Here is a 121,709-nt window from a genome sequence, read left to right as displayed (position 1 = left end):
TCCAGCCATGGTGCGGTGGTATTTGTTCCTTGTATGTGATATTATTCGGTCACTGTGTGGTGGTAATATGTGGTCTGGTCATGGTGTGGTGGTATTTGTTACTCTTATGTAGTTGGTCACCATGTGGTGGTAATATGTTGTCCAGCCATGGTGTGGTGGCATTTGTCCCTTGTATGTGATATTGTTCTGTCACTGTGGTGGTAATATGTGGTCTGCACATGGTGTGGTGGTATTTGTTCCTTGTAGATAGTATTATAGGTCACTATGTGGTGATAATATGGTCTCTGGTCATGGTGTGGTATTTGTCCTTTGTATGTGGTATTATTGGTCATTTGAAAAATAAATAAAAATATACCTAAATTTTATTGCATATTTTAACAAATGTTTCATAAGTTAGAGTAGAGTAGGGCCCGACCAAAAGAGTCTACCTTGTCGTCGTGGTACCTTGTCGTTGTGGCAGATTAAAAAAAAAACCTTTTGGCCAAAACAAAATCTGCTGTCTGTGTGTGATCTGGTGATGGGAAGTGTTAATGTGTGATAGGCGAGAAGTGGAGTTTTTCCAAGAGAACGGAGGGACTGTGGACAGTTCGAGGGGTGGAGCCTGGGCGGAGTCTTAAGGGGGCCCCGAAAATTTTGCCAGTATGGGGCCCTGAAATTCCTAGTGGCAGCCCTGGAATCTGAATTGGACAAGGTGATGATGCTGGAACTTTTGTTTGATGATATGGGGCTGCATGTCAGGTAAAGGCACTGGGGAGATGGCGGCCATTACATCTTCAATAAATGCACAAGTTTACGTTGATATTTTGGACACTTTTCTTATCCCATCAATTGAAAGGATGTTTGGGGATGATGAAATCATTTGTCAAGATGATAATGCATCCTGCCATAGAGCAAAAACTGTGCAAACATTCCTCGAAAAAAGACACATAAGGTCAATGTCATGGCTGCAAATCTCAATAGAAAATCTTTGGTGGAAGTTGAAGAAAATGGTCCAAGACCAGGCTCCAACCTGCAAAGCTGATCTGGCAACAGCAATCAGGGGAAGTTGGAGGCAGATTGATGAAGAGTCCTGTGTGACCCTCATTAGGTCCAGGCCTCAGAGACGGCAAGCTGTTATAATAGCCAGAGGTGGTGCAACAAAATAGTGATGTGTTGGAGTTTTTTGGTTTTTTTCAAGATTCCATAATTTTTTCCTCAGAATTTAGTGATTCCATAATTTTTCCCCTATGATTGGTTAAAAAAGTAACCATTACTAACTGCCACATTGTTTGTTCTTGATTTCTTTTAGGCTATGTGCACACGTTGCGGATTGGGGTGCAGAATTTTCCGCACAAACTCCGCATCTCCTGGCAGAAACCGCAAGTGCAGATTTGTCGCGGATTTTGCGCGGTTTTTACCACTGCGGATTTCTATAATGGAATGGTGCAGAAACGTTGCAGTTCCACACAAAAGTGACATGCTCCTTCTTTCAATCCGCAGCGGATTTTGCACAGCTTTTTGTTTTCCCTATTGATTTACATTGTACTGTAAATGACTGCGGATCTGCAGCGTTTCTGAGCAGCAGAATTCCAAAATCCGCAGTGAAAACCCGTCGCGGTTTTTACTGCGGATTTATCGCGGTTTTTACTGCGGTTTCTTCTGCGGATTTTCATCTGCAGTTTCCTATTGGAGCAGGTGAAAATCCACAGAAAAGAAGTGACATGCTGCGGAATGTAATCCGCTGGGTTTCCGCGCGTTTTTTTCCGCAGCATGTGCACAGCGTTTTTTGTTTCCCATAGGTTTACATTGTACTGTAAACTCATGGGAAACTGCTGCAGATCCGCAGCGGTCAAATCCGCTGCAGATCCGCAGCGGTCAAATCCGCTGCGGATCCGCAGCAAAATCCGCAAAGTGTGAACATAGCCTAAAAAGTGACCAAGGAGAACTGCTGTCATTTAGGTCTCCACTAGATGGCAACAAAAAGTCATTTCTCCCATGTTATTATTATTTATTGTTATAGTGCCATTTATTCCATGGCGCTTTACATGTGAGGAGGGGTATACATAATAAAACAAGTACAATAATTTTAAACAATACAAGTCATAACTGGTACAGGAGGAGAGAGGACCCTGCCCGCGAAGGCTCACAATCTACAAGGGATGGGTGAGGACACAGGAGGAGAGAGGACCCTGCCCGCGAAGGCTCACAATCTACAAGGGATGGGTGAGAATACAGGAGGAGAGAGGACCCTGCCCGCAAAGGCTCACAATCTACAAGGGATGGGTGAGGACACAGGAGGAGAGAGGACCCTGCCCGCGAAGGCTCACAATCTACAAGGGATGGGTGAGAATACAGGAGGAGAGAGGACCCTGCCCGCGAAGGCTCACAATCTACAAGGGATGGGTGAGAATACAGGAGGAGAGAGGACCCTGCCCGCGAAGGCTCACAATCTACAAGGGATGGGTGAGGATACAGGAGGAGAGAGGACCCTGCCCGCGAGGGCTCACAATCTACAAGGGATGGGTGAGGATACAGGAGGAGAGAGGACCCTGCCCGCGAAGGCTGACAATCTACAAGGGATGGGTGAGGATACAGGAGGAGAGAGGACCCTGCCCGCGAAGGCTCACAATCTACAAGGGATGGGTGAGAATACAGGAGGAGAGAGGACCCTGCCCGCGAAGGCTCACAATCTACAAGGGATGGGTGAGAATACAGGAGGAGAGAGGACCCTGCCCGCGAGGGCTCACAATCTACAAGGGATGGGTGAGGATACAGGAGGAGAGAGGACCCTGCCCGCGAAGGCTCACAATCTACAAGGGATGGGTGAGGATACAGTAGGAGAGAGGACCCTGCCCGCGAGGGCTCACAATCTACAAGGGATGGGTGAGAATACAGGAGGAGAGAGGACCCTGCCCGCGAAGGCTCACAATCTACAAGGGATGGGTGAGGATACAGTAGGTGAGGGTAGAGCTGGTCATGCAGCGGTTTGGTCGATCGGTGGTTACTGCAGGTTGTAGGCTTGTCGGAAGAGGTGGGTCTTCAGGTTCTTTTTGAAGGTTTCGATGGTAAGCGAGAGTCTGATATGTTGGGGTAGAGGGTTCCAGAGTAGGGGTGATACGCGAGAGAAATCTTGTATACGATTGTGGGAAGAGGAGATTAGAGGGGAGTAGAGAAGGAGATCTTGTGAGGATCGGAGGTTGCGTGCAGGAAAGTACCGGGAGACGAGGTCACAGATGTATGGAGGAGACAGGTTGTGGATGGCTTTGTACGTCATGGTTAGGGTTTTGTACTGGAGTCTCTGGGCAATGGGGAGCCAGTGAAGGGATTGACAGAGGGAGAGGCCGGGGAATAGCGGGGGGATAGGTGGATTAGTCGGGCAGCAGAGTTTAGAATAGACTGGAGGGGTGCGAGAGTGTTAGAGGGGAGGCCACAGAGCAGGAGGTTACAGTAGTCAAGGCGAGAGATGATGAGGGCATGGACTAGGGACTTTGCAGATTCTTGGTTGAGGAATGAACGGATCCGTGAAATATTTTTGAGTTGAAGTCGGCAGGAAGTGGAAAGGGCTTGGATATGTGGTTTGAAGGAAAGATCAGTGTCAAGGATTACCCCGAGGCAGCGGGCTTGTGGGACTGGGGAGAGTGGGCAGCCGTTTACTGTAATGGATAGGTTCGTTGGGGGGGTCGCGTGAGATGGGGGAAAGACGATGAATTCTGTTTTGTCCATGTTAAGTTTTAGAAATCTAGCGGAGAAGAAGGATGAAATAGTGGACAGACATTGAGGGATTCTGGTTAGTAGGGAGGTGATATCTGGTCCAGAGATGTAGATCTGTCATCAGCATAGAGATGATACTGAAAACCGTGAGATTCTATGAGCTGTCCCAGGCCAAAGGTGTAAATGGAGAAGAGCAGGGGTCCTAGGACTGAACCTTGTGGGACTTCGACAGATAGGGGGCGAGGTGAGGAGGTGGTGTGTGAGTGGGAGACGCTGAATGTCCGGTCTGTTAGGTATGATGAGATCCAGGATAGGGCCAAGTCTGTGATGCCAAGGGATGGGAGGGTCTGTAATAATAGGGAATGGTCCACTGTGTCAAAGGCAGCCGACAGGTCCAGGAGGAGGAGGACAGAGTAGTGTCGCTTGCTCTTGGCGGTTAATAGGTCATTGGTGACTTTAGTTAGGGAAGTTTCGGTGGAATGGTGTGACCGGAAGCCTGATTGTAAGCGGTCGAAGAGGGAGCAAGAAGAGAGATGGGAGGAAAGTTCAAGATGGATGTGTTGTTCCAGTAGTTTGGAGGCATAAGGGAGAAGTGATATTGGGCGATAGCTAGATACAGAGGATGGGTCAAGAGAAGGCTTTTTGAGGATATAAACCACGTATAAGGTGTATCCAGATATGATACCCTTAGAGGTCCTCAAAAGACAGTAGGCAAATCAGCTAGGAGAACAACTCGTATAAATACAATAACCTAAAACGTAACTTTTAATGGACGTTTAAAATGTAAAATATCAAATGGATAATAGCGCCACATGTGATAAAGTGCAAAAAAAAGTGCTCGTATAACCAGTGCTCTATTAAAAAATGGTTTTGTCTCACCAAAAAGTCCTTTTTCTTTGCGGGAGCATCCAACAGTATTCTTAGTGGGAGGGGGAGAGAGAAGTTCTATACTACCCCAGTCGTGCCCCTGTGTAGCTCCCGCCCTGACAAGGGCAGTCCCCAAGTCAGTCTAGTATATTGTACCCACCAAAACAATGTAACCTTCCCTACGCGATTCCTATCCCATAGGGGAGAATCATCAGGGGAACTGACTGAAATATATAAATGTGGGGTATTCCTTTCAAGAGAGGGAGCCCCTGCATCGGCAGGTAACCCCCGTGTCTAGTGCTCCCAGTTATGGGCACAGACTTATGGTAAGGTGAGATGCGGGACCAAAATGGGAGAGGAAACGCGTAGGGAAGGTTACATTGTTTTGGTGGGTACAATATACTAGACTGACTTGGGGACTGCCCTTGTCAGGGCGGGAGCTACACAGGGGCACGACTGGGGTAGTATAGAACTTCTCTCTCCACCTCCCCCTAAGAATACTGTTGGATGCTCCCGCAAAGAAAAAGGACTTTTTGGTGAGACAAAACCATTTTTTAATAGAGCACTGGTTATACGAGCACTTTTTTTGCACTTTATCACATGTGGCGCTATTATCCATTTGATATTTTACATTTTAAACGTTGTCCATTAAAAGTTACGTTTTAGGTTATTGTATTTATATGAGTTGTTCTCCTAGCTGATTTGCCTTTTTGAGGATAGGTGTGATGGAGGCACGTTTAAAACTTGAGGGAAAAACACCAGTTGTTAGTGATAGGTTGAAGAGATGGGTTAGGGTTGGGATGAAGACTGGTGAGGTTCGGGATGGGAGCGAGTCAAGTGCACAGGTGGTGAGATGCGATCTTGAGAGTAGAGTGGAGAGTTGATCGTCTGTAATGGTGGAGAAGTTGGTTTTGGAGGTGGAGGGCTGGGAAGTCGGGAGGAAGGGCTCTGGAGGTTGTTGACCAAAACTGTCTCTGCCTCATTTTTCAAGCAGAAGATTGAGAACATCAAAGGCTATATTCACACTTTGCGGATTTTGCTGCGGATCCGCAGCGGATTTTACCGCTGCGGATCCGCAGCAGTTTCCCATGAGTTTACATTTCAATGTAGACCTATGGGAAACAAAAAACGCTGTGCACATGCTGCAGAAAAATCCGCGCGGAAACGCTGCGGATTACATTCCGCAGCATGTCACTTCTTTTCTGCGGATTTTCAGCTGCTCCAATAGAAAACTGCAGTTGAAAATCCGCAGAAGAAAACGCAGTAAAAACCGCGATAAATCCGCAGTAAAAACCGCGATGGGTTTTCACTGCGGATTTTGCAATTCCGCTGCGGAAAAATCCGCAGTGGAATCTGCAAAGTGTGCACATAGCCTAAGTCTTCAGCTGAGATGAGTGGGGAGGGAGGAGGTGCTGGGGGATGGAGAAGAGAATTGAAGGTGTTGAACAACTGTTTAGGGTTGTGAGACAGGGAGGATATGAGAGATGAGAAGTAGGTTTGTTTAGCTGTGGTGAGTGTGGTCTTGGAAGTAGTGAGGGACTGTTTGAATGCGATGAAGTGCTTGTTGGAGTGGGATCTTTTCCATCTCCGCTCAGCAGCCCTAGAAGCTTGCCTCAGTTCTTTGGTCAGACTGGTGTGCCAGGGTTGTCTGTTGATTTTGCGAGATTCCAAAGCTACAGCTATTGTGGTATTATATAGAGCGGCAGCGTCATCCGCATTGTGTAAGGAACTTATGTCTGTGAGAGGGAGGAGGGATTCAGAGAATGAATGTAGATCAAGGTGTTTAAGATTTCTGCGAGGGTGTGAAAGTTTGTGGGGTGGGGATTGTAGACATGGAGTGGAGAGGGAAGAGAATGTGAGAAGGTTGTGGTCAGAGTGGAAGAGGTGAGTTAGAGAGGTTAGATAGGGAGCAGAGGCGGGTGAAGATGAGGTCCAGTGTGTGACCATCTTTGTGAGTGGCTGCAGAAGACCATTGAGTGAGACCGAAGGAGGAAGTGAGAGAGAGAAACTTCAAGACAGCTGAGTAGGAAGTGTCGATGGGGATGTTGAAGTCGCCCATGATGATAGTGGGGATGTCAGCGGCGAGGAAATGGAGTAGCCAGGTGGTGAAGTGGTCAAAGAAGGTGGTGGCTGGCCCTGGGGGACGGTAAATGACAGCCGGTTGGAGGGGGAGTAGATGCGCACAGAGTGCACCTCAAAGGAAGGGAGGGTAACAGGGTGGCAGTGGGATTGGGGTGAAGGAGCAGTTATCTGACAGGAGAAAACCAACTCCTCCACCATGCTTGCTGCTGGGGCGGGGTGTGTGAGAAAGGTGGAAGCCACCGTAAGAGAGTGCAGCAGGGGAGGCTGTATCAGAAGGGGTGAGCCAGGTTTCGGTGATCACGAGGAAGGAAAGTTTGGTAGTAACAAAAAGATCATGGATGTAGGAAAGCTTGTTGCAGACAGAGCGAGCGTTCCACAGAGCTCCTGATAGTGGGACTGGGGAAGCGGGGGCTGGGCGAATGGGTATAAGGTTAGAGAGGTTATGGAAGTTTGTGATAGAGCGTGGATGGGAGGTAGAAATGACTGTGGGAATATGGTGAGGAGGACCAGGATATGGAGAGATATCACCAGCAGTGAGAAGGAGCAGAGAAAGTGTTAGCAGGTGGGAGCAGGAGAGGGCATGAGGGGCTGTCTGTGCTTTGAGGCAGAGGATTGAATGTTGAGGAACAGTTCTGAGGAGGCGGTGAGATGGATGAGGAGGATTGAAGAGGCGATGAACAGTTCCTTACTTGGTGTGGGGATTGGGGGAGGTAGCAGAAAGTGAAGGATTATAGGGGTGAAAGTGAAAACAAACAGAAACATTGTTTACAGTGACTGGCCAGTGTGACGCTGTAAGAATCTGGCTGCACTCGGATGACACCCGAGTGCAGTCCTATAGAGCATGTAGATTCAAACAGTGAAAAACGGAGAGTGGACCCACTGGACCGTGATGACGAACCCCTCTCGGATGAGCTGACCAGGTGGACCGCCCCCTATACAGGGAGAGTTAGGGGCAGGCCCGTGAGGGACTATCGCCACGGAAGCTGGAGGGTCGACTGAGATCAGATGGGTACACAGCAGGCAAAAAGGGAAAGAGGGAACAGAAAGGAACTACTGAGACAAGGGAGAAGATGGGAACGCTACGGAGGCACGGAGGCTGGCAGGACAATATGGAGACACCGAGGCTGACGGGAGCAAGGAAAAGATATAGGAGCCGGGCAGGTACCGCAGAGGAAAAGGAACTGAAGGAACAAGGCAGGAACACAGGAAACAGGCAGGCACTGCAGAGGGCGGAGGAGACCCAACGTCAGAGAGCTAGGAACGCACAGAGACCACAGGTGGCCAGAAGCACTTGTAAACATCAGGCACAGAGAAGCAGCAGGAAGCAGTTTACATAGCAGCATGGGAGCTACTTCCGGGTTACAGTCCTCCAGGATGACGGAGAGGACAGGAAAGAGCGCCAACAGAGGAATCAGATGTGCGCACGCGCAGAGCTGAATGCGACGCGTGCGCGCACCCGGCTAGCTGCAGTGGGGAGAGGCGGCGGCAGCAACGGCATGACAGTACCCCCATCTTTACGCCCCTCCTTTTTAAGACTAGAAAGAAACCGGGACAAAATACGAGGAGCCCGAATGTTCTCTCGAGGCTCCCAGGACCTCTCCTCAGGACCAAAACCCTTCCAGTCAACCAAAAACAAAGTTCTCCCTCTTAAGTTTTTTCATGGCTAAAATGTCCCTAACTTCAAAGACATCATCCTCGGAAACAGGCGAAGGAGAACAAAGGTTAGAAGAATGAAACTGATTAAAAACTACAGGTTTAAGGAGAGACACATGAAAAGAATTAGAAATACGCAGAGAGGCAGGCAACTTAAGTTTGTAAGAAACGTCATTAATACGAGACAAAACTTCGAATGGACCGATATAGCGAGGACCCAGCTTATGTGAAGGGATTTTGAGACGGATAAATTTAGAAGAAACCCAAACCTTGTCCCCAGGATGGAATATAGGAGAATCAAGACGTCTTTTGTCCGCATGTCTCTTCATCCTAACTTGAGCCAACTAAAGGGCAGACTTGGTCTCCTGCCAGACCCTGGAGAACTCTCTAGACCGAAGATCAGCCGCTGGTACAGTAGAGACAGGAGGAACCGGAAGAGGAAGACCAGGATGTTGACCGTAGACGATAAAAAATGGAGATTTGTTAGTGGCTTCGCTGGGATGGTTATTGTAAGAAAACTCAGCCCATGGCAGTAAGTCAGACCAATCATTCTGATGAGAATTGGAAAAATGACGGAGATAAGTTACCAAGGTCTGATTAGTACGTTCCACCTGGCCATTGGACTGTGGATGGTAGGCCGAAGAAAAATCAAGCGAAATGTTCATAGATTTGCAGAGGGATCTCCAGAAGCGGGCGGTGAATTGAACACCTCGGTCAGAAACAATATGTAAAGGAAGACCATGAAGACGAAAAATATGGTGAACAAAAATCTTTGCCAATTCGGGAGCAGAAGGTAAACCTGGGAGAGCGATGAAATGAGCCATCTTGGAGAAACGGTCCATGACCACGAAGATGACGGTGGAACCAGAAGAATGAGGCAGATCAGTGATGAAATCCATAGATAAATGTTGCCACGGAGTGGAAGGTACTGGCAAAGGATGTAAAAGCCCAGAAGGTAGTTGCCTGGGAATCTTATTCTTGGCACAGGAAGGACAAGAGGCGACAAAACTTTGGACATCCTTAGACAACGTTGGCCACCAGTAAAAACGAGAGATCAAACGAAAGGTTTTTTTGAAACCAACATGTCCAGCCAGTTTGGAGGCGTGACCCCAAAGTAAGACACGTCTCCTGTTCCCTTCAGCGACAAAGGTCTTACCCGGAGGCAACGAACTGAGAGAGACTGGAGCAACTGTGATGACTCTGGCAGGATCAATGATGTGTGCAGGCTCGTCCTCCAAATCCACCACCTGGAATGACATAGACAGAGCGTCGGCTTTGGAGTTTTTATTTCCTGGCAAGAAACGAAGTTCGAAGTCAAACCTGGTGAAAAACAAGGCCCACCTGGCCTGCCGAGGATTAAGTCTTTGCGCAGAACGAATATACGCCAGATTCTTGTGATCGCTGTAGATTATAAAACGATGTAAAGCCCCTTCTAAGAGGTACCGCCACTCCTCTAATGCCAACCTGATTGCCAAAAGTTCTTTATCACCGATGGAATAATTTTTTTCTGAGGAGGAGAAGATCTTTGAGAAAAAACCACAGGGCACAAGACGACCAGAAGAGGATTTCTGCGAGAGCACAGCTCCAGCTCCAATTGCAGAAGCATCTACTTCAAGGATGAAGGGTTTATTGGCCACTGGACGATGAAGAATAGGAGCTGAGGCAAAGGCTTGCTTGATGGACCGGAAAGCCTCTTCGGCCTCAGACGACCACAGATGAGGATTGGCACCCTTCCGAATCATGGAGGAGATTGGAGCTGAAAGAGAGGAAAAGTGAGGTATAAACTGCCGATAGTAGTTAGCAAATCCAAGAAATCGCTGAATTGCTTTCACTCCAAGAGGACGCGGCCAGTTGAGCACGGCAGAAACTTTTCCCGGATCCATACACAAACCAGCGTCGGAAATGATGAAACCCAAGAAGGGTAGAGATGACTGTTCGAAGACACATTTTTCCAGTTTTGCGTACAGCCGATTCTCTCTCAAACGCTGAAGTACTTGCCGTACATCTCTTCTGTGAGTAGACAGATCTGGAGAGAACACAAGGATATCGTCCAAGTACACTACAACACAGGTGTAAAGTAGATCTCGAAAAACATCATTTACGAACTCCTGGAAGACTGCGGGTGCATTGCATAAACCGAATGGCATAACCAAATATTCATAATGACCATCTCTGGTATTAAACGCAGTCTTCCACTCGTCACCAGAACGGATACAGATCAAATTATAAGCTCCTCTGAGATCCAATTTGGTAAAGATTCGTGCTCCACGTAGACGATCAAAGAGTTCTGGTATGAGAGGAAGTGGGTACTTGTTTTTGATCGTGATGGTGTTGAGACCCCGGTAGTCTATACATGGGCGAAGAGAACCGTCCTTCTTTTTAACGAAGAAGAACCCAGCTCCTGCAGGTGAGGAAGACTTTCGAATGAAGCCTCTGGCCAGATTCTCTTGAATATATTCGGACATGGCTTGAGTCTCGGTAGGAGACAATGGGTAAATACGACCCCTAGGTGGAGTAGAACCAGGAACAAGGTCTATCGGGCAGTCATAAGAGCGGTGCGGCGGCAAAATCTCCGCTTCCTTCTTGTTAAAGATGTCCGAGAAAGCGCAATAGGCTGGAGGAATTCCCACGGATTCCGAAGCAGACCGAGAGGAGGACGCAGGCTTGACGGGAAGCAGGCACCTGTTCAGACAAGACTGTCCCCACCGTAGAACATCTCCAGTACGCCAGTCCAGCGTGGGTTCGTGATCTCTCAACCAAGGAAGACCCAAAAGGAAAGAATGAGACAAAGAAGGTAAAACATAAAAGGCCAGTTTCTCACGATGAAGAGCTCCAATCTGAAGTTCGACTTCCTCCGTAACCAAGTTGACGGTCTCCCGCAAAGGCTGACCATCGACGGAAGCTATTTGTCTAGGAGTCTCCAAGGGTCTAACAGGTATCCCAAGCCTGTTAACAACCTCGAGCTGAACAAAGTTCCCAGCCGCTCCTGAATCAACATAAGCCTCCAGAGAAAAGTTACGGGAACCTAAATGTAGAATAACAGACAAAACCATAGGCGGAGAGGAATCATAACCACCTAGGAAGGCCTCTCTTACCTGTCCTAGGCGGATGCGTTTCCCGGCTTCTGAGGACAAGCGCGTAAGAGATGAGAGGCACTGCCGCAGTAAAAACAAAGACCTTGTGCGAGTCTCTCCTTGCGGCGTTGCTCAGAAGACTTAAGGCGATCGACCTGCATGGGTTCAGGAGAAGATGAAGAAGCCACCGGGGCTGCTTGAGAAAAAGAAGTCCCTCGAGCAACAGTGGTCTGGCGAAGAGGTCTCCTCTCTCTGGCAAGCTCACGAGTGCGCTCCTGAAAGCGCAGATCAATGCGTATGGCCAAGGAGATAAGATCATCCAAAGAGGTGGGAGTGTCATGTCCCGCCACTCATCCTTAATCCGTGAAGACAAACCACGCCAAAACGCACCAACCAAAGCCTCATTATTCCACCCAAGGTCTGAGGACAGAGTCCGGAAACGGATGGCGTACTGGGCTACTGAGAGAGTACCCTGTTAAAGTTTAAAGAGGGACTCAGTGGTAGAGACCAGACGACCAGGTTCATCAAAAACCTTACGGAAGGTATCCAGGAACGGATTGAGTTGGGAGACCAAAAGATCATCACGCTCCCAGAGGGGATTAACCCACGCCAAAGCCTCACCCTCCAAATGGGATACTATAAAAGCAACCTTAGCTCGGTCGGTAGGATAAAGTAGCGGAGACAATTCAAAATGCAACTGGCATTGATTAAGAAAGCCGCGGCACGCTTTAGGATCCCCACCATACCGAGGAGGTCTAGCAAGTTGGGGCAAGGGTTGTGGCGCAGAGACAGGAGTGGAAACAGAGGCCACATTCTGGAGGGAGAGAAGCCGATCATTAATGGAGGCCATAAAATTCAAAATATGGGACTGAGTGTCCCGTTGACCTAGCTCCTGCTGAAGGACAACCAACTGCGGAGCAATACCAGGATCAGAAGGCTGTAAAGCCGCTAGGCGAGACTCCATATTCTTTAAAAATGACATGATCCTAGTCTGGTTTTCACGCAAAAAGAGTAACTCCTTTTGAGTGGCGGAGACTCCAGCGGGGTCCATGGCATGATGTTACTGTGACGCTGTAAGAATCTGGCTGCACTCGGATGACACCCGAGTGCAGTCCTATAGAGCATGTAGATTCAAACAGTGAAAAACGGAGAGTAGACCCACTGGACCGTGATGACGAACCCCTCTCGGACGAGCTGACCAGGTGGACCGCCCCCTATACAGGGAGAGTTAGGGGCAGGCCCGTGAGGGACTATCGCCACGGAAGCTGGAGGGTCGACTGAGATCAGATGGGAACACAGCAGGCACAAAGGGAAAGAGGGAACAGAAAGGAACTACTGAGACAAGGGAGAAGATGGGAACGCTACGGAGGCACGGAGGCTGGCAGGACAATATGGAGACACCGAGGCTGACGGGAGCAAGGAAAGGATATAGGAGCCGGGCAGGTACCGCAGAGGAAAAGGAACTAAAGGAACAAGGCAGGAACACAGGAAACAGGCAGGCACTGCAGAGGGCGGAGGAGACCCAAAGTCAGAGAGCTAGGAACGCACAGAGACCACAGGTGACCAGAAGCACTTGTAAACACTTGTTTACAGAAGCACTTGTAAAGGTACCGTTACACATAGCGACGCTGCAGCGATACCGACAACGATCCGGATCGCTGCAGCGTCGCTGTTTGGTCGCTGGAGAGCTGTCACACAGACCGCTCTCCAGCGACCAACGATGCCGGTAACCAGGGTAAACATCGGGTAACTAAGCGCAGGGCCGCGCTTAGTAACCCGATGTTTACCCTGGTTACCATCCTAAAAAGTAAAAAAACAAACACTACATACTTACCTTCTGCTGTCTGTCCTCGGCGCTCTGCTTCTCTGGTCTGGCTGTGAGCGCCGGGCAGCCAGAAAGTAGAGCGGTGACGTCACCGCTCTGCTTTCCGGCTGACCGACGCTCACAGCCAGAGCAGAGAAGCAGAGCACAGCGCTGGAGGACAGACAGCGGTAGGTAAGTATATAGTGTTTGTTTTTTTACTTTTAGGATGGTAACCAGGGTAAACATCGGGTTACTAAGCGCGGCCCTGCGCTTAGTTACCCGATGTTTACCCTGGTTACCAGTGAAGACATCGCTGGATCGGTGTCACACACGCCGATTCAGCGATGTCTACGGGGAGATCCAGCGACGAAATAAAGTTCTGGACTTTCTTCCCCGACCAGCGATCTCCCAGCAGGGGCCTGATCGCTGCTGCCTGTCACACTGGACGATATCGCTAGCGAGGACGCTGCAACGTCACGGATCACTAGCGATATCGTCTAGTGTGACAGTACCTTAAGGCACAGAGAAGCAGCAGGAAGCAGTTTACATAGCAGCATGGGAGCTACTTCCGGGTTACAGTCCTCCAGGATGACTGAGAGGACAGGAAAGAGCGCCAACAGAGGAATCAGATGTGCACACGCGCAGAGCTGAATGCGACGCGCGCGCACCCGGCGAGCTGCAGTGGGGAGAGGCGGCGGCGGCAGCAACGGCATGACAGCCAGTTACCTTCATTTCCAATTGAGGTTTTAATTCTACTGTAATCCACACTTCTAGGAATCACACTGCAGACTGAAGTCATTGCAGACTTGAGCTATGCAATATATGGAAAACTAAGTGCATTCAGGTGTGAAGCAGAGAGGAGTGGTCTCTGCTCATCTTGGTCAGAGAATTGAGTGGACCAGATGCAGACAATCAAACCAGAGTAAACAAGGTCATAAATATCACAGGGTAAGCTGAAAGGCATACCATGTGGAAGCTAAGAGCAGAGGGAAGTCTATGTGCAAAGCTGGGTGATGTACTATGTGCACTTCATAGACAGCAGGAGAGCTGGGTGGATGATCATACCTGTTGGAAGCTCCACAGATGATCACCACCATCCCAAGGAAAACACAAAGCTCTGCATGTACAGCGCTCTAGCACCAGGATCCTGCTGTGTAAGGGACATCGCAACAATGTAACACTACTAAGGAAATCACGTCTTTATACTTTCATTAAACTTGCTACATACAGCCACCACTAGGGGGAGCTCACTACATACAGATTTATACAGACGCCACTAGGGGGAGCTCACTACATACAGATTTATACAGCCACCACTAGGGGGAGCTCACTACATACAGATTTATACAGCCACCACTAGGGGGAGCTCACTACATACAGATTTATACAGTCACCACTAGGGGGAGCTCACTACATACAGATTTATACAGCCACCACTAGGAGGAGCTCACTACATACAGATTTATACAGACGCCACTAGGAGGAGCTCACTACATACAGATTTATACAGACGCCACTAGGGGGAGCTCACTACATACAGATTTATACAGACGCCACTAGGGGGAGCTCACTACATACAGATTTATACAGCCACCACTAGGAGGAGCTCACTACATACAGATTTATACAGACGCCACTAGGGGGAGCTCACTACATACAGATTTATACAGCCACCACTAGGGGGAGCTCACTACATACAGATTTATACAGACGCCACTAGGTGGACCTCACTACATACAGATTTATACATCCACCACTAGGAGCTTGTAGTCTGTGGAGGAAGGTGGTGGTTTGTGTGCTCCAGGAGAGTCACCAGTTTTTTTTCACTCAGGAATCCCCCCCTCTCTGACCCAGGAAAGAGAGGGGTGTAGTGGATGGACTGTGGGGCTGAGTCCCCGTCTCCCACCCCTCGGTCTAGGCCGGCGAGGGGTTGGAGCTCATTGCTACCGGCAAAGAGGGTCACCAGATCCGGCCAGGCCCAGAACATGGAGGAGCCCAGGAAGACCCAGGAGGGCTGCAAAGCCCCTAAGGCTGAGGCGAGGGCCACTGTGGTGTCTCCTCCTGGAGGTGAGCGGAGTACTCGCAGAGGTGCAGCGGCGCCGGTGCCGAAGGATTGGGGCAATAGGGTCGCACGGGAGCTCCCGCGTCCATGCGTACCTCAGCGAGCATGAGGAGACTGGGAAGACCCTCAGGAGACTCCGAGAGGAGATGAAGGAGGTGAGGCAAGCTGCAAACAGAGCCTCCCGCACAGAGAAGTCTTCCCTAACAGCCAGGATATCCAGCCTGGGGATCTGCATTGAGGGCATGGAAGCCCGGAGAGCGGCGATATTGGACAACAGCGGGCCCTTCCGGGAAAAGCTGGAGAATGACGACCGATTCCACAACATGGCTGCTGCAAAGGAGCCAGAGGGGTCTCGGCGTCCGACCCAGGTGGAGGAGGTGGACCATGAGGAGATGGAGGAGGCACCGTACCCACCTGGGGGCTTGGTAAGTGATCTCCAGGCCACACACAGCGGGATAGATCCAGTGCAGGTCCCACTCCCATCAGACAATAGTATTTCAGAGGATGATGGGGGTGATGCGGATGATAGCAGCAGCGATAACAGCAGTAGTGGGGGTTGCCTCGTCTTGCAGCAGATCTGTCAGCTAGAGTCCCCAGTAAATTATGCCCACCTGAAGTTTGGGGATGAGGTCTGCGGGGACGAGACAACCGGGAGGGGGAAAAAGAAAAGAAAAAAAAGGAAGAAAACATCGGAGGAGAGGTTGGTGTTTGTCCCCCTTCCTGGGACCCCCCGATCCCGCTGTGTGGAGCCCGCTACCCACCCCGGCCCGGGACCTGCAGTGGGTCCGGTGCGAGGGAGCGGGGAGAGTACAAGTCATATGGCGCAGGTCGCCGTCTCTGCTGGCGGTAGCCGGACAGTGTGCATGGTCTGGAGTGTGGCCCTGTGGCGGGCGGTAATAAAACCTGTGGAGGTGTCCAGGCCCGATCCTCTGTGAAAACGGGGGACGGCCTGGCGCCTGCTGCACCCGCTGACGCTCGGGGGATAGGGGCTGTGGGTACCTTGCTGGTGGTCACCGCTCCCCGCAGTGTTGGCGGTGCGCTGTCAGCCGGGGCCGCATCATCGGCGACGTGTGCTGTGGTGTCGGGGTCCCCCACATGCAGATCCGATGCTGGGTCAAAGTCCGGGACCCCGGCACCGGTTATCATCTCGGGTGCAGCTGTAATGGCTGCGGTAATGCCGGTCCGGACGGCATCCTCGCCGGAGAAAGTCGCACCGCCGGGGTCCTCTGCATGTGTGTCACCTGTATCTGTGGGGGACCCGGTGGTGAAGTGCACACAGGAGCGTGGAGATGGTCTGCAGGAGAGGCTGGAGCAACAGTCTGCAGCTGCCAGCACATGCTCTGCTGAAAAGCAGGGTGTGGTAATTAAACCCTGCAGTATTGATCTTAAAGGGGCAGCTGCACTGCAAATAGCAACAACCCCAGCAGAAAGTGTAATGACCAGAGGTCCGAATAAGATCCAATGAGTCACAAACCAAGACCAAGGCAGAAATCTCCAACGGTATTTACTCAAAGGCAAATTAATCAAGGTAATATGGAGAATATTAAGGCAGATGCACCCCAAAGATATACTAATTCAGCAGCAGCTGAAATCACTGTGCCACTCAAAGGTCTCCTGAGAACTGTGTACTACAACAGACTAGTAAGAAATTTACCTAACAGGCAACTAAAAACAGGAACAAGTGTAAATTGAATGTAGTGTTATTAAGGGAGCCCCTGGAATGGCACATTGAGTATAACTTACACAACTCTAATATAAGATACACCTCTAAAGTAACAATTTAACACTCTGAGCAGAGATACCCGGGTATCTATAACTATGGTACCGTATCCTGAGATGGATTTCCTCTCAGGCAGGAATCCGCACAGGCTGCAGCCAGTTCATATCTTCAGCGCCAATAAGTTACAGCAAGTTCCTCTTGTCTTGTCGGCCGATGCCGAACCCAAACGCCGGGGACTTAGTTAGTGGTCTCACGATGTAGTCTCTGCTTCTGTAGCTCCTAGGAATGGTTCCACGACAATCCGTCCGTCTCTGTATCAGCAGTCTGTCCAGACTTGTTCCTCCACTCAATGCACAGGGAATCCACAGACTTCCAAATTCGTACTGGGTTCTTAGCAAAGTCTCCGTCTTTTCTTAGATAAAGGGTTAGCTCCTCTCCAGGAAACAGCAACACAAGTCTCTCACAGAGTTAAACAAAAGGTTAGCTCTTCTCCAGGGGAACGTTAGCAACAAAAAGTCTCTCAAAAGCTTCTTTTCCTCCAAAAACACTTGCAGTAAATCCACACAGTCTCTTTTTAAGATCTCACAGCAGCTTCTCCTTTTCTTCCCGCCTTTTCTCTCTCAGCTCTCACTTCCTACTTTCACTTTACACTCGAGACACTAGACCCCACCCCGCAGCACACATTGTCTCTGGGAGGTCTGTCCTCTGCTGCAACAGGCAAAAACCACAGGGTCCTAGTGCCCTCTCAGTGGGACTACAGTTCACCCTCTTACATGCCACCCCACTAGAGGTTGGCGTCCTCGACATACCTTCCCACTCAAATTCATCTTGAGCATATCGCTGAGGCGGTATTCCTGCCGTAGATCGTGTAGTTCTCCTGAGTCCTACATCAACAGGTGCGACCTTAGAGGGAGCTAGAGTCTCTTCCGTGGTCGTGTTAGTGGGCGTAAGTGGAGTTGTCTCCTCCTGCGGCTCGATGTCCTGTGATACAGCGTCAGGACCAAGCAGTTGACCTGATGCACTCTCCTCAACAACATCCTCCATATCCCCAACATTCTCATCACCCGAGGCCAGATCGGTCACAGGGGGCAAATAAGCAGGCGCAGGAGTAAGCACACCATCAAACTCAAGATCATTCAGAGCTTCCGCCCCTTGGAACATGGCCTCTGGCTCTAGGGGAGTAGGCGCCGAATCTTCAAACCAGCACCGTTGTAACATGTTACGATGCAAATTACGGGTTGGCCCCCCTGTCCCCACCGGTTCGACCTCGTACACTGGAATCTCAGGGTTCACCTGTTTTTTTATCAGATACGGTATCGCCTCCCATCGGTCACTCAGCTTTCCTGACCGTCGTTTTGTCCTCACCAACACTCTGTCCCCCGGAGAGAACAGCTCTGTTTGTACAGGTCGCGTGTCCTTATGGACCACCTGTCGAAGGCGGTCGCCCACCACCTGATGCACCACCCTCAACCGCCGCCGATGCTCTCGTACCCACTCGGATGCAGTCCGAAGGGGGGCGGAGGAGGGATCTGGCATGTTCAAATCCTCAATGTCTCGGCCAGGTCTACCAAACATCAACATGTGTGGTGAGTAACCAGTAGTACTGTGCACCCTGTTATTGTAAGCCCACATCAATTCGGGGAGATACTCAGGCCAGCATGTCTGTTGCTGACTCTCTAAGGACCTCAACATTTGCAACAGGGTCCGATTAAAACGCTCACACGCCCCTTTACCCTGAGGGTGGTAAGGCGTTGTTCTCGACTGCTCGATACAATAGAGCTGGGGCAACTCTTTCATCAGCGTCCCCTGAAAGCAGGCCCCTTGATCTGAATGTATTCTCTGCGGACACCCGAACACTTGGAAGAAATGTCGGCACACTGCCTCAGCTGCCGACTTGGCCGTCTGATCTCTTGTCGGCACCGCTACAGCATACTTGGTAAAGTGATCTGTCATCACCAGGCAATAGGAGTACCCTGACGTAGAGTACCCTATCAACACATAGTCAATCATGAGTAGTTCCAGTGGAGCTGAAGTCTTAATAGACTGTGTGGGAGCCCGCTGCTCAGGGCTTTTGTTGAGCCCACAAATTCGGCACTGCCGACACGCGTCGGCCACCATCCCTCCCAACTCAGGGCAGTAGAGGACTCGCTGCAACCACTGAAGTGTCTTTTCACTTCCAAAATGGGCCCCCTTCTCATGCGCCTCACGAGCGACCACTGGCCCCATCCCCACAGGAATTATCAGTTGGTACCGATGCTGCAGCTCCGATGGCAGGTACACCTTACGATACAAAAGACCTTGCTCCACACACAATTTATCCCATTGTCGAAGGAGTTTCATTCCTTCCATGGACAACTGAGCCTTGTCCTCTGCACTGGGCCAGGCCTTGTTTTGTACCCAACGGCGCACAAGTGCAATGTCCGGACACTCATCCTGGACTCTTGTCCAATCTGAGGGTGTTTTACCCAGGACACAGGGCATCCCGGTGGCCACCCCACTTGAGTGTACCACACTTTGGAAGATAGGTATCTGCCCCAAAGCTGGAGTTTCAGTATCCTCAAGTTGTTCGTCAACATCTTCCCCGGATGACCCAAGGGGCACCCTTGACAATGCATCTGCATTGCCGTTCTCTCGACCAGAGCGAAATTTAATGCGGTAATTGAACTTGGCCAGTCTGGCGACCCACCGCTGCTCCAACGCCCCCAGTTTTGCAAGTGAGCTAGCGGGTTGTTATCTGTCATGACTAGCACCTCAGCCCCTGTTAGATACTCGGCGAAGCGTTCTGTCATTGCCCACACCAGGGCCAGCAATTCCAGACGGAATGAGCTGTAGTTAGCCGGATTTCGCTCGGAGTCTCTTAAAGATCTGCTGCCATAAGAAATCACTCGTTCTCGGCCGTCCTGCACCTGTGCTAGTACTGCCCCCAACCCATGAAGACTACCATCGGTATACAACAAAAAAGGGGTGTCAAACCGGGCGTAGGCCAGCAATGGGGCACTCGTTAGGGCGGTTTTCACTCCATCAAATGCCTTTTTCTGTAGGGGCCCCCATGGAATGGGACGATTTCGAGGACCCAGCGCTGTCCCTCTCAAAAGTTCATTCAAGGGACTCACCACTTGTGAGAATTTAGGCACAAACCGCCGATAGTATCCTGCTAGGCCCAGGAAGGCCCGCACTTCTCGCAGGTCACAAGGAGGTGGCCACTCTTGTACCGCCTTAATCTTACTGGCTAAAGGTAGTACCCCGTCCGGGGTCACCAGATGCCCCAAATATTCAATCTGGTTTCGTAACAGTTGACATTTTTTTGGCTTTATTTTCAGGCCGTAGCTCTTGAGCCGCCGGAGAACTTGACGCAGCTTCTCCAGATGATCTTCAAATGAGGTTCCGAACACCACAATGTCGTCTAGATATATCAGGACTGATTCAAAATTTAGATCGCCCAAGCAATGTTCCATCAGGCGTTAGAAGGTTCCTGGGGCGGTAGCGAGGCCAAAGGGCATCCGGTTGAACTCAAAGAGCCCCATTGGCAAGACAAACGCCGTCTTGGCCCGATCTTTTTCAGCCATTGGGACCTGCCAGTACCCGCTTGCCAAATCCAACGTTGAGAAATACTTGGCCCGACCCAGGGCCGACAGGGATTCTTCAATACGGGGTAAAGGATATGCGTCCCGTACGGTGTGGGCATTCAATTTCCGATAGTCCACACAAAATCGGAGTGTCCCTTCCTTCTTGCGGACCAAGACTACAGGGGCCACCCAGGGACTCCGGCTCTCTCGGATCACTTGGTTGTCCAGCATACTGGCCACCATGCTCTTCACCTCTTGATAGAGCGCCGGAGGAATTTGACGATATCTTTCTCTAATGGGTGGAGTATCCCCCGTTGGAATCTCATGCTCAATCGTCTGGGTACACCCGAAGTCCTCTCCATGTCGGGAAAATGTCTCTTGATGTTCCCACAAAACTCTCTCCAACTGCTCCAACTGCACGGGGGTCAGCTTCTCCCGATCCACTCCCATCTGCTCCATGATCACATGAACATTCCATTCCTCCGTAGGAGGTTCAGTCCGGCCTACCTCGACCGCGAATGTCCAGGATGACTGTTGGTCTGGTCGCAATTCGAACCCTGCATTTTCCGGCACCTTCTCTGCCGGCACGAACAGTTCAGCCAGTATGGTCCCAGCGGGAATTGCAACAGCTTCATCTAAAACATTGATGCATCGGACCGGCACTCGTCCATTCTTCACAATCGCCAAAGACCGGGCCACATAGTAACATAGTAACATAGTAACATAGTTAGTAAGGCCGAAAAAAGACATTTGTCCATCCAGTTCAGCCTATATTCCATCATAATAAATACCCAGATCTACGTCCTTCTACAGAACCTAATAATTGTATGATACAATATTGTTCTGCTCCAGGAAGACATCCAGGCCTCTCTTGAACCCCTCGACTGAGTTCGCCATCACCACCTCCTCAGGCAAGCAATTCCAGATTCTCACTGCCCTAACAGTAAAGAATCCTCTTCTATGTTGGTGGAAAAACCTTCTCTCCTCCAGACGCAAAGAATGCCCCCTTGTGCCCGTCACCTTCCTTGGTATAAACAGATCCTCAGCGAGATATTTGTATTGTCCCCTTATATACTTATACATGGTTATTAGATCGCCCCTCAGTCGTCTTTTTTCTAGACTAAATAATCCTAATTTCGCTAATCTATCTGGGTATTGTAGTTCTCCCATCCCCTTTATTAATTTTGTTGCCCTCCTTTGTACTCTCTCTAGTTCCATTATATCCTTCCTGAGCACCGGTGCCCAAAACTGGACACAGTACTCCATGTGCGGTCTAACTAGGGATTTGTACAGAGGCAGTATAATGCTCTCATCATGTGTATCCAGACCTCTTTTAATGCACCCCATGATCCTGTTTGCCTTGGCAGCTGCTGCCTGGCACTGGCTGCTCCAGGTAAGTTTATCATTAACTAGGATCCCCAAGTCCTTCTCCCTGTCAGATTTACCCAGTGGTTTCCCGTTCAGTGTGTAATGGTGATATTGATTCCCTCTTCCCATGTGTATAACCTTACATTTATCATTGTTAAACCTCATCTGCCACCTTTCAGCCCAAGTTTCCAACTTATCCAGATCCATCTGTAGCAGAATACTATCTTCTCTTGTATTAACTGCTTTACATAGTTTTGTATCATCTGCAAATATCGATATTTTACTGTGTAAACCTTCTACCAGATCATTAATGAATATGTTGAAGAGAACAGGTCCCAATACTGACCCCTGCGGTACCCCACTGGTCACAGCGACCCAGTTAGAGACTATACCATTTATAACCACCCTCTGCTTTCTATCACTAAGCCAGTTACTAACCCATTTACACACATTTTCCCCCAGACCAAGCATTCTCATTTTGTGTACCAACCTCTTGTGCGGCACGGTATCAAACGCTTTGGAAAAATCGAGATATACCACGTCCAATGACTCACCGTGGTCCAGTCTATAGCTTACCTCTTCATAAAAACTGATTAGATTGGTTTGACAGGAGCGATTTCTCATAAACCCATGCTGATATGGAGTTAAACAGTTATTCTCATTGAGATAATCCAGAATAACATCCCTCAGAAACCCTTCAAATATTTTACCAACAATAGAGGTTAGACTTACTGGCCTATAATTTCCAGGTTCACTTTTAGAGCCCTTTTTGAATATTGGCACCACATTTGCTATGCGCCAGTCCTGCGGAACAGACCCTGTCGCTATAGAGTCCCTAAAAATAAGAAATAATGGTTTATCTATTACATTACTTAGTTCTCTTAGTACTCGTGGGTGTATGCCATCCGGACCCGGAGATTTATCTATTTTAATCTTATTTAGCCGGTTTCGCACCTCTTCTTGGGTTAGATTGGTGACCCTTAATATAGGGTTTTCATTGTTTCTTGGGATTTCACCTAGCATTTCATTTTCCACCGTGAATACCGTGGAGAAGAAGGTGTTTAATATGTTAGCTTTTTCCTCGTCATCTACAACCATTCTTTCCTCACTATTTTTTAAGGGGCCTACATTTTCAGTTTTTATTCTTTTACTATTGATATAGTTGAAGAACAGTTTGGGATTAGTTTTACTCTCCTTAGCAATGTGCTTCTCTGTTTCCTTTTTGGCAGCTTTAATCAGTTTTTTAGATAAAGTATTTTTCTCCCTATAGTTTTTTAGAGCTTCAATGGTGCCATCCTGCTTTAGTAGTGCAAATGCTTTCTTTTTACTGTTAATTGCCTGTCTTACTTCTTTGTTTAGCCACATTGGGTTTTTCCTATTTCTAGTCCTTTTATTCCCACAAGGTATAAACCGCTTACACTGCCTATTTAGGATGTTCTTAAACATTTCCCATTTATTATCTGTATTCTCATTTCTGAGGATATTGTCCCAGTCTACCAGATTAAGGGCATCTCTAAGCTGTTCAAACTTTGCCTTCCTAAAGTTCAATGTTTTTGTGACTCCCTGACAAGTCCCCCTAGTGAAAGACAGGTGAAACTGCACAATATTGTGGTCGCTATTTCCTAAATGCCCAACCACCTGCAGATTTGTTATTCTGTCAGGTCTATTAGATAGTATTAGGTCTAAAAGTGCTGCTCCTCTGGTTGGATTCTGCACCAATTGTGAAAGATAATTTTTCTTGGTTATTAGCAGAAACCTGTTGCCTTTATGGGTTTCACAGGTTTCTGTTTCCCAGTTAATATCCGGGTAGTTAAAGTCCCCCATAACCAGGACCTCATTATGGGTTGCAGCTTCATCTATCTGCTTTAGAAGTAGACTTTCCATGCTTTCTGTTATATTTGGGGGTTTGTAACAGACCCCAATGAGAATTTTGTTACCATTTTTCCCTCCATGAATTTCAACCCATATGGACTCGACATCCTCATTCCCTTCGCTAATATCCTCCCTTAAAGTGGATTTTAGACAAGACTTTACATAGAGACAAACCCCTCCTCCTCTCCGATTTTTACGATCCTTTCTAAACAGACTGTAACCCTGTAAGTTAACTGCCCAGTCATAGCTTTCATCTAACCATGTCTCGGTTATTCCCACTATGTCAAAGTTACCTGTAGATATTTCTGCTTCTAGTTCTTCCATCTTGTTTGTCAGGCTTCTGGCGTTTGCGAGCATGCAGTTTAGAGGATTTTGTTTTGTTCCAATCTCCTCACTGTGGATTGTTTTAGAAATGTTCTTACCTCCCTTCTGAGTATGTTTTCCTGGGTCGTCTTTGTTCGAGTCTGATGTTTTTCTTCCCGTCCCCTCTTCTTCTAGTTTAACGCCCTCCTGATGAGTGTAGCGAGTCTTCTGGCGAATGTGTGTTTCCCAGGTTTGTTGAGGTGTAGTCCGTCTCTGGCGAGGAGTCCATCATACCAGTAATTCACACCGTGGTCCAGGAATCCAAATCCTTGTTGTCTGCACCATCGTCTTAGCCAGTTGTTTGCATCAAGGATCCTGTTCCATCTCCTGGTGCCATGCCCGTCTACTGGAAGGATAGAAGAAAAAACTACCTGTGCATCCAGTTCCTTTACTTTCTTCCCCAACTCTTCAAAGTCCTTGCAGATTGTCGGTAGGTCCTTCCTTGCCGTGTCATTGGTGCCAACATGTATCAGAAGAAATGGGTGGACGTCCTTGGAGCTGAAGAGCTTTGGTATCCTATCGGTCACATCCTTGATCATCGCACCTGGAAGGCAGCATACTTCTCTTGCAGTTATGTCCGGTCTGCAGATGGCTGCTTCGGTGCCTCTCAGTAGTGAGTCTCCCACCACCACCACTCTTCGTTGCTTCTTGGCTGTACTTTTTGCTGTCACTTGTTGCTGTGTGCCCTTTTCTTTTTTGCTTGCTGGTATTGCTTCATTCTTAGGTGTGCCATCTTCATCCTCTACAAAGATTTGATATCGGTTCTTCAGTTGTGTGGTTGGTGATTTCTCCATGGTCTTCTTGCTTCTTTTGGTCACATGCTTCCACTCATCTGCTTTTGGAGGTTCTCTGACACTTTTTGCACCTTCTGTGACCAGTAGAGATGCTTCTGTTCTGTCTAGAAAGTCTTCATTCTCTTTGATGAGTTTCAAAGTTGCTATTCTTTCTTCCAGACCCCGCACCTTTTCTTCTAAAAGGGCCACTAGTCTACACTTCTGACAGGTGAAATTGGATTCTTCTTCTGGTCGATCTGTGAACATGTAGCACATGCTGCAGCTCACCATGTAGGTTGTCACATCTGCCATGTTGCTCCTAGATCCTGCTGACTTGCTGTGTGTTTTCCTTCTTGTGTAATCTACTCAGCCAAGCTCTCTTGCAATAATGTCCTACAGGCAAAAATTTGCGCGCCGTAAGGCGCGCGGTTTGGTGATGCTTTCGAAGCAGCTGGTCCCGGCTGTACCCAACGATCTTCTAGCTTAGGGAGACTTCGCTTCTCCCAGAAGGCACCTGGAATATGCAAATTAGCCTCCTGAAGCTTGAATCCCTGGTACCTTGGCAACCTGGTACCTTGGCAAATGAGGAACCCTCTCGGGCGGGCTCAAGTAGCACTTCAAGCCCATTCAATCTCTGTGCAGCTCCCACAGGCAGCATTAAGAGTTCCTCTTGTCTGGGTCCCAGCAGGATCGGGGCCCTCGAAGTCACTCGGACCCGGCCCACCCGGCCACCTGGGACCGCACTTTTCAGCAAGTCGCAACTCAGCACTAGACGGTGTAGAATTCTCTGTGTGGGTCGGTGTCTTGTCGCACAGGCCCAGTATCGGGGTCCTTCACTGGCATACATCTGGTGATTCAAATCTCGCAGCACGTTCATTCCGAGCGTCACTTCCATCCCTCTTCTAGGGGGGTGATCCACCAGTACTACCCCTTTCTGCCCCAGCTCTTGACCAAACATTTTTAGTTGCATCCACACGATCCCTTTGACTGACAATTGACCATTATTTGCGGCGGTCAGTCGTATCACTCGGCCATCCTCTGGAATCACTAGTCGACTGAAGTATCTCTCATATACAGTGGGGCAAAAAAGTATTTAGTCAGTCAGCAGTAGTGCAAGTTCCACCACTTAAAAAGATGAGAGGCGTCTGTAATTTACATCATAGGTAGACCTCAACTATGGGAGACAAACTGAGAAAAAAAAATCCAGAAAATCACATTGTCTGTTTTTTTATCATTTTATTTGCATATTATGGTGGAAAATAAGTATTTGGTCAGAAACAAAATTTCATCTCAATACTTTGTAATATATCCTTTGTTGGCAATGACAGAGGTCAAACGTTTTCTGTAAGTCTTCACAAGGTTGCCACACACTGTTGTTGGTATGTTGGCCCATTCCTCCATGCAGATCTCCTCTAGAGCAGTGATGTTTTTGGCTTTTCGCTTGGCAACACGGACTTTCAACTCCCTCCAAAGGTTTTCTATAGAGTTGAGATCTGGAGACTGGCTAGGCCACTCCAGGACCTTGAAATGCTTCTTACGAAGCCACTCCTTCGTTGCCCTGGCGGTGTGCTTTGGATCATTGTCATGTTGAAAGACCCAGCCACGTTTCATCTTCAATGCCCTTGCTGATGGAAGGAGGTATGCACTCAAAATCTCACGATACATGGCCCCATTCATTCTTTCATGTACCCGGATCAGTCGTCCTGGCCCCTTTGCAGAGAAACAGCCCCAAAGCATGATGTTTCCACCACCATGGTTTACAGTAGGTATCGTGTTTGATGGATGCAACTCAGTATTCTTTTTCCTCCAAACACGACAAGTTGTGTTTCTACCAAACAGTTCCAGTTTGGTTTCATCAGACCATAGGACATTCTCCCAAAACTCCTCTGGATCATCCAAATGCTCTCTAGCAAACTTCAGACGGGCCCGGACATGTACTGGCTTAAGCAGTGGGACACGTCTGGCACTGCAGGATCTGAGTCCATGGTGGCGTAGTGTGTTACTTATGGTAGGCCTTGTTACATTGGTCCCAGCTCTCTGCAGTTCATTCACTAGGTCCCCCCGCGTGGTTCTGGGATTTTTGCTCACCGTTCTTGTGATCATTCTGACCCCACAGGGTGGGATTTTGCGTGGAGCCCCAGATCGAGGGAGATTATCAGTGGTCTTGTATGTCTTCCATTTTCTAATTATTGCTCCCACTGTTGATTTCTTCACTCCAAGCTGGTTGGCTATTGCAGATTCAGTCTTCCTAGCCTGGTGCAGGGCTACAATTTTGTTTCTGGTGTCCTTTGACAGCTCTTTGGTCTTCACCATAGTGGAGTTTGGAGTCAGACTGTTTGAGGGTGTGCACAGGTGTCTTTTTATACTGATAACAAGTTTAAACAGGTGCCATTACTACAGGTAATGAGTGGAGGAAAGAGGAGACTCTTAAAGAAGAAGTTACAGGTCTGTGAGAGCCAGAAATCTTGATTGATAAGTTCTTACCAAATACTTATTTTCCACCATAATATGCAAAAAAATGATAAAAAAACAGACAATGTGATTTTCTTGATTTTTTTTTCTCAGTTTTTGTCTCCCATAGTTGAGGTCTACCTATGATGTAAATTACAGATGCCTCTCATATTTTTAAGTGGTGGAACTTGCACTATTGCTGACTGACTAAATACTTTTTTGCTCCACTGTACTTCTAGAGTCATTATAGTACATTCGGATCCCGTGTCAACCAAGCACCTCATCTTCCGCCCTTCAAACTCTGCTTCTATCACTGGACTACATGCAAACAAATCTTGTTCATTCCGTCGAGGGCTTTGTGTGGGTGGGGCCGCTGCTGCTTGCCCTCTCATGGCAGCGGCCGGAAGTTTAAAGCCGGCGACGGGGTTTCTGGGGCTGTAAGCGCCCGGCAGTAACGCGAGATGTGTCCCTGGCAGCCACACTTCCAGCAGGTGATTGTTCCTCGTGGGCGAGGGCTTGACTCATTCTGATAGGACGACCTGGCCATTTGCAGGGTCACCGTTCCAGGGGGTGGGGCAGGAGGTTCCCGTGAGGGGGTAGAGGCGGGATCAACTGTCAGTTGAGACAATTTCAGCTTCAACTCCTTCACCTCAGCACGCAGAGCTTGTACCACGCTTACCAGCCCCTCTCCCCCCCGACCCTTATGACACACCTTCCTCCAGCTGGGCACTGTTCACTGACCCCTCGGGAACATAGGCCGATTTCTCTTCCCTTTCCACTGCAGCTCGGTAAATCTGCCAGAAAGATAACTCTGGTGCAACCCGGGCCATTTCCAACAGCTTGTCCCGGAGAAGTCTATGGGCTAAACCGGTGATGAATTGGTCCCGGAGCAAGCGGTCTACCTCCCGGAACGCCCCCATGGCCCCCGGGTCTAGTTGCTGCATCTCATTCAACGTCTCTTGTAAAATATTAGAGTACTGCATCAGGGACTCACACTCTCTCTGGGGACGATTAAAGAATAGGGACCGAAGCTGGGCCACACGCGCTCGGCCCCCCAAACTCCCCTCTAACAGTTCCAAAATCTTTTCTAATGTATCCCTCTCTGATTCTGGGCGCACCATCACCATACGCCTATTATCACCCTCCAGTGCATTTAATGCCAGCTCAGCGCGTAACGCGGGGGTCAAATTACACATGCGCAGAATACTCCGGATTCTCTCAGCCCAATCTTGCAACGCCATATTGCGCCCATCGTATTTTGGCATGTGCTGAAGTAAAGCCCCTACAGGCACATACCCTCCCGAAGTCGCCGCGGCTGCCAGGGGAACCCCAACCCCCGAGGAGGATGCGGATACAGCGGGGTCATTTTCACCCTCGCCCTCGTCCATGACAAACACTGGATCCTGCCGACTACGCCAAAAATGTAATGACCAGAGGTCCGAATAAGATCCAGTGAGTCACAAACCAAGACCAAGGCAGAAATCTCCAACGGTATTTACTCAAAGGCAAATTAATCAAGGTAATATGGAGAATATTAAGGCAGATGCACCCCAAAGATACACTAGCTCAGCAGCAGCTGAAATCACTGTGCCACTCCAAGGTCTCCTGAGAACTGTATACTACAACAGACTAGTAAGAAATTTACCTAACAGGCAACTAAAAACAGGAACAAGTGTAAATTGAATGTAGTGTTATTAAGGGAGCCCCTGGAATGGCACATTGAGTATAACTTACACAACTCTAATATAAGATACACCTCTAAAGTAACAATCTAACACTCTGAGCAGAGATACCCGGGTATCTATAACTATGGTACCGTATCCTGAGATGGATTTCCTCTCAGGCAGGAATCCGCAGAGGCTGTAGCCAGTTCATATCTTCAGCGCCAATAAGTTACAGCAAGCTTGTCTTGTCGGCCGATGCCGAGCCCAAACGCCGGGGACTTAGTTAGTGGTCTCACGATGTAGTCTCTGCTTCTGTAGCTCCTAGGAATAGTTCCACGACAATCCGTCCATCTCTGTATCAGCAGTCTGTCCAGACTTGTTCCTCCACTCAATGCACAGGGAATCCACAGACTTCCAAATTCGTACTGGGTTCTTAGCAAAGTCTCCGTCTTTTCTTAGATAAAGGGTTAGCTCCTCTCCAGGAAACAGCAACACAAGTCTCTCACAGAGTTAAACAAAAGGTTAGCTCTTCTCCAGGGGAACGTTGGCAACAAAAAGTCTCTCAAAAGCTTCTTTTCCTCCAAAAACACTTGCAGTAAATCCACACAGTCTCTTTTTAAGATCTCACAGCAGCTTCTCCTTTTCTTCCCGCCTTTTCTCTCTCAGCTCTCACTTCCTACTTTCACTTTACACTCGAGACACTAGACCCCACCCCGCAGCACACATTGTCTCTGGCAGGTCTGTCCTCTGCTGCAACAGGCAAAAACCACAGGGTCCTAGTGCCCTCTCAGTGGGACTACAGTTCACCCTCTTACAAAAGCAGAAAAAAAAATGCAAAAAAAATGTAAATAAGAATGGAAGTGGTGCAAGTGGTGTGAATAGTGTGTGTGATAATGGTGAAGGGTCAGGTGTTGGAAGGGCAGTTTCTGCTGGAGGTATGGTTGGTGTGAATGGTGCCAGCGTGGGGACTTCTAATGAAACTGGTGAGGCTGAGGTAAGTGAGGTGGAGATGGTTGACTGTGAGGTTGAGGGTTCAGGGAATATAGGGGCTGGTCCATCGTCCCCCTCACCTGCAGCCGCCATTAGTTATTATTATTATTATTATTATTATTTATTTATATAGCACCATTGATTCCATGGTGCTGTACATGAGAAGGGGTTACATACAAGTTACAAATATCACATACAGTAAACAAACTAACAATGACTGACTGATACAGAGGGGCGAGGACCCTGCCCTTGCGGGCTTACATTCTACAGGATTATGGGGAAGGAGACAGTAGGTTGAGGGTTGCAGGAGCTCCGGTGTTGGTGAGGCGGTAGCTCCGGTGCTAGTTATGCGGCTGCTGCCGCTGGGGTTCCACAGGGGTCTTCCTCATCTCCGGACCCAGGGAATGAAGCTTTTCGCCGCCGTTTCCTGGAGGCCCTCAAAAAAGGGGAGCAGACGATCAATGTAGAGGGAAGAGAGGTGGCGTTGTCCTACTGGCTAGATAAGTTTGGTCTAGCTGCCTTCCAAGAGAAAAGGGGGGAGACCGTGTGGTCCCTCCCGACAGCCGGGCAGGGGGTCTCCAGGAGAAATGTGGTTCATCTTCACTGGAGGGGCGATGAAGCGTGTCCATCCAGGACAAATGTGGTGAAGCTCCTCATGAAGATGGACTTCAGGGCTATTGACATCTTTGCTCTGATCAGGGGTGGATTAAGGGTAGCCAGGGCCCCGGGCTGTTCAGACACTGTGGGCCCCCCTGGTCATGTGATGGGGGTCATGTGACGGGGGTCATGTGATACCCGAACCAGATTATTCCAGAAAAATGGACGGCCCTACTCTACTGTAACCTATTAAATATTTGTTAAAATCTGCAATACAATTTAGCTATATTTTGACCAATAATATCACATACAAGGAACAAATACCACCGCACCATGTCAAGACCACATATTATCACCACTTGGTGACCAAATAGCACATACAAGGGGCAAATACCACAACACCATTTCCAGACCACATATTACCACCACATAGTGACTGAATACTACAATACTGATCAGTAATTAAAAAAAAACAAAAAAAAAAACAATACTATCACCATCCTGTATTCACAGGAGATCTGTACTTAGTATGCAGTGTCTGTGTACAGGTAATCAGGGCTGCTACTAGGAATTTCAGGGCCCCATACTGGCAAAATTTTCAGGGCCCCCTTAAGACTCCGCCCAGGCTCCACCCCTCGAACTGTCCACAGCCCCACCGCTGTCTCTTGGCAAAACTCCACTTCTCACAAATCACACATTAACAGTTCCCATCACCAGATTAAACAAATAGCCGGCAGCTTTTGTTTTGGCTAAAAGTTTTTTTTTAATCTGAGACGACAACAAGGTAGACTCTTTTGGCCGGGCCCTACTCTACTCTAACCTATTAAACATTTGTTAAAATATGCAATACAATTTAGGTGTAGTTTTATTTATTTTTCAATTTTTCAAATGACCAATAATGCCACATACAAGGGACAAATACCACCACACCATGACCAGACACCATATTATCACTACATAGTGACCTATAATACTATCTACAAGGAACAAATACCGCCACACCAGGTGCAGATCACATATTACCACCACAGTGACTGAACAATATCACATACAAGGGACAAATACCACCGCAGCATGTCCAGACCACATATTACCATCACATGGTGACCAACTACATACAAGGAACAAATACCAACACAACATGAACAGACCACATATTACCACCACACAGTGACCGAATAATAGCACATACAAGGAACAAATACCGCTACACCATGGCCGGACAACATATTACCACCACATTGTGACTGAATAGTACAATACTGATCATTAATTTAAAAAAAAAAATACTATCACCATAAGTGCCATTATACACAGGAGATCTGTACTTAGTATGCAGTGTGTGTACAGGTAATACAGTGGTCACCGATACCATTATACACAGGAGCTCTTTATATAGTGTCAGTGTACAGGTAATACAGGGATCACCAGTGACATTATACGCAGGAGCTCTGTATATAGGGTACAGTGTACATGTAATACAGCGATCACTAGTGACATTATACACAGGAGCTCTGTATATAGTATACAGTGTATGGTGTCAGTGTACAGGTAACATACTCACCAGTGACGTCTCTAGCTAAAGTCCTTCATCTTTGCGTTTCTTTTTAATCCAGCGCAGACCACTATCACTTCTTTCTGCCAGGACTCGTCTCTGCATAAAATAACAGTTATCTAGAGCACCGCTTCCAGAGCACATTCTCTTTCTTCTACACTACACATCTGACTACAGACGTTCACCCACCATTAATATATAATTGGTTATTATGCAACCCACCATTCCAAATATAAATTATAATCCGCCACTGTGCCCCCACTATCTGTATATAGCCACTTTCCCCATTTAATATATAAATTAATTTGCACCTGTATTCTTTCTCCCAATTTATTACCAGTCACTTTATCCTCAACGACCCCCACTATTTACCTCCCGCTCTAACCCTTACCCCAATTCATTATAGTTACATGCCCCTTCTGCCTCAATTCATTGCCATGTCTTCTCTCTCTCCCACCCTCTATTCATTATCAATTGCTCTTCCCCACCCTCAAAATTCATTATTTGCTCTCCCCACCTTCAATACACCATTTGCTCTTCCCACCCCCACCTTCAATTCAATTGCTGTCCACGTCCCTCACACTCACTTCATGCGCAGTCCCCATCACCCCCACTTCATCATTTAGTCCCCTATCCCCCGTCACTTCATCTGCAGTCCCCCTTACTTCATCATGTGCAGAACCCCCTCAAATACACTTCATCATCTGCAGTCACTATCACTCCCACATCATTTCTTGTCCCCATCACCCCCACATCATCATTTGCAGTCCCCATCACCCCAACATCATCATTTGCAGTCCCCATCACCCCCACATCATCATTTGAAGTCCCCCCCACATCATTTGCAGTCCCCATCACCCCCACATCATTTGCAGTCCCCATCACCCCCACATCATTCGCAGTTCCCATCACCCCCACATCATCATTTGCAGTCCCCTATCCCCCCTTCACTTCATCTGCAGTCCCCCTTACTTCATCATTTGCAGCCCCAATCATTTCATGTGCAGTACCCCCTCAAATACACTTCATCATTTGCAGCCCCCTATTATTTCATCATGTGCAGTACCCCCTAAAACACCCTCCATCATCTGCAGTCTCACTCCCCCTCACCTCACCTATTTAAAAAAAAAAAAAAATGTTTTTTATACTTACCTCAGTCGTTCCGGGGGTCTAGTGTTTCCAGCAGTGAAGCAGCAGCTAGAATGTATGGGCTGCTAAGAGGACCTGACAGGAGCCCCTACATTCTAGCACATTCACTACTGAGACGGCTAGAATGTATGGGCTGTAGTCAGGACCTGCAGGGAGCCCAAACATTCTAGCTACAGCCGAGCAGAAGCTGTGCAGCCGACTAGGTAAGACGGCCGTGCACAGCTCCAGGAAGGCTCCCGGGCCCCAGCGCCGACGTGTGCGCTGCAGTGCACAGTATTTTACTGCTGTATGGGGCCCGATCAGTAGAAGCACAACAGTGGGGCCTCGGATCTGCGGGCCCCTCTGTGTACTGCTGACCGGGCCCCATACAGCAGTAACGGCTGTAATGCCCTGATGGCTGTTATGAACAGGTAATTCAGAACCACAATGGACCTTGAAGTTCAGAGCACACAAGGTGACCTGACATTTACCAAAAACATAGGACGAGCTCTGAGACGTGGAAACTCTGCTGACCGCAATCCCTAATCCTAACACACCACACTAGAGGTAGCCGGGGATTGCGCCTAACGCTCCCTATGCAACTCGGCACAGCCTGAGAAACTAACTAGCCCTGAAGATAGAAAAATAAGCCTACCTTGCCTCAGAGAAATTCCCCAAAGGAAAAGGCAGCCCCCCACATATAATGACTGTGAGTAAAGATGAAATACAAACACAGAGTTGAAATAGATTTAGCAAAGTGAGGCCCGACTTACTGAATAGACCGAGGATAGGAAAGATAGCTTTGCGGTCAACACAAAAACCTACAAACAACCACGCAGAGGGGCAAAAAGACCCTCCGCACCGACTAACGGTACGGAGGTGCTCCCTCTGCGTCTCAGAGCTTCAGCAAGCAAGAAAAACCAATATAGCAAGCTGGACAGAAAATATAGCAAACAAAAATAACACAAGCAGAACTTAGCTTATGCAGGATAGAGAGGCCACAGGAACGATCCAGGAGGAAGCAAGACCAATACTAGAACATTGACTGGAGGCCAGGATCAAAGCACCAGGTGGAGTTAAATAGAGCAGCACCTAACGACTTAACCTTATCACTTGAGGAAGGAAACTCAGAAGCCGCAGTACCACTCTCATCCACCAAAGGAAGCTTATAGACAGAACCAGCCGCAGTACCACTCACGACCACAGGAGGGAGCTTGGCCACAGAATTCACAACAGTACCCCCCCCTTGAGGAGGGGTCACCGAACCCTCACCAGAGCCCCCAGGCCGACCAGGATGAGCCACATGAAAGGCACGAACCAGATCGGCAGCATGGACATCAGAGGCAAAGACCCAGGAATTATCTTCCTGACCATAACCTTTCCACTTAACCAGATACTGGAGTTTCCGTCTCGAAACACGAGAATCCAAAATCTTCTCCACAATATACTCCAATTCCCCTTCAACCAAAACCAGAGCAGGAGGATCAATAGATGGAACCACAGGTGCCACGTATCTCCGCAACAATGACCTATGGAACACGTTATGGATGGAAAAAGAAGCCGGAAGAGTCAAACGAAAGGACACAGGATTAAGAACCTCAGAAATCCTATATGGACCAATGAAACGAGGCTTAAATTTAGGAGAGGAAACCTTCATAGGAATATGACGAGAAGATAACCAAACCAAATCCCCAACACGAAGTCGGGGACCCACACAGCGCCTGCGGTTAGCGAAACGTTGAGCCTTCTCCTGGGACAAAGTCAAATTGTCCACTACATGAGTCCAAATCTGCTGCAACCTATCCACCACAGTACCCACACCAGGACAGTCCGAAGACTCAACCTGCCCTGAAGAGAAACGAGGTGGAATCCAGAATTGCAGAAAAACGGCGAAACCAAAGTAGCCGAGCTGGCCCGATTATTAAGGGCGAACTCAGCCAAAAGCAAAAAGGACACCCAGTCATCCTGATCAGCAGAAACAAAACATCTCAGATATGTTTCCAAGGTCTGATTGGTTCGTTCGGTTTGGCCATTTGTCTGAGGATGAAAAGCCGAGGAAAAAGACAAATCAATGCCCATCCTAGCACAAAAGGCTCGCCAAAACCTCGAAACAAACTGGGAACCTCTGTCAGAAACGATGTTCTCTGGAATGCCATGTAAACGAACCACATGCTGAAAAAAAAATGGCACCAAATCAGAGGAGGAAGGCAATTTAGACAAGGGCACCAAATGGACCATCTTAGAGAAGCGATCACAAACCACCAAAATGACCGACATTCTTTGAGAGACGGGGAGATCCGAAATAAAATCCATAGAGATATGTGTCCAAGGCCTCTTCGGGACCGGCAAGGGCAAAAGCAACCCACTGGCACGAGAACAGCAGGGCTTAGCCCGAGCACAAATCCCACAGGACTGCACAAAAGAACGCACATCCCGTGACAGAGATGGCCACCAAAAGGATCTAGCCACCAAATCTCTGGTACCAAAGATTCCAGGATGACCAGCCAACACCGAACAATGAACCTCAGAGATAACTCTACTAGTCCATTTATCAGGGACAAACAGTTTCTCCGCTGGGCAACGGTCAGGTCTATTAGCCTGAAATTTTTGCAGTACCCGCCGCAAATCAGGGGAGATGGCAGACAAAATTACCCCCTCTTTGAGAATACCCGCCGGCTCAGACAAACCCGGAGAATCGGGCACAAAACTCCTAGACAGGGCATCCGCCTTCACATTTTTAGAGCCCGGAAGGTACGAAACCACAAAGTCAAAACGGGAGAAAAACAGCGACCAACGAGCCTGTCTAGGATTCAACTGTTTGGCAGACTCGAGATAAGTCAAGTTTTTGTGATCAGTCAAGACCACCACGCGATGCTTAGCTCCTTCAAGCCAATGACGCCACTCCTCGAATGCCCACTTCATGGCTAGCAACTCTCGATTGCCAACATCATAATTTCGCTCAGCAGGCGAAAATTTCCTGGAAAAGAAGGCGCATGGTTTCATCACCGAGCAATCAGAACTTCTCTGCGACAAAACAGCCCCTGCTCCAATCTCAAAAGCATCAACCTCGACCTGGAACGGAAGCGAAACATCTGGTTGGCACAACACAGGGGCAGAAGAAAAACGACGCTTCAACTCCTGAAAAGCTTCCACAGCAGCAGAAGACCAATTGACCACATCAGCACCCTTCTTGGTTAAATCAGTCAACAGTTTAGCAATGCTAGAAAAATTAGCGATGAAGCGACGATAAAAATTAGCAAAGCCCAGGAACTTCTGCAGACTCTTCAGAGATGTTGGCTGAGTCCAATCATAAATGTCCTGAACTTTAACAGGGTCCATCTCGATAGTAGAAGGAGAAAAAATGAACCCCAAAAATGAAATCTTCTGAACACCAAAGAGACACTTTGACCCCTTCACAAACAAAGAATTAGCACGCAGGACCTGGAACACCATTCTGACCTGCTTCACATGAGACTCCCAATCATCCGAGAAGACCAAAATATCATCCAAGTATACAATCAGGAATTTATCCAGGTACTCTCGGAAGATGTCATGCATAAAGGACTGAAACACTGATGGAGCATTAGAAAGTCCGAATGGCATAACCAGGTACTCAAAATGGCCCTCGGGCGTATTAAATGCTGTTTTCCATTCATCGCCCTGTTTAATACGCACAAGATTATACGCACCACGAAGATCTATCTTGGTGAACCAACTAGCCCCCTTAATCCGAGCAAACAAATCAGACAGCAGCGGCAAGGGGTACTGAAATTTGACCGTAATTTTATTTAGATACAATCAAGGTCTCAGCGAACCATCCTTCTTGGCCACAAAAAAGAAACCCGCTCCCAATGGCGACGATGACGGGCGAATATGACCCTTCTCCAAAGACTCCTTCACGTAACTCCGCATAGCGGCGTGCTCAGGTACAGATAAATTAAACAGTCGACCCTTAGGAAACTTACTACCAGGAATCAAATCGATAGCACAATCACAATCCCTATGCGGAGGTAGGGCATTGGACTTGGGCTCATCGAATACATCCCGGTAATCAGACAAGAACTCTGGGACCTCAGAAGGGGTGGATGATGAGATAGACAGAAATGGAACATCACCATGTAGCCCCTGACAACCCCAGCTGGACACAGACATTGATTTACAATCTAATACTGGGTTATGGACTTGTAGCCATGGCAACCCCAACACGACCACATCATGCAGATTATGCAACACCAGAAAGCGAATATCCTCCTGATGTGCAGGAGCCATGCACATGGTCAGCTGGGTCCAGTACTGAGGCTTATTCTTGGCCAAAGGCGTAGCATCAATTCCTCTCAATGGAATAGGACACTGCAAGGGCTCCAAGACAAACCCACAGCGCCTAGCAAACTCCAAGTCCATCAAATTCAGGGCAGCGCCTGAATCCACAAATGCCATGACAGAATAGGAAGACAAAGAGCAGATCAAAGTAACGGACAAAATAAATTTTGACTGTACCGTACCAATGGTGGCAGACCTAGCGAACCGCTTAGTGCGCTTAGGACAATCGGAGATAGCATGAGTGGAATCACCACAGTAGAAACACAGACCATTCAGACGTCTGTGTTCTTGCCTTTCAGCTCTGGTCAAAGTCCTATCGCACTGCATAGGCTCAGGTTTATGCTCAGATAATACCGCCAAATGGTGCACAGATTTACGCTCGCGCAAGCGTCGACCGATCTGAATGGCCAAAGACATAGACTCATTCAGACCAGCAGGCATATGAAATCCCACCATGACATCCTTAAGGGCTTCAGAGAGACCCTTTCTGAAAATAGCTGCCAGCGCACATTCATTCCATTGAGTGAGCACGGACCACTTTCTAAACTTCTGACAATAAATCTCTATCTCATCCTGACCCTGACACAGAGCCAGCAAATTTTTCTCTGCCTGATCCACTGAATTAGGTTCGTCGTACAGCAATCCGAGCGCCAGAAAAAACGCATCAATATTACATAATGCAGGATCTCCTGGCGCAAGGGAAAATGCCCAGTCTTGAGGGTCGCCACGTAATAAAGAAATAATGATTTTAACTTGTGGAACTGGGTCACCAGAGGAGCGGGGTTTCAAAGCCAGAAACAGTTTACAATTATTTTTAAAATTCAAAAACTTAGCTCTATCTCCAGAAAATAACTCAGGAATAGGAATTTTAGGTTCTAACATAGGATTCTGAACCACTAAATCTTGAATGTTCTGTACTCTTATAGTGAGATTATCCATCAAAGAGGACAGACCCTGAATGTCCATGTCCACACCTGTGTTCTGAACCACCCTGATGTAAAGGGGGAAAAGAAAGACAGAACACAGTGCAAAGAAAAAAAAATGGTCTCAGAACTTCTTTTTTCCCTCTATTGAGAAGCATTAGTACTTTGGGCCTCCAGTACTGTTATGAACAGGTAATTCAGAACCACAATGGACCTTGAAGTTCAGAGCACACAAGGTGACCTGACATTTACCAAAAACATAGGACGAGCTCTGAGACGTGGAAACTCTGCTGACCGCAATCCCTAATCCTAACACACCACACTAGAGGTAGCCGGGGATTGCGCCTAACGCTCCCTATGCAACTCGGCACAGCCTGAGAAACTAACTAGCCCTGAAGATAGAAAAATAAGCCTACCTTGCCTCAGAGAAATTCCCCAAAGGAAAAGGCAGCCCCCCACATATAATGACTGTGAGTAAAGATGAAATACAAACACAGAGTTGAAATAGATTTAGCAAAGTGAGGCCCGACTTACTGAATAGACCGAGGATAGGAAAGATAGCTTTGCGGTCAACACAAAAACCTACAAACAACCACGCAGAGGGGCAAAAAGACCCTCCGCACCGACTAACGGTACGGAGGTGCTCCCTCTGCGTCTCAGAGCTTCAGCAAGCAAGAAAAACCAATATAGCAAGCTGGACAGAAAATATAGCAAACAAAAATAACACAAGCAGAACTTAGCTTATGCAGGATAGAGAGGCCACAGGAACGATCCAGGAGGAAGCAAGACCAATACTAGAACATTGACTGGAGGCCAGGATCAAAGCACCAGGTGGAGTTAAATAGAGCAGCACCTAACGACTTAACCTTATCACCTGAGGAAGGAAACTCAGAAGCCGCAGTACCACTCTCATCCACCAAAGGAAGCTTATAGACAGAACCAGCCGCAGTACCACTCACGACCACAGGAGGGAGCTTGGCCACAGAATTCACAACAGATGGCGGCCCTGCAGGTAATACAGAGATCACTGGTGGAATTATACACAGGAGGTCTGTATATAATGTACAGGTAATACAGTGATCACTGGTGACATTATACACAGGACCTCTGTATATAGTATACAATGTATAGTGTCAGTGTATAGGTAACACACTGACTCACCAGTGACGTCTCTTGGTGAAGTCCTTCATCTTTCATCCAGCACAGACCGCCATCATTTCTTCCAGCCAGGACTCATTTCTGCAGGAAATAACACAGTTATCTCGAGCTCCGCTTGCAGAACACATTACTTAATTTTTCACAACTTCTACATTACACCACATGAAGAAAAAAAGGTGATATAGTGTCACTCTGCACAGTAACAGGACCGCCCCCCATTTAAAACAGTATACTCAAAAAATAAAATAAATACATCACTGCAGTAATAATATCCCTTAATTAGCCCCTATGGTAATAATATTCCCCATCCTGGCCCCGTTTATCTCATTCCTGGCTCCAGTCATATGTTCTCCCATCCTGCACTCATGAGTATCCATTCTACCCCATATGATCTCCCCATCCTGCCCCATCTGTCTCCATCGTATCCATCCTGCCCCATGTCTTTCATTTTGCCCCGTGTCTCCAATCATGCCCCGCATCTACATTCTGCCCATGCCTCCAGTCCTGTCCCCAGTGTGTCCAGCAATCTGCCCCAGTGTGTCCTGCAATCTGCCCTAGTGTGTCCTCCAGTATTGCCCCCAGTGCGTCCTCCAGCATTGCCCCCAGTGTGTCCACCGCTAGCTTACCAAAAAAAACGAGTCTCCTCACCTGACCTGGCGCTCCAGGCGGCGAGCTCCCTCCAGCAGCGCACACTCGCCGGCGACGTGTGCGCTGCGGCCGACATCAGCCGCCATCCTCCAATTGGCTGGTGGCTTTTGTTGTTAACTATTGACGTGCGGGCGCGTACGTCAATAGGAAACCGCCGCAGTGCCGGAAGGGGCCCGGTGAGCAATCGAGACGGGGCCCGATGCGGGCCCCCTCTCTCTGCCCACCGGGTCCGGGGACACATAAATGCCAGTGGGCATTCACCACCACACTCGGGCAGATTATCAGAGGGTCAATCTGTGCGGTAGCCCAGGGCCCCCCCACACCACTGGGCCCTGGGCTACCACTCATATTGACCCTCTTATAATCTGCCCCTGGCTCTGATACATCCTTTTGGGACCTCCACCTTTGATATCAGCTTTGTTCGGCCGGAGGGCTTGGAGCTCTTTTGGTCGAATTATGAGCTGGTTAAAGAGGAGCCCGACTGGCGAGGGTTCACCGTGGAAGCAATTTCTCGCCAAAGTGGGCCGAAGAAAGTGACCGTTTTAACATATGAGTCTCTTTCTGACGTTGACATAATGACCTGGTTGAGTCGGTACGGCGAGGTTGTGGAGGTCCCTAAGAAGAACCGGGATGATTTTGGTATCTGGTCAGGAGGCTGGATCTTCATGGTAAAGTTGAAGTGTACAGGTGGCACTGTCACCCACATCCCTTCCTCAGCTTTCCTGGGAAGGGATCGGATTCTGGTCTTCTACCAGGGGCAGCCGAAGGTCTGCCACGGGTGCGGTGATCCTCGCCACTTCAGCGCGGGCTGCAAGGTGCAGAAATGTGCCTTGTGTGGTGAGGTGGGTCACCTCAATGCATCCTGTGGTGTCATTCGATGTCACCTGTGTGGTGATCTAGGTCACCCATTCAGCCGCTGCCCTCGTTCCTTCTCTAATGCCATGGCCAGCCGGGCGGAGGGGAGCCGTGAGGAAGTTCCTGGCAGTGCAACTTCTACAGAGGTTGGAGGTGGCAGTGGGTGAGGAGCTGAGGGGCCGATGAGGAATGGCAGGGCTAGGGGCCCCTCTTACCAGCGGAGGCAGGCAAGGCATCAGGAGGGCAGGGGGAGCCTCGGGAAACTGGGGTAATGGCTGCCCCCTCCTCCGAGGCGACGGCCCATGTCACTGAGGCCCCGGGGGAGGAAGCGGTGAATGAGGAGATCAGACGGATGGAGAACGAGGAAGTGGCTGATCTCTCAGATGCCTCTCAATATGAAAGTTTTGATGAGGATGGAGGGGAACAGCCAAAAGAAATGGGTGACAAGGGTACCAAAAGTGCCAAAAGTAAAAAAAAAAAAAAGAATAAAAAAGGTGGAAAATCTTCTTCCCTGACCAAGGTGCCTAAGGAAGGTCCCACCGACTCCCCTCTGATCCCGATCTCCAACCGGTTCCAAGCCCTTGACGATCCTGCTGAGACAGGAGTCGGGGGTGAGGTTCCGGAGGTAACATTGGGAGGGCCTTTGGGAGGCGGGGGAGTCCCTTCTCCGGGGTGTGTGTCTTCCTCGGGAGGTGGGGACGACCCTGGGTCCGGAGTTGAGAAAAAAGTAGGAGGGATGGATACCTCTGTCTCTCTGAAAAGAAGAGGGGGGCTTCATTGTCCGGAGATGAGCGGGCTAAGAAAAAGGGTGGGGGAAGAAAAAGGTCATCTAACTCGATCACTCATGATGGCGGCACCCACACCGTTGACTCTAGCGACCATTAATGTCGCTAGTATAAAGTCTGATGCGGCTAGATTTGCGGCCTTTGATTTTGTCACCCGATTTGAGGCTGAAATTTTGTTTTTGCAGGAGACCAGGCTTACGGATATGGGGGCCATACGCAAGGCGAAGAGCGAGTGGAGGTGCGGGTCTTCGTACTGGTCTCTTGCGGCCGAGCCGAGTAGCGGGGTGGCAGTCCTTTTTAAGACTGCATCGGTTGAATGCCGGAGAGTTATCGAGGTAGAAATGGGGAGGTGCCTGGTCTTATTCATGAGGGGACTGGAGCTTCGGCTCATTAACATCTATAGTCCGCAGTCAAAGTGGGACCGTAAATGTCTCTTCCTGAAGATTAAGCCCTATCTTTTTACGAGTCGGCAGGTGGTCTTTGGAGGTGACTTTAACACTGTCACAAGTCTTCGTGATAGGGGAGGCTCCATTGACCGGCTGGCTTATGATAGTAATACTCTTAATAGCATAGATAGTGACGCTCGCCTGGTGGATGTCCACATCCGGCACACCCCAGGTCACTGTGGTTTCACCTTTCATAGAGGTAATTGTAGGTCTAGGATGATCTTTATTTTTTATATAGCGCTAACATATTCCGCAGCGCTTTACAATTTGCATACATTATCATTGCTGTCCCCAATGGGGCTCACAATCTACAATCCCTATCAGTATGTCTTTGGAATGTGGGAGGAAACCGGAGTGCCCGGAGGAAACCCACGCAAACACGGAGAGAACATACAAACTCTTTGCAGATGTTGTCCTGGGTGGGATTCGAACCCAGGACCCCAGCGCTGCAAGGCTGTTGTGCTAACCACTGCGCCACCGTGCTGCCCAGGATAGACAGGTTTTTTTTAAAGGAGGAAGCCATCTCTTCAGCAGTGTCCGTTGTTGAGGTGGAGTTCTCCGATCACTGTCTGATTTCTTTTTCTCTGAATGTTTCAGAAACCCCTCGGATGGGAAGGGGACTATGGAAGCTGAATTCGTCCCTCTTGGAAGAAGCAGAGATAAGACAATCCTTTGAGGACTTTCTTCAGAGCCAGGTACCGCTTTTGGATCTCTGTAGCGATAAGTCAGAGTGGTGGGAAATGTTCAAGGATCGGGTTGCGAGTTTCTTCCGCCAGCTCTCGAGCCTCAGGAGCCTGAGCAGGTACCGCCTGTGTCAGGAACTGAGGAGGAAACTCGAACATCTCGTCTCGGCTGGAGGTGACCGTGAGGAGATCTCCAGAGTGAAGTCTTTACTCAAGAGGTGTCAGTACGATAGGCACACATCTTTGGTTTTTGAGAGGGATTTCGGGAGGTACCGCTCACCTGACCCCTACAGAAACTGTAAGATGTCAGTGAGTTGTAAGGTGGTGACAGGTTTGGTCGACGATACGGGTTCCCTGAACAGATCCAAATCAGGGATCCTGGAGGTGATCAGATCTTTCTACTCACACCTCTTGGGGAAGAGGGATCTGGATCGGAACATGATGTCGGCCTTCCTGGCCGAGGCCATCCCTGAGCCAGGGGATGACTCCTCGCTTCACGTTTTGACAGAACCAATCAGGGAAGAGGAAGTGCGACTGGCCATTGATGGGCTTCGGCCTAAGAAATCGCCAGGTCCGGATGGCTTAACATCCGAGTTTTATAAGACTTTTAGGGACTCCTTGGTCCCTCTCTTGACTGAGGTGTTTAACGAGTGTCTCTCCTCGGGGGCTCTTTCCCGGTCAATGAGGCAGTCTGCCGATTATCCTGTCAAAGGATAAGGACCCGTCCCGTATTGAGAATTGGCGTCCCATAGCACTTCTCAATACGGACCGGAAGGTTCTGGCAAAGGTGCTGTGCAAACGGCTGGTGAAGTTTGCACCCCGGTTCCTTTCGGGGGCCCAGCACTGCTCTGTTCCAGGCCGCAGTACGTTAGTGCTGTGCTCGGTGTCCGAGAGGCAGTGGAGCAGGGCAGGGCAGGTCACTGGAAGGGGTACTTGCTGTCCTTAGACCAGGCGAAGGCTTTTGATCGGGTTAACCACGAGTACCTCTGGTCCGTCCTTCTGAAGTACGGTCTGCCTGGGGGGTTTGTAAATTGGCTAAAGATATTGTACGCGGGGGCAGAGACTTTCCCGCTCGTGAATGGTTGGTCTGGCCGCCCTTTTGAGGTTGGGTCTGGGGTCTGCCAGGGCTGTCCATTGAGCCCACTGTTATAGGTGTTCGCGATAGATCCCCTTTTATGGAGGATTGAGCGTGGGCCGTTGGCGGGAGTCAGGATGGACCAGGTGGGCCCGGAAGCCACGCTGAGGGTGGTAGCATATGCCGATGACGTCTCCCTTTTCGTGTCCTCAGATGAGGAGGCGGAGTGGGTCATGTCTGAGGTTGATCGCTACTCTGAGGCTTCTGGGTCCAGAATTAACCAGGAAAAGTGTGAGAGTCTCTAGCTGGGAGGGGGAGACCCTAGTTTTGGTCTCCCGGACACTCTTCCAGAGCCCCAGGCATCGGCAAAAATCCTAGGCATCGAATTTGGCCCTGGGGACTACCCCCAGCAAAATTAGGAGGGCAGACTTAAGATCGCCGCCCAGAAGGTGGACCAATGGAAGGGTTGGTCTTTGACCCTGAGGGAAAGGGTTAGCCTGGTTAAGGGTTTTTTGCTACCCTTGTTAATATACCTGGGCAGTGTCTGCATGTTTCCAGAGCCGCTCTGGACACGGGTCTACAGCCTGTTTTTCCAGATGTTATGGGGAAATAGGCTGCACCTAGTCAAGCGGGAGGTCACATATCGCACAAGGAGACTAGGAGGGTTGGGTATGGTCAACCCAGTGGTGTTTCTAATAAACACTTTTGTCAAGACTAACATCGCCAACCTCTGGTCAGAGAGGGCTCCTCCATGGGTATTCTCCTGCAGGGGATGGCTTCGGCCCTTCTTCCAGGAATGGGAGACAGGAGGGCAAGTGAAGGACCTGCAGTTATTGAATTCTACACGGGTCCCCTTGAAGTTTTGGGACTTGGCTTGGCGCTGCTTCCATGGGAAACTGTACGTAAGGGACAACCTGAAGTGTAGGAACTCCGATGATCGGGGTTGTCCCCGCGAGGGGTGTTGCGACACGCTGGAAAGCATGGAGCACTTCCTCCATCAGTGTCCTTTTAATACAGGGGTCTACAACAGGGTAGGTGCTTCCATAGGCTGGCCTCGGCTGGCACACCTTTCCTATGCGGAGTGGGCGTATGGGGCATTCGGATCCCTGGGTGGCCGAGATCGGGGCACTTTATTTCTAGTCAGTTTAGTCGTCAGGTTTTACACGTGGAACGCACGGTGCTTAGTGTCAACTCAGCAGAAAATCCTCCCCCGGGACGAGGTTGTTAGGAACATTCTGGGTGGCCTGGTGAAGGTGCGCTCTCTGGAGTATGACAGGCTAGGTGCAGCGAGGGCCTCTCTTCTCTGGAGAGGGTTCTCATTTAATGTACCTAGGGCTTAGATAAGCAGGTAAGTGATAGGGACAGGTAGATAGCCTCAGTAGGGACAGGTAGATAGTTAGGGACAGGACAGGGACAGCCCAGAGACAGTTAGGTAGGCACGCGGTGAGTTAGGTAGGGTAGTAGGGTCAGGCAGGGAGAGACAGGGAAAGGTAGGTAGATAAATAGGGGCAGATGTCTAGACAGGTAGGGTCGGCCGGTAGAGTAAGGATTGCTAGGGTAGAAGCCGGTCATCTCCGGTTTCCCGGTGGCGGGCTGGGGCTTTTCACGATCAGATTTTTGTTTTGCAGAAGTGAATTACTGATATAGGGCTTACAGGCACCAATCCTGGCTCTGGGTAAGTGTTGTATATAGAGAGTTATGTAGTATTGTAATGTAAGGTGATGATCCTGTGGCTTTCAGGGTTAATGCACCTGTCCTGTAAGCAAGAGGTTATGAGTTCCTTGGTGAGGTTATTTTTGTATTGTGTGGGTGTTTTTTTGTTTGTTTTTTTTTTTTGTGGTGGGAGGGAGGGGTTTGGTGGTAGGCTGTTTATAGTTGCATTTGCTGTGTAAAATATATATATAAAGATGTGTTTAAGCCAGGTGGCTATAGTGTTTCTTTTTGGGCGATGGACCAGAAGTTTTCTTTGTCAGGTTTGGTATGAAGTGTTTATGTGCGTGTATTAATAAAATGTTTCTTCTCTCCTTGGGTGAGGTAACCTGGGGAGGAGGAGATCTGGAGGAATCAAAAAGTGAAAAGACAAGTAAAGGACAGAAAACAACATAAAGATGGAGGAAGCTTCTCTGAGAAAGAAGAAGGCATTTTGTTTTCTTTTGCAGGGTTGCTTTGACTGGGGGCAGTTATGTTGGACTCGGACAGTTGCTTTTGCTGGGGTTTTGATTTTTGCTGTTTATTGTAAGTTTTGTATTTTTATAATAAAAGAGTTCACTACATACAGATTTATACAGTCACCACTAGGGGGAGCTCACTACATACAGATTTATACAGTCACCACTAGGGGGAGCTCACTACATACAGATTTCTACAGCCACCACTAGAGGGAGCTCACTACATACAGATTTATACAGTCACCACTAGGGGGAGCTCACTACATACAGATTTATACAGTCACCACTAGGGGGAGCTCACTACATACAGATTTCTACAGCCACCACTAGAGGGAGCTCACTACATACAGATTTATACAGTCACCACTAGGGGGAGCGCCCTACATACAGATTTATACAGTCACCACTAGGGGGAGCTCACTACATACAGATTTATACAGTCACCACTAGGGGGAGCTCACTACATAGATTTATACAGTCACCACTAGAGGGAGCTCACTACATACAGATTTATACAGTCACCACTAGGGGGAGCTCACTACATACAGATTTATACAGCCACCACTAGGGGGAGCTCACTACATACAGATTTATAGTCACCACTAGGGGGAGCTCACTACATACAGATTTATACAGTCACCACTAGGAGCTTGTAGTCTGTGGAGGAAGGTGCTGTTTTGTTTGCTCCAGGAGAGTCACCAGTTTTTCACCCAGGAATTCCCCCCCCCCTCTGACCCAGGAAAGAGAGGAGTGTATTGGATGGACTGTGGGGCTGAGTCCCCGTCTCCCACCCCTCGGTCTAAGCCGGCGAGGGGTGGGAGCTCATCGCTACCGGCAAAGAGGGTCACCAGATCCGGCAAGGCCCAGAACATGGTGGAGCCCAGGAAGACCCAGGAGGGCTGCAAAGCCCCTAAGGCTGAGGCGAGGGCCACTGCGGTGTCTCCTCCCGGAGGTGAGCGGAGTACTCGCAGAGGTGCAGCGGCATCGGTGCCGAAGGATTGGGGCACTAGGGCCGCATGGGAGCTGGTTGACAGCTATGGCTCCCGCGTCCATACGTACCTCAGCGAGCATGAGGAGGCTGGGAAGACCCTCAGGAGACTCCGGGAGGAGATGAAGGAGGTGAGGCAAGCTGCAAGCAGAGCCTCCCGCACAGAGAAGTCTGCCCTAACAGCCAGGATATCCAGCCTGGGGATATGCATTGAGGGCATGGAAGCCCGGAGAGCGGCGATATTGAATAACAGCGGGCCCTTCCGGGAAAAGCTGGAGAATGACGACCGATTCCACAACATGGCTGCTGCAAAGGAGCCAGAGGGGTCTCGGCGTCCGACCCAGGTGGAGGAAGTGGACCATGAGGAGATGGAGGAGGCACCGTACCCACCTGGGGGCTTGGTAAGTGATCTCCAGGCCACACACAGCGGGATAGATCCAGTGCAGGTCCCACTCCCATCAGACCATAGTATTTCAGAGGATGATGGGGGTGATGCGGATGATAGCAGCAGCGATAACAGCAGTAGTGGGGGTTGCCTCGTCTTGCAGCAGATCTGTCAGCTAGAGCCCCCAGTAAATTATGCCCACCTGAAAGTTTGGGGATGAGGTCTGCGGGGACGAGGCAACCAGGAAGGGGAAAAAGAAAAGCAAAAAAAGGAAGAAAACATCGGAGGAGAGGTTGGTGTTTGTCCCCCTTCCTGGGACCCCCCGATCCCGCTGTGTGGAGCCCGCAACCCACCCCGGCCCGGGACCTGCAGTGGGTCCGGTGCGAGGGAGCGGGGAGAGTACAAGTCGTATGGCGCAGGTCGCCGTCTCTGCTGGCGGTAGCAGAGGGGGCGAGAGTGGGCATGCGGCTGCAGAGCCGGACAGTGTGCATGGTCTGGAGAGTGGCCCTGTGGCGGGCAGTAATAAAACCTGTGGAGGTGTCCAGGCCCGATCCGCTGTGGAAACGGGGGACGGCCTGGTGCCTGCTGCACCCGCTGACGCTCGGGGGGTAGGGGCTGTGGGTACCTTGCCGGTGGTCACCGCTCCCCGCAGTGTTGGCGGTGCGCTGTCAGCCGGGGCCGCATCATCGGCGGCGTGTGCTGTGGTGTCGGGGTCCCCCACATGCAGATCCGATGCTGGGTCAAAATCCGGGACCCCGGCACCGGTTATCATCTCGGGTGCAGCTGTAATGGCTGCGGTAATGCAGGTCCGGACGGCATCCTCGCCGAAGAAAGTCGCACCGCCGGGGTCCTCTGCATGTGTGTCACCTGTATCTGTGGGGGACCCGGCGGTGAAGTGCACACAGGAGCGTGGAGATGGTCTGCAGGAGAGGCTGGAGCAACAGTCTGCAGCTGCCAGCACATGCTCTGCTGAAAAGCAGGGTGTGGTAATTAAACCCTGCAGTATTGATCTTAAAGGGGCAGCTGCACTGCAAATAGCAACAACCCCAGCAGAAAGCAGGAAAAAAAATGCAAACAAAAATGTAAATAAGAATGGAAGTGGTGCAAGTGGTGTGAATAGTGTGTGTGATAATGGTGAAGAGTCAGGTGTTGGAAGGGCAGTTTCTGCTGGAGGTATGGTTGGTGTGAATGGTGCCAGTGCGGTGATTTCTACTAGTGGAAATGGTGAGGCTGAGGTAAGTGAGGTGGAGATGGTTGACTGTGAGGTTCAGGGTTCAGGGAATATAGGGGCTGGTCCATCGTCCCCATCACCTGCAGCAGCCATTAGTTATGCGGCTGCTGCCGCTGGGGTTCCACAGGGGTCTTCCTCATCTCCGGACCCAGGGAATGAAGCTTTTCGCCGCCGTTTCCTGGAGGCCCTCAAAAAAGGGGAGCAGACGATCAATGTAGAGGGAAGAGAGGTGGCGTTGTCCTACTGGCTAGATAAGTTTGGTCTAGCTGCCTTCCAAGAGAAAAGGGGGGGGGAGACCGTGTGGTCCCTCCCGACAGCCGGGCAGGGGGTCTCCAGGAGAAATGTGGTTCGTCTTCGCTGGAGGGGCGATGAAGCGTGTCCATCCAGGACAAATGTGGTGAAGCTCCTCATGAAGATGGACTTCAGGGCTATTGACATCTTTGCTCTGATACATCCTTTTGGGACCTCCACCTTTGATATCAGCTTTGTTCGGCCGGAGGGCTTGGAGCTCTTTTGGTCGAATTATGAGCTGGTAAAAGAGGAGCCCGGCTGGCGAGGTTTCGCTGTGGAAGCAATTTCTCGCCAAAGTGGGCCGAAGAAAGTGACCGTTTTAACATGTAATGAGTCTCTTTCTGGCGTTGACATAATGACCTGGTTGAGTCGGTACGGCGAGGTTGTGGAGGTCCCGAAGAAGAACCAGGACGATTTTGGTATCTGGTCAGGGGGCTGGACCTTCATGGTAAAGTTGAAGCGTTCAGGGGGCACTGTCACCCACATCCCTTCCTCGGCTTTTCTGGGAAGGGATCGGATTCTGGTCTTCTACCAGGGGCAGCCGAAGGTATGCCACAGGTGCGGTGATCCTCGCCACTTCAGCGCGGGCTGCAAGGTGCAGAAATGTGCCTTGTGTGGCGAGGTAGGTCACCTCGCCGCATCCTGTGGTGTCATTCGATGTCACCTGTGTGGTGATCTAGGTCACCCGTTCAGCCGCTGCCCTCGTTCCTTCTCTAATGCCATGGCCAGCCGGGCGGAGGGGAGCCGTGAGGAAGTTCCTGGCGGTGCAACTTCTGCAGAGGTTGGAGGTGGTAGCGGGGGAGGAGCTGAGGGGCCGATGAGGAATGGCAGGGCTAGGGGCCCCTCTTACCAGCGGAGGCAGGCAAGGCGTCAGGAGGGCAGGGGGCAGGAGGAGCCTCGGGAAACTGGGGTAATGGCTGCCCCCTCCTCCGAGGCGACGGCCCATGTCACTGAGGCCTCGGGGGAGGAAGCGGTGAATGAGGAGATCAGACGGGTGGAGAATGAGGAAGCGGCTGATCTCTCAGATGCCTCTCAATATGAAAGTTTTGATGAGGATGGAGGGGAACAGCCAAAAGAAATGGGTGACAAGGGTACCAAGAGTGCCAAAAGTAAAAAAAAAGAAGAAAAAAGGTGGAAAATCTTCTTCCCTGACCAAGGTGCCTAAGGAAGGTCCCACCAACTCCCCTCTGATCCCTCTCTCCAACCGGTTCCAAGCCCTTGACGATCCTGCTGAGACGGGAGTCGGGGGTGAGGTTCCGGAGGTAACATCGGGAGGGCCTTTGGGAGGCGGGGGAGTCCCTTCTCCGGGGGGTGTGTCTTCCTCGGGAGGTGGGGACGACCCTGGGTCCGGAGATGAGAAAGAGGTGGGAGGGATGGATACCTCTGTCTCTCTGAAAAGAAGAGGGGGGGCTTCATCATCCGGAGATGAGCGGGCTAAGAAAAAGGGTGGGGTGATGAAAAAGGCCATCTAACTCGATCACTCATGATGGCGGCACCCACCCCGTTGACTCTAGCGACCATTAATGTCGCTAGTATAAAGTCTGATGCGGCTAGATTTGCGGCCTTTGATTTTCTCACCCGATTTGAGGCTGAAATTTTGTTTTTGCAGGAGACCAGGCTTACGGATATGGGGGCCATACGCAAGGCGAAGAGCGAGTGGAGGTGCGGGTCTTCGTACTGGTCTCTTGCGGCCGAGCCGTGTAGCGGGGTGGCAGTCCTTTTTAAGACTGCATCGGTTGAATGCCGGAGAGTTATCGAGGTAGAAATGGGGAGGTGCCTGGTCTTAGACGTCTTCATGAGGGGACAGGAGCTTCGGCTCATTAACATCTATGGTCCGCAGTCAAAGTGGGACCGTAAATGTCTCTTCCTGAAGATTAAGCCCTATCTTTTTACGAGTCGGCAGGTGGTCTTTGGAGGTGACTTTAACACTGTCACAAGGCTTCGTGATAGGGGAGGCTCCATTGACCGGCTGGCTTATGATAGTAATACTCTTAATAGCATAGCTAGTGACGCTCGCCTGGTGGATGTCCACATCCGGCACACGCCAGGTCACTGTGGTTTCACCTTTCATAGAGGTAATTGTAGGTCTAGGATAGACAGGTTTTTTTTAAAGGAGGAAGCCATCTCTTCAGCAGTGTCCGTTGTTGAGGTGGAGTTCTCCGATCACTGTCTGATTTCCTTTTCTCTGAATGTTTCAGAAACCCCTCGGATGGGAAGGGGACTATGGAAGCTGAATTCGTCCCTCTTGGAAGAAGCAGAGATAAGACAATCCTTTGAGGACTTTCTTCAGAGCCAGGTACCGCTTTTGGATCTCTGTAGCGATAAGTCAGAGTGGTGGGAGATGTTCAAGGATCGGGTTGCGAGTTTCTTCCGCCAGCTCTCGAGCCTCAGGAGCCTGAGCAGGTACCGCCTGTGTCAGGAACTGAGGAGGAAACTCGAACATCTCGTCTCGGCTGGAGGTGACCGTGAGGAGATCTCCAGAGTGAAGTCTTTACTCAAGAGGTGTCAGTACGATAGGCACACATCTTTGGTTTTTGAGAGGGATTTCGGGAGGTACCGCTCACCTGACCCCTACAGAAACTGTAAGATGTCAGTGAGTTGTAAGGTGGTGACAGGTTTGGTCGACGATACGGGTTCCCTGAAAAGATCCAAATCAGGGATCCTGGAGGTGATCCGATCTTTCTACTCACACCTCTTGGGGAAGAGGGATCTGGATCGGAACGTGATGTTGGCTTTCCTGGCCGAGGCCATCACTGAGCCAGGGGATGACCCCTCGCTTCACGTTTTGACAGAACCAATCAGGGAAGAGGAAGTGCAACTGGCCATTGATGGGCTTCGGCCTAAGAAATCGCCAGGTCCGGATGGCTTAACATCCGAGTTTTATAAGACCTTTAGGGACTCCTTGGTCCCTCTCTTGACTGAGGTGTTTAACGAGTGTCTCTCCTCGGGCGCTCTTTCCCAGTCGATGAGGCAGTCTGCCCTGATTATCCTGTCAAAGGGTAAGGACCCGTCCCGTATTGAGAATTGGCGTCCCATAGCGCTTCTCAATACGGACCGGAAGGTTCTGGCAAAGGTGCTGTTCAAACGGCTGGTGAAGTTTGCACCCCGGCTCCTTTCGGGGGCCCAGCACTGCTCTGTTCCAGGCCGCAGTACGTTTAGTGCTGTGCTCGGTGTCCGAGAGGCAGTGGAGCAGGGCAGGGCAGGTCACTGGAAGGGGTACTTGCTGTCCTTAGACCAGGCAAAGGCTTTTGATCGGGTTAACCATGAGTACCTCTGGTCCGTCCATCTGAGGTACGGTCTGCCTGGGGGGTTTGTAAATTGGCTAAAGATCTTGTACGCGGGGGCAGAGACTTTCCCGCTCGTGAATGGTTGGTCTGGCCGCCCTTTTGAGGTTGGGTCTGGGGTCCGCCAGGGCTGTCCATTGAGCCCGCTGTTATACGTGTTCGCGATAGATCCCCTTTTATGGAGGATTGAGCGTGGGCCGTTGGCGGGAGTCAGGATGGACCAGGTGGCCCCGGAAGCCACGCTGAGGGTGGTAGCATATGCCGATGACGTCTCCCTTTTCGTGTCCTCAGATGAGGAGGCGGAGTGGGTCATGTCTGAGGTTGATCGCTACTCGGAGGCTTCTGGGTCCAGAATTAATCAGGAAAAGTGTGAGAGTCTCTGGCTGGGAGGGGGAGACCCTAGTTTTGGTCTCCCGGACACTCTTCCAGAGCCCCAGGCATCGGCAAAAATCCTAGGCATCGAATTTGGCCTTGGGGACTACCCCCAGCAAAATTGGGAGGGCAGACTTAAGATCGCCGCCCAGAAGGTGGACCAATGGAAGGGTTGGTCTTTGACCCTGAGGGAAAGGGTTAGCCTGGTTAAGGGTTTTTTGCTACCCTTGTTAATATACCTGGGCAGCGTCTGCATGTTGCCAGAGCCGCTCTGGACACGGGTCTACAGCCTGTTTTTCCAGATGTTATGGGGAAATAGGCTGAACCTAGTCAAGCGGGAGGTCACATATTGCACAAGGAGACTAGGAGGGTTGGGTATGGTCAACCCAGTGGTGTTTCTAATAAACACTTTTGTCAAGACTAACATCGCCAACCTCTGGTCAGAGAGGGCTCCTCCGTGGGTATTCTCCTGCAGGGGATGGCTTCGGCCCTTCTTCCAGGAATGGGAGACAGGAGGGCAGGTGAAGGACCTGCGCACACCGCACGGGCATCTCCCGGCTTACGCTACCCCGGTTCTGAAGGTGATCCGCCGGTGGGGTCTGGGAATGTGGGAGATCAGGACCATGTCGAGGAAATTCCTTGACAGGAGGGTTCTGTTGACCCATTTCCAGAAGCCTCTGGTGCTCAAAGATTGCCCAAGTCGGGATCTGGAGGGTGGGCTGAGGTTATTGAATTCTACACGGGTCCCCTTGAAGTTTTGGGACTTGGCTTGGCGCTGCTTCCATGGGAAACTGTACGTAAGGGACAACCTGAAGTGTAGGAACTCCGATGATCGGGGTTGTCCCCGTGAGGGGTGTTGCGACACGCTGGAAAGCATGGAGCACTTCCTCCTTCAGTGTCCTTTTAATACAGGGGTCTACAACAGGGTAGGTGCTTCCATAGGCTGGCCTCGGCTGGCACACCTTTCCTATGCGGAGTGGGCGTATGGGGCATTCGGATCCCTGGGTGGCCGAGATCGGGGCACTTTATTTCTAGTCAGTTTAGTCGTCAGGTTTTACACGTGGAACGCACGGTGCTTGGTGTCAACTCAGCAGAAAATCCTCCCCCGGGACGAGGTTGTTAGGAACATTCTGGGTGGCCTGGTGAAGGTGCGCTCTCTGGAGTATGACAGGCTAGGTGCAGCGAGGGCCTCTCTTCTCTGGAGAGGGTTCTCATTTAATGTACCTAGGGCTTAGATAAGCAGGTAAATGGTAGGGACAGGTAGATAGTTAGGGACAGGACAGGGACAGCCCAGGGACAGTTAGGTAGGCACGCGGTGAGTTAGGTAGGGTAGTAGGGTCAGGCAGGGAGAGACAGGGAAAGGTAGGTAGATAAATAGGGGCAGATGTCTAGACAGGTAGGGTCGGCTGGTAGAGTAAGGATTGCTAGGGTAGAAGCCGGTCATCTCCGGTTTCCCGGTGGCGGGCTGGGGCTTTTCACTATCAGATTTTTGTTTTGCAGAAGTGAATTACTGATATAGGGCTTACAGGCACCAATCCTGGCTCTGGGTAAGTGTTGTATATAGAGAGTTATGTAGTATTGTAATGTAAGGTGATGATCCTGTGGCTTTCAGGGTTAAAGCACCTGTCTTGTAAGCAAGAGGTTATGAGTTCCTTGGTGAGGTTATTTTTGTATTGTGTGGGTGTTTTTTGTGGTGGGAGGGAGGGGTTTGGTGGTAGGTTGTTTATGGTTGTATTTGCTGTGTAAAAAGGAAAAAAAGGGGGGGGGGGGGGGAAAAAAAAAAAAAAGGAAAAAAAAATAATACAAAAAAAAAAAAAAAATTGTGTGTTTTAGATAGATGTGTTTAAGCCAGGTGGCTATAGTGTTTCTTTTTGGGCGATGGACCAGAGTTTTCTTTCTCAGGTTTGGTATGAAGTGTGTATGTGCGCGTGTATTAATAAAATGTTTCTTCTCTCCTTGGGTGAGGTAACCTGGGGAGGAGGAGATCTGGAGAATCAAAAGACAAGTAAAGGACAGAAAACAACAAGAAAGAAAGATGGAGGAAGCTTCTCTGAGAAAGAAGAAGGCAGTTTGTTTTCTTTTGCGGGGTTGCTTTGACTGGGGGCAGTTATGCTGGACTCGGACTTTGCTTTGGACTGGGGGGATAATGTTGGACTCGGACAGTTGCTTTTGCTGGGGTTTTGATTTTTGCTGTTTATTGTAAGTTTTGTATTTTTATAATAAAAGCGTTCACTACATACAGATTTATACAGCCACCACTAGAGGGAGCTCACTACATACAGATTTATACAGTCACCACTAGAGGAAGCTCACTATATACATTTATACAGCCACCACTAGGGGAACCTCACTACATACAGATTTATACAGTCACCACTAGACGGAGCTCACTACATACAGATTTATACAGCCACCACTAGAGGGAGCTCACTACATACAGATTTATACAGCCACCACTAGGGGGAGCTCACTACATACAGATTTATACAGCCACCACTAGAGGGAGCTCACTACATAGATTTATACAGGCGGTGTTCTGTACTGTTTTCCAATATTTTCCTAGTATCTTTTATACTATGAGCAGCGTAAAAAAAAAAAGTCACTAAAATTTGTGTAATCTAAAGTTGCGCAAAACTTTTCCAACATTTCAAGGCATTTCGATGCTGGGTCAATCGGACCCTTTGTGTGACATCTGTGGATATTAATGTGGATCATGATTTAAGGTGTTACTTTGGGGTCTGACTGCGGGGGATGGGGCAGCGTTGTCAGGTATACAGCCACATCCCTTCACATAGGGGAGTTGTGCCTCACGTGTACCATGGAGCTGAGAAATACTAGGCCTCTCCACCAGCACTATGTTGCCCCCCAGCACCTAGAAACCCCCCGCTGCTCATTCTCACCAGTGTGCACCCACTGCCACTGACCCGTGGTTTAACTATTTCCAAACTTTGGAAACCAAGATGCTGTTTTATGTTCTGCTGTTATGGGAATACAGCGCTGAATATAACAATGTCCCCAGCAGCACAGAGTATTTCAGGAGACCACTATCGTGCCCTTGGGGGGCAGTGACACATGGTGACTTGAGAGCGCCTCATTATTATGGAGAACCCCCCGTTCTCACACAGCAGCCCCCCGTTCTTCCCTTTACATGTGTTTGATGATCATCGGTCACATGATATAAAGTATTACAGTTCTGACGCCACGTAATACATCACCACGGACAAGAACACAAATAATAAATGTGACGGGTGGTCCGGGGGTCCATAGAGGGCACTAGTGGTTTGATTCCTGAGAGTTGTCTCCGGGAGAAGAATCAGCAATGGTCCGAGCCGGGATGCTGCTGAACGGAGGCGCCAGGTGCCCCAATCTTTACCACACGTGAGAGGACTGGCTGCGACCACCGCTGACGGCCACCTTTCTAGGGTTATCGGAAACAGAAGCTCAGCACATGGGGAGGACACTGGACGAAGCACCTGGAAGAGTCCTATGTGCACGGTGGGATTATTCCTCACCACGAGCCCCCAAACTCAAAGACAAAATACCCCATCCAGGTGAGGAATATCAACTTCTGAGAGACCCCCGGAGCCAGCACTGCGGAGAACTATGGGGGCAGGAGTTGTGATGGGAGGCTAGTGTACTGGCGATACAAAGACCGCAGACGCCGGGATGAGGGCGCTCCTGTGCTAGTGAAACGAGGGGTGCAGACACCGGGGTGAGGGCGCTCCTGTGCTAGTGAAACGAGGGGTGTAGACGCCGGGGTGAGGGTTCTCCTGTGCTAGTGAAACGAGGGGTGCAGACGCCAGGGTGAGGGTTCTCCTGTGCTAGTGAAACGAGGGGTGCAGACGCCAGGGTGAGGGTGCTCCTGTGCTAAACGAGGGGTGCAGACGCCAGGGTGAGGGTTCTCCTGTGCTAGTGAAACGAGGGGTGCAGACGCCGGGGTGAGGGCGCTCCTGTGCTAAATGAGGGGTGCAGACGCCGGGGTGAGGGCGCTCCTGCTCTAGTGAAATGAGGGGTGCAGACGCCGGGGTGAGGGAGCTCCTGCGCTAATGAAACGAGGGATACAGACGCCGGGGTGAGGGCGCTCCTGTGCTAGTGAAATGAGGGATACAGACACCGGGGTGAGGACGCTCCTGTGCTAGTGAAACGAGGGGTGCAGACGCCGGGGTGAGGGCGCTCCTGCTCTAGTGAAATGAGGGGTGCAGACGCCGGGGTGAGGGCGCTCCTGCGCTAGTGAAATGAGGGATACAGACACCGGGGTGAGGGCGCTCCTGCGCTAGTGAAATGAGGGATACAGACACCGGGGTGAGGGCGCTCCTGTGCTAGTGAAACGAGGGGTGCAGACGCCAGGGTGAGGGCGCTCCTGTGCTAGTGAAACGAGGGGTGCAGACGCCAGGGTGAGGGTTCTCCTGTGCTAGTGAAACGAGGGGTGCAGACGCCGGGGTGAGGGCGCTCCTGCGCTAGTGAAATGAGGGATACAGACACCGGGGTGAGGGCGCTCCTGTGCTAGTGAAACGAGGGGTGCAGACGCCAGGGTGAGGGCGCTCCTGTGCTAGTGAAACGAGGGGTGCAGACGCCGGGGTGAGGGCGCTCCTGCGCTAGTGAAATGAGGGATACAGACACCGGGGTGAGGACGCTCCTGTGCTTGTGAAACGAGGGGTGCAGACGCCAGGGTGAGGGCGCTCCTGTGCTAGTGAAACGAGGGGTGCAGACGCCAGGGTGAGGGTTCTCCTGTGCTAGTGAAACGAGGGGTGCAGACGCCGGGGTGAGGGCGCTCCTGTGCTAAATGAGGGGTGCAGACGCCGGGGTGAGGGCGCTCCTGCTCTAGTGAAATGAGGGGTGCAGACGCCGGGGTGAGGGCGCTCCTGTGCTAGTGAAACGAGGGGTGCAGACGCCGGGGTGAGGACGCTCCTGCGCTAGTGAAACGAGGGATACAGACGCCGGGGTGAGGGTGCTCCTGCGCTAGTGAAACGAGGGATACAGACGCCGGGGTGAGGGCGCTCCTGCGCTAGTGAAACAAGGGGTGCAGACGCCGGGGTGAGGGCGCTCCTGCGCTAGTGAAACAAGGGGTGCAGACGCCCGGGCTAGGACGCTCCTGCGCTAGTGAAACGAGGGGTGCAGACACCGGGGTGAGGGCGCTCCTGCTCTAGTGAAACGAGGGGTGCAGACGCCGGGGTGAGGGCGCTCCTGCGCTAGTGAAACAAGGGGTGCAGACGCCGGGGTGAGGGCGCTCCTGCGCTAGTGAAACGAGGGGTGCAGACGCCCGGGCTAGGACGCTCCTGCGCTAGTGAAACGAGGGGTGCAGACACCGGGGTGAGGGCGCTCCTGCTCTAGTGAAACGAGGGGTGCAGACGCCGGGGTGAGGGCGCTCCTGCGCTAGTGAAATAAGGGGTGCAGACATTGGGGTGAGGGCGCTCCTGTGCTAGTGAAACGAGGGGTGCAGACGCCGGGTGAGGGCGCTCCTGCGCTAGTGAAACAAGGGGTGCAGACGCCGGGGTGAGGGCGCTCCTGCGCTAGTGAAACAAGGGGTGCAGACGCCCGGGCTAGGACGCTCCTGCGCTAGTGAAACGAGGGGTGCAGACACCGGGGTGAGGGCGCTCCTGCTCTAGTGAAACGAGGGGTGCAGACGCCGGGGTGAGGGCGCTCCTGTGCTAGTGAAACAAGGGGTGCAGACGCCGGGGTGAGGGCGCTTCTGGGCTAGTGAAACAAGGGGTGCAGACGCCAGGGTGAGGGCGCTCCTGCGCTAGTGAAACAAGGGGTGCAGACGCCGGGGTGAGGGCGCTCCTGTGCTAGTGAAACAAGGGGTGCAGACGCCGGGGTGAGGGCGCTCCTGCGCTAGTGAAACAAGGGGTGCAGACGCCAGGGTGAGGGCGCTCCTGCGCTAGTGAAACAAGGGGTGCAGACGCCGGGGTGAGGGCGCTCCTGTGCTAGTGAAACGAGGGATACAGACGCCGGGGTGAGGGCGCTCCTGTGCTAGTGAAACGAGGGGTGCAGACGCCGGGGTGAGGGCGCTCCTGTGCTAGTGAAACGAGGGATACAGACGCCAGGGTGAGGGCGCTCCTGCGCTAGTGAAACAAGGGGTGCAGACGCCGGGGTGAGGGCGCTCCTGTGCTAGTGAAACGAGGGATACAGACGCCGGGGTGAGGGCGCTCCTGTGCTAGTGAAACGAGGGGTGCAGACGCCGGGGTGAGGACGCTCCTGCGCTAGTGAAACGAGGGATACAGACGCCGGGGTGAGGGCGCTCCTGTGCTAGTGAAACAAGGGGTGCAGACGCCGGGGTGAGGGCGCTCCTGCGCTAGTGAAACAAGGGGTGCAGACGCCGGGGTGAGGGCGCTCCTGTGCTAGTGAAATGAGGGGTGCAGACGCCGGGTGAGGGCGCTTCTGGGCTAGTGAAACAAGGGGTGCAGACGCCGGGGTGAGGGCGCTCCTGTGCTAGTGAAACGAGGGGTGCAGACGCCGGGTGAGGGCGCTCCTGTGCTAGTGAAACGAGGGGTGCAGACGCCGGGTGAGGGCGCTTCTGGGCTAGTGAAACAAGGGGTGCAGACGCCGGGGTGAGGGCGCTCCTGTGCTAGTGAAACGAGGGGTGCAGACGCCGGGTGAGGGCGCTCCTGTGCTAGTGAAACAAGGGGTGCAGACATTGGGGTGAGGGCGCTCCTGTGCTAGTGAAACGAGGGGTGCAGACGCCGGGTGAGGGCGCTTCTGGGCTAGTGAAACAAGGGGTGCAGACATTGGGGTGAGGGTGCTCCTGTGCTAGTGAAACGAGGGGTGCAGACGCCGGGTGAGGGTGCTCCTGTGCTAGTGAAACGAGGGGTGCAGACGCCCGGGTGAGGGCGCTTCTGGGCTAGTGAAACAAGGGGTGCAGACATTGGGGTGAGGGTGCTCCTGTGCTAGTGAAACGAGGGGTGCAGACGCCGGGGTGAGGGTGCTCCTGTGCTAGTGAAACGAGGGGTGCAGACGCCGGGTGAGGGCGCTCCTGTGCTGGGAGCACTGGAATATCTCAGGTATCTCTGAACAAGTCACATTCAAAATCTATAGAAAATGGACGTCCTCTGCTCTAATAGTTTTTGGTAGTCCGGTCCTGAGGGATATTAGGCTGCATGATGCAGCAGTAACCTGTGATTTGATACTTAGGGGCCCTTCCTGTGGCTCCTGCTCTCCATATCTAAATCACAATACATTAATCTGTGGCCAGATACAGTAAAGAGCTGAATATTTGGCACTTGAGGAGCCTCTCGATTTGTGGTGTGCAGGACAGGGACTACTCTTGTGCATCTTGTTCCTTGGCCATATGACAAACTGGAATACTCTGGTCACGTCAAGAGCTGCGTTCATAATTCTGCTGTGACAAGAGTACCACACCTGACTGAACCGTGACCAAGGGGGCTGCAGTGGAAAATGAGCCCCTAGTGGGTAAAGTGGAGCCTTATGAATGCAGCACTGGATGTGCCTGGAGTGGAAAGCTCAGGAAGAAGTCCTTGGCCGAGGTTTACATGTTTGGTTCTTCACACCAATCAGGTACGAGACCGGGTTCAGATGACGCTCTTCTGCCAGTCGTCAGACACGTGACGTCCGCCATCTTGTGGGATCACAGAGAAACAAGTACAGAAAAGCCCAATGCTGCAGTGAGGAGTCTGGTGTACGGTCTCGGCAGCTGGAGTACGGTCCCGTTGACTGGAGTACGGTCCCGTTGGCTGGAGTTCATGTCCCGGTGGCTGATGTATGGTTCCGGTGGCTGGTGTACGGCCATGGCGGCTGGAGTTCATGTTCCAGCGGCTGGTGTATGGTCCTGGCTCTGCCCACATGCCGGCCCCCGGTGCTGGCGACATGTCAGCTCTGGGGGGTCGTAGGTAGGTGAATGGTTGTGATTTCAGCTTATTCCCTGATGAGGCGGAGACATCACAGCATCGCCACCAAGCGAGAGGTAATGGTTACGGCTGAAGGAGACTCGGCAGGTTTCTCGCCTCCATGATGGCGGCGTGTCCTGAGATTGTCGCTGCCGATTTCCTGTAGTGAAGGTGGAAACGCCGCAGTTTCCGAAAATTCACATCCGATAAACACGAACTGTTCATAACGTCCGTCTGTCGGGGGCCGCGGAGCCCACCAGGGACGTCTACACACAACGGAAGCGACAACGGGTCTCACCTCAGACGTCCATGGCGACAGCGACCAGACAGACGGACGCCATTAAAGTAGCATTAAAGGTAAAGTGTCCACGGCGAGCTCACTCGGGCATTCGGCTGAACAGCTCGTGCATTAGAGGGGTGTAGTCCGGCTGGAGGTCCCAGATGTGCAGCAGCTGCTTACTGTGCTCGTCGTTCATGGATCGCAGCTCCGTCAGACACTCCATCACCTTAGCGAAAATGAGCCTGAGACCAAAGATAGAAATCAGACAGCCGGTGTATATAATGGGGGCGACATCACCCACCCCGAGGGAACATATGACGCATCGGTACAGTCACCGGGTGCAGGTACTGTGTGACGCACCTGTATAGTTACTGGGGGGCAGATAACGAGTGACACACCTGTACAGTCACCGGGGGGGCAGGTAACGAGTGACACACCTGTACAGTCACCGGGGGGGCAGGTAACGAGTGATGCACCTATAGTCACCGGAGGGCAGGTAACGTGGGACACACCTGTACAGTCACCAGAGGGCAGGTAACAGGTGACACACCTGTATAGTTACTGGGGGGATGCGGGTAACATGTGACACACCTGTAAGTCACTGTGGGGGCAGGTAATGTGTGACACACCTGTATAGTAGACACTATTAACATTAAGTTCTCCCCAGATGTCGGTAACAGCCCACCCAATCCATATGGTAAAGAAATCACCAGAGATGTTCATAAATTATGTGTAATAACGAGAAATGTCGCAGGGAACAGTATTGAACACGTTACTGAAATGTAATTAATACTTGGTACAAAGCCCTTGTTGGTGATGAAGCTTCAGGACGCCTCCTGTATGGAGAAACTAGTCGCAGGCATTGCTTGGGTGAGATTTTGGCCCTATCTTCTTCACAAACACTCGTCTTCTGAAGCTTCCGTGTCTTCTATGACCTCTGAGCTTTAGTTCCTTTTATACATTTTCTACAGGATTCAGCTCCGGTGATCGGCTCGGCCATTGTAAACCAATGTAGCTTCCTAGGCTGTGTGTGTGTGTGTGTGTGTGTGTGTGTGTAATCATTGTCCTGCTGAAATGTCAAATGTCCACCCTCATTTCATCTTCATTACCCTGGTAGATGGCAGCAGATTTTTGTCTAGAACGTCTCGGTATGTTTGTCCATCCATCCTTCCTTCAATCATATGAACTTTGCCAGGGCCGTATGCTGAAAATCAGCCCCACACCATGTTTCCACCTCCACACTGCACGGCTGGTGCAGTGTTTTTGGGGTGATGTGCAGAGCATTTTTGCCTCTAAACATGGTGTTTTATGGCCTCCAAAGAGTTCAGTATTGGTTTCATCTCACCAGACTACATTCTCCCAGTATTTCACTGTCTATATGTTGTTGAGTAAACTCTAAATGCACGTAAACATGTTTTTTTTTTTAATCAGCAATGGAGCGTGCTGTCACGATAATGCATAAAATGTAATATGATTATTAGTTTTCCCTGATAGCACACCACTGTGGGCTCTGACCCCCCTTCTCTCTGTGTTTCTGCTGGCAGAGATGTGTGTATGTGGATCCCAAATCCCTCATGGCCCCCCCCACAAGAATTTTTATTGCGCTTGTAGATGTACAAATCTCCCTCCAGCTGAAACTGGTCTGATATCTCTCTTAAGACATGAGGTTCTTTGTTATTATTATTATTATTATTATACATTTTTATAGCGCCATTTATTCCATGGCGCTTTACATGTGAATACGGGGCAAATATAGACAAATACATTAAACAAGAGCAGATAACAAGGCACACGAGTACATAAGGAGGGAGGACCCTGCCCGCGAGGGCTCACAGTTTGTTCTAATATAGTAAGATATTGGGCCACCGATTTAGGCTAGGAAAATAATAAGTACAGTCATGGCCAAAAGTATTGACACCCCTGCAATTCTGTCAGATAAGACTCAGTTTCTTCCTGAAAATGATTGCAATCACAAATTCTTTGGTATTATTCTCTTCATTTAATTTGTCTTAAATGAAAAAAAACAAAAGAGAATGAAGCAAAAAAGCAAAACATTGATCATTTCACACAAAACTCCAAAAATGAGCCAGACAAAAGTATTAGCACCCTCAGCCTAATACTTGGTTGCACAACCTTTAGCCAAAATAACTGCGACCAACCGCTTCCGGTAACCATCAATGAGTTTCTTACAAAGCTCTGCTGGAATTTTAGACCATTCTTCTTTGGCAAACTGCTCCAGGTCCCTGATATTTGAAGGGTGCCTCCTCCAAACTGCCATTTTTAGATCTCTCCACAGGTGATCTATGGGATTCAGGTCTGGACTCATTGCTGCCACCTTAGAAGTCTCCAGTGCTTTCTCTCAAACCATTTTCTAGTGCTTTTTGAAGTGTGTTTTGGTCACTGTCCTGCTGGAAGACCCATGACCTCTGAGGGAGACCCAGCTTTCTCACACTGGGCCCTACATTATGCTGCAAAATTTGTTGGTAGTCTTCAGACTTCATAATGCCATGCACACGGTCAAGCAGTCCAGTGCCAGAGGCAGCAAAGCAACCCCAAAACATCAGGGAACCTCCGCCATGTTTGACTGTAGGGACCGTGTTCTTTTCTTTGAATGGCTCCTTTTTTCTCCTGTAAACTCTATGTTGATGCCTTTGCCCAAAAAGCTCTACTTTTGTCTCATCCGACCAGAGAACATTCTTCCAAAACGTTTCAGGCTTTTTCAGGCAAGTTTTGGCAAACTCCAGCCTGGCTTTTTTATGTCTCAGGGTAAGAAGTGGGGTCTTCCTGGGTCTCCTACCATACAGTCCCTTTTCATTCAGGCACCGACGGATAGTACGGGTTGACACTGCTGTACCCTCGGACTGCAGGGCAGCTTGAACTTGTTTGGATGTTAGTCGAGGTTCTTTATCCAACATCCGCACAATCTTGCGTTGAAATCTCTTGTCAATTTCTCTTTTCTGTCCACATCTAGGGAGGTTAGCCACAGTGCCATGGGCTTTACACTTCTTGATGACACTGCGCACGGTAGACACAGGAACATTCAGGTCTCTGGAGATGGACTTGTAGCCTTGAGATTGCTCATGCTTCCTCACAATTTGATTTCTCAAGTCCTCAGACAGTTCTTTGGTCTTCTTTCTTTCCTCCATGCTCAATGTGGTACACACAAGGACACAGGACAGAGGTTGAGTCAACTTTAATCCATGTCAACTGGCTGCAAGTGTGATTTAGTTATTGCCAACACCTGTTAGGTGCCACAGGTAAGTTACAGGTGCTGTTAATTACACTAATTACAGAAGCATCACATGATTTTTCGAACAGTGCTAATACTTTTGTCCTCCCCCTTTTTTATGTTTGTTGTGGAATTATATCCAATTTGGCTTTAGAACAATTCTTTTCGTGTTTTTTCATTTAAGACAAATTAAATGAAGATAATAATACCAAATAATTTGTGTTTGCGATCATTTTCAGGAAGAAACTGAGTATTATCTGACAGAATTGCAGGGGTGTCAATACTTTTGGCCATGACTGTACATATTGCTAACTTCCATCGGTAGATCTGTTAAACACTGTAAGCGCGAGCCGCTAAACACATCGAGTACAGAGTGCGGATTTCTCCAGAACTGTGTGGAACAACTAGGACAGATTTGGTACCAATAGAAAGCCAATTTTAATACAAGATGGATGAGGTGTGTGTTAGGATTCCAACACGTTCTCCAGCGAAGATAGGAGAATTGTAAGAATTGCTGATAAAAGTTGTAGTCTAAGGAAAGGGGAGGCTCCAGGGAAACCAACATTTTTAGTGATGTCACAGCCGACCAGGTATAAGTCTCTGCACTTCACTCAGCCTTCAGTTTTGCCTGAGGAGCTGTTCCTATCCAGACCTCCTGATGCACTGGGACATTTGGGGCTCCGCCTACTAGCATGGTTTTGCTTGCATTGATCTGAGCACATGTGAGTTTTATCTTTCTTTAATCCATGTTATTTTATAATTGCTTTGCACATACTATACTTTATCTCATATTGTAACATCTTTATATACCTTTTTATAAACACTGCCTGTTCTTTTTACGGAGTAAAATATTTAAATTACTAGTTTCGTTCTGCTCTAAAACGTACCCCAAGTCTTCTGAAGGGAATTACGCTACTGATTTGGGTTAGCTTCGGCCCTGTTAATCGAAGCTGGTGGCAGCATACCGTGTGCTGTGCTTTTGGGAATCGTTGTAGCGACGGCGGCGTTGATAATTATTGTTCCTGCCTGAGTGGGAGTAGTTATATCGCCTCGCTGCAGCATGCCCAATAGCCAGTACATACCGACTAATTACCCTAGGTGCAGTACCTAATCTGACCTGAGGGTAAGGGGGCGCCAGAGAGCTGCAAGTTTTCAAGCAAAATTGTAAAGCGGGATATACATAAATCCCTGCAGTTCGTGTTATATTGTAGAGCAGTGGGTTAATTAAAATAAGCCCCTGCGGTGAATTGAGAGGTCCATAGCCTTGTTTTTGTTTTCATCACATTGGAGCAGTGGAGGGATAACTAAGATAAGCCCCCCTGCACATGTGATAGCCGTGTACATTCTCCCAGTATTTAACTGTCTATATGTTGTTGAGTAAACTCTAAATGCACTTAAAGGGAACCTGTCACCTGAATTTGGCGGGACTGGTTTTCGGTCATATGGGCGGAGTTTTCGGGTGTTTGATTCACCCTTTACTTACCCGCTGGCTGCATGTTGGCCGCAATATTGGATTGAAGTTCATTCTATGCCCTCCGTAGTACACGCCTGCGCAAGGCAATTCTAAGTACAAATCTCCTGTGAATACTGGCACTTATGATGATAGTATTGTGTTTTTTGTGTTTTTATTACTGATCAGTATTGTAGTATTCAGTCACTATGTGGTGGTAATATGTGGTCTGGAAATGGTGTTGTGGTATTTGTCCCTTGTATGTGCTATTTGGTCACCAAGTGGTGGTAATATGTGGTCTTGACATGGTGTTGTGGTATTTGTCCCTTGTATGTGCTATTTGGTCACCAAGTGGTAATATGTGGTCTTGACATGGTGCGGTGGTATTTGTCCCTTGTATGTGATATTATTCGATCACTGTGGTTGTAATTTGTGGTCTGGTCAAGGTGCGGTGGTATTTGTTCCTTGTATGTGATATTATTGGTCACAATATACCTAAATTGTATTGCAGATTTTAACAAATATTTAATAGGTTACAGTAGAGTAGGGCCCGGCCATTTTTCTGGAATAATCTGGTTTGGGTATATCATGACCCCCGTCACATGACCGGGGGGCCCACAGTGTCTGAACAGCCCGGGGCCCTGGCTACACTTAATCCACCCCTGAGTGGCCTTGTAGCTGAATGGACGGTCATCTTCCTAAGCTTGTCGTTACTTCCTCTCTGAGCGTGCAACAGGTGGGGTAGTCGGCCCTGGAAGCTCCTAAGTCACAGCTGCTTTTATCCACGCGAGCCAGCAGAAGAGTGAGACTGCAATTTTGCACCATCTTGGGTATTTTGCTGGGACTGTTCTGTTTGTGATTTGCCTGTTTTGTGGTTCAATAAAGTATTACTGTTTTACCCTCACCCTGTGTTGTCTAGGTAGTATAACGCCCACAGTGAAAGGAAAGCAGGCGTTTGGTGGGATGATCCCTTGCCCATGTGGTTTTGGTTAGTGGACTAGAGCACCTGGCTGACCCCGTGTCTCCACACCAGGTTGTTGCCAGTTTATGGTGAAATCTTGCAGAGACCACCTGGTTGTGGTCGATTTATAGTGAAACCTTGCAGGGAGCACCTGGTTGCAGACGGTTTATGGTGAAATGAAGTTTCCACTTCCGGACTATCAGCCCAGCAGTGTTCACTGGAATCTTCAGTAGTTTAGAAATTCTTCTGTAACCAATGACATCAGGATGTTTTGCAACAATAAGGTTGTGAAGGTCTTGACACAGCTCACTGGGTTTCCCCATCATGAGATGTTTCCTGTGTGGTCTCTTGGTAATAAGACACCTTTTCACAGACCATCAGGTGAACCAGCTGATATTTTAGTGGCAGGATTGCTCCTAATTACTGATAGATCTCAGCCAGTGTCAGGGCTTTCCAGGGCTTCTTGCTCCTCTCTTTCTTCATGTGCTCAATACTTTACCCTGAGTCATTTCTTATTATTACACATACGGTAATTTATGGACATCTCTGGTGATTTGTTTCCTGTGTGGATTGGATGGGTTGTTATCGACATCTGGAGAGAATCTCATGTCAATAGCACCTTCAGAAATAGATTTATTTAGAAATCTGGGGACATGTCCAATACTTATGTCACCAGCTGTATATACACACCCATGTATACACCTCACCTGTTCTCTTGACATGGCGTCCGCTGACCCTCTATGTACGTCATGAGGGTCAGCGCCAGATATTCCTGGATATTATCGATTTTGTTGTGGTCGATGACACCTGGACGGTCTACAACACAAACAATTAACATCTGAGCCTGGGGGCTGAATCATGTGACCCCTGGAATTGTTAATTGTCACGTGACTCGGTGACCTCATTTAAAACTAGTACATTACATGAAGGTCTCCTGACAGATGACTACAGCAAGAGCAGAAAAACAAACTCATAGCGCCACCTCCAGGAGACCACAAGTGATTTGTTTCAGATGTAAATTATTTGTGCAAAAGTTTGTGCTCCAGGGCTGCTCTGCGGTCCGCCGCTCTGAGGGCTGCTCTGCGGGCCGCCGCTCTGAGGGCTGCTCTGCGGGCCGCCGCTCTGAGGGCTGCTCTGCGGGCCGCCGCTCTGATGGCTGCTCTGCGGTCCGCCGCTCTGAGGGCTGCTCTGCGGGCCGCCGCTCTGAGGGCTGCTCTGCGGTCCGCCGCTCTGAGGGCTGCTCTGCGGGCCGCTGCTCTGATGGCTGCTCTGCGGTCCGCCGCTCTGGAAGCTACTTTGAAAGCATCTCCGATGACTGTTCTGGAAGCTGCTCTGGAAGCTGTTCTGAGGGCTGCTCTGGGGGCTGCTCCGATGGTGGCTGCTCTGGAAGCTGATCTGATGGCTGCTCTGCGGTCCGCTGCTCTGGAAGCTGCTCTGAAAGCTGCTCCGTGGGGTGTTCTGGAAGCTGCTCTGGAAGCTGCTCCGGCGGCGGCTCTGGAAGCTGCTCCGATGGTTGCTCTGGAAGCTGCTCCGGGGGCGGCTCTGGAAGCTGCTCCGGGGGCGGCTCTGATGGCTGCTCTGGAAGCTGCTCCGGGGGCCGCTCTGGAAGCTGCTCCGGGGGCTGCTCTGGAAGCTGCTCCGGGGGCGGCTCTGGAAGCTGCTCCGGGGGCGGCTCTGATGGCTGTTCTGGAAGCTGCTCCGGGGGCGGCTCTGGAAGCTGCTCCGGGGGCGGCTCTGATGGCTGTTCTGGAAGCTGCTCCGGGGCGGCTCTGGAAGCTGCTCCGGGGGCGGCTCTGGAAGCTGCTCCGGGGGCGGCTCTGATGGCTGTTCTGGAAGCTGCTCCGGGGCGGCTCTGGAAGCTGCTCCGGGGGCGGCTCTGATGGCTGTTCTGGAAGCTGCTCCGGGGGCTGCTCTGGAAGCTGCTCCGGGGGCGGCTCTGGAAGCTGCTCCGGGGGCGGCTCTGGAAGCTGCTGCGGGGGCGGCTCTGGAAGCTGCTGCGGGGGCTGCTCTGATGGCTGTTCTGGAAGCTGCTCCGGGGGCTGCTCTGGAAGCTGCTCCGGGGGCTGCTCTGATGGCTGCTCCGGGGGCGGCTCTGGAAGCTGCTCCGATGGCTGCTCTGGAAGCTGCTCCGATGGCTGCTCTAGAAGCTGCTCCGATGGCTGCTCTGGCGGCAGCTCTGGAAGCTGCTCCAATGGCTGCTCTGGAAGCTGCTCTGTAAGCGGCCCTGGAAGCTGCTCTGAGGGCTGTTCTGGAAGCTGTTCTTGGAGCTGGTATTGGGGCTGCTCCGCAGTCAGCTCTGGGGGCAGATTTGGGGGTTGCTCTGGGGGCTTGTTATGTTTGCTAATGACAGGTGTTATGAAGGTAATCCAGAAACACAGTGTGCTTAGCGATCAGAGCGCACACAGTGATCTGACAAATACCCAAAAATACAAGAACGAGCTCTAAGACGTGGAAACTCTGTAGACTGCACACCTGATCCTATCCTAAACACAACTAAAAGCGGCTGTGGATTGCGCCTAACAACTACCTAGGCAACTCGGCCTAAGAAACTAGCTAGCCTGTAGATAGAAAAATAGGCCTGACTTGCCCCAGAGAAATTCCCCAAAGGAAAAGGCAGCCCCCCACATATAATGACTGTGAGTAAGATGAAAAGACAAAACATAGGGATGAAATAGATTCAGCAAAGTGGGGCCCGATATTCTAGGACAGAGCGAGGACAGTAAAGCGAACTTTGCAGTCTACAAAAAACCCTAAAGCAAAACCACGCAAAGGGGGCAAAAAAAAAACCCACCGTGCCGAACTAACGGCACGGCGGTACACCCTTTGCGTCTCAGAGCTTCCAGCAAAACAAAACACAAGCTGGACAGAAAAAAAGCAACAAAAAAGCAAAAAGCACTTAGCTATACAGAGCAGCAGGTCACAGGAACGATCAGGAGAAGCTCAGATCCAACACTGAAACATTGACAAGGAGCAAGGATAGCAGCATCAGGCGGAGTTAAGTAATGAAGCAGTTAACGAGCTCACCAGAACACCTGAGGGAGGAAGCTCAGAAGCTGCAGTACCACTTGTGACCACAGGAGTGAATTCAGCCACAGAATTCACAACAGTACCCCCCCCTTGAGGAGGGGTCACCGAACCCTCACCAGAGCCCCCAGGCCGACCAGGATGAGCCGCATGAAAGGCACGAACAAAATCGGAAGCATGAACATCAGAGGCAAAAACCCAGGAATTATCTTCCTGAGCATAACCCTTCCATTTAACCAGATACTGGAGTTTCCGTCTAGAAACACGACAATCCAAAATCTTCTCCACAATATACTCCAATTCCCCCTCCACCAAAACCGGGGCAGGAGGCTCAACAGATGGAACCATAGGTGCCACGTATCTCCGCAACAACGACCTATGGAATACATTATGTATGGAAAAGGAGTCTGGGAGGGTCAAACGAAAAGACACAGGATTGAGAACCTCAGAAATCCTATACGGACCAATAAAACGAGGTTTAAATTTAGGAGAGGAAACCTTCATAGGAATATGACGAGAAGATAACCAAACCAGATCCCCAACACGAAGTCGGGGACAGACACGGCGTCTGCGATTAGCGAAAAGTTGAGCTTTCTCCTGGGACAAGATCAAATTGTCCACTACCTGAGTCCAGATCTGCTGCAACCTGTCCACCACAGAATCCACACCAGGACAGTCCGAAGACTCAACCTGTCCTGAAGAGAAACGAGGATGGAACCCAGAATTGCAGAAAAATGGAGAGACCAAGGTAGCCGAGCTGGCCCGATTATTAAGGGCGAACTCAGCCAACGGCAAAAAGGACACCCAATCATCCTGGTCTGCAGAAACAAAACATCTCAGATATGTTTCCAAGGTCTGATTGGTTCGTTCGGTCTGGCCATTAGTCTGAGGATGGAAAGCCGAGGAAAAGGATAGGTCAATGCCCATCCTACCACAAAAGGCTCGCCAAAACCTTGAAACAAACTGGGAACCTCTGTCAGAAACAATATTCTCAGGAATGCCATGCAACCGAACCACATGCTGAAAGAACAAAGGTACCAAATCAGAGGAGGAAGGCAATTTAGCCAAGGGCACCAGATGGACCATTTTAGAAAAGCGATCACAGACCACCCAAATGACTGACATCTTTTGAGAAACGGGAAGGTCAGAAATGAAATCCATCGAAATATGTGTCCAAGGCCTCTTTGGGACCGGCAAGGGCAAAAGCAACCCACTGGCACGAGAACAGCAGGGCTTAGCCCTAGCACAAATCCCACAGGACTGCACAAAAGTACGTACATCCCGTGACAGAGATGGCCACCAGAAGGATCTAGCCACTAACTCTCTGGTACCAAAGATTCCAGGATGACCAGCCAACACCGAACAATGAAGTTCAGAGATAAGTTTATTAGTCCACCTATCAGGGACGAACAGTTTCTCTGCTGGACAACGATCAGGTTTATTCGCCTGAAATTTTTGCAGCACCCGCCGCAAATCAGGGGAGATGGCAGACACAATGACTCCTTCCTTGAGGATACCCGCTGGCTCAGATAAACCCGGAGAGTCGGGCACAAAACTCCTAGACAGAGCATCCGCCTTCACATTTTTAGAGCCCGGAAGGTACGAAATCACAAAGTCGAAGCGGGCAAAAAATAACGACCAAAAAATAACGACCAACGGGCCTGTCTAGGATTCAAGCGCTTGGCAGACTCGAGATAAGTCAAGTTCTTATGATCAGTCAATACCACCACGCGATGCTTAGCTCCTTCAAGCCAATGACGCCACTCCTCGAATGCCCACTTCATGGCCAGCAACTCTCGATTGCCCACATCATAATTACGCTCAGCGGGCGAAAACTTCCTGGAAAAGAAAGCACATGGTTTCATCACTGAGCAATCAGAACCTCTCTGTGACAAAACCGCCCCTGCTCCAATCTCAGAAGCATCAACCTCGACCTGGGACGGAAGAGAAACATCTGGCTGACAACACAGGGGCAGAACAAAAACGACGCTTCAACTCCTGAAAAGCTTCCACAGCAGCAGAAGACCAATTAACCAAATCAGCACCCTTCTTGGTCAAATCGGTCAATGGTTTGGCAATGCTAGAAAAATTACAGATGAAGCGACGATAAAAATTAGCAAAGCCCAGGAACTTTTGCAGACTTTTCAGAGATGTCGGCTGAATCCAATCCTGGATGGCTTGGACCTTAACTGGATCCATCTCGATAGTAGAAGGGGTAAAGATGAACCCCAAAAATGAAACTTTCTGCACACCGAAGAGACACTTTGATCCCTTCACAAACAAAGAGTTAGCACGCAGGACCTGAAAAACCATTCTGACCTGCTTCACATGAGACTCCCAATCATCTGAGAAGATCAAAATGTCATCCAAGTAAACAATCAGGAATTTATCCAGATACTCACGGAAGATGTCATGCATAAAAGACTGAAACACAGATGGAGCATTGGCAAGTCCGAACGGCATCACTAGATACTCAAAATGACCCTCGGGCGTATTAAATGCCGTTTTCCATTCATCTCCTTGCCTGATTCTCACCAGATTATACGCACCACGAAGATCTATCTTAGTGAACCAACTAGCCCCCTTAATCCGAGCAAACAAGTCAGATAACAATGGCAAGGGATACTGAAATTTAACAGTGATCTTATTAAGAAGGCGGTAATCAATACACGGTCTCAGCGAACCATCCTTCTTGGCTACAAAGAAGAACCCTGCTCCCAGTGGTGATGACGATGGGCGAATATGTCCCTTCTCCAGGGATTCCTTCACATAACTGCGCATAGCGGCGTGTTCGGGCACGGATAAATTAAATAATCGACCTTTAGGGAATTTACTACCAGGAATCAAATTGATAGCACAATCACAATCCCTATGCGGAGGTAGAGCATCGGACTTGGGCTCTTCAAATACATCCTGATAATCAGACAAGAACTCTGGGACCTCAGAAGGGGTGGATGACGAAATCGACAAAAATGGAACATCACCATGTACCCCCTGACAACCCCAGCTGGACACCGACATGGATTTCCAATCCAATACTGGATTATGGGTTTGTAGCCATGGCAACCCCAACACGACCACATCATGCAGATTATGCAACACCAGAAAGCGAATAACTTCCTGATGTGCAGGAGCCATGCACATGGTCAGCTGGGCCCAGTACTGAGGTTTATTCTTGGCCAAAGGTGTAGCATCAATTCCTCTCAATGGAATAGGACACCGCAAAGGCTCCAAGAAAAACCCACAACGTTTAGCATAATCCAAATCCATCAGATTCAGGGCAGCGCCCGAATCCACAAACGCCATGACAGAAAACGACGACAAAGAGCATATCAAGGTAATGGACAGAAGGAATTTGGACTGTACAGTACCAATGACGGCAGACCTAGCGGAGCGCTTAGTGCACTTAGGACAATCAGAAATAGCATGAGTGGAATCACCACAGTAGAAACACAGACCATTCAGACGTCTGTATTCCTGCCGTTCAACTCTAGTCCTAGTCCTATCGCACTGCATAGGCTCAGGTTTAACCTCAGGCAGTACCGCCAAATGGTGCACAGATTTACGCTCGCGCAAGCGTCGACCGATCTGAATGGCCAAAGACAAAGACCCATTCAAACCAGCAGGCATAGGAAATCCCACCATGACATCCTTAAGAGCCTCAGAGAGACCCTTTCTGAACAAAGCTGCCAGCGCAGATTCATTCCACTGAGTGAGTACTGACCATTTCCTAAATTTCTGACAATATACTTCTATATCATCCTGACCCTGGCACAAAGCCAGCAAATTTTTCTCAGCCTGATCCACTGAATTAGGCTCATCGTACAGCAATCCGAGCGCCAGGAAAAACGCATCGACACTACTCAATGCAGGGTCTCCTGGTGCAAGAGAAAATGCCCAGTCTTGAGGCTCGCCGCGCAAAAAAGAAATAATAATCAAAACCTGTTGAACAGGATTACCAGAAGAACGAGGTTTCAAGGCCAGAAATAGCTTACAATTATTTTTGAAACTTAGAAACTTAGTTCTATCTCCAAAAAACAAATCAGGAATAGGAATTCTTGGTTCTAACATAGATTTCTGATCAATAGTATCTTGAATCTTTTGTACATTTATAACGAGATTATCCATTGAAGAGCACAGACCCTGAATATCCATGTCCACACCTGTGTCCAGAATCACCCAAATGTCTAGGGGAAAAAAAAAAAAAAGTGAACACAGAGCAGAAAAAAAAAAAAATGATGTCAGAACTTTTTCTTTCCCTCTATTGAGAATCATTAGTTAGGCTCCTTGTACTGTTATGTTTGCTAATGACAGGTGTTATGAAGGCAATCCAGAAACACAGTGTGCTTAGCGATCAGAGCGCACACAGTGATCTGACAAATACCCAAAAATACAAGAACGAGCTCTGAGACGTGGAAACTCTGTAGACTGCACACCTGATCCTATCCTAAACACAACTAAAAGCGGCTGTGGATTGCGCCTAACAACTACCTAGGCAACTCGGCACAGCCTAAGAAACTAGCTAGCCTGAAGATAGAAAAATAGGCCTGACTTGCCCCAGAGAAATTCCCCAAAGGAAAAGGCAGCCCCCCACATATAATGACTGTGAGTAAGATGAAAAGACAAAACGTAGGGATGAAATAGATTCAGCAAAGTGGGGCCCGATATTCTAGGACAGAGCGAGGACAGTAAAGCGAACTTTGCAGTCTACAAAAAACCCTAAAGCAAAACCACGCAAAGGGGGCAAAAAAAAAAAACCACCGTGCCGAACTAACGGCACGGCGGTACACCCTTTGCGTCTCAGAGCTTCCAGCAAAACAAAACACAAGCTGGACAGAAAAAAAGCAACAAAAAAGCAAAAAGCACTTAGCTATACAGAGCAGCAGGTCACAGGAACGATCAGGAGAAGCTCAGATCCAACACTGAAACATTGACAAGGAGCAAGGATAGCAGCATCAGGCGGAGTTAAGTAACAAAGCAGCTAACGAGCTCACCAGAACACCTGAGGGAGGAAGCTCAGAAGCTGCAGTAGCACTTGTGACCACAGGAGTGAATTCAGCCACAGAATTCACAACAGGGGCTGCTCTGGAAGCGGCTCTGGCGGCGGCTCTGGAAGCTGCTCCGATGGCTGTTCTGGAAGCTGCTCTGGCAGCGGCTCTGGAAGCTGTTCTTGGAGCTGGTATGGGGGCTGCTCTGCAGTCTGCTCTGGGGGCAGATTTGGGGGTTGCTCTAGTGGGCTGCTCTGGGATCTAATTAATCTAAATGGTCTGGTTATTAATGTCAGGGTCTGTTTTCCTTTCTGGTCTGGGGTCCAAAAAATGTAAGGAGTCTGTTTTGGTGTCTCTGAAATATAAAGGATCTGGTCTTGGCATATAAGGATATTATGACTTTTCAGGGTGTGGGTCTGAAATAATTTTGCTGGGTCCATATTAGTTTTTAGTCTTTTTTTTCTGAATTGTTTCCCTGGGTCCCCAAAGCTCAGGTTAGAAGCCCCACTTCATGCCCTCACATTGCAGATGGACACTGCAGGTGGGTGACGTGACCTATGGACCATGTACGATTATAATAGGGAATTGGAGCCCCAGGACTGACCCTGCCCTAGTTCTGCCCCCAATGACACGGACCGCACCCACAGCACCACCCATGAGTAGTGCAGGTATTCCCCTGCAGACCTGGAGCTACAGGTGGAGACCCCTTCAGTGGAAGCCCTACAGATGGAGGGTTACTGTACCTGCGGAGAACAAGGAGATGGCCTGCATCAGCGCGTACTCCTCGATCTGCAGGCCCAGCCTCTTCAGCATGCAGTGAAAGCGGATCAGCGGCTCCAAGAAGAACTGACGGAAGCCGGCTGCGGGCGATATACAATCAGTGATAATCGGCGAGTACACTGCCACGTCTGACCGCAGGCGTCGTGCACTCACCCATCGCCAGGTCCTCGCTGTTATAGCTGAACTGACCACACGACCAGGTCTGCGAGTGGTCGTCAAACACCGTGTTGAATCGGATGGCGCAGATCTCCAGGGCACAGCCTTTCAGCAGAGCGATCTGGTCCTCAATGCCCAAATCCCTGATAAAGCGGACAAGGAGGAGGAGTCACATGAGTGTCTGATGGCCGCGGGGCCATATAGGAGAAGGGATCGGCTGTACCTGAAATCCGGGATATTTTTTGCAAAATTGATAACTCCCTTTATCATGTAGGTAACGAGGTCAGAAATGTGAGGCAACATCAAGAAGATGGTGGATTCCTGCCGCTGGTTCAGGGGGTCGGGCTGCCGACGGATGGGCTACGAAAGACACAAAGTACATGAGGGGGCATCCCAAAATTACCAGACTGGATCACATGATGACTCACCCACCCCCGATAAGCAAGGATATCAGTTGTAATCTCAGTACGCCCCCGGTATACAGCACCCTGCAGGGCACAGCACCCCCAGTATGCACTCCTCCCCCAGTATACAGCACCATGCAGGATACAGCACTCCTCCCCAGTATATGGCAACACCCCTAGTACACTCCTCCAGGGTGCAGTACTCCCCTCAGCATACTCCCCCCCCCCCCCAGGGTACAGTACTCCCCTCAGTATACTCCCCCCAGGGTACAATACTCCCCCCATTATACAGTAATTCCCCAGTGTACAGTACTCGCCTCAGTATAATCTCCCCCAGTGTACAGCACCCACCCCCTCTGTACAGCACCCCCCTTCTCCGGTGTACAGCACCCCCCTCCCCAGTATACAGCACTCCCCTCCCCAGTGTACAGCACTCCCCTCCCCAGTATACAGCACCCCCCTCCCCAGTGTACAGCACCCCCCTCCCCAGTGTACAGCACCCCCCTAGTATATAGCACCCCCCTCCCCAGTATTCAGCACCCCCCTCCCCAGTATACAGCACCCCCCTCCCCAGTGTACAGCACCCCCCTCCCCAGTATACAGCACCCCCCTCCCCAGTATACAGCACCCCCCTCCCCAGTATACAGCACCCCCCTCCCCAGTATACAGCACCCCCCTCCCCAGTATACAGCACCCCTCTCCCCAGTATACAGCACCCCTCTCCCCAGTATACAGCACCCCCCTCCCCAGTATACAGCACCCCCCTCCCCAGTATACAGCACCCCCATCCCCTCGGTGCAGCACTTCTCCAGTATCCAGTGGGTTTATTAGTGACATTTACAACCTTTCTTCTGTTTGTAATAAACCAACAAGACAAGAACAATGTAAGAAATTAAAAAATAGCCGACAGCACATCAGATATGTGAATACAAGTCCTAGTTCCACTGGACCCCATGGGAAAAGTACACACCAAAAAGCAGTGAAGGACCGCACCCGATCCGGGGGAAATATCAACAATTCTTTATTTTGCCAGATGCAACATTTCAGCCATACAACCATGATAAAGTCCTTGTATGGTTGAAACGTTGCATCTGGCAAAATAAAGAATTTTTGATATTTTTTGATCCTTCACTGCTTTCTTGGTAAGAACAATGTAAGAGTCTGTGCACACGTTGCAGTTTTGCTTCTTAGTCCCAGTAAAGCGAGTGAGATTCCTGACACCTCGTGCACACGCTGCTGATTATTTCCTTGCAGATTTGCAGCAGATATAAATCTACATCTCATCAGTTCTTTCAGAGTTTTTGCTGCAGATTTCACCTGTAATAATGAGCAACAGAAATGCAAGTAAAAAAACGCAGCAAAAATGCTACAAAAATGCACCTACTTTACGCAGCGTTTTTCTCGCTATTAATGACCAACATAAGAACACAACACATCAATGTCACGAGGACAGAGCGGAAACGCCTCATTAACGATGGAATAAATCTGGAAGGACTACTCCCGTAATACACGAGCGCCGCTCTGGACTTATTCCTGGAAGATCCCTGGCCCAGATTACAGCTCCGAATATAATAATCCCAGGCGCCAGTACCGGCATCAGGTAGTAGCAAATCCTGGGACTGACGAGGGCGACAGTGACTGCGGCACAGACACACGGACAGCTCAGGAGCGTCGTCCAAATATCCAGGAGAAGAGATCTCTGCTCCAAGGAGAAGGGTAAAAAGATCCAGAAGCAGAGGTGACATAGCAAGAGACCTGGACAAGGCCGGGAAAGGAGGCCAGGAAAGGAGGTTGGGAGAGAAGGCCAGGAAAGGTGGCCGGGAGTGGAGGTCGGGAGAGAAGGCCAGGGAAGGCAGCCGGGAGAGGAGGCCAGGAAAGGAGGCCAGGGAAGGAAGCCGGGAGGGGAGGCTGGGAGAGAAGGCCAGGAAAGGCAACCGGGAGGGAAGGCCAGGAAAGGCGGCCGGGAGGGGAGGCCAGGAAAGGCGGCCGGGAGGGGAGGCCAGGAGAGAAGGCCAGGGAAGGCAGCCGGGAGAGGAGGCCAGGAAAGGAGGCCAGGGAAGGAAGCCGGGAGGGGAGACCAGGGAAGGAAGCCGGGAGGGGAGGCTGGGAGAGAAGGCCAGGAAAGGCGGCCGGGAGGGGAGGCCAGGAAAGGCGGCCGGGAGGGGAGGCCTGGAGAGGAGGCCGGGAGAGGAGGTCAGGAGAGAAGGACAGGAAAGGCGGCTGGGAGAGGAGGTCAGGAGGAGAGGTTGGGAGAGAAGGCCAGGAGGGGAGGTTGGGAGAGAAAGCCAGGAAAGGCGGTCGTGAGAGAAGGCCAGGAAAAGCAGCCGGGAGGGGAGGCCAGGAGAGGAGGCCAGGAAAGGAGGCCGGGAGAGAAGGCCAGGGAAGGCAGTCGGGAGGGGAGGCCGGGAGAGGAGGCCAGGAAAGGAGGTCGGGAGAGGAGGCCAGGAAAGGAGGTCAGGAGAGGAGGCTGGGAGAGGAGGCCAGGAAAGGCGGCCGGGAGAAGAGGCCAGGAAAGGAGGTCAGGAGAGAAGGCCAGGGAAGGCACCCGGGAGGGGAGTCCAGGAGAGGAGGTTGGGAGAGAAGGCCAGGGAAGGCAGCCGGGAGGGGAGGCCAGGAGAGGAGGCCGGAAGAGAAGGCCAGGAAAGGAGGCCAGGAGAGGAGGTCGGGAGAGAAGGCCAGGAAAGGCAGCCGGGAGGGGAGGCCAGGAAAGGCAGCCGGGAGGGGAGGCCGGGAGAGGAGGCCAGGAGAGGAGGTCGGGAGAAAAGGCCAGGAAAGGCAGCAGGGAGGGGAGGCCAGGAAAGGCGGCCGGGAGAGGAGGCCAGGAACAGAGGTCGGGAGAGGAGGCCAGGGAAGGCAGCCGGGAGGGGAGGCCAGGAGAGGAGGTAGGGAGAGAAGGCCAGGGAAGGCAGCCGGGAGTGGAGGCCAGGAGAGAAGGTGAGGAAAGACGGCCGGGAGGGGAGGCCAGGAGAGGAGGCCAGAAAAGGCAGCCAGGAAAGGAGGCCAGGAAAGGAGGTCGGGAGAGAAGGCAGCCGGGAGGGGAGGCCAGGAGAGGAGGCTGCTTCTCAAAACCCTCCAGTGACTGCAGAAGATCTGGTGGCAGCCGGCACTGAGCGATCAGTGTGCACAGCAAGGAGTATACTGAACGCTGGAGGTCTCCATGTCCAATCTCCTAGATGTCCCCTCTACTGACCCAAAACACCAGCCACATCTCCTCCAGTGTGCTCAAACCACAGAAATATATGTTCTGTGGAAAATACAAGACCTAAGAATCAACGGAATCTTGAGGTGGAAGAAAGATGCATGTGCTGGAAAGAATGCCCTGATACAGTGGAACACTGCGGGGGCTCAGTGATGTCTACGGTGAAGAACGGCAGCAGCTCAGTGATGTCTACGGTGAAGCACGGCAGCGGCTCGGTGATGTCTACGGTGAAGCACGGCAGCGGCTCGGTGATGTCTACGGTGAAGCACGGCAGCGGCTGCGTGATGTCTACGGTGAAGCACGGCAGCGGCTCAGTGAGGTCAACAGTGAAGCACGGCAGCGGCTCAGTGAGGTCTATGGTGAAGCATGGCGGGGGATCGATGATGTCTACTGTGAAACACAGCGGGGGATCGATGATGTCTACTGTGAAACACAGCGGGGGATCGATGATGTCTACAGTGAAGCATGGTGGGGGATCGGTGATGTCTACAGTGAAGCACAGCGGGGGCACGGTGATGTCTACAGTGAAGCACGGTGGGGGATCGGTGATGTCTACAGTGAAGCACGGCGGGGGCTCAGTGATGTCTACCGTGAAGCATGGTGGGGGATCAATGTCTACAGTGAAGCACAGTGGGGGATCTACGATGTCTACAATGAAGCACTGCGGGGGCTCGGTGATGTCTACCATGAAGCATGGTGGGGGATCGATGATGTCTGCAGTGAAGCACAGCGGGGGCTCCGTGATGTCTGCAGTGAAGCACCGTGGGGGATCTACGATGTCTACAGTGAAGCACGGTGTGGGATCTGTAATGTCAACAGTGGAGAACAGGGGGGCTCGGTCATGTCCACTGTGAAGCCTGGCGGGGGATCAAAATCATTGGTAGGATGTGAAGAAGGCGGCCGCAGAAAACCCAATAATATTATTGGCCTAATGGCCATTGCCCATGAGGACTGGGCTGAGATTCTTCAGGATCACTGGCAGAAGCCGGTGTCTGGGTGCTAACAGCCAGAAGGGGCTCTTTGAGGCACAAGTGACGCTGGTCATGAAGGGGGACACTTCTGATACTTCAGGAGTCAGTGTGACATTTTGTGGTGAATGTAGATGGCCTCTTGCTTGTTGGCGCCCTTCCACTGCTCGTACCCTGTAGTTCCTGAAGTAGATGAAGCTGCTGTCGAACGTCTTCTTCTGGGCTTCCGAGAGCTGCGCCACCAGACGCTTCTGCTCCTCCGTCATACGGGACGTGGGGGAACAGCTTGGGATTTGGGACAATTTCTGCTTCTGCTTGATAAGGGAGCGTCGCAGCTCCACAGCCTCATCTGACATGATCACTGCAGATGACAGAGAGGGGAAGGTGAAAACATGGCAGAAGGCGGTCGAGTGCGTGCAGAGGTCATCATGCCCACAAGCATGTGCTGTGGCTACTGCGCCTGACACGTCCTCCACCGGACATACTTCTGGTGTGACGGCCGAGGCCTCCCCCGGAAAACTAATCATCTATACCTACAGGTGCGGCCATGTTACTTGTGTTACCATGGTAACCAGGAGGGCACACTGATACACGCACACGTGAAGCGGCACACGCAGGACCAGGCGCACGGGACTCACGCTCCTTCTTCATCCCGATGTCCAGGCATTTCTTCAGGCGGCAGGCCTGGCAGTGGCGGCGGTTATACTTGTTGATGACACAGGCGTTCTGGAAGGGACAGCTGAGCCGCAGGCTGCGCTTCATGGCGCGTCTACAGGGAGAGAGAAGACAGGAAGTGCTGAGAGGGAGGTAAGAAACGGGAATCACCGTAACACATGGGGAGACAAGGGGACAGCAATCACCATAACACATGGGGAGACGAGGGGACAGCAATCACCGTAACACATGGGGAGACGAGGGGACAGCAATCACCGTAACACATGGGGAGACGAGGGGACAGCAATCACCGTAACACATGGGGAGACGAGGGGACAGCAATCACCGTAACACATGGGGAGACGAGGGGACAGCAATCACCGTAACACATGGGGAGACGAGGGGACAGGAATCACCGTAACACATGGGGAGACGAGGGGACAGTAATCACTATCACATGGAGAGACGAGGGGACAGCAATCACCGTAACACATGGGGAGACGAGGGGACAGCAATCACCGTTAACACATGGGGAGACGAGGGGACAGCAATCTCCGTAACACACGGGGAGACGAGGGGACACCTGGATGTTCAGGTCTGGCCGAACAGTTACATAAAGTTTGGGTTCAGGTACCAGAACAGAACCCGGATCCCATTCACTTGAAGGGGGGCCAAACATTCTGTGTTTGACACGCTGTCATGTGCATGACAGGGTGGCAAACACCGCTTCTGATCGGCGGTGAAGTCATCCCTGCTGCTCAGAGAGCCGCAGTTCACACACTGTCAAAAGACAGCAGGAGAGCTCAGCTGTGACCGGAGGTATAAAGTTCACCTCCGGTCACTGGTGTCAGCTGATGGGACTACTGCTCCCATCAGCCGACACCTGCTGCTGCTAATAACAGTGAGAGCAGGAGCGGTGGATGCGAGTATTCATTAGCAGCTCCTGTGCTGTAAATAAATAATTTAAAAAAAACCCTACCGTTATCGGTGATAGATGTCCCATTTGGGAGGATTGCCATGGATCTAGTGGGTCCTCTAGTTAAATCTGCATGAGGGCACCAATACATCTTAGTGGTCATGGACTATGAAATCCGGTACCCTGAATCAGTACCACTAAAACTCCTTGGGCAACAGTATCGCCCGGTCGGGTCTATCGAAGGAGATTTTGACAGACCAGGAAACCCCTTTCAAGAGCAAGGTTATGAGGGATTTGTGTAAGGTCCTTCAGATTGCCCAGCTACAAACCTCAGTTTACCAGCCGCAGACAGACAGCCTAGTAGAGCGCTTCAATAAGACCTTGAAGGCAATGCTCAAGAAGGTCGTTGAGAAGGACGGTTGAGATTGGGACTACTTGATTCCATTTCTGATCTTCTCATTCAGAGAAGTTCCACAAGCCTCTACTGGCTTCTCGCCAATGAGGCTCCTGTATGGTCGAAATCTGTGAGGGCTCCTACACATCGCCAAGGAAACCTGGGAAGCCGAAATCATGACACACTGGAGCGTCACAGATCATGTCGCCCAGTTCGAGGAAAGGATGGTGAAAGTAATGCCCATTGTGAAGGAGCATCTTCTCCAGGCACAGGAGGCACATGCAAGGGTGTATAACTGTTCAGCGAGGCGGATGCAGTTCCGACCCTGGACCGCATGTTAGTGCTTATCCCCATGGTGGAGAGCAAGTTCTTAGCCAAGTAGCAAGCCCCATACAAGGTGGTGGAAAAACTGAGCGAGGTGAATTACAAGGTACACCGGCCGGGATCGAAGAAAGCCGCACCATATGAACTTGCTCAAGCCATGGTGAGATCGGAGTCGCTGGAAACTCTTTTCTTGGGAGCCAATCCCAAAGCCACAGTGGACCATGTCACCGTTGCAGAGACTCTACCGCTGACCCAGAGACAACAGCGTCAGGAGCTGTTGCAGCGGAACTGTGACCTGTTCTTGGAGTTGCCAGGGCATATGCAGGTGGTCAAGAATGACCGAGAAAAACAGAGACGAATGACAGAGCCACTTGTAAGGGTGAACCTCAGGCCCTATAGAATTCCCGAAGCACATCGGGATGTAATAGCAAATGAGGTGAAGAGGATGTTAGACCTCTGTGTTATTAAGGAGATGAAAAGTGGATGGTCCAGTCCCATCATCCTTGTGCCGAAGTCCGAGGGTGAGTGGCGGTTTTGCAATGATTACCGCAGGCTGAATGAGGTCTCTAAATGTAATGCATATCCGATGCCCCATGTGGATAAACTCATTGAGACACTGGGAACCATGAGGTACATTACAATGATTGAACTGACGAAGGGCTATTGGCAGATCCCCATGTCCCAGAGTGCTAAGGAAAAGACGGTCTCTAGATGCCTGATGGGCGTTTCCAATACACCAGAATGCCCTTCGGACTGCAGGGGACTCCAGCAACCTACCAGAGGGCGATGGATTGGGTTCTGGCTCCGCATAAGAAGCATGCCACCACCTACCTAGATGACATTGTGGTCTTTAGCCCTGACTGGGGAAGTCCTCTACCAAAGGTACAGGCAGTCCTGGATGTGTTGAGGAATGAGGGGTTCACCGTAAACAAACAAAAAAATGTGCAATAGGGAAGGAAGAGGCCAATACTTAGGCTGTCTTCGGGAGAAATTAAGCCTCAGATAAACAAAGTTGAGGGGATCCAGAAGTGGTCACAACTGCTTTCCAAGAAGCAAGTGAAGGCGTTTCTTGGAATTTTCTGGTACTACCATCGGTTTATCCCAAGTTTCGCCAAAATTGCCGCAACATTGACTCACCTTCTTCAAGGCACAAGATAGTCAACAACTAAATGGTCTGCTGAGACTGAGATGGTTTTCCAGGAGGTGAAGCAGGCTCTGTATAAACAGACGGTTCTTGTCGCACCAGATTTCAGCAAGGAGGTCGTGGTCCTGACAGATGCATCAGAAGTCCGTTTGGGAGCTGTGCTCTCAGGAAGGGAATGGGGAGGAACATCCCATCCTGTATTTGAGCTGGAAGCTCTCTTCATGCGAGAGAAATTATGCCATCGTTGAGAAGGAGTGCTTGGCCATAAAATGGTCCGTAGATACCCTGGGATATTACCTGCTAGGCCGCAAGTTTAAGCTGGTGTCACGATAATATGAATATTCCATGTTTTGAGTACATACCAAAAAGGTCCATGGCATATCAGACCCATGCCCGTGGGTGATGACAGCCCCCCATTGCCTGAGGAAAAAACAGCTTTTCTCCTTCTGCCTCTGCCTGCGTGTGTAATCCTAAACCCCTCATTTCCCCCCTCCCACCGGAATTTTTATGGCTTGGTGCTGCAAAAACCAGACTGTGTAAAACTCCTCATTCCCCCCTCCCCCTTCCCCTATACTGGCCAAAACTGGTACAGCAAGTGTGGGATTCTATTGTTCTTTTAAGGTTATGTATATTGCCACCGATCTGGGCTAGAGATATAAGGATTATATATTCCGGATGTCCATCGATAGATCTATAGCTCACGGAAATCGCTAGGAGCTAAACCCAACGAGTGCAAGGAGCAGGTTTCTCCATAAGTGGGTCATATAACTACGCCGTGTTTACACTTAAAAGAACCCCCCTGATGTGGTGCACATCCTGATCATGGTGTCGTTCGTATAGGAGGTTCATACAACGAGCTATGTATAAAAATGGTCGGTCACAGCTCTAAGAAAGGGGAGGATTCAGCCCTGAGTGAGGTCACCACAGGGTGAGTGCCTTGGTCTCAGGATGGGAAATAAGTGAGATAAGCAGCAGTCTTCCAGTGTCTTTTGTCCAGGGCTAGCTGAGTGACAGGGGTGATGCATCTGGATATATGCTAGCCCATCCAGGACAGCACACGGCCAGCCATGAGATAAAATGACATAAGGCAATGCAAGTTTATCTGTAATTGTACTGTACATATGATACTTTTCTTTATAATATATTTTTATACTTCTGTAAACACTGCCTACCTTTTTGGAGTAAAATATATAAAAATTACTAGCTTTGTCTCTCCTTGCTCTATAACGGACTGTCACATCCTCTGAGGTGAATTACGCTACTAATCTGGGTTGGCTCTGGAGCCATTAATAATTAAGAAATCGGAGCTGGTGGCAGCAGGATTTGTCCTGTGCATTTGGGAGGCTTTGCAGCGACTGGCGGCATTGATAATCATTGTTCCCGCCTGAGTGGGAGTAGTTACATCGCCCTCGCTGCAGTGTGCCCATTAGTCAGTACAAAATAAGGCAGCCTTTCTGGCGACTAATTATCCTAGGTGTAGCAACGTGTCTGACCTGAGGGTAAGGGGGCAGCCAGAGAGCTGCAAGTTCCAAACCGAAACTGGAAAGTGGGATACAGATAAATCCCCTTCAGAAAGATCCAGGGGCAACCAAACAACCCCGGTTCATGACAAATTGGTGTGAGTGGTGGGGATTATAAGGGTATCCTCCCTGTGAACTGTGACAGCTGGTATCTGACCATGCCTGTTATGAACTGGTGATTCAGAAACACAATAGACCTGGTTGTTAAGAGCACACAAGTGACCTGATAGTTACAAATAACATAGGACAAGCTCTGAGACGTGGGAACTCTGCTGACCGCAATCCCTAATCCTATCATACCACACTAAAGGTAGCCGTGGAGCGCTCCTGACAAAACCTAGGCACCTCGGGCACAGCCTGAGAAACTAGCTAGCCTGAAGATAGAAAAATAAGCCTACCTTGCCTCAGAGAAATTCCCCAAAGGAAAAGGCAGCCCCCCACATATAATGACTGAGAGTTAAGATGAAAATACAAACACAGAGATGAAATAGATTTTAGCAAAGTGAGGCCCGACTTACTGAATAGACCGAGGAAAGGAAAGATAGCTTTGCGGTCAGCACAAAAACCTACAAAACAACCACGCAGAGGGGGCAAAAAGACCCTCCGCACCGACTAACGGTACGGAGGTGCTCCCTCTGCGTCTCAGAGCTTCCAGCAAGCAAGAAAAACCAATATAGCAAGCTGGACAGAAAAAATAGCAAACAAATGTAACACAAGCAGAACTTAGCTTATGCAGGGCAGACAGGCCACAAGAACGATCCAGGAGAGCGCACGACCAATACTGGAACATTGACTGGAGGCCAGGAACAAAGAACTAGGTGGAGTTAAATAGAGCACCACCTAACGACTTAAACTCGTCACCTGAGAAAGGAAACTCAGAAGCCGCAGCCCCACTCACATCCACCAGAGGAAGCTCATAGACAGAACCAGCCGAAGTACCACTCATGGCCACAGGAGGGAGCTTGACCACAGAATTCACAACAGTACCCCCCCCCTTTGAGGAGGGGTCACCGAACCCTCACCAGAGCCCCCAGGCCGACCAGGATGAGCCAAATGAAAGGCACAAACCAGATCGGCGGCATGAACATCAGAGGCAAAGACCCAGGAATTATCTTCCTGACCATAACCCTTCCACTTAACCAGGTACTGAAGTTTCCGTCTCGAAATACGAGAATCCAAAATCTTCTCCACTATATACACCAACTCCCCCTCAACCAACACCGGGGCAGGAGGATCAACGGATGGAACCACAGGTGTCACGCATTTCCGCAACAATGACCTATGGAATACGTTATGGATGGAAAAAGAAGCTGGAAGGGTCAAACGAAAAGACACAGGATTAAGAACCTCAGAAATCCTATACGGACCAATGAAACGAGGCTTAAACTTAGGAGAGGAAACTTTCATAGGAATATAACGAGATGACAACCAAACCAAATCCCCAACACGAAGTCGGGAACACACACAGCGCCTGCGGTTAGCAAAACGTTGAGCCTTCTCCTGAGACAATGTCAAATTGTCCACCACATGAGTCCAAATCTGCTGCAACCTATCCACCACAGTATCCACACCAGGACAGTCAGAAGACTCAACCTGCCCTGAAGAGAAACGAGGATGGAAACCAGAATTGCAGAAAAACGGCGAAACCAAAGTAGCCGAGCTGGCCCGATTATTAAGGGCGAACTCAGCCAAAGGCAAAAAGGACACCCAATCATCCTGATCGGCAGAAACAAAACATCTCAGATATGTTTCCAAGGTCTGATTGGTTCGTTCAGTCTGGCCATTTGTCTGAGGATGGAAAGCCGAGGAAAAAGACAAATCAATGCCCATCCTAGCACAAAAGGCTCGCCAAAACCTCGAAACAAACTGGGAACCTCTGTCAGAAACGATGTTTTCCGGAATGCCATGTAAACGAACCACATGCTGGAAGAACAATGGCACCAAATCAGAGGAGGAAGGCAATTTAGACAAGGGTACCAAATGGACCATCTTAGAGAAGCGATCACAAACAACCCAAATGACCGACATTTTTTGAGAGACGGGGAGATCCGAAATAAAATCCATAGAGATATGTGTCCAGGGCCTCTTCGGGACTGGCAAGGGCAAAAGCAACCCACTGGCACGAGAACAGCAGGGCTTAGCCCGAGCACAACTCCCACAGGCCTGCACAAACGAACGCACATCCCGCGACAGAGACGGCCACCAAAAGGATCTAGCCACCAAATCTCTGGTACCAAAGATTCCAGGATGACCAGCCAACACCGAACAATGAACCTCAGAGATAACTCTACTAGTCCATTTATCAGGGACAAACAGTTTCTCCGCTGGGCAACGGTCAGGTCTATTAGCCTGAAATATTTGCAGCATCCGCCGCAAATCAGGGGAGATGGCAGACAAAATTACCCCCTCTTTGAGAATACCCGCCGGCTCAGACAAACCCGGATAGTCGGGCACAAAACTCCTAGACAGAGCATCCGCCTTCACATTTTTAGAGCCCGGAAGGTACGAAACCACAAAGTCAAAACGGGAGAAGAACAGCGACCAACGAGCCTGTCTAGGATTCAACCGTTTGGCAGACTCGAGATAAGTCAAGTTCTTATGATCAGTCAAGACCACCACGCGATGCTTAGCTCCTTCAAGCCAATGACGCCACTCCTCGAATGCCCACTTCATGGCCAGCAACTCTCGGTTGCCCACATCATAATTACGCTCAGCAGGCGAAAACTTCCTGGAAAAGAAAGCGCATGGTTTCATCACCGAGCCATCAGAACTTCTTTGCGACAAAACAGCCCCTGCTCCAATCTCAGAAGCATCAACCTCGACCTGGAACGGGAGCGAAACATCTGGCTGGCACAACACAGGGGCAGAAGAAAAACGACGCTTCAACTCTTGAAAAGCTTCCACAGCAGCAGAAGACCATTTGATCACATCAGCACCCTTCTTGGTTAAATCAGTCAACGGTTTAGCAATACTAGAAAAATTATTGATGAAGCGACGATAAAAATTAGCAAAACCCAGGAACTTTTGCAGACTCTTCAGAGATGTCGGCTGAGTCCAATCATAAATGGCCTGAACTTTAACAGGGTCCATCTCGATAGTAGAAGGGGAAAAAATGAAACCCAAAAATGAAACCTTCTGAACACCAAAGAGACACTTTGACCCCTTCACAAACAAAGAATTCGCACGCAGGACCTGGAACACCATTCTGACCTGCTTCACGTGAGACTCCCAATCATCCGAGAAGACCAAAATATCATCCAAGTATACAAATCAGGAATTTATCCAGGTACTCTCGGAAGATGTCATGCATAAAGGACTGAAACACTGATGGAGCATTAGAAAGCCCGAATGGCATAACCAGGTACTCAAAATGGCCCTCGGGCGTATTAAATGCTGTTTTCCATTCATCGCCCTGTTTAATATGCACAAGATTATACGCACCACGAAGATCTATCTTGGTGAACCAACTAGCCCCCTTAATCCGAGCAAACAAATCAGACAACAGCGGCAAGGGGTACTGAAATTTGACCGTGATTTTATTTAGAAGGCGGTAATCAATACAAGGTCTCAGCGAACCATCCTTCTTGGCCACAAAAAAGAACCCTGCTCCCAATGGCGACGATGACGGGCGAATATGACCCTTCTCCAAGGATTCCTTTACGTAACTCCGCATAGCGGCGTGCTCAGGCACAGACAAATTAAACAGTCGACCTTTAGGAAACTTACTATCAGGAATCAAATTGATAGCACAATCACAATCCCTATGCGGAGGTAGGGCACTGGACTTGGGCTCATCAAATACATCCCGGTAATCCGACAAGAACTCTGGGACCTCAGAAGGGGTGGATGATGAAATAGACAGAAATGGAACATCACCATGTACCCCCTGACAACCCCAGCTGGACACAGACATTGATTTCCAATCCAATACTGGATTATGGACTTGTAGCCATGGCAACCCCAACACGACCACATCATGCAGATTATGCAACACCAAAAAGCGAATATCCTCCTGATGCGCAGGAGCCATGCACATGGTCAGCTGGGTCCAATACTGAGGCTTATTCTTGGCCAAAGGCGTAGCATCAATTCCTCTCAATGGAATAGGATACTGCAAGGGCTCCAAGAAAAACCCACAGCGCCTAGCATACTCCAAGTCCATCAAATTCAGGGCAGCGCCTGAATCCACAAATGCCATGACAGAATACGATGACAAAGAGCAGATCAAAGTAACGGACAAAAGAAATTTCGACTGTACCGTACCAATGGTGGCAGACCTAGCGAACCGCTTAGTGCGCTTAGGACAATCAGAGATAGCATGAGTGGAATCACCACAGTAAAAACACAGCCCATTCTGACGTCTGTGTTCTTGCCGTTCAGCTCTGGTCAAAGTCCTATCGCACTGCATAGGCTCAGGTCCATGCTCCGATAATACCGCCAAATGGTGCACAGTTTTACGCTCACGCAAGCGTCGACCGATCTGAATTGCCAAAGACATAGACTCATTCAGACCAGCAGGCATAGGAAATCCCACCATGACATCCTTAAGGGCTTCAGAGAGACCTTTTCTGAAAATAGCTGCCAGCGCACATTCATTCCATTGAGTGAGCACAGACCACTTCCTAAACTTCTGACAATATATCTCTACCTCATCCTGACCCTGACACAGAGCCAGCAAATTTTTCTCTGCCTGATCCACTGAATTAGGTTCATCATACAGCAATCCGAGCGCCAGAAAAAACGCATCAATATTACGTAATGCAGGATCTCCTGGCGCAAGGGAAAATGCCCAGTCTTGAGGGTCACCACGTAATAAAGAAATAATGATCTTAACTTGTTGAACTGGGTCACCTGAGGAGCGAGGTTTCAAAGCCAGAAACAGTTTGCAATTATTTTTGAAATTCAAAAACTTAGCTCTATCTCCAGAAAATAACTCAGGAATAGGAATTCTAGGTTCTAAAATAGATTTCTGAACCATAATGTCTTGAATTTTTTGTACTCTTGCAGTGAGATTATCCACACAAGACGACAGACCCTTAATGTCCATCACTACACCTGTGTCCTGAACCACCCAAATGTCTAGGGGAAAAGAAAGACAAAACACAGTGCAAAGAAAAAAAAATGGTCTCAGAACTTCTCTTTTCCCTCTATTGAGAAGCATTAGTACTTTGGGCCTCCAGTACTGTTATGAACAGGTGATTCAGAACCACAATGGACCTAGTGGTTAAGAGCACACAAAGTGACCTGATAGTTACAAATAACATAGGACAAGCTCTGAGACGTGGGAACTCTGCTGACCGCAATCCCTAATCCTATCATACCACACAAGAGGTAGCCGTGGAGCGCTCCTGACAAAACCTAGGCGCCTCGGGCACAGCCTGAGAAACTAGCTAGCCTGAAGATAGAAAAATAAGCCTACCTTGCCTCAGAGAAATTCCCCAAAGGAAAAGGCAGCCCCCCACATATAATGACTGAGAGTTAAGATGAAAATACAAACACAGAGATGAAATAGATTTTAGCAAAGTGAGGCCCGACTTACTGAATAGACCGAGGAAAGGAAAGATAGCTTTGCGGTCAGCACAAAAACCTACAAAACAACCACGCAGAGGGGGCAAAAAGACCCTCCGCACCGACTAACGGTACGGAGGTGCTCCCTCTGCGTCTCAGAGCTTCCAGCAAGCAAGAAAAACCAATATAGCAAGCTGGACAGAAAAAATAGCAAACATATGTAACACAAGCAGAACTTAGCTTATGCAGGGCAGACAGGCCACAAGAACGATCCAGAAGAGAGCACGACCAATACTGGAACATTGACTGGAGGCCAGGAACAAAGAACTAGGTGGAGTCAAATAGAGCACCACCTAACGACTTAACCTCGTCACCTGAGAAAGGAAACTCAGAAGCCGCAGCCCCACTCACATCCACCAGAGGAAGCTCATAGACAGAACCAGCCGAAGTACCACTCATGACCACAGGAGGGAGCTTGACCACAGAATTCACAACACATGCCACTCTAAGGTGGTTGAGGGAAGAGAAGGGTAAGAATGCACAGATAACTAGGTAGGTCTTAGGCCTCGAAGATTTCACTTTTCACATCGAGCAGAGGCCAAGGAAGTTGCACGGGAATCCAGATGCCCTGGACAGATGCTGACTTTGGGCAGAGGGGGGGATATGTGACAAAGTCACTGGTGAGTGCTGGAGGGGAGATATGCATCACTAAACTTTATGGTGTCAGTGATGTTAAACGTAAAAGTAATTTCCGACAGCACACTAACGTGCGGTTTAACCCTTTCACCCCGAAGCCCGTTTTCAACTTCCTGACCAGGCCATTTTTTTCAATTCTGACCAGTCACTTTATGAGGTTATAACTCCGAAACGCTTCAACGGATCCTGGTGATTCTGAAACTGTTTTCTCGTGACATATTGTACTTTATGATAGCGGTAAAATGTCTTCGATTTGACGTGCGTTTATTTGCGGGAAAAAAAAAAATGGAAATTTGGCGAAAATTTAGCAATTTTTAAACTTTTTGTTTTTATGCCCTTAAATTAGTCATATCATACAAAATAGTTAATAAATAACATTACCCACATGTCTGCTTTACATTAGCACAATTTTGGAAACATAATTTTTTTTGTTAGGAAGTAATAAGGGTTAAAAATTGACCAGCGTTTTCTCATTTTTACAACAAAATTTGCAAAACCATTTTTTTAGGGACCACCTCACATTTGAAGTGACTTTGAGGGGTCTATATGACAGAAAATGCCGAAAAGTGACACCATTCTAAAAACTGCACCCCTCAAGGAGCTCAAAACCACATTCAAAAAGTTTATTAACCCTTCAGGTGCTTCACAGGAATTTTTGGAATGTTTAAAAAAAAAATTGAACATTTAACTTTTTTTTCACAAAATTTTTATTTCAGATCCAATTTGGTAAGGGTAACAGGAGAAATCGGACCACAAAAGTCGTTGTACAATTTGTCCTCAGTACGCCGATACCCCATATGTGGGGGTAAACCACTGTTTGGGTGCATGGCAGAGCTCGGGAAGTGAAGGAGCGCCATTTGACTTTTCAATGCAAAATTGGCTGGAATTGAGATCGGACACCATGTCGCGTTTGCAGAGCCCCTGATGTGCCTAAACAGTGGAAAACCCCCACAAGTGACACCATTTTGGAAAGTAGACCCCCCTAGGGAACTAATCTAGATGTGTGGTGAGCACTTTTATCCCGCAATTGTTTCACTAAAGTTTAGAATGTAGAGCCGTGAAAATTAAAAAATCATTTTTTCTTTCCACAAAATGAACTTTTAGCCCGCAATTTTTTTTCCCAAGGGTAACAGGAGAAATTGGACCCCAAAAGTTGTTGTCCAATTTGTCCTGAGTACCCCGATACCCCATATGTGGGGGGAACCACTGTTTGTGCGCACAGCAGAGCTCGGAAGGGAAGGAGCACCATTTGGAATGCAGACTTAGATGGAATGGTCTGCAGGAGTCACATTGTGTTTGCAGAGCCCCTGATGTACCTAAACAGTAGAAACCCCCCACAAGTGACCCCATATTGGAAACTAGACCCCCCAAGAAACTTATCTAGATGTGTTGAGAGAACTTTGAACCTCCAAGTGTTTCACCACAGTATATAACGCAGAGCCGTGAAAATAAAAACTATTTTCCACAAAAATAATTTTTTAGCCCCCAGTCTTGTTACCCAAGGGTAACAGGAGAAATTGGACCCCAAAAGTTGTTGTCCAATTTGTCCTGAGTACGCTGATACCCCATATGTTGGGGTAAACGCCTGTTTGGGCGCACGAGAGAGCTCGGAAGGGAAGTAGCACTGTTTTAGTTTTTCAACGCAGAATTGGCTGGAATGGAGAACGGACGCGATATCGCGTTTGGAGAGCCCCTGATGTGCCTAAACAGTGGAAACCCCCAATTATAACTGAAACCCTAATCTAAACACAACCCTAACCCTAATCCCAACAGTAACCCTAATCCCAACCCTATTCCCAACTGTAAATGTAATCTAAACCCTAACTGTAGCCCCAACCCTAACGGGAAAATGGAAATAAATACATTTTTTAAAATTTTATTATTTTTCCCTAACTAAGGGGGTGATGAAGGGGGGTTTGATTTACTTTTAAAGCGTTTTTTTGGCGGATTTTTATGATTGGCAGCCGTCACACACTACAAGACGCTTTTTATTGCAAAAAATAGTTTTTGCATCACCACATTTTGAGAGCTATAATTTATCCATATTTTGGCCCACAGAGTCATGTGAGGTCTTGTTTTTTGCGAGACGAAATGACGTTTTTATTGGTAACATTTTCGGGCACAACATTTTTTGATCACTTTTTATTCCGATTTTTGGGAGGCAGAATGAACAAAATTCAGCAATTTCTGAATTTCTTTTAGGGGAGGCGTTTATACTGTTCCACGTGTGGTAAAACTGATAAAGCAGTTTTATTCTTCAAGTTAGTACGATTACAGCGATACCTCATTTATATCTCTTTTTTATGTTTTGGCGCTTTTACACACTAAAAACTATTTTATATAAAAAATAATTGTTTTTGCATAGCTTTATTCTGAGAGCTATAACTTTTTTATTTTTCTGCTGATGATGCTGTATGGCGGCTTTTTTTTTTTTTGCGGGACAAGATGACGTTTTCAGCGGTACCATGTTTATTTATATCCGTCTTTTTGATCACGTGTTATTCCACTTTTTGTTCGCCGGTATGATAATAAAGCGTTGTTTTTTGCCTCGTGTTTTTTTTTTTTTTTTTTTCGGTGTTCACTGAAGGGGATAACTAGTGGGACAGTTTTATAGAACGAGTCGTTACGGACGCGGCGATACTAACTAAGTGTACTTTTATTGTTTGTTTTTTTTATTTACATCAATAAATGGATTTATTGGGAAATTTTTTTTTTCTCTGTATTTGGGGATTTCTTTTAATTCTTTTTTATACATTCTATTTTTTTTTTTTTTACTTTCCAACATTGTCCCAGGGTGGGACATCACTACATTAGATTAGATCGCTTATCTGACACTTTGCATAGCACTGTGTCAGATCAGCGATCTGACAGGCAGTGCAGGAGGCTTTCCGGCGCCTGCCCTGAGCAGGCGCCGGCTAGCCACCTCACTTCAGGACCCGGAAGGAGCCCCGTGGCCATTTTGGATCCGGGGACTCCTTCCAGAACACCGGAACAACGCGATCGCACCACGCTGTTCCGGTGGGAGAGCGCAGGGAGCTCCCGTCCCTGCGCGATGCCCCTCTATGTCGCTGTCACTACTGACAGCGGCATCAGAGGGGTTAAATGCCCACGATCTGCGCTAGCGCCGATCGTGGGCATTGCTGCGGAGTGTCAGCTGCCATATACAGCTGACACCCGCACGTGATTGCCGCAGCGCTCAGCGTGAGGCCACGTGATTGTGCCGCCGTACTAGTACTGCGGTTTGTGGGAACTCAGTTCCCGCAGAGCAGTACTAGTACGGCGCAAGTCGGAAAGGGGTTAAGTAAAGTTGTATAAAGGGTTGGTTTTATGTGGACATTCATAGAGCGGGCGGGAGAATGTCCACCTTATCTCCACCTGCAGAGCTGACAGGACCTGTGTGATGTCACAGTCATGTGTTCAGTCACATGGTCTGGGGCTTAAATGGCTTGGCTTCAGAGGCAGTGTTTGGTCAGAAAGACTGGAGAGAGGATTCTCCAGTGGATTATGTGTCTTGTGGAGGAAAGACAACCTGTGTTGCTCCAGAGCAGGATGTTACCCGCATTTTGTTTTCTTTGTCGTTTGCCTGTTTTTGTTGTTTACGGTCCACTTCTAGTTGGTTTAATCTGCCTTAAAATAAACCAACTGAAGATTTAAAGAGACAGTGTTCCTGTTTTTCTATCTCCGTGTACCGCCAGGTGACTTGAACTACCACACAATAAAAAAGGATTCTGTGTGTACGTCAAAAGCAAATGAAAAGACAGAGATGCTATAGGAATTTTCCACGATGAAAAGGGTGAAGTGGCCAGCAATGATGTTGAGAAGCCGAACTTTTAAATTCCTATTTTGCTCCTGTGTTCTCCAAGAAAGCAAATGCAACATCAACTGATCTTCATGGGGCCATCAAAGGAATAAAATAATTCACACCATCCATAAACAGAGAGGTGGTGAGGGAACACGGAGCTAATTTACATGAATTTACATCTCCTGGTCCAGATGAATTACATCTTTGGGGACTGAAATAGTTAGAAGAAATTGCAGAACCACTAACCAGAATCTTTGAAACATCCTGGAGAACAGTAGAAGTCCCAGAAGATTGGAGAAGGGCAAATGTTGTCCTCATATTCAAAAAAAAGAAATAAGACAGTGTGGAGACACGGGGGAGGGGGTAAGCGGGCGCCCTGGTCTGCTAGCCCAAACCGCATGGACCCAGGGATCATCGCACCGAACGCCCACTCTCATTCTACCCTGGGTGTAATACTACTCAGACAACGCAGGGTGAGGGTTAAACAGTGTGGCAATACTTTATTGAACCACAAAACAGGCAAATAAGACACAGAACAGCCCCAGCAAAATACCCAAGATGGTGCAAAATTTCAGAATCTCACCCTTCCGCTGACTCGCCGGGATAAGAGCAGCTGTGACTTCAGAGCTTCCAGGACCAAGTACCCCACCTGTGGCACACACACAGAGAGGAGGCAACGACAAGCTTAGGAAGAGGACAGTCCATTCAGATACAAGGCCAGGTGACCGAAGGGTCACAACCTGGCTCCTCCAACAACTTCATGGAGCCAGATAACAAGGGGGTTCCATTTCTGGCTTTCCCAAATGTATCCATGGAGAAAGGTGACCGGTGGGTCCCACTCCTGGCTTTCCCAAACATATCCATGGGGCTCAGGTAGCTGGTGGGTCCAAATTCCGGCTACACCAAACGTATCCATGGTTCAAGGATGATCAATGGAGCAGATCTGTATTCTTTCAGCCAGGGCGATTGTCCCCTAAGCTGACATCCTGTAAAATGTCAAATATGTGTCCCTCATGATGGAGCCATGATATCTTGAATGCTGTCTTATAAAGTCTCTGATTCTTTCGATCTCTGGATCTCTTGGCTGCCTGGATTTCTATTGTAATAGAATATCCTCTTTTTATAGTTCACAACTGTTCATCAAGCCATTATTCACAGGTCAAGGAGAAGATGTGACGAGATTAATTTGCATTGTTTGACTAATTAATTTACATAGTTCTTACTTCTCTGTTTTGCAAGTCAACATGCCACAGGACTCACACAATGGTCATTCAACATATTAAGTAAGCATCCATTGTTCAATGACCCTGCATCACTGACTTGCAAAAGATATACAATAAGTTGTAGGAGCTGACATAAGAGGTAAACAGTCATTCACAAATTTCGAAAATCAATATGTAAAGACTTATGACAACAGTATATGGTTCTTAAATAAACGCATAAATTCAAAAGTCAACATATAGATAACAGCCTATTCCTCCTGGCTTACTGAAAATAGATGTCTGGTTAATTAAGATAAAATGCTGTGTCATCACAGATGGAGCCAGGAAATTACAGGCCTTACACCAGGGAAGATCTGAGAACAAATTATTAAACAGCATGTATGTAAGTACTTAGATAAGAATACAGTAATTCACCAGAGCCAGCATGGGTTTGGAGCAAACAACTAATCTAATTTCCTTCTATGATGGAATCACTGACTGGGTGGATCAGGGAAATGCAGTAGATATAGTATATCTCGACTTGTGGGGACCACAAGACTCTGTACTGGCCCCAGTATTACGGAACATTTTTATAAATGATCTAGATAAGGGAACTGAAGGTAAACTAATCAAATTTGCAGACCGTAGAGGGAGAGCCAACACTAGAGAAGACAGATAAAGGATTCAAAAGGATCTAGATAAGCTTGAACATTGGGCAATGACTAATAGAATGGTATTTAACAGAGAAATACGTACGCTACTCACCTGGTAGCAGTGTTTTTTCAGGAGCCATGACAGCACAACGAGAGAGGGGATCTGCCCTTCAGGGACAGGAAACCTACAGACATAAAAAGGGCGGCACCTCTCTCCCACGTCAGTTTTGTTTCCAGAGCATGAGAGGACCACCTTGGTTAATAACACAGATGCAGTATATACATGAATACTTTTTATTATGCAAGTGAACATAAACTTTAACTCAAGATTAACAGGGTGTTGCATCATCCAAAAATATAGGGTAGGGAATCTAAGGGTGCTGTCATGGCTCCTGAAAAAACACTGCTACCAGGTGAGTAGCGTACGTATTTATTCAGTCGCCATGACAGCACAACGAGAGACTTTCAGAGATGAAAGATTTAGGGGGGGGATAATAGCTTCTAGCACTCTTCTCCCAAACGTAAGGTCTGAGGAACTACCCAGATCTAATCTGTAATGTCTAAGAAAGGTAGAAGGGGAAGACCATGTGGCCGCCTTACATATGTCTTCGATTGACACTTCTGACCTCTCCGCCCAGGAAGATGCCATGGCCGGCGTGGAGTGTGCCTTTATACCATCTGGAACTTCGTTGCCACCTGCGGTATAAGCGAGAGAGATCGCCTCCCTAATCCATCTGGCTAGAGTGTTTTTAGATACTCTAAGACCTTTCCTTACCCCTGATAACTCTTTTATTTGTAGCCTATCTTTTTTCCAGGAATTTGAAACTGTAATATATTTAAGGAGGCATCTCCTCACATCTAAGCAATGGAATTTACGTTCTTTATCGTTAGTAGGGTTGGAGCAAAAGGAGGGTAGGACTACCTCCTGAACCCTGTGAAATTTAGACGCAACTTTAGGCAGATATAGGGGATCGGGTTTCAATATGACCCTATCCTCCCTAACCTGCATGTATGGGGGATGTCTGGAGAGTGCCTGCAGATCACTAACCCTTCTAGCAGATGTGAGAGCAACTAACAGGGCTGTTTTGATTGACAGGATCTTCAGAGGAATAGTATCAATGGGCTCGAATGGGGCTATCGTCAGGGCTGAGAGTACCAAATTTAGGTCCCATGGGACTAACCTTTGTTTAATAATTGGTCTAGACCTGGTGACTGCTTTAAAGAATCTAGAAATCCAGTGATTACTGGCTAAATTAAGATTATATAACGCTCCCAGCGCTGACACCTGAACTCTAAGAGTACTTGTGGCCAAGCCCATTTCCAGGCCTTTTTGTAAAAATTCAAGAATCTGGTTAATACATGGTTCTTGGTCAATTTGAGCCCCAGAAAAGGATAAAAATTTTCTCCATACTCTCACATAAATGCCTGTTGTAGATGGTTTCCTACTTTTAAGGAGAGTATTAACCAGATTCCGAGAGAATCCTTTCCCCCTCAGTAAGGACCTCTCAAGTTCCATGCCGCTAGGTGTAAGTTGGCTACTTGAGGATGGAGGATTGGTCCCTGGGAGAGCAGATCTGGTAGCTCTGGAAGAACCCATGGTTGGCAGACAGACATCTTCCTCAGCCAAGGAAACCAAGCCCTCTTGGGTCAAAATGGAGCTATCAAGATTACCCGGGCCTTGTCCTCCCGAATCTTCCTCAGGACTAGGGGAATCAGATTTAGAGGGGGAAAGGCATACGCGAGCCTGAAGTGCCAAGATATCAGCAGAGCGTCCACACCGTATGGGTTGTCTTTTGGATTTAGGGAACAGAATTGGAGTAATTTCTTGTTCTCTCTGTTGGCAAAAAGGTCTATCTCCGGACAACCCCATAACTGGATGATCTGACTGAAAATGGCTGGATTTAACGACCACTCCCCCTGTCTGAGCATGTTGCGGCTTAGATAGTCGGCTTTGGTGTTGATACTTCCTTTTATATGAAGCGCCGTCAGGGAGAGAAGATGTACTTCGGCCACCTGAAAGATATGATTTGCGACCTCCATCAATGTACTGGATCGCGTGCCACCTTGACGATTAATGTAGGCCACAGTTACCCGATTGTCTGACAAAAGCCTGACGTGTCGACCCTGTAGGGGTACAAGGAATCTATTTAAGGCATGTTTTACTGCCAACAGTTCTTTCAAGTTGGAGGAAGAGTCCTGTTCAGACTGAGACCATAGTCCCTGAACCCAATCCTCCCCTAAGTGAGCCCCCCACCCTTTGGGGCTAGCGTCCGTAGTCAACACCCTTGATACGTGATTTATCCAAGGGACCCCCCTGTGCAGATTCGAAGTGTGAGTCCACCAACCCAGCGAATGTACAGTCTCCGTAGAAAGTGTGAATTTACTGTCGAGGTGAGCATTTAGACGACGGGAATTGTGTAACACGTCCCACTGTAAAGCCCTTGTGTGGAACTGTGCCCAGAGAACTGCCGGGATGCAGGATGTAAGAGAACCCAAGATTGACATCGCACTTCTGACTGATACTAAGGGATTATTTATTGCCCTTGTGACCAACTGCTTAATCTTAGCAACTTTTGCGTCCGGCAGGCGACATTCCTGCTGACTAGAGTCAATAACATATCCTAGGAATTCCTGTATTTTTAGGGGCTGAAGGCGCGATTTTTTTATATTGATCATCCAGCCCAATTTGTGTAACACATCCATGACTTTCTGTAGTTGGTCTGTGCAATGCGACTCAGAATGACCCACAATTAGCAAATCATCCAGGTACGGGACTATTAATATATCCTGTTCATGCAAGTGCGCCATAACCTCCACCATGATTTTTGTGAACACCCTGGGTGCAACTGCGACTCCGAACGGAAGTGCCTGATATTGAAAGTGTTCTACTGTGCCAGCTAGTGAAACCGCCACCCTAAGAAATCTCTGATGATCAATATGAATTGGTACATGGTAATAGGCGTCTTTGAGATCTAAGACAACCATAAAACAGTGGTGAAAGAGTAATTTTATTGCTGTCTTGACCGACTCCATTTTGAAGGAGGGTATGAACAGAAAATTATTCAGGCCTTTTAAATTAATAATGGTGCGATATGAACCATCGGGTTTTTTGACCAGGAACAGAGGGGAATAAAACCCCCTACCTTCCTCGCCTGCAGGGACTTTGACTAGAACATTCTTCTGTTGGAGCTCCCGGACCTCAGACTCCAGCGCCAACTGCTCTGTAGAGGAGGAACGAACAGGTGTTAACATAAATTTGTCCCGAGGAGTATGGTGGAAGTCTAAGGTTAGGCCTTTCTCCACAATGCCTAGAATCCATGGATTGTTTGTAATCCGCACCCAGGCTGGGTAGAAGGCCGAAAGCCTACCCCCCACCTGGTCCGCTAGTCATTGTGGTTTCTTGACCTCTCGTGAAGGATTAAACATAAATCCTCTACCCCTCCTTCTGCTGTTGTCATATCTAGTAGATTCTCTGTTGGAGTCTCTATATGGTCTTCTGCGGTTGGACCATCCTCTATTATAGTCCCGTCTGTAGAAGGGTCTTCCTAGGAAGGGAAAGCGTTTCTTACTATCCCCTGCTTTTTCCAATAGCTCGTCTAGGACTGGTCCGAACAAGTGAGCTCCTTCACAAGGAATGCTACATAATTTTGTTCTAGCTTGTAAGTCCCCTGGCCAGCATTTTATCCATAGTGCCCTCCTGGCTGCATTGGATAATGCCGAGGACCTGGCGGCCAACCTGACTGAATCTGCTGAAGCATCTGAAAGGAAGGCTGCGGCATCCTGGATTGTGGGCATAGAGGACAATATTTCCGAGCTAGGGACTTTATCTCTGAGCTGATCTTCGAGGTGGCCCAACCATACCATCAAGGATCGAGCGGTACAAGTGGCTGCTATGGCTGGCCTCAAGGACCCCGCTGAAGTCTCCCAAGCTCCTTTAAGGAAGATGTCGGCTTTCCTATCTAACGGGTCTTTCAAATTCCCCAAGTCGTCGAAGGGGAGAGACGACTTTTTGCATGCCTTAGCGACTGCTGCATCCAGCTTCGGGACTTTATCCCATGAGGACGAAGCCGCTTCTTCAAAGGGATACAGTCTTTTAAAGGCTGGCGGAAGCGACCCCTTCCTTTCTGGTTTCTTCCATTCTTTTGAGATTAGCGATTTGATCTTGTCAATCACTGGAAAGGCTCTTCGGGATTTTCGCTCAATACCCCTGAACATAACATCCTGAATGGAACATTCCGACTGGGTATCTTCTATCCCCATTGTGCTGTTAACTGCTTTGACCAGATGGTTAACCCTCTCTAGGGACAAACAGGCTCGAGCAGACTCCTGATCCTCAGAGGAGGAAGTAGACGGAAGAGACCCTGAGCTCAGCTCACCCGAGTCCGAATCTACCTCAGATAAAGGGGATGACCTTTTAGCTTCTGCTCCCCGAGACTTGGATCTCTCGGCACCTTTAATTTCCTGTCTCACCATCTCTCTTATCGTAGAGGTTAGATCAGGCGCCTCCTCCTCCAATAAACGTTGAACACATATTTTACATAACTTCCTCAAATGCCCATCTGGAAGCGGCTCTGCACATTCGGCACACTGCCTATGTTTGGCTTTGGACAAACTTTTCCTCCCCTGATAGAGGAAAAAAGACAAGGGGAACACAATCATCACTAAGTGGACTTTCACGAAGCTCACTTACCCTGTCCAGTAATGAGTGGTACCGTAGATGGGGGGATCCTTCGTAGCCGGCAAATCCTTACGGCCTGAGGACTTTGGTATAGAGATCCGTGCCTCCTTAGCTCCACCAGCGCGGCTACTGCCACTAGACCGACGCTGGGAGCTTCTACGAGGCTTATCTGACTGCTGCTGCGGCGGCTCCTGCTGCTGCTGGCTGGTAGTTCCTTCTGGCGACTCCATTATGGAATGGGTGAGGAACTCTGACCAGCTTGCCGCATTAAATACCCCCAAGGTACCGCCCCCGGATGGGGGCCAGCAGGGAATCCCAGGTGGTCATTAGACCGTCTGCCGCTGTGCTGCGCTACCCCTCCCTGAAGCCCAGACCGTTCCCGCAGCTGGGCGCCGCCATTAGCCAGAGATGATGCTACTGCGCATGCCCAGCCGCGTCATCCGGCCGCGCCGCTCGCCGCGTCATCCGGACACGCCCCCTTCAGGACGCAGCGGCGGCGCCAAGCCGACACGCGGACCAGGACGCCAGCAGACCCCCCGGACCAATGCCGCGTCCCCGCCCGGACCAGCGTGACCCCCGGGCGAGTAGCCAAGCACCTCTACATAGGTATGCGCTGCGGACGTCCGAGAAGCTAGCCTATGCCAGAGGCTGCTTCCTCCTGCTGTCACCTACACCGCGCAGTGCCCCTGCCGTGTGGTGCTTCCTGCCCCCTGGACGGGCCGAGGTAGGGGACCCCCGCTACCTGTACCGGGCCGCCAGGAGTGGGGAGTTTTCTTACTTCGACCCTCTTGTCAGGGCCTGTCTGCAAGAGGTTCCGCTGTCAGGGACAGGAAACCAAACTGACGTGGGAGAGAGGTACCGCCCTTTTTATGTCTGTAGGTTTCCTGTCCCTGAAGGGCGGATCCCCTCTCTCGTTGTGCTGTCATGGCGACTGAATAAATGCAAGATTATAAATCTGGGCAAGAAAAATGGAAATTACATCTAGAGAATGGGACGAATAGAACTAAGCAACAGCACATGTGAAAAAGACTTGGTTACACTAATAGATCACAGACTGAACATGAGTCAACAGTGTGATGCAGCAGCAAAAAAGGCAAACAGTTCTGGGATGTATTAAGAGAAGCATAGAGTCTAGATCATATGAAGGTATTGTCCCCTCTACTCCTCCTTGGTCAGACCTCATCTGGAATACTGTGTCCAGTTCTGGGAACCACATTATATAAAAGACATCAACAAACTGGAGCAAGTTCAAAGAAGAGCGACCAGGATGCTGAGTGGACTGCAAAGTATGTCCTCCGAGGAACGGTTAAAGGATCTGGGAATCTTTAGCTTGCAAAAAATAAGGCTAAGAGGAGACTTAATAGCTGTCTACAAATATCTGAAGGGCTGTCACATTGTAGAAGGATCATCTTTATTGTCACTTGCACAAGGAAAGACTAGAAGCAATGGGATGAAACTGAAAGGGAGAAAATGTAGATTAGAAAAAAATTTTGACAGTGAGGGTGATCAATGAGTGGAACAGGCGGCCATGAGAGGTGGCGAGTTCTCCTTCAATGGAAGTCTTCACATAGAGGCTGGACAGACATCTGTCTGAGATGGTTTAGTGACTGGTGCATTAAGCAGGGGGTTGAAGACGATGACCCTGGAGATCCCAAAGACCCTGGAGATCCCCTCCAACTCTAACATTATAAGATTCTATACGCTATATACCACCAGTTCCGTCCTTCTATGCACTGGTTGCTCATGTATACGCTATATACATCCGGTCCTACCCTTTCGTGCCATTGTCATGACTGTTAGGCACAATCTTGGCTTTATGCTTTCAGGTCCGGCCACAATGGAGTCTTCTGGTTGCCCAGTAATCCATGTATTTAGTTGGAGACCATTGAGTAAATGAAATAGGTGCATATAATGGAGGACAGCACGAGTCCACGGCTGCCGCATCACGGGACTTTTAGGACTGACGCTCAGAAATGCTCCTCTTAGAGAATAATTGGTCCGGGTCACTAGATATAATGGCTGCCTAGCAACAACAAAGAGAGTTTCCTAGAAACACCAGCACAAGCTCGCTTCTCCTCCTTTGTATTGAAAGTAAGGGTTCTAGGAACTTTCACGTTGGTGGATGGAGGGTGAGGGGTGGTCCCGTGTGGTCGGGGTGAGGGGGGGGCACTGGGACCACAAATACAAGAGCAGCTAGTGCCGCACTTCCCGGGTTATACTTAGATTTCAGGATTTTATTGTATTTATTTTATACACGTCACATATCACACACGGGGCTGGCTCACGGCGGTGACAGGGCTGGCTCACGGTGGTGACGGAGCTGACAGAGCAGTGACGGGGATGGCTCACGGCATTGACGACTCATGGCTGTGACAGGGATGGCTCATGGCGGGACGGGGATGGCTGACGGTGGGACAGGGATGGCTCACCGCGGGACGGGGATGGCTCATGGCGGGACAGGGATGGCAGACGGTGGGACGAGGATGGCTCACAGGCGGGACGAGGATGGCTCACAGGCGGGACGAGGATGGCTCACAGGTGGGACGAGGATGGCTCATGGCGGGACAGGGATGGCTCACGGCGGTGATGGGGATGGCAGACAGCAGTCACAGGAATGCCTCACAGCAGTCATGGGGATGGTTCATGGCGTTGACAGCTCACGGCGGTGACAGGGATGGCTCACGGCAGGACAGGGATGACTCATAGCGGGACGGGGATGGTAGATGGCAGGACGGGGATGGCAGATGGCGGTGACGGGGATGGCTCACAGGAGGGACGAGGATGGCTCATGGCGGGACAGGGATGGCTCACGGCGGTGACGGGGATGGCTCACAGCAGTCACGGGGATGGTTCACGGCGTTGACAGCTCATGGCGGTGACAGGGATGGCTCACGGCAGGACAGGGATGGCTCATAGCGGGACGGGGATGGAAAACGGCGGTGATGGGGATGGCAGACGGCAGGGATGGGGATGGCTCACAGCTTGGATGGGGATGGCAGACAGCAGTGACAGGTATTCGCTCACGGCGGTGACGGGGATGGCAGACGGCAGGGACAGGGATGGCTCACGGCGGGGATGGCTCACGCCGGGACGGGGATGGCAGACGTTAGTGACGGGATGGCAGACGGCGGGACAGGGATGGCTCACGGTGGGATGGGGATGGCAGACGGCTGTGACGGGGATGGCTCATGGTGGGACAGCTCACGGCGGTGACGGAGATGGATCACAGCGGTGACGGGGATGGCAGATGGCGGTGAACGGGATGGCTCATGGCGGGACAGCTCACGGGGATGACGGGGATGGGTCACGGCGGTGATGGGGATGGCAGATGGCGGGACGGGGATGGCTCACGGCGGGGACAGGGATGGCTCCTGGCGGGATAGGGATGGATCTTGGTGGGACAAATTGGTGTTTTCAATCACAACATTAATTTCACCATATAATGAAAAATGAGAAAAAAAATACAGTGAAATAGCGACAAGATAAAAGCAAACAGTCGTAGTTTTTGGGGTTTAGTTTTATGGTGTTGATTAGGAGATAACAATGAGCCAATATCATGATTCTTCAGGTCAATACAAAAAGCGTCTGTATACTGTATCTATTGCATTTTGTATTTTTTTTATTTTAGCCTTTTGCTTTGTGTCGCCGCTTTCCGAGAGCTGTAACTTTATTTTTTTTTCCGTCGATGGAGCAGAGGGAAATCTTGCTTTTTGTGCTGCGAGCAGTTGTTTCATTGATACTATTGGAGAACAGCTTTGATCATTTTTTATTTCACAATTTGGGGGAGGCGCAGAGATCAAAAAGAATGTTCTGCAGAATATAGCCAAAAGCATGGTTTCCTAAGCCCGTCCACAGAAGTGCCGACAGGGAAGCCACGGGGGTCTTCAGCAGGCCAAGTCATAAGTCGTGGGCGGTTAAAGGGATTCTCCCCCCAAATGTTCCATCTTCCCATGCAGGAGCCACGGTTTGCAGACAGTAACACAAGGCCGACTCACCCCACACAGCTCTCCGCTGCTGATCAGACGCTCTCTGCTGCCACAGTCTCTTTGTAGAGACTACTTGTATATTTAATTTCCCAGAAATCATTGCATGACCTATAAATCCCTCCATACGTGAACCTGATACTCTCCACAAAAAGAAACTTCAGAGTCCATTGCACAGTGGTACATGAGAGGTAAATTGTGGACCATAAAATATATATAAAGAAATAGTAATAAAATAAAGTAAATTTAACAAAATAAAAAAAAAAACAAAAAAAAAAAACATTCATCATTGTTAGCTTAACTACATTGAGAGGAAAATAATAACAGAAAGAAAGAAAACAAAATAAACTAGATGGGTATTTCCTGAAGGAACTACAGATAGTGCTTTGGAATGGTGCCCGGGCTGCCCCTGCAAGACTTTCACACTTGGGTGCCACTCTGGGTCCCATTTGGTGGGCGGGGCCACTCTGGGTCCCATTTGGTGGGCGGGGCCACTCTGGGTCCCATTTGGTGGGCGGGGCCACTCTGGGTCCCATTTGGTGGGCGGGGCCACTCTGGGTCCCATTTGGTGGGCGGGGCCACTCTGGGTCCCATTTGGTGGGCGGGGCCACTCTGGGTCCCATTTGGTGGGCGGGGCCACTCTGGGTCCCATTTGGTGGGCGGGGCCACTCTGGGTCCCATTTGGTGGGCGGGGCCACTCTGGGTCCCATTTGGTGGGCGGGGCCACTCTGGGTCCCATTTGGTGGGCGGGGCCACTCTGGGTCCCATTTGGTGGGCGGGGCCACTCTGGGTCCCATTTGGTGGGCGGGGCCACTCTGGGTCCCATTTGGTGGGCGGGGCCACTCTGGGTCCCATTTGGTGGGCGGGGCCACTCTGGGTCCCATTTGGTGGGCGGGGCCACTCTGGGTCCCATTTGGTGGGCGGGGCCACTCTGGGTCCCATTTGGTGGGCGGGGCCACTCTGGGTCCCATTTGGTGGGCGGGGCCACTCTGGGTCCCATTTGGTGGGCGGGGCCACTCTGGGTCCCATTTGGTGGGCGGGGCCACTCTGGGTCCCATTTGGTGGGCGGGGCCACTCTGGGTCCCATTTGGTGGGCGGGGCCACTCTGGGTCCCATTTGGTGGGCGGGGCCACTCTGGGTCCCATTTGGTGGGCGGGGCCACTCTGGGTCCCATTTGGTGGGCGGGGCCACTCTGGGTCCCATTTGGTGGGCGGGGCCACTCTGGGTCCCATTTGGTGGGCGGGGCCACTCTGGGTCCCATTTGGTGGTCGGGGCCACTCAGGGTCCCATTTGGTGGTCGGGGCCCCTCAGGGTCCGATTTAGTGTGCGGGTCACTTTAAGAGCTGATATTATATGGCAAAACTGTGTCCTGGTGGGGTCATGTAGAGTTCGCAGGCGTTGGCATAGTAACTGGGTGTGACTGCACATAGCACTGAGCTAATCAGCCAGGTGGCAGTTGGCAGTTATTTTGAAATTGCCTCAGAAATCAGAAATACCTTATTGGAACAATTTCCCCATTGAAATGCATTGAGACAAAATTTTCAAACGCCAATTGCGCCAAAACTACAAATCCGATCGACACGAAAAATACTTAGCACACCTGCCAGGAACGCTGGCTTCGAAATGACACCTCACTGGAGTCTGTGCGTGCAGCGGTTCGGGCCGCATTAATTGCGGACTGAATAATAATAATAAGAAGTTGACTACGGTGGAATAACAATATAGTGCTTTTTACAAAAGCACTATAATAACCATTTCTTACTGTAATTTTACGTAAAAAAAAAAAATAATGACATTAATACCAAGCTAACAAAATTACAGATAAAATTAAAATAAAAAATCCATTAAAAAAAAAGCCACCATTGAGAGTTCTGGCTGTGCTCTTCCTATAGGAATTAATCTGGATCTTTCTTGGACGGTGTCTGCGCACCAGCAACATGTTTATATTTGTCGTCTCCTCGGCCTCGGGAGACTCAGGTAATTGTTCTCCCATCAGAAACAATCACAAATATAGCAAATATTGTAATGCTGGATGTGGACACCTTGACGGACAGCTTTACCAGTCTATACCCCCCATCATGGACACACACCTGAAGAAGCCCTTGCAGCCTTCACATGTCATAGCATTAAAATGATAGCCAGTTGCTCGGTCACCACAAGCTCTGCAAATTTTGGGTTCGCTATCCTCCTCCTCGTCCCCTGTGCCACAGCTTGGGGAGGTGTTTTCCTCCTCCTCTTCCTCCAGTACGATGGTTTCCTGGACCATGGACATGGTTTCGTCACAGAGTCTTGTTGCTCGGGAACAGCCACTTCTTTTAGTGTCAGGAGGCTCCTCGAGCGCCTACTCCAGCGAGATCTACGAGAAATAACGAGGAGCATTAGAAGATCCTGAAGTGCAACTACTCACCCTGACGAGGAGATACGCAATGAAGGGGAGGAGGGGATGCAGCTACATGTGAGACAGATAACAACCCTTTTACCATCACTGTCTCAGTATAAATGATTTCCGAAGACAGGACCCATCCATAGACCCACGGAGAACTCACCACCCCAGCATAGATTATTCCCGAAAACAGGACCCATCCATAGACACAAAAAATTCACCACCCAGTAAAGCGTATTCCGAAAGACAGGACCCATCCATAAACCCAAGGAGAATTCACCACCCCAGCATAGATTATTCCCGAAGACAGGACCCATCCATAGACCCACAGAATTCACCACCCAGTAAAGCGTATTCCAAAAGACAGGACCCATCCATAGACCCAATGAGAATTCACCACCCAGTATAGAGGATTCCCGAAGAAAGGATCCATCCATTGACCCAAGGAGAATTCACCACCCCATTAAGAAGCATTACCTAAGACAGGACTCACCATAGACCCAATGAGAATTCACCACCCCAGTATAGAGAATTCCCGATGACAGGACCCATCCACTGACCCAAGGAGAAATTACCATCTCAGTTTAAAGGATTTCCAAAGACAGAACCCATCCATAAACCCAATGAGAATTCACCACCCCAGTATAGATTATTCCTGAAGACAGGACCCATCCATAGACCCAATGAGAATTCACCACCCAGTATAGATTATTCCCAAAGACATCCATAGACACAAGGAGAATTAACAACCCCAGTATAGAGGATTCCCAAATACCAGACCCAGACCCATCCATTAACCCACCGAGAATTCACCACCCCAGCATAGATTATTCCCGAAGACAGGACCCATCCATAAACACAAAGAATTCACCACCCAGTAAAGCATATTCCAAAAGATAGGACCCATCCATAAACCCAATGAGAATTCATCACCCCAGTATAGCGGATTCCCAAAGACAGGACCATCCATAGACCCTATGAGCACAGACCACTCCCCGCTGTTTCACACCTGATTGCACTTTGTTGCACATATATTGTATAGCATAACTCCAATACGTCAGTCTGCCCTGTGTATCACATAAATGCATCATAGAAGTGTAATGCTCAGAATTAATTCCAGAATTGAACCAGAAGGGAACTGAAGGTAACTGGCCAGTCACTGTTAACAATGTTTCTGTTTGTTTTCACTTTCACCCCTATAATCCTTCACTTTCTATTAACTCCCCTAATCCCTACTCCTAGTAAGGAACTGTTCATCTATTCCTCCATCCTCCTCATCCATCTCACCTCCTCCTCAGAACTGTTCCTTAACATTCAATCCTCTGTCTCCGAACACAGAGAGCCCCTCATGCCCTCTCCTGCTCCCACCTGCTAACACTTTCTCTGCTCCTTCTCACTGCTGGTGATATCTCTCCATATCCTGGTCCTCCTCACCATATTCCCACAGTCAGTTCTACCTCCCATCCACACTCTATCACAAACTTCCATAACCTCTCTAACCTTATACCCATTCGCCCAGCCCCCGCTTCCCCAGTCCCACTAACAGGAGCTCTGTGGAACGCTCGCTCTGTCCGCAACAAGCTTTCCTACATCCATGATCTTTTAATTACTCAAACTTTCCTTCCTCGCCATCACCGAAACCTGGCTCACCCCTTCTGACACAGCGTCCCCTGCTGCACTCGGATATGGTGGCTTCCACCTTTCCCACACCCCACCCCCCACCCCCCAGCAGCAAGCATGGTTGAGGAGTTGGTTTTCTCCTGTCAGATTATTGCTCCTTCACCCCAATCCCACTGCCACCCTCTGTTACCCTCCCTTCCTTTGAGGTGCACTCTGTGCGCATCTACTCCCCCTCCAACTGGCTGTCATTTACCGCCCCCCAGGGCCAGCCACCACCTTCTTTGACCACTTTACCACCTGGCTACTTCATTTCCTTTCTGCTGACATCCCCATTATTATCATGGGCGACTTCAACATCCCCATTGACACTTCCCTCTCAGCTGCCACTAAACTTCTATCTTCTGCAGCCACTCACAAAGATGGCCACACTCTGGACCTCATCTTCACCAGCCTCTGCTCCCTATCTAACCTCTCTAACTCACCTCTTCCTCTTTCTGACCACAATCTACTCACATTCTCTTCCCTCTCAACTCCTTGTCTACAATCCCCACCCCCACAAACTCGCACACCCTCGCAGAAATCTTAAAACACCTCAACCTACACTGTCTGAATCTCTCCTCCCTCTTACAGACATAAGTTCCCTACACAATGTGGATGCCGCTGCCGCTCTGTATAACACCACAATAGCTGGAGCTTTGGAATCAATCGCCCCTCTCACACATACTAAAGCTCGCAAAATCAACAGACAACCCTGGCACACCAGCCTGACCAAAGAACTGAGATGATAGAGAAAGGGTACACTACTGTCAACATTTTCTGAAACTATAAGGCTATGTGCACACGTTGCGGATTGTATGCATTGGGGGACGTCGGAAGGTGAGAATATTGCGATTTTTTTTAATTATTTTTAACTATATCTTTTTACTATTGATGCTTGCATTCTGCAAGCCAATTACTCTTGCAAAACAATAGTGTTTAGCGGGAAAACGTATGTCAATTCCGCATGCGATATACCCGCGGCAGGGAGTTGCAGAATTGCTGCGGAAATTTCAATGTCAATTCTGCAACGTGTGCACATAGCCTTAGGACGGAGTGCAATACCTAGTCTATACAACAATGAACCACAAAAGGGGGAGAGAAGAAAAGCTAGACTAATAGTGGTATGCACAGCCACATGATAAAATGTAAGAAACCTTTATTTCACCTTGAACACAATAAATTTAAAAACATTTAGGCCGGCGTCACACTTGCGAGTTTTACGGACGTAAGAGCGCAGAAACTACGTCCGTAAAACTCGCAAAAAATACGGCACAATTATTCTCTATGCCCCTGCTCCTATCTGCCGTATTAAACTGATCAGTATTATACGGCTTTCTACGGCCGTAGAAAATCGCAGCATGCTGCGTTTGTCACCGTATTGCGCAAGAAATACGCCAATGAAAGTCTATGGAAGCGTGAAAAATACGGATTACACACGGACAAGCAGTGTGACTTGCGAGAAATACGCAGCGGTGTTAGAGAGAAAAGCCGGTAATTCAGTGCGGTGTACAGTAAAATCACACTGACAGCTTACAGTCCAATAGGTAGGATACATGTGTACACATAGAATAGAATATATATATATATATATATATATATATATATATATATATATATATATATATATATATATTTTATTTATATTAATATTTATTCCAGCGCTATACAGCTTGAAAGCCGGTAATTCAATTACCGGCTTTTTCCTTTCTCCTTCCTAAACCCGACATGATTTGAGACATAGTTTACATACAGTAAACCATGTCTTCTCTCCATTTTTTTTTGCAGATTCCACACTACTAATGTCAGTAGTGTGTATCTGCAAAATTTGGGCGTTCTACTAAATTAAAGGGTTAAATGGCGGAAAAAATTGGCGTGGGCTCCCGCGCAATTTTCTCCACCAGAGTAGTAAAGCCAGTGACTGAGGGCAGATATTAATAGCCTGGAGAGGGTCCACGGTTATTGGCCCCCCCCCTGGCTAAAAACACCTGCCCCCAGCCACCCCAGAAAAGGCACATCTGGAAGATGCGCCTATTCTGGCACTTGGCCACTCTCTTCCCATTCCCGTGTAGCGGGAAACCACGTCTCAAATCATGTCGGGTTTAGGAAGGAGAAAGAAAAAACCGGCTTTCAAGCTGTCTAGCGCTGGAATAAATATTAATTATATATATATATATATATATATATATATATATATATATATTTTTTTTTTATTTTTGGGACACATGGATCACTTCTATAGCGGTGTGTTGGTTTTGCAAGCCTGCGAGAAAACCACGCAGTACGGATGCCATACGGATTACATACGGAGGATGCCATGCGCAAAAAACGCTGAAACACCCTGCCAACTGAGGAGCTACGGACCACTATTTTCGGGACTTTTCAGCGTATTACGGCCGTAATATACGAACTGTATTGTTTTACGCTGTGTGTGACGCCGGCCTTAAAGGGAACCTGTCAGTAAAAAGAAAGCATTTGCACTACTAAAGCAGGATGGCACCATTGAAGCTCTAAAAAACTATAGGGAGAAAAATACTTTATCTAAAAAACTAATTAAAGCTGCCAAAAAGGAAACAGAGAAGCACATTGCTAAGGAGAGTAAAACTAATCCCAAACTGTTCTTCAACTATATCAATAGTAAAAGAATAAAAACTGAAAATGTAGGCCCCTTAAAAAATAGTGAGGAAAGAATGGTTGTAGATGACGAGGAAAAAGCTAACATATTAAACACCTTCTTCTCCACGGTATTCACGGTGGAAAATGAAATGCTAGGTGAAATCCCAAGAAACAATGAAAACCCTATATTAAGGGTCAACAATCTAACCCAAGAAGAGGTGCGAAACCGGCTAAATAAGATTAAAATAGATAAATCTCCGGGTCCGGATGGCATACACCCACGAGTACTAAGAGAACTAAGTAATGTAATAGATAAACCATTATTTCTTATTTTTAGGGACTCTATAGCGACAGGGTCTGTTCCGCAGGACTGGCGCATAGCAAATGTGGTGCCAATATTCAAAAAGGGCTCTAAAAGTGAACCTGGAAATTATAGGCCAGTAAGTCTAACCTCTATTGTTGGTAAAATATTTGAAGGGTTTCTGAGGGATGTTATTCTGGATTATCTCAATGAGAATAACTGTTTAACTCCATATCAGCATGGGTTTATGAGAAATCGCTCCTGTCAAACCAATCTAATCAGTTTTTATGAAGAGGTAAGCTATAGACTGGACCACGGTGAGTCATTGGACGTGGTATATCTCGATTTTTCCAAAGCGTTTGATACCGTGCCGCACAAGAGGTTGGTACACAAAATGAGAATGCTTGGTCTGGGGGAACATGTGTGTAAATGGGTTAGTAACTGGCTTAGTGATAGAAAGCAGAGGGTGGTTATAAATGGTATAGTCTCTAACTGGGTCGCTGTGACCAGTGGGGTACCGCAGGGGTCAGTATTGGGACCTGTTCTCTTCAACATATTCATTAATGATCTGGTAGAAGGTTTACACAGTAAAATATCGATATTTGCAGATGATACAAAACTATGTAAAGCAGTTAATACAAGAGAAGATAGTATTCTGCTACAGATGGATCTGGATAAGTTAGAAACTTGGGCTGAAAGGTGGCAGATGAGGTTTAACAATGATAAATGTAAGGTTATACACATGGGAAGAGGGAATCAATATCACCATTACACACTGAACGGGAAACCACTGGGTAAATCTGACAGGGAGAAGGACTTGGGGATCCTAGTTAATGATAAACTTACCTGGAGCAGCCAGTGCCAGGCAGCAGCTGCCAAGGCAAACAGGATCATGGGGTGCATTAAAAGAGGTCTGGATACACATGATGAGAGCATTATACTGCCTCTGTACAAATCCCTAGTTAGACCGCACATGGAGTACTGTGTCCAGTTTTGGGCACCGGTGCTCAGGAAGGATATAATGGAACTAGAGAGAGTACAAAGGAGGGCAACAAAATTAATAAAGGGGATGGGAGAACTACAATACCCAGATAGATTAGCGAAATTAGGATTATTTAGTCTAGAAAAAAGACGACTGAGGGGCGATCTAATAACCATGTATAAGTATATAAGGGGACAATACAAATATCTCGCTGAGGATCTGTTTATACCAAGGAAGGTGACGGGCACAAGGGGGCATTCTTTGCGTCTGGAGGAGAGAAGGTTTTTCCACCAACATAGAAGAGGATTCTTTACTGTTAGGGCAGTGAGAATCTGGAATTGCTTGCCTGAGGAGGTGGTGATGGCGAACTCAGTCGAGGGGTTCAAGAGAGGCCTGGATGTCTTCCTGGAGCAGAACAATATTGTATCATACAATTATTAGGTTCTGTAGAAGGACGTAGATCTGGGTATTTATTATGATGGAATATAGGCTGAACTGGATGGACAAATGTCTTTTTTCGGCCTTACTAACTATGTTACCCCGAAAATAGCGGGTGAGGTAAGCCCACCGGCATCAGGGGCTTATCTATAGCATTCTGTAATGCATTCTGTAATGCTGTAGATAAGCCCCCGATGTTACCTGAAAGAGGAGAAAAAGACGTTATATTATACTCACCCAGGGGCGGTCCTGCTGCTGGTCAGGTCGGATGGGCGTCTCTGGTCCGCTGCGGCGCCTCCTATCTTCATTACAAGACGTCCTCTTCTGATCTTCAGCCACGGCTCCGGCGCAGGCGTACTTTGCTCTGCCCTCTTGAGGGCAGAGGATAGTACTGCAGTGCGCAGGCGCCGGAAAGGTCAGAGGCCCGGCGCCTGCGCACTGCAGTACTTTGTCTGCCCTCAACAGGGAAGACAAAGTACGCCTGCGCCGGAGCCGTGGCTGAAGATCAGAAGAGGACGTCTTGTAATGAAGATGGGAGGAGCCGCAGCGGACCGGAGACGCCCATCCGACCTGACCAGCAGCGGGACAGGAGACAGCGAGGACCCCGGGGACAGGTGACAGCGAGGACCCCGGGATACTGGAACAGGTGACAGCGAGGACCCCGGGGACAGGTGACAGCAAGAACCCCGGGGACAGGAGTGTTGTGGATTCTGTTTTTGGGCTCCCTCTGGTGGTTACAGATGGTACTGGGTGACTTGTGTTCTCTGCGGTCTCTGGTGTCCACCTGTTCTATCAGGATATGGGAGTTTCCTATTTAACCTGGCTTTCTTGTCATTTCCTCGCCGGCTATCAATGTAATCAGTGTGTCTTGTTACCTCTGCTTCCCGCTTCTGTATTCTTCAGGACAAGCTAAGTTTTTGATTTTCCTGTTCCACGTTTTGCTTAATTTTTGTCTTAGTCCAGCTTGCAGATATGTGATTCCTTTTTGCTGGTTGCTCTAGTGGGCTGATATTACTCCTCATGTTCCATGAGTTGGCACATGAGTTCAAGTAATTTCAGGATGTTTTTTTGTAGGGTTTTTCGCTGACCGCGCAGTTCACTTTTGAATCCTCTGCTATCTAGCTTTAGCGGGCCTCATTTTGCTGAATCTGTTTTCATAACTACGTATGTGCTTTCCTCTCATTTCACCGTCATTACATGTGGGGGGCTGCTATTTCTGTGGGGTGTTTCTCTGGAGGCAAGAGAGGTCTGTGTTTCTTCTAATAGGGAAAGTTAGTTCTTCGGCTGGCGCGAGACGTCTAGGAATCATCGTAGGCACGTTCCCCGGCTACAGCTAGTTGTGTGTTGAGGTTCAGGATCGCGGTCAGCTCAGTTTCCATCACCCTAGAGCTTGTTTTGTTTTTTGTGCTTGTCCTTTTGTGATCCCCTGCCATTGGGATCATGACAGTATAGCCGGCCAAAAAGTGGTAATCGTATTGGCTGAAGTAGGAGGAAAAGTAGTCTGAGGAAGTTTTTTTTTCCCCCCCCCCCCCCCCCAGAGTTTGCTGCATAACCTTAATTGCAGCCTGGCTGCGTCTTACCTCCTCTTAATCCTTGAATGGCTTTGACCTCAGCTGTTTATCATGGATGTCCAGAGTTTGGCTTCCAGCCTGAATAATCTTGCTGCTAAGGTTCAAAATATACAAGATTTTGTTGTACATGCTCCTATGTCTGAACCTAGAATTCCTATCCCAGAGTTTTTTTCTGGAGATAGATCTAGTTTTCTGAATTTTAGGAACAATTGCAAGTTGTTTCTTTCTTTGAAATCTCGCTCTTCTGGAGACCCTGCTCAGCAAGTCAAGATTGTTATATCTTTCCTGCGGGGTGACCCTCAGAATTGGGCATTTGCATTGGCACCAGGGGATCCTGCGTTGCTCAATGTGGATGCGTTTTTTCTGGCATTGGGTTTGCTCTATGAGGAACCTAACCTAGAGATTCAGGCTGAAAAAGCTTTATTGGCTCTCTCTCAGGGGCAAGATGAAGCAGAAATATATTGTCAGAAATTTCGGAAATGGTCGGTGCTTACTCAGTGGAATGAGTGCGCCCTGGCTGCAAGATTCAGAGATGGCCTTTCTGAGGCCATTAAAGATGTCATGGTGGGGTTCCCTGCGCCTTCAGGTCTGAATGAGTCTATGACTATGGCTATTCAGATTGATCGGCGTTTACGGGAGCGCAAACCTGTGCACCATTTGGCGGTGTCTTCTGAACAGGCACCTGAGACAATGCAATGTGATAGAATTCAGTCCAGAAGTGAACGGCAAAACTATAGGCGGAAAAATGGGTTGTGTTTTTATTGTGGTGATTCAGCTCATGTTATATCAGCATGCTCTAAACGCACAAAAAAGGTTGATAAGTCTGTTGCCATTAGTACTTTACAGTCTAAGTTCATTCTGTCTGTGACTCTGATTTGTTCATTATCAGCCATTTCCGTCGATGCCTATGTGGATTCAGGCGCTGCCCTGAGTCTTATGGATTGGTCATTTGCCAACCGCTGTGGGTTTAGTCTGGAGCCTCTGGAAGTCCCTATTCCTTTGAAAGGAATTGACTCTACACCTTTGGCTATGAATAAACCTCAGTACTGGACACAAGTGACCATGCGTATGACTCCCGTTCATCAGGAGGTGATTCGCTTCCTGGTACTGTATAATTTACATGATGTCTTAGTGCTTGGTCTGCCATGGTTACAAACTCATAACCCAGTCTTGGACTGGAAAACGATGTCTGTGTTAAGCTGGGGATGTCAGGGGGTTCATGATGATGCACCTCCGATTTCTATCGCTTCATCTACTCCTTCTGAGGTTCCGGTATTTTTGTCTGATTATCGGGATGTTTTTGAGGAGCCTAAGCTCAATTCGCTTCCTCCTCACAGGGATTGCGATTGTGCTATAGATTTGATTCCTGGCAGTAAATTTCCTAAAGGTCGTTTGTTCAATCTGTCAGTGCCAGAGCATACTGCTATGCGGGATTATGTTAAGGAGTCCTTGGAAAAGGGACATATCCGTCCATCTTCGTCCCCTTTGGGAGGTTTTTTTTTGGTGGCCAAAAAAGATGGTTCCTTGAGGCCTTGTATAGATTACCGTCTTTTGAATAAGATTACAGTTAAATATCAGTATCCTTTGCCATTGTTGACTGATTTGTTCGCTCGCATTAAGGGGGCTAAATGGTTCACTAAGATTGATCTTCGGGGTGCGTATAATCTTGTGCGGATAAAGCAGGGTGATGAGTGGAAAACCGCATTTAATACGCCTGAGGGCCATTTTGAGTATTTGGTGATGCCTTTTGGACTTTCTAATGCTCCTTCTGTCTTCCAGTCCTTTATGCACGATATTTTCCGTGAATATCTGGATAAATTTATGATTGTGTATTTGGATGATGTTTTGTTTTTTTCTGATGACTGGGAGTCCCATGTTCAGCAGGTCAGGAAGGTGTTTCAGGTCCTGCGGGCCAATTCTTTGTTTGTAAAAGGTTCAAAGTGTCTCTTTGGAGTCCAGAAGATTTCTTTTTTGGGGTATATTTTTTCCCCTTCTACTATTGAGATGGATCCCGTCAAGGTTCAGGCTATTTGTGACTGGACGCAGCCTACATCTCTTAAGAGTCTACAGAAGTTCTTGGGCTTTGCTAATTTTTATCGTCGTTTCATAACTAATTTTTCTAGTGTTGTTAAGCCTTTGACGGATTTGACTAAGAAGGGTGCTGATGTTGCTGATTGGTCTCCTGCGGCTGTGGAGGCCTTTCAGGAACTTAAGCGCCGGTTTTCTTCTGCTCCTGTGTTGCGTCAGCCAGATGTTTCGCTTCCTTTTCAGGTTGAGGTTGATGCTTCCGAGATTGGAGCGGGGGCGGTTTTGTCACAGAGAAGCTCCGATGGCTCAGTGATGAAGCCATGTGCGTTCTTTTCTAGAAAGTTTTCACCCACTGAGCGGAATTATGATGTTGGTAATCGGGAGCTTTTGGCCATGAAGTGGGCATTTGAGGAGTGGCGTCATTGGCTTGAGGGTGCTAGACATCGTGTGGTGGTCTTGACTGATCACAAAAATCTGATTTACCTTGAGTCTGCCAAGCGTCTGAATCCTAGACAGGCTCGTTGGTCACTGTTTTTCTCCCGTTTCGATTTTGTGGTTTCATATCTGCCAGGTTCAAAGAATGTGAAGGCGGATGCTCTTTCTAGGAGTTTTGTGCCTGACTCCCCTGGAAATTCTGAGCCCACTGGTATCCTTAGGGATGGGGTGATTTTGTCGGCTGTCTCCCCAGACTTGCGACGTGCTTTGCAGGAGTTTCAGGCGGATAAACCTGATCGTTGTCCGCCTGAAAGACTGTTTGTTCCGGATAATTGGACCAGTAGAGTCATCTCCGAGGTCCATTCTTCTGCGTTGGCAGGTCATCCTGGAATATTTGGTACTAGAGACTTGGTGGCCAGGTCTTTTTGGTGGCCTTCCTTGTCTAGGGATGTGCGTTCTTTTGTGCAGTCTTGTGAGGTTTGTGCTCGGGCTAAGCCTTGCTGTTCTCGGGCCAGTGGATTGTTGTCACCTTTGCCTATCCCGAAGAGGCCTTGGACGCACATTTCCATGGACTTTATTTCGGATCTCCCTGTCTCTCAAAAAATGTCCGTCATCTGGGTTGTGTGTGACCGCTTTTCTAAGATGGTTCATCTGGTACCCTTGACTAAGTTGCCTTCCTCCTCTGAGTTGGTCCCTCTGTTTTTCCAGAACGTGGTTCGTTTGCATGGGATTCCGGAGAACATCGTTTCTGACAGGGGATCCCAGTTTGTGTCTAGATTTTGGCGGACGTTCTGTGCTAAGATGGGCATTGATTTGTCCTTTTCGTCTGCATTCCATCCTCAGACGAATGGCCAGACGGAACGAACTAATCAGACTTTAGAAACTTATTTAAGGTGTTTTGTTTCTGCTGATCAAGATGACTGGGTTACCTTTTTGCCGCTTGCCGAATTTGCCCTTAATAATCGGGCTAGTTCTGCTACCTTGGTTTCTCCTTTCTTTTGTAATTCGGGGTTTCATCCTCGTTTTTCCTCTGGTCAGGTGGAGCCTTCTGATTGTCCTGGAGTGGACATGGTGGTGGATAGGTTGCATCAGATTTGGAGTCATGTGGTGGACAATTTGAAGTTGTCCCAGGAGAGGGCTCAGCAGTTTGCTAATCGCCGTCGCCGCGTGGGTCCTCGACTTCGTGTTGGGGACTTGGTGTGGTTGTCTTCTCGTTTTGTTCCTATGAAGGTCTCTTCTCCTAAGTTCATGCCTCGGTTCATCGGTCCCTATAGGATCTTGGAAATTCTTAACCCTGTGTCGTTTCGTTTGGATCTCCCGGCATCGTTTGCTATTCATAATGTGTTCCATCGGTCGTTGTTGCGGAAGTATGAGGTACCTGTTGTTCCTTCGCTTGAGCCTCCTGCTCCGGTGCTGGTGGAGGGAGAATTGGAGTATGTTGTGGAGAAGATCTTGGATTCTCGTGTTTCCAGACGGAAACTCCAATATTTGGTCAAGTGGAAGGGTTATGGTCAGGAGGATAATTCTTGGGTGGTTGCCTCTGATGTTCATGCTGCTGATTTGGTCCGTGCATTTCATAGGGCTCATCCTGGTCGCCCTGGTGGTTCTCGTGGGGGTTCGGTGACCCCTCCTCAAGGGGGGGGTACTGTTGTGGATTCTGTTTTTGGGCTCCCTCTGGTGGTTACAGATGGTACTGGGTGACTTGTGTTCTCTGCGGTCTCTGGTGTCCACCTGTTCTATCAGGATATGGGAGTTTCCTATTTAACCTGGCTTTCTTGTCATTTCCTCGCCGGCTATCAATGTAATCAGTGTGTCTTGTTACCTCTGCTTCCCGCTTCTGTATTCTTCAGGACAAGCTAAGTTTTTGATTTTCCTGTTCCACGTTTTGCTTTATTTTTGTCTTAGTCCAGCTTGCAGATATGTGATTCCTTTTTGCTGGTTGCTCTAGTGGGCTGATATTACTCCTCATGTTCCATGAGTTGGAACATGAGTTCAAGTAATTTCAGGATGGTTTTTTGTAGGGTTTTTCGCTGACCGCGCAGTTCACTTTTGTATCCTCTGCTATCTAGCTTTAGCGGGCCTCATTTTGCTGAATCTGTTTTCATAACTACGTATGTGATTTCCTCTCATTTCACCGTCATTACATGTGGGGGGCTGCTATTTCTGTGGGGTGTTTCTCTGGAGGCAAGAGAGGTCTGTGTTTCTTCTAATAGGGAAAGTTAGTTCTTCGGCTGGCGCGAGACGTCTAGGAATTATCGTAGGCACGTTCCCCGGCTACAGCTAGTTGTGTGTTGAGGTTCAGGATCGCGGTCAGCTCAGGTTCCATCACCCTAGAGCTTGTTTTGTTTTTTGTGCTTGTCCTTTTGTGATCCCCTGCCATTGGGATCATGACACAGGAGACAGCGTGGACCCCGGGATACTTGGACAGGAGACAGCGAGGACCCCGGGATACTGGGACAGGAGACAGCGAGGACAGCGGGGACCCCGGGATACTGGGATAGGAGACAGCGAGGACCCCAGGATACTGGGACAGGAGGCAGCGAGGACCCCGGGATACTGGGACAGGTGAAAGCGAGGACCCCGGGATACTGGGACAGGAGAAAGCGAGGACCCCGGGATACTGGGACAGGTGACAGCGAGGACCCCGGGATACTGGGACAGGTGACAGCGAGGACCCCGGGATACTGGGACAGGTGACAGCGAGGACCCCGGGATACTGGGACAGGAGACAGCGAGGACCCCGGGATACTGGGACAGGAGACAGCGAGGACCCCGGGGACAGGAGACAGCGAGGACCCCGGGATACTGGGACAGGAGACAGCGAGGACCCCGGGGACAGGAGACAGCGAGGACCCCGGGGACAGGAGACAGCGAGGACCCCGGGATACTGGGACAGGAGACAGCGAGGACCCCGGGATACTGGGACAGGAGACAGCGAGGACCCCGGGGACAGGTAGCAGTGACGGGTGTGTGCTCGCTCCCTCTCAGGTGACTGTGGCCCCGCTCTCACCTTTGCTCCCGGTCTCCGCCGTCTCTCACGGGATCTTTCCTTCCTCTGTCCGGGATCCACGCACTGACAGCGACCACTGCTAAGAAAGAGCCGCAGCCAATCAAGAGAGGGGGCGGGGTCAGAGAGGACAGTAGCCAGTTAGACGTCAGAGGGCGTGGCTATGTACATTTGTTAAGTCAGCGGCGCACTCAGGACTGGACTCAGGTAGTTTCCAGGAGAGCGATCGGCTGTTACCCGTGACGTCATCAGTGGAGTGTAATATACACCTCTATATACCGCCCTGTAATATACACCTCTATATACCGCCCTGTAATATACACCTCTATATACCGCCCTGTAATATACACCTCTATATACCGCCCTGTAATATACACCTCTATATACCGCCCTGTAATATACACCTCTATATACCGCACTATAATATACACCTCTATACACCGCCGTGTAATATACACCTCTATATACCGCCCTGTAATATACACCTCTATATACCGCACTATAATATACACCTCTATACACCGCCGTGTAATATACACCTCTATATACCACCCTGTAATATACACCTCTATATACCGCCCTGTAATATACACCTCTATATACCGCCCTGTAATATACACCTCTATATACCACCCTGTAATATACAC

At 49.3% G+C, this 121,709-nt stretch overlaps 1 protein-coding gene across 1 annotated transcript; it reads right to left on the bottom strand.

The window, feature by feature from the left end:
• Positions 1-59,790: 59,790 nt before the first annotated feature.
• On the bottom strand, positions 59,791-121,140 carry NR1I2 (nuclear receptor subfamily 1 group I member 2). Its single transcript, XM_069760465.1, has 9 exons — positions 121,066-121,140; positions 107,736-108,001; positions 80,810-80,940; positions 80,345-80,532; positions 75,824-75,960; positions 75,598-75,743; positions 75,408-75,524; positions 67,360-67,468; positions 59,791-61,254 (listed from the first exon to the last, which is right to left on the bottom strand). Exons 2-9 carry the CDS (start codon positions 107,915-107,917, stop codon positions 61,110-61,112), a joined length of 1,155 nt encoding a protein of 384 aa, XP_069616566.1. The 5' UTR covers positions 107,918-108,001; positions 121,066-121,140; the 3' UTR covers positions 59,791-61,109.
• Positions 121,141-121,709: the final 569 nt, after the last annotated feature.

This window comes from Ranitomeya imitator, chromosome 3 (assembly GCF_032444005.1).
Source record: "Ranitomeya imitator isolate aRanImi1 chromosome 3, aRanImi1.pri, whole genome shotgun sequence".
Lineage (NCBI taxonomy): Eukaryota > Metazoa > Chordata > Amphibia > Anura > Dendrobatidae > Ranitomeya > Ranitomeya imitator.
Note: the sequence above shows the minus strand (reverse complement) of the source record. Positions and strands in the feature narration are given on the sequence as shown.

What these genes read in the sequence shown, in the direction of transcription:
- NR1I2 (XM_069760465.1), bottom strand. Translation starts at nt 107,917, where the DNA reads ATGTCCATGGTCCAGGAAACCATCGTACTGGAGGAAGAGGAGGAGGAA. An exon ending in AAAAATATCCCGGATTTCAG is followed by an intron (nt 75,744 to 75,823) that starts GTACAGCCGATC and finishes CCGCTTTATCAG; the next exon opens with GGATTTGGGCATTGAGGACC. An exon ending in CATCTCCTTGTTCTCCGCAG is followed by an intron (nt 67,469 to 75,407) that starts GTACAGTAACCC and finishes TTTGTGTTGTAG; the next exon opens with ACCGTCCAGGTGTCATCGAC.